Raw genomic sequence first — 144,179 nt, 5'->3', positions numbered from 1 at the left:
TTGATTAAGGTAACTTTGGGGAGAACAGAATTGCACTTCTACAAAAGGTTATATTGCTAGACATTTCAGTAATTGAACTATTGAAAGACATTAATAATTTTCTTTTATTTTAGTAAATAAAAAATTTAGGCATGGAGTAGAAGTGCAAAACGAAATAGTCCGAATGGTTTTAAGATTAATTAGGAGACACTGATAGACTAGGCTGACTAAATTTCATGGAATGTAAGCATTCTTATTTTGAGTATTATGCTGAATTATCCAAAATCCGAGAATAAACTCCATTTCTATTACAGGAAACACCAATAAAATAAACACCATTTGTTTTATTTTTAACTTTAGACATTCTGTTATTGGTGAGAATATTTATCTCTGCTTGATTTTGTGATTACACTTTTGTAACACACAAGGAGAAGCTTTGTCATTGTTAAATAGGATTCAACTCTTGTTGTGTAACGTATTTGCCACTTTAGGCATTGCTTTTTATTTTCTGGAATTAGATTTTGCCATGTTTCTATTATACTACCTTTATTGTATTTTTTTCTATAAAAGTTCAAGCCTATGTACTATACCCATGTCAATATAAGTCTAAGTCTCGAAAGAAGGAAATATATGGAGTGCTTTCAATTTTTGACACTTTCAGTATGAATAGAATTGGGAGCAGTGCAGTGAAAGCTGTAATATAGTTGCTATTGCTCTCTAGAAATTCACAGTTTAGTTGAGCAGTCAGACTATATGCACAAAAGAAGAATTCATGATTACCTCAAATGTTCAACAAACCTACTTGACAATGATTAACCTGTACACTCAAAACACAAGCAATGTGGATGTCTGTAGGCATATATGAAGAGCTTGAGAACTGCAGAGTAATGCACAGAGGTAGAAAAATGAGGCACGGGGAAACAGCGAATGCTGTGGACTAAACCAGTGAGTGTTGTACTAAGAGGTGCAGCATTTTTCAAACTATGAATGGTGACCATCTAGTACGTCGTCACATTAATTTAATTGTAACCATGATTAAAAAGAAGTTCTTAGAATAGACTAGATTACTACAAAAATATTCAGTGCATTACAAATTGAAAAGGTAGGGACCATTTCAGAATGACTTTGCCTCCATATATAAAATATACTGTGTATGGAAATATATTATGTACATTTATGTGTGTAAATATAAGATATTTTTGTGTCTATATGTATATATGTGCAGTTAGGTTGTGGTATAAAATATATTTTCTACGTATGCAGTGACAAAAATATTGATAGCCACTGAAGTGGTGAATATAGACTACTCTTTCAAAAGTCAACAGAAAAAAGAAAGATAAAATAATTTCCTGGGGTTTTATAAAACCTGAAAACTAGTTTCCCTAAAACCATAATACTTAATTTGTCTACTATTACTGAAAGACAATTTCACTTCCTATGACAACTTGTAACTGGAAATGGATTAAATGTTCCAAATAACTAATCCCTCAGGAGCCAATATAATTAATAGTAATAAAAATGTAAATGAATGTTAAAAAAATACATAACTCTGTGACAGCAAAACTGCTTGTGAGCCTGTCCTCTTACTCTTTTCAGACAATCTATGCTTTATTTAAGTTGCCCATACACTTCATTTTGGAAGCTTTTTTGAAGAGAAATATCTGTTATTCCAATCTTCTTACATACCATTATTCGAAAGCTTTTCCTATTTTACGTCCTTCAGGAAACTTTTCATTATTAACCAAATACAAGGGGATAATTTCTCTGAGTGTATTTTTATTCCTTACTGTCCTAATCTTAAAATAGATTCTATTATTTAATCTCTAAGATATGGGGGCATTTATAGAGGAAGGCAAAATAATTCTTGCATACAACTTTATGTATGGTAATTAAGTGATACTATGTGGAATGTGTGTGTGTGTGCATGTGTGCGCGCACACACCAAGAAATCATTGGTAGTTACTTGCCTCTTTAGTTAATGCCCTATTTTTTTAAGTTTCAGCTAGCTTTCTGTGATATTTTGGCTCCCATTCTTGCTACCTACAACATATATCTCCAAGGCTTGACTTCTTCCTTCTGTAGAGACAATGATGACGTGACTGGTCCAGTTCATAGTATGATCCTCTTGGGCAGAATTTAGGCACCAAATTCAAAGGTAGCCCATCAGCCTACAGATTGTCGATTCTTGGGTTAGATAATCAGGGCTGCTGCAATTAGCTGTGGACAAGGTGGGAGAATAAGTGGTCTCTAGCTTGGCTCTCAGCGTAACAATCCCTTTAGAAGGAAGCTACAGGATATGGGCACACAGATGTTAAAAGACCTGTAGCCTATTTAGTACATACTATTTGTCTTAAAATAACCTTTATTAAAAAATATAAAACAAAAAGTCACTTGAGTTTATTAATGCTTAATATCTTGCAAATTCAGAAGTCTTAGGCTGTGTTACCCAAGAAACATTTTATGTAAAATTAACACAATAGAATCAGCTCAAAGACAAAGTAAAAAGTAGTGGCAGGGGGAAATATTCTGAAAAATCTCCTTGACTTATTGTGCCAAAAGAGAAAATATTAAAGGAATTTAGAAGTTGCAAAATTTTTAGTAACACCGTTTCATTCATTAATGCATATAGTAACATCGGTAAGGCATGTAGTTCCTTATAATGTACAACTTGTGAATACATAAGCATGAAAGGTTTTTATCTTTTGTGTAACATTGGATGATTCCACTTAAAACATTTTTGGTTTCGATGTGAGATTTTGCAGGCAGGCATGAAGTTTGATTTTCTTTTCAAGCTCTGTAATTCATTTGAATTTACTTACATAAGGAATACTAAATTAGCTTGTTGTACTAAGAGTCATTCAGGTATGTCCAATTTGCATTCCCGTATTTGAGTTCGGGCTTTGTTCTGGATTAGGTTTTGGCTTGAGGGACTGTCATGGCTGGTTTCTGTCTAGACCATTAAAACTTTCTCCATATCAGCAATAAAGCTGTATATTCTCTGGTGTAGCACATTTAATTTCCTTCAACAACTTTTCCTTTGCACTCACAGCTTAGCTAACTGTTTGGCACAAAACTAGCTTTCACCCTGTTTGAGCTTTTGACATGTCTTTCTCACTAAGCCCAATCGTTTTTAGCCTTTGATTTAAACTGAGATATGTACAACTCTTTCTTTCACTTGAACACTTAGAAGCCATTGTAGGTTTATTTATTGGGCTAATATCAATACTGTGTGTCTCAAGGACTAAGGAGGCCTGAGGAGAGGGAGAGAGATGGTGGAATGGCTGATCAGTGGAGCAGTCAGAACACACACAATATTTATCGATTGAATCTGCTTGCTGTCTTATATGGGCTCAGCTTGTAGTGCCCCAAAACAATTCAGTAGTAACATCAAAGATGCCTGATCACAGATCACCATTAAATATAAAATAATCACTTAAAAGTTTGAAATACTGTGAGAATTACCAAAATATGACACAGAGACACAAAGTGAGCACATGCTGTTTGAAAAGTAGTACTGATATACTTGTGGGAGCAGAATTTCAATTTGTAAAATATTGCTGAAGCTCAACAAAGTGATGAATAATAACGTGAGATGTGCTCGTGCTCAAAACTCTGCACCCATTGTAAACAGTTTATTTACAGACCTACATGTCACCAATTCTCTAATCTTTTTATTCCTAAGAGATCATAAGAAAAATTATTAGCCCAAATCAGTGTAACGAAATCATAATCCCTATTTTACTCCATGAAATGTGAATAAACACATCACTGGAGCTTTGCCCACTGGAGGATTTTCCACTCTCACTAACTTTCAGGGGCTGAAATAGTGCAACAGCAGTCCACTTCCGTTTGATATTAATATACTGCCTACGTTTTTTTTCATCAGTCAACTGATCAAAAGAAATTCCCAGTGAGGTCTTTGTTTAGGATGTCGAGAAAGTGAAATGTAGTTTGAGTGGAGTAGTTGCCCTGGAAATATGAAGCACCTACTCATGTAGCTCTACTTTAGCTTCCAAAACTTGCTTGAGCCCAATTTTGCATGAAATATTTCACTTTCATGAGAGTGTGCTCCTTTACACCCTCAATGTAACCACTTGGAAAGTCAGACAACAATTCATGTTTATAAGATTATCAAGATTTCTACCAAGAATGAGTAGCAAGCCAGAGGCTTCCTCAAAGAAATTAGCTGTTTGCAGAAGTAAGTATGGCTCTTGCATTTGTGCCCTGGACTTTATCAAGTCTTGTTAGAAGCCTCATACAGCCAACCTATATGCACAGATACTTTGAGCTCCATGGTGTCTACTGGGTCATTAAGGCAAGTTGCAAAGTGGCATGTAACTGTGGTCTTATCTTGCTCTGCACCCATCCAAAACTGGTGGCCTTATAGGTACTTAGTACTTGGGTTGGAGAAGCAAACTCATTTGTTTTATATGTTGCCTCCAAAATACACAGAAACGAACCAAACATAATGTCTTTTCTCTTAGTGGTAAGAGTTATAAGATACAACAATATATCTTTATGTTTGAAGTGAACATCTTAATATATCCAGGACATTGGACGTCTAGACACTTTCCAGAGATGGGAGGCTCATTAATATTCATGGGGATATACCTCCCACCTTTTAGTATGCATATATCTTACCAGGACATCTAAGATATTTACTACTTCCTGTTCACTAGGTCTAAATACGGTGGTATTGTAAGAACATCTACTAATTATTTTGTGCTCTAGGTTATGACAGAACAAGATCATGTAGCCCTAAGTTAGGACAGAGAAGGTATGGTACCTTCTTGTTCCATAACAAGATCACATCTGAAACAAGTTTCAGTTAAAGCTACCGCTTGTAACGTCTACAATAAATCATTTTATTTTCCAAGATAAATCTGTCTTCCACACAGAGTAAAACAGGTGAGTTAAATAAAGATTAAAGGAATCACTATCCCTACGTTCTTCGGGTCTCGGGTAAAAGCAGCGCCCTTTACCATTCCCTCAGGAATGCAGCATTACTTTTGATTGATTAGTTGGAAGAGAAGGACAATTCCAGAGCTTCCTGTTTATCTTTCCTACCACCATAGCCTTCAATCCACATTCAGAGAGCTAAGGAGGGGATTTTGCAAATTGAAGAGTATGTCTCTGCCAAATTGCAAATTTGAAAACCAGCAGAAGGTTTACTCTCAGACTAAATGGGCCTACAGTGAAACCGACTTGGGCGAAACATTTATTTTCTGAGTGTTTATCATTTCTAGGTGTTGGAAGCATTTCCAGTATGCCTTTCCTTTAACTTATGGAGCAGTATGATATTTTGGATCTTCAGATATTAGCTTTATTTTAGAATGAGTGTTCAGTGTTTCTCTTTCCTTGGTGCTGAGTCACCATGAGAGAATGCCTACAGGTCCCTTCAGGGAGATTAGAGGGAGATTCACAGCTGGCACTTGTGCTTTTGCATGGCCCTCCCTCAATAATATTAATCCTTCCCTTCAAGTGGCTTCAGATCTGTGAACTGGCTCACGTCTGGAAACTGATTTAGGGGTAACCGCAGTGACACATATCTGGTCACTGTTTACAAACCTAGAGTTATGTGTATTTATTTTAGAGATCCAATGAGATTTCTGTAGGCTGAACATCAATCTAATTGACATCAGCAGTTAGCTGCCTCTAAAGATCTCTGCAAGTTACATCATTCTGGTTATTACTCCAACTTTGATGCCTATTCCAGAATCAGAGACCACCTTGTATCTAGAGATTAAGTGCTGTTGCTTGGCCTCTGCCTCTTTCAGATTCTACTTTCCCCTAATAAAATCAAGGAGTATGTTTTATTGAATCATATCTGCCATCATTCCTGACCTGCAAAGAATTACTTTAGAGCTTTCCAAAGGCAGTAGAGCTCCCTTCCCCACTATATGTCTTAGTGCTGCAGAGGAAATATATTCTGAGACTTCTTAGGGTGTATGGCAGGCATTGGGTGAAAAAGATCCACATAAAAAAAGCTAGTCCAGCATTTCTTTCTTTTTTTTTTTTTTTGAGACAAAGTCTTACTCCATCACCAGGCGCCAGGCTGGAGTGCAGTGGCATGATCTCAGCTCTGCAACCTCTGCCTCCCGGGTTCAAGCAATTATCCTGCCTCAGCATCCCAAGTAGCTGGGACTACAGGTGCACACCTCCATGCCCAGCTAATTTTTGTATTTTTAGTAGAGACAGGGTTTCACCATGTTGGCCAGTATGGTCTCGGTCTCTTGACCTGGTGATCTGCCCGCCTAGGCCTCCCAAAGTGCTGCAATTACAGGCATGAGCCACTGTGCCCGGCCAGCTACTCCAGCATTTCTATCTCCTTTTTTCTTTGAATTTTTTTGGAATATACAAAGTTCTAGAATCTCAAGTTCACTAGCATAGGACACTGTTGAGTCCAGATTTCCATCAAACAGTCAACTATTGGAAGTACTCTTAGCTGCTTGACCTTGCACGTTAAAGAAATAACTTCTGATAAATGCTGTCAGTTAATTCCTTCTGCCTGCTAGAATGTTAGATGAGTTCCTCCCCAGTTTAACACCCTTAGAATCCATTCCCACGAGGATTCCTCTGGTTTGAATTAAAATAAATTACAAATATATTGTGACTATTTTGGTATTCAAGCTATCTCTTCCTTTTACTTTCACATACCTTTTTAAATTGCTATAAAATGTTTTTATATATTTGTGGGGTACATGTGAGTATTTGTCCCATGCATAGAATGTGTAATCATCAAGTTAGGGTATTGGGGTATTCAATACCTTGAGTGCTTATCATTTCCATATATTGGGACATTTCCAGTGTTCTCTTCTAGCTACTTTTTTATATGCAATACAGAGAATATTGGAAGTTTCTTCCATCTAACTGTGTTTTCACTAACCAATCCCTTTTTAACCCCCCTCCTGCCCACCCACCATTCACACCCTCTGGTATCTATCATTCTCTATGAGTCTATCTATCAATCTCTGTCTCCAGGAGATCAACATCTTTAGCTCCAACATGTGAGTGAGAACACACTCTGTCTTTCTGTGCCTGGTTTATTTCATTTAATATTGCCCCCAATTCTGTCCATGTTGCTGCAAATGGCGTAATTTTATTCTTTGTTTATTGCCAAATAGAATACCACTGTGCATATATGCCACCTTTTCTTTGTTCATTTGTCGATAGACGACAAAGATTGATTTTGTATCTTTACTATTGTGAATAGTGCTGCAGTACGCATGTAAGTGCAGGTAGCCCTTTAACGTATAAATTCATTCTCCCTTAAATAAATACCAAGTAGTAGGATTGCTGGATCATATAGTGGTTCTATTTTTAGTTTTAAGAAATCTTCATAGTTTTTCATAGTGGCTGCACTAGTTTACATTCCCAGCAGTGTATAAGAGTTTACCTTTCTCTCCATCCTTGCCAGCATCTGTTACGTTTTGTCTTTTTAACAACAGCTATTCTAACTGGAGTAAGGTGATATCTTATTGTGGTTTTGATTTACATTTCCCTGATGAGTGATGTTGAGCAATTTTTTATAGACCTGTTGGCCGTTTGTATGTCTCCTTTTGAGAAATGTCTATTCCTTTGCCTGCTTTTTAATGGGATTTTTAAAATTGTTGGTTTGCCTGAGTTCCTTGTATATTCTGGATATTAGTCTCTTGTCAGATGAACAGTTTGCAAACATTTTATCCCATTCAAGAGATATCCCTTCACTCTGTTGATTGTTTCCAATGCTATATAAAACCTTTTTAGTTTAATATAATCTGATTTGTCTATTTTGTTATAGTTGTCCGTGCTTTTGAGGTTTTAGCCATAATATCTTTGCTAGACTGGTGTCTTGAAGCATCTTCTCTTTTCTTCCATAGTGGTTTTATAGTTTGGGATCTTAATGTTTTACATACTTTTTCCTGGTTTACATGCAGCATGCTGAGATCCAATTCTAGTTATGGGTCTAGAGACAACAAGAAGTATGCAAAGCACATTTTGAAGAATAGAATAAATGCCTCAAATCAACATAATAAAAGGTTTCCAAGAGAAGGAATCCAAGCCTAAGACCAAAGAAGCCAGGCTATTTCTTCTGGACACGCACAGCAGAACCCAAAGCATAAGGATAAACAAATTATTCTGAATCCATCCATATTACTCAAGTTCAGTTTTTCAGGACCACAATTTCCCAACCATGTCCTAATTTTTGTAAAGGAAATCTGATAAGACCATAAATTCAACTTGCACTGTAATTTTGTAAGTACCAAGATAAAGTTAGGGTTGCTTTGGTAAACAATGTCCTTGGGGCACAAGGGTCAAGATATTATTTTAGGGTTCTCAGAGAAGCTTTCTGGTGGACCTAGATCTACTTCTAGTAGCAAATACTGATGGCATCAGCCAGAGTTGCACAGGAGCACAGAAACTACTCCAAACATTTCAGGCAAGAAGGAGTATGACACAGAGAATTAGAGGATTACAAAACTACAGAAAAACCTCTGGGTAGGAAGGACTGGAAGTCATTGCCACTGTTAAGGAACTCAGATGGTGTATAAATCAGCAGAAACAACTACAAATGTTCTCTTCTGCCCGAAGCAGCACAATGGTTGGTTCACAGGAGGTTCCCAGAAGCAGATTAGAAAGGCACTATTCTTTTCCAGATACTGTCTAGTATTTCAGATAATACGCTTCAAAGGAGTTACTTCAACCATGAAATGTCTCTGTGTGGGGTAATCAAAACTCTGTTTGGAGTAATCAGAACTGTTGTATGCCTTGAGAAACAAGCACACAATTTATTCTGATTAACTAAGTAAATAAGAACACTAAAATAAAAAGAATGCAAAACAAAAATCCTAACACAACATAAACATTTTCAGTTGTAGCCTATTTTTATTTTTAGTTCGTTAACTCTTACCACCGTTACATAGACTATTACAAATGCTTAATCTAGTAGTCAATGTTTTTCTCATTTTCACAATGCAATCTAAAAAATAAAATGAGAATGATTGTGAGAAAATTAATTCAATATTTAATAAATGCCAAATTGATAGTTTTGTATAAGAATAATTTTAAAAATTGTTCTTAGAGATTAAAGAATAATATTTTATTTTAATTTACTTTCTGGTTACAGAAAGAAAGAATTTTCCTTAAGGTATTTTAGCCTCTTAAACCATGCCTTCCTCCTCACCACAGAATTTGAATGAGTTGCTTCATCAAGTGTTTGGTTCATTTTTCCTTTGATTGGAAATAATTATCTTAAAATTTGGAAATAAAAGGCATTTGGTCTCTTTATGCTTGCTCCATTTAGAACAGTGCAAGAGCCTATTAGTTATTTAATTGCAGAAATGCACCAGTTCTTTATGTCTGCCTGTCCTCATCCTGCCCTTTGCTACATGACTTCTCTATTTTTCTCCTTAAGGAAGAGTATATTTCCTTGCATCTTGATTTTGGGGTCTGGCATATGACTTGTTTTGGCTAATGGAATGTTAGCAGATTTGACACCATGTATTTGTTACATTACAAAATAAAAACAAGCTTTGAAATCTGCTGCCAATAATGTATTTATTAAAATAATCAATACACATTTGGTACGCTTAAAAATTACCAGTGGACCAATGCCATTCCTTGGTTTGCTATTTATTTCAACTAATATCATTCAGTTGCACTCTTCAAGGCAGAACTTCTATTACAGTTTCAGACAAAATGTTCTGAAAGCCTTATCTAAAAAAAAAATTGTCCCTGAATTTTCTAAAACCAGAATAGTTTAATTAGGATATGCCTTTTTCACAGATGATATTCTGTTCTAATTTCATCAAGTGCATTATTTTAAACTTCTTAATTTCTATTGGATACATTGGATAATGTAATGATTTATTTTATGATGCCAATATTTAGAAAAATCTAGAAATTCTGTCTCATTGAAATTAATACAACTTTTGAAAGTTAACTATGTTTGTGAGAGCACATAGTTTATACATAGTCATTTAGGGGATTGTAAGCAAAATGCTTACAGACCACTGACCTGGCCTTTCACCTTGGCCTAGAACTCAAAACCTGCAATAGTTTAATGCAGATTAGGATCAACTGCTTTTCTACGCTCTTGTCATAAAGTTTTTATGACTACACGTCTCATGGCACGTTCTGCTACACACAGGCATTCATCAGCAAACAGCAACGAAGAGGTCATATAATATTTTGTATAACTCAATGAAAACCCAAGCTTCCTGTCTTCTTTGGTGCTTCAAAAATACCTTATTTTAAAAATCTACTTTGGAAAAACAAAACAAGATTTTAATGGAAGACTATGGCCCAACATCCATTAAAGTAAAAAAACTCAAAATCCTCTGAGAACTGTGAATTGCATGATCATATTGCATGCTAATTAGAACCTTCACCTTACAACAAACAGAGATTCTTTCAGGTTGTATTTAGGTGGTATCCTGGAAGAAACACATATAAAAATAGGGAAGGCAAAAATCTCTAGAATACCGCTGGGAATTCAGGAACAGTGAAGCCTTGATTAGAATCTATTTTTACAACTGGAAAGCTCCAAATAGAGATCTAAATAGCCCTGGAGACAGATTACCCATATCCACCATATTCACCATATCCCTTAGGGGTTATTTTATTTGCTTTTTTTTAGATTTGTTTGTCGCCTCCTTCCTCTCCTTCGACGGGTTTTACACATCTAATAGCCAGAATTCACCAACCTTTTTAGGTATCCTTGGGCTACTGGATCTTTTCTTTGCTCATATACTGGAATTTCTAAATCCCTAGAAAATTATGTTCCTTCAAGGTAGTCCTTTAAAAAATGACCAACTGTCCTTAGATTAGAAGACCCTTCACTCCCTTGCCTCCCGTTAGATAACGGAGACCCAATTTATATTCCTGAGTTTCCTGCAAGAGGAGTCTGAAGCTGGGTGACCAACTCAGCCCAGTTTGCCCATGACTCTTCCAATTGGCACTGAAATTCCCATGTCCTGGAACCCCTTCAGACCCACATAAACCTGCTTGATACTTTTCCTGAGTTAATATCCTCGATTATCTTCCCCTCCACTGCCCTGATTTCCTTACCCGTTATTAGTGTCTATTAGGACTTAATAAATGATTTGCATACAAAGTTATTTCAGAGTCTGCTTCTGGGGAAACTGACTTAAGATACTCACTTAACTACTGTTTTCTGATCCATACTCTAATGCCCTATTTTATTTTATTTTTTTAATTTTTTAAAAATTTTTTATTTTGTATTGCGTTTTAGGTTTTGGGGTACATGTGCAGAACATGTAAGATAGTTGCATAGGTACACACATGGCAGTGTGTTTTGCTGCCTTCCGCCCCCTCACCCACATTTGGCATTTCTCCCCATGCTATCCCTCCCCAGCTCCCCTGCCCTATTTTATTAAGTTTCAGCTAGCTTTCTGTGATATTTTGGCTCCCATTCTTGCTACCTACAACATATATCTCCAAGGCTTAACTTCTTCCTTCTGTAGAGACAATGATGACGTGACTGGTCCAGTTCATAGTATGATCCTCTTGGGCAGAATTTAGGCACCAAATTCAAAGGTAGCCCATCAGCCTACAGATTGTCGATTCTTGGGTTAGATAATCAGGCCTGCTGCAATTAGCTGTGGACAAGGTGGGAGAATAAGTGGTCTCTAGCTTGGCTCTCAGCGTAACAATCCCTTTAGAGAGAAGCTACAGGATATGGGCACACAGATGTTAAAAGGCTTGTAGCCTATTTAGTACATACTATTTGTCTTAAAATAGCCTTTGTTAAAAAATATAAAACAAAAAAGCACTTGAGTTTATTAATGCTTAATATTTTGCAAATTCAGAAGTCTTAGGCCGTGTTACCCAAGAAACATTTTATGTAAAATTAACACAGTAGAATCAGCTCAAAGACAAAGTAAAAAGTAGTGGCAGGGGGAAATATTTTGAAAAATCTCCTTGTCTTATTGTGCCAAAAGAGAAAATATTAAAGGAATTTAGAAGTTGCAAAATTTTTAGTAATACCGTTTCATTCATTAATGCATATAGTAACATCGGTAAGGCATGTAGTTCCTTATAACGTACAACTTGTGAATACATAAGCATGAAAGGTTTTTATCTTTTGTGTAACATTGGATGATTCCACTTAAAACATTTTTGGTTTCGATGTGAGATTTTGCAGGCAGGCATGAAGCTTGATTTTCTTTTCAAGCTCTGTAATTTGTTTGAACTTATTTACATAAGGAATACTAAATTAGCTTGTTATACTAAGAGTCATTCAAGTATGTCCAATTTGCATTCCCATATTTGAATCCCACACATTCAATTTAATTTTCTTTCCATTGCCTTTTCTGGCTTTCTTAAGAATGATATGCATAGTTTTGGATGCTTTATAGTTGTACTTCCCAGAAAATTCAGCTAATTTAGAAGATTTTATTATCTTTTATTTTAAACCCATTTCCATTTCTTGAGGATGGCAAAAGTTCTGAAAACTTAAGCATCTCTAAAGATTTTGCATCAATTGCAAAGATTCTTGCTTGTAGGGGCAACTATTACAGTGCCTATTCTTTTAATATGGGTTTGTGTCTGCATATTTTGTGGACATTGAAGGTACCCTTAATCCAAGAGATTTTTTATACATTTTTTTCTTTTGAGTAAACATTAAGATGATTCCTGGACAGCCTTCCATATTCTTGTGCAGGCAGCTTTATATTGTCAGAAAATGTCATTTTACTTTACTTGATGAGAACTTCTTAGATGCGTCCTGTTCTCTGTAAAAATACTAGCAGTCTTCAGCCTGAGAACAACAGGGCTTCTTTCTGCTCTTTAAAGCATCACTTGACCAACAGAAAATTTAGGTCAGATTACAGTGTACCTTGAGACTCGAGCTTTTGGCCTGTATCTTTTCAAATAACCATGGCTTTCACTTTATTGAAAATCTTCAACTTTTTAATTAAAATGACTAGTATACAATATACAAATCAAATAAAACTCAAGAACTTAAAACAACAGGCAGTTATTCCCTTGGTCTCTCAACCCAGCATGTTTTGCATCCAGTCTTTCTAAAGGCAATAAATAATGTTTAATTGAGGGTATAGTTCTAATGACTTTCCATAAAAATCATCTTTAATATAATTCAGCTGCCATATTTTGATATATAACTTTAAATTTTTTTTTAGTTTCTGTTATGAACAGATATGATTTTGCCTACTCATTCCCTGCATCGATTTCTTTTCTTTTCTTTTTTTTTTATATAATTGCATGAATTTTGGATTCTTCAATTAGTTTCCTTTAAACTTAAAAAAAAGAAAATCAACATCTCTCTCAGTCTCTCTCTCCCTCTCTCTGTTTCCCACTCTCTTTTTCTTTGTAGAAACATAGATATTATATTATCTTAAGCCAAAAGGGAAGATATAAAAATAGATTGTTTACCCAAGTGTAATAACAAGGCCTCCAGTAAGATTTAGAAAAGTTCTGCTAAGATTTATAACACTGGAATCTTTAGTAGCTTATTGTTATAGGCAGTACTCCAGACACCTATGTTTCACTTCCTATCTCAAGATTTTTGAGGATGATGAATAATATTTATAATAACAACAAAAATAACAACTCTCGTTGTAGTACAACAACAGACACTGAGTGTTCAGTGTTAGGCATTGTTATAAATTTTAAAATCCTTACCAACGTCTTTAAGGTGTTACTATGCTTGTTTTACAGATATGGAATCCGAAGCACAGCAACATTACATGATTTATCTGCTCTGGTTACTACTGTTGCAAAATAAAACACCCAATACTTAAGAACTATTGATTGTGCTCATGCATTCTATGAGTCAGAAGTTTGAACAGTGCCTGGCAGCCACAGCTTACCTTTGCTCTAAGCTATCTGGAATTCCTGCTGGGACTAACCAGAGTAGGGGCTGGTTATCTGCAAGGAATCATCTGCAGGTTTTTCCACTCACAAATCTGGTAGTTGATGGTTGCATTTGGCTGTAATCTCAGTTGAAGCTGTCAACCAGAACACCTGCAAGGGCCCTCTCTGTGTGATCTGGATTTCCTCATAGCACGGTAGCCCCAGTGCTGCCAGATTTTTACCAGGGTATCTCTGGACTAAAAAAGAGGGGTGAGGGAATTGACCCACTTAATATGGAGGTAGCTGAATTGCTTTTTATGACCTGGCATTGGGAGTCATGCATATTACTTCTTTTGCATTGTGTCGTTTATGAGCAGATCACATGCCTGCTGAAATTCAAGGATAAGATTCTGGAAGATAAGGTATTTTTATGTCCATCTTCAGAAAATATATTAAAGACATGATTTGCAAGTGACATTCTGACTCCAGAGTGCACACATCTTCTGTATGTTGTTGCTTACCAATGTAGCTACATTTTACTGCTGCCACTTTTTCTGGAATAGGTCTAGATTTGGTGGTGTCATGTGTTCCACTTCCCAAAATGTATTGCTGAGCTTCTCTAGTGTGTCAATCATCGTATAGACAATCTCTAGTGTGTCAATTTTCAGCACTGACAGTTTGTAAACCTATATCTTACCCTCCTGCTTCATGAGGTGTTTCTCTCTTGGATATAAAACTTAGCTTTATCTTCTTCCGTCTCTTGGATTTGTTCACTCTTTTCTACATTCTTTCTATGTCTTTCCCTTTTTTGGTGTATTCTCCTATTTCTCTTGGAGCATAAGTTTTAAGAGCTTCTTACGAGGGGGAGATGGTGTAAATTTTCTTAGTCTTTGTATGTGAAAGTAAAGTCATACGAATTAAATAACTTACGTCTTTATTTTTAAATAACAATATTCTTTGGGTATTTGAAGGAATTACATTTGTATCTTCTGTTATCTAATTCTGCTGTTTAGAAATGTGAGTTTTGTTTTTGTTGTGATTTTTTTCTGGAAAATTCTAGGGCTGATATCTTTATTTCTGCTTTTCTGAGATTTTTTAAGTAGAGGCATTGGAGTGGCTGAAATTTCATTCTTTGCTCTAAACATTTGGCCTCCTTTCAATAAGAGATTAAGACCTTCAGTACTGAAAAATTGTCATCAGTTATATTTTTGATAATTTCCTACTTCATGTTTTCTTATTTCTTTGTAGAATCTTCCTTATTTAGAAATTGAACATTGTAGATTTATCTTTCAGTTCTTTTCCCCCACTTATATTCTCCTGTTTCTTGCTTTTTCATTTTATTTCTCAAAGACAACTAAAATCTCTTTCTTCCAGCCAACGCTTCTGTGTATTTTTGCTTCGGCTGCTCTTATTAATTGATGGCTAATTTTTTAAATATCTGCATGAGATCACTAATTAACATTTTACGGGTTTCTGTTTTGTTTCTGGTTCTATTGCTGTTTTCTCTGGGTGTTTTGATGTTGTTATTTTATTTTTTTGAAAGTTAGAATTATCCTTCAAATGTTTAGAACTGGTGGTTGGCTCTGCTCAGAAGTAAAACACCTGTGACTGAAAACTCTTTGAACATGGGAGTGTTGGGAGGGTTGTAATGGAGAGTTTATCTATAGTACTTCAGACAGTTTGCCACATATTCTCTTTGGGAAACTCCCAACTGATGCATCGTAAAATGCTCCAGTTGTTTATTTGGGAGGTCACTGCTGGTCTCTCTCTCTCTCTCTCTCTCTGTGTGTGTGTGTGTGTGTGTGTGTGTGTGTGTGTGTGTGTGTGTTAAGTATTTGTTGTGCAGACATTTACAATAACAGTCAAAGTTCATCATTATTTTGTAAATGCTTATTTATTTAATACAAATGGATGTGTATTGATCATTATTTTCATAGGAGGAATAAATACTATAACTATGTAAACTTGCAACTAAACTTTATTTATAACTGCCAACAATTAAATTTGCTTAATTTGTAATTTAGAGACATATAAAATTTGTTTCACTGTTTTCTGATTTTTTAGCTAGAAGAGGCAAAAAAAGTGAGGTGAGATTATTTTCTTACTACTTTCTGTTGAAGAATTTGATCTCAAAACTAACATGGTAATATAAACTCATGACTAAAATCTGGACACATCATAGTATTGACATTCAAATTATAACAATTAGAGGGTTTTTTTGATAAACCAAAATATTAGTGAGTAAGTAATATTTATGACTATGGGTATGCAATTGCGACTTTTTTCTAAATGATCAGAAAAGCATAAAACATTTAAAAATGGAGAGCATTAATAAAAATTAGGTTTCGGGTCAAAATCTCACATTACAGAAAAGATAACATATATTTCTGTGTTTGTTTAAAACCATGATCTTCTTGATTTAGTCTAATCACAGGGAGGACGCTCTCCCCTTTATAACATTAACTTAAGGCCAGTTAGAACAAATGTGCCATCACTCTTATTGTCTTTAATCATTGCTTACTGAGCGTCCACGTAACGTATAACATTGGCTTCAATTCAAGAAGTCCTGGTTCCTGTCACTGGATAGCTTTTGACCTGTACTAGAGAAATGTATTACACAGAACCGGGATAAGTATGCAGCGTGTGGTAAGGGACAGATACTGCTAAGCTTGTCGGTTATGATTTGCTGTGGTCTCGCCTAGCACACAAATGTTCAATGGCTTTGACCCATGAGAAGGTAGGACTTTAGCAGAATAAATCTTTTGTTCTATTTCAGACAGGGGAAGGATACTTTGGATGACATTTTGGAGCCATACAAAAGTCCAGGCAGAAAGTAGCAAGGACATTAACTCAGCACAAACAACACATGTTTGCATATAATTAGGAAAGTAAAATAAGGCTTTGCTATGGTTGACAGAACAGCCTGGAAAGTTAACCTCCAAAGTGCCCTGAAGGAAGAACAGAAAACAGAATGAAAAAGCACAGACAGTGATAATTGTAATGCAGATATGAGTTAGAAAGACAAATATCCGGAGCCAGCATCTAAGAAACAATAATAAAAAACACACTAATTTAAAAAATTCACTGCATATCCACTGTAATTAGAAAAACAAGGAAACCAACTGCAAAAACAGGAGAAAGCACAATCTCAGCATCTAGTATTTTCAGGCCAAAGTTTTCAGGCGAAACATCAGAAAACAATTTCAAGTTCAAAGTGGTTGAAGGCAGAGATGAGGTTATGTAACATGCAGTGGAATGGTTTGGCATAAGTTTGCGTGTATTTTTGACAATTGGCATATCCATAAAGAGATTCTATGGAGAGGTAACACTGGCAGAGTTGGTATGAGCTCAAAGAATGGAGCTAAATGGCCCGGGTTGGAATTCAGTTTCCCAGATCTCTGGTGTTTGACCCTGGGCAAATCGCTTTACGTTTGTGCACTTCATTATAGTACCTAACTCAGATGGGACCTGTGGGGAGGAAATGAGTAGACGTACAAGAAGCCCTAGAGCAGCCTCGGGTTCATAGCCGTAGCGTTAGTATAGTTACAGCGATTATCACCATTGTTGCCTTTTTCCAACACACATTAAAGCATTTGAAATATTTTTGAATAACTTTTTTCTTGTCTTCACCTTCTTTATTCACTTCAGGAGTCAAGAATACAATAGATGCCTATCTCTGGGAATATATAAATTAGAAGCTATAGAAAGTTTATATTCGGTTATCAATAAAAAGACATACTAGTAGAGCAAAAATTTTGTTTTAAAGCGTATAGTTTTCAATGTCGTTCACTGCTATCCATTCCCCTATGACTTAGGCCTCCTCAATGACTATTTTATATGTACTGCTTTTCAAATAGGTTTCCTACTATATACATACAGAACAAAAGAAGAGAGTTAATGCTCAACTTTGAACTTGAACTTTGAATAGGCACTGCCTATTAAAAGCAAAGTCTGAAAGATTCACAGGGCAGATTTTAATGAGTAAACCACAGAGCAGAGAATAACACAGGATGAAATAAGAAGTTTACTTTTTGTTTTCTTTATTCTCACCACATTGACCAAAAAAATGCCTTTTTCTTCTTCTTCTATTTTTGAAACAGTCTTGCTCTGTCGGCCAAGCTAGGGTACATGATCTCGGCTCACTGCAACCTCCATCTCCCAGGCTCAAGCAATTCTCCAGCCTCAGCCTCCCGAATAGCTGAGATTACAGGCACCTGCCACCACACCTGGCTAATTTTTGTATTTTTAGTAGAGATGGGGTTTCACCATGTTGGCCAGGCTGGTCTCAAACTCCTGACCTCTGCCCGCCTTGGCCTCCCAAAGTGCTGGGATTACAGGCATGAACCACCATGCATGGTTCAGAAAAGGCCTTTTTATAATAATGTTGGGGGATACGAGTGGAGCTGTGAGGAGGAGAAAGATAAAAAATAGTTTAGAGATTAGTATGGAATGCTTCCTACTGCTTTCTACTGAGGCCACATTCTGTGTTCTAGAGGAAGAAGAACAGTGTACACTTTCTAGGGGAGGAATCCTAGAGCATAGAGTATTTGTATCTCATTTCCTGAGACATGGTCTAAGAGCACTGCCACCCTCTTTGAGAAGCCCAGAATGGAACCAGAGTAGGGATTAGCAAGGATGACAAGGCGAGGCAAAAAGGAGTGTGAGGGGGTCTCCTGCTATCCCAAAGCCCAGATAGGTGTGTGAGAGTTTTCCAAAGTTTCTAGTGCTCCCAAGAAGTGCCCAAAAGTGAGAGGGAGAGAGCCAGAGAATTGAAAGTTTCTGCTGTTGAATATGCCAACTGAAAACAAAGGAGGGGGAATAGGACTCTGGACATCAGCTAACCCATGCCATGGTGAAAAGGTCAGTGGCAAGAACCGGCTGACCCATCACATCACTGTGGAAGCCTGTGAGAACAGAGGAGGGTCACAGACCAAAGACGTCCTACTTCTCTGCATCACTTCCCCGTCTCGATTGCTATGATGCTAAAAAAAAAAAGAGAAGGTGGGGGAAGAAATACTGCATAGATTACTGAGAAGTTACTGAAAAGACTGATTTTTTAAATCTGGAATTCACTTTTTCTGAATTTGCCAAGTTAAGTGATGTTTGTGTATTAGTCCGTTTTCACACTACCTTATAGAAATACTCAAGACTGGGTAATTTATAAAAGAAAGAGGTTTAATTGACTCACAGTTCCACATGGCTGGGGAGGCCTCAGGAAACATACAATAATGGTGGAAGGTAAAGGGTAAGCAAAGACCTTCTTCACAGGGTGGCAGAAGAGAGAAGTACAAGCAGGGGAAATGCTAGACACTTACATAGCCATCAGATCTCCTGAGAACTCCCTCACTGTCACCAGAAGAGCATGGGGAAACAACCCTCATGATCCAATCACCTCCCATCAGGTTCCTCCCTCAACACCTGGGATTAAAATTCAAAATAAGATTTCAGTGAAGACAAAAAGTCAAACCATATCAGTTTGTTTGTTCTGTTTACTGTTGATTAAAAAGGGAAAACTGTTGGGGAAGCAGCAATGGAGGAAGGGTTTACAGTGTGCCTACATAAACCAGTTATATGTATAAAAGAAATCAGAGGCAATAAACTGTGGAAGGCCGCCGGAGGCTGCTTAGGAGGAAGGTCTCTCCATGCCTCATGTTCTGGTGCAGGGCCACCTAGGCTCTGTTACCATAAACATTGTGCTCAAGGACGTAAAACCCCTTCATAGCACTAAGACGTAACCAGACTTGTAGGCTCCTTGTGAGGCCCAAGTTCCACCAGCTGCACATAGATAACAGGCTAAAGATATCCACACGTTCTTGTTTTGTGAAACTCCCAAACCGCCTCTGTTATTAGTCTTTAGAATGACGCACCAGTTCTGGGTCAATGATTCAGTTCGGGCTCACTGATTCATCCCACCATCACGTCACCCACTCCCACCATCACTCCACCCCTACCCTATAGATCAAAGTGATTGTAACCAATAAATACCGTGGATGATTAGAGCTTGGGGCCTTCACTGCCTCCAGAGTAGTAAGCGATGGCCCCCTGGTTCCACCTTCACTCTTAATCTGTCTTTTTCTCAATCATGTTCACTACCGAATTTGGGGTACCCACAGGTGATGTGGGGGCTGGTTCCCTACAGAAAATCATAAATAGTGCAAAGTTCAGTGATAGAAAATGACCAATTTAGTGCATCTATTGACACCCAATTTTTACCTTTAGCTATCACCCCAGATACACTTACAAGGAATACTTCAACAACAATAGTATGATGAAGCCCCGAATCGTCAGTGGAGAAATAAGCCCTTTAGGGAAAGGGAAATATGAGCCCGAATGAGTAGGAAAGGCATAAAGGAGGTTGTAAAGCATTGAATGGTGAATTTTAAACAGGCATAGAAGAGAGAAAATGGTGCCCTAGTCTGAATTAAGCTGCGCAGTCAAGTTATGGAACTAAACTGTGGACCTTATCACAACTGAGGAAAAACATTAAGGGATGGATTTTTTCTTAAAATACAATTTTGTTTCACAACTTTGTTTATAAACTGAAGTTTGCTTTGCAGACAAGGACCTTCCTATTTCTCAGAAAACTGATTTTTCATAGAGATGACCGAAAACCTTTTTCATTGTTCTGTATTAGAAATTGAAAATAGAAAAAAAAATGGATTCTGCCACTTAGTAGCTATGCAACATTGAACACACCTAACTCCTCTGACTTAAAACTCTTCATTATAAAATGGGGTAATGGCAAGGCGTGGTGGCTCACGCTTGTAATCCCATCACTTTGGGAGGCCAAGGCGGGTGGATCACAAGGTCAGGAGATCGAGACCATCCTGGCTAACATGGTGAAACCCTGTCTCTACTAAAAATACAAAAAATTATCTGGGCGTGGTGGTGGGTGCCTGTAATCCCAGCTACTCAGGAGGCTGACGCAGGAGAATCGCTTGAACCCAGGAAACAAAGGTTGCAGTGACCCGGATCATGGCACTACACTCCAGCCTGGGAGACAGAGCGAGACGCTGTCTCAAAGAAAAAGAAAAATGGGGATAATGAGATAATTACTACATAGAGTTGTTGTCATACAATATAATCAGTGCCTGGCACATAGCACACACATGTTATCTATTATCAGTGTAATATTTGTTTTGAATAAACTTTGCTACCCTTGAGAAAATTGATACTAAATATTCCAGGACATCCAGCTCTCTGAGTTCAGTAGAGGACACAAAAAGGATTTGAGGTCTGGGTTAACAGGGGTTATGTGACTAGGGACTGGAGGACTTTCTGTATAACTCTGGCAGTTATAAATGACATTTTATTACTTTCCCTTTTTTGTTACAGTTGCAAATTTTATTCAGCAGCTTCGCTTTTCCCAGGAATTTTCTATTTTGAAGTTTCCTTCCTGGGCTTGTGTCTACTTCTTAGTATCTTTTGGGAATGTTTTTTTCAGACAAGGGAGTCTTATTGTATAGATTATTTCACTCACTTAGTTCTCTCTGACAGCTGTGTTTTCAGAAGCCTATTGAAAAAGACAACAAAAGAAGTCGACTTTGACTCTTTGGCATTCCTACATTTAAATGTTCTTTACATTTTAGTTATTTAAAAAAAATTTAAGCCAGGAGAATCTTCAAGAGATTTGGAAACTCATTATTCATCCACAAAGACCTGTGTTGGTTTTGCCACCCCTTTGCCATCAACCTGCTAGCGTTGCCTAGATCAGAGTTCAATTCAGTAAATGGCAATTCTCTCTGTTTCCTTTCTGCTCTTAATGAATGACCTATGGATGATGAATATTGACCTGTTGATGACAAATGTTGAATTTGCTTTTGTGAAAAACTATATTGGCTCTGCTTTCAACATAATTTCCAAAAGTGACCATTTTTCATCTTTTTTTTTTTTTTTTTTTTTTTTTTTTTACTGCCTCTACTCTAGTCCCAGTCGCAATCATTCCTGGCCTGATTTGCATCCCCTTCCAAGCTGATTTCTCTCTTTCACCCTGGTCCAGCCATGCTGGCCTCCTTGTATTCCCTGACAAGGCCAAGCATGTGTCTTCCTTAGGCTCTTTGCACTCCCTATTCCCTCTTGGAAATACCTTTCCTTCAACGTAGCTACATGACCTGCTTCTTCACTTCTTTAATGCCCTTAGTCAATGTCATCTTCTTAACAAAGTCTACTCTGATTCATTCCTTGCAAATTACAATAGGACCCACCCCATAGCCACTCTCATTCCTCTTATGTCAGTCTTTAGTTTTTTTCATAGAAGTTTCATCTTCTTACATGCTACATAATTAGATTTATTGTTAATGATCTGTCTCCCCCAACAAAAATAGTGATATTTTTCTTATTTATTTTTCCTAAATATACCACAAAGGTCTATACCACTACCATATCATAAACGCTGACTAATTGTGTACAGAATGTGGAAGAAAAATGGGTATCTTCTTTATTGGAAAAGATATGAAGAGGTGATTTTAGTTTTTGGACATGTAAGCTGGTTCCTTTTCATTGTCTCATCGTGGTGGAGAGATTACATTGCTTAGCTCTATCCTGGGAATAAATTATTTGCTAAAGTTTTTAAATTTCTACAAGGGGGATAACTGCTTGTGTATGTAGTGATCACATTCAGATTAGTTATCACTCTCAAATTTGGGATTCCTCCTTCAAAACCCTGTTTTCACATGGTTAATGTGGTTCTATGCATGAGTTATGATCAAACCTGTTATTTCCATTCAGATATAACATTGCCCCTGGTATTCTGATGAAGTTTGTAAAACTAATATTTTCCTGAGCAGTACAGCCAGTGAATATTAATTAAAAATTATGCTGGGTGCGGTGGCTCATTCCTGTAATCCCAGAAGTTTGGGAGGCTGGGGCGGGCAGATCACAAGGTCAAGAGATCAAGACCATCCTGGCCAACTCCATCTTTTCTAAAAATACAAAAATTAGCTGGGTGTGGTGGTGTGCACCTGTAGTCCCAGCTACTCAGGAGACTGAGGCAGGAGAATTGCTTGAACCTGGGAGGCGGAGGTTGCAGTGAGCTGACCGCTGCACTGCAGCCTGGCAACAGAGCGAGACTTCATCTCCAAACAAAACAACAACAGAATTCATGACCGTCTTAAAGCAGGCAAAAGAAGCAGCAGAAGGTAGTTTTGACTAATTGAATGTATGATGAATTCAGGAAGAATCATGTTATAAAGAGAGTGAGGTTTTCCTTATTTATCAAGTTCCTATTTAATGTGAATTATAATTCTATTGGATCTCATCTTTATTTTGCTGAATACAAAAATAATTTGAGCCTGGACAATAAAGTGAGACCCCGTCTCTATAAAACAAAACCAAAACCAAAATACACCCCCCTACCCCGAAAAGAAACTATTATCTGGGTGGTGTGTGCCTGCAGTCTCAACAACTCGGGAGGCTGAGGCAGGTGGATGACCTGAGTCCAGGAGTTTGAGGCTGCAGTGAAATGTGATTGTACCACAGCACTCCTGCCTTAGTGACAGTGAGATCTTGTCTCCAAAAATAATAATAAATACAAAATAAATAGTAAAGCAAATAAAAATAATTTGGCGATCAAGCCTATCTTAGACATAGACATGTCTTTTTGTTTTGTTTTGTTTGTGTCAGACTCTCACTCTGTCGCCCAAGCCAGAGAGCGGTGACACGATCTCAGATTACTGCAACCTCCACCTCCCGGGTTCAAGCAATTCTCCTGCCTTATCCTCTAGAGTAGGTAGGATTACAGGCACACCAAACCATACCCAGCTAATTTTTGTATTTTTAATATAGACGGGGTTCCACCATGTTGGCTAGGCTGGTCTTGGAACTTCTGACGTCAGATGATCCGCCCGTCTCGGTCTCCCAAAGTGCTGGGATTACAGACGTGAGCCACCGCGCCCTGCCTGGAATGTGTCTATGTGGGAAGCAAAACCATTCCTTAAGATTTTCCAAATCAACATAAGCTTGATAGAAGAAGAGAATAACCATTTGGTAGAAAATTGTGAAATAGTAAAAGTATGAGTGTGGGTGGATGTGAAGGAGATTTACCCCATTGATTCAGAGCATCTTTGAATAAACCTTCCTTGTAGACCAAAAGTCTTCAATGTTTACCATGTGGTAATCTTTGCTTCATCTGGGAAAGATGGATTTGGCAAACTCTTACTGTTACTTCACAGTCATGGTGTGCAAGGTATTGAAGATTATCTCCCACTGGGAAAATACATGCAATTTACAAAGTAAGAAAATGGAAGCTCAACATTATCTGGGCATTACTTTTTGCCTCTTTGTAAAAAAATATTTATAATAATTACGTATTACTTTTTTAAAATAAAAGAAGATTGTCACAAAATGTCCCAAGAAAGTAAGATAAGTTATAGCTGATGTCATCTTATTTAGGTTATGAAAAGGACTCAGGAAATCGAGTTTCCATCTCACTTTGGGAATGTTACCAGGTGTTACCAGTGCTATTCTCTTTTCTTGAACAAATCTCTCTCTTATTTTTTTTTTCAACCACCCTAAAGATAAGAGTAATTTAGCTGGTCAGAATTTTGAAATTAAATGGAGGTCTCAGTGGAAAAATACTGAGAAATGCATATAAGTAATATGTAAACATTGCATGATATATTTTATGAATTTGAGTAGAAATATAGGAATAATCACATTTCCATTGATTTCTATCTTCTTGAACTCTGAATATTTATTTGACCATCCATGAAAATATTTAATTAATTAGGACCTCGTAGAAAGAGAAGAGTGTTTTCCTGATTTTGGCAAAGATTTCTAAGTAGGAGCTTTATTGTATCAGCACTTGAATAATGTGGATGTATCATAAATTATACCTGATTGATAATGTATTTTTAGCATATAGTTTGCTAGACTGACCAAGAATTACAAGTGGGGTGGGTGAGAAACAACTATCTTATATTTAGATCGGTAGAATCATATATTTTTTATAACTTAACATTGTATTATCTTTATATATATTATATACATATTATTTTACATTTTACAATTTCTACTTTTATATATCATATTGTTTTATATGTTATTTTACAGTTTCTACTGTTGGTAAATATCATGTTCAGTCTCTGCAGTAGAGACTATCTCCCAGAAGGTATGTCATGGGTTCTAATCAGAATTGTGGACGTCGTCAATGAGAGATGAAACATGTTTAAAAAGTTACATTCGGCTGGGCGTGGTGGCTCACACCTGTAATCCCAGCTCGTTGGGAAGTCCAGGCGAGTGGATCACCTGAGGTCAGGAGTTCTAGGCTAGCCTAGCCAACATGGTGAAACCACGTCTCTACTAAAAATACAAATATTAGTTGGGCGTGGTGGTGCTTGCCTGTAATCCCAGCTACTCAGGAGGCTGAGGCATCACTTGAACCTGGGAGGCAGAGGTTGCAGTGACCTGAGACCTCACCACTGCACTCCAGCCTAGGTGACAGAGGGAGACTTCATCTCAAAAAAAAAAAAAGTCCGCCTCCTGGGTTCAAACATTTTTCCTGCTTCAGCCTCCTGAGAAGCTGGAACTACAGGTCTGTGCCACCACACCCGGCTAATTTTTCTATTTTTGGTAGAAGCGGAGTTTCACTATGTTGGCCAGGCTGGTCTCGAACTCCCGACCTCATAATCTGCTCGTCTCGGCCTCCTAAAGTGCTGTGATTAAGGTGTGAGCTACCATGCCCCGCCAACATGTCAAATGAAAAAAAATTTTTAATAGTATGAGCTATAAAAAAGAAAACTAGCTTGATTACAGTTGAGGTAGTGGAAATAGGCAGAATGTAAATTATTTGGTACCAGCTATGTAGTTAATAAGATTGATAGCCCATGTTTATTACTTACAGTTTTCTTTGCGGCATTTAAAGCATCATTTTTATAGCTAGCTCAATGGTGTGTCACAAACATCTGTCAGAATATAATCCCGAATCCTTATAAATGTTTACAGTGCCCTACATACTCTGGGCTTGGCTACTTCTACTACCACTCTTCCCGTTTGACTCTGTTCCAGCTCGTTGCCTTTATATCGGCAGCCCTTCACCTAATATGTTCTCCTCGAATCCCCATGGATAGATGCTTAAGGACTGAATTCAGATCTCTCCCCTGAAGTCATCACATCAGAGAAGCCCACTTTGCCAGCTTCTACCCCAACCCTTCTCATCCCTCTGTTCCATGACCCGACATCATTTTTCTTTAAGCACTTATTACAATAGGATATATTTAGTAGTTTACTTGCTTTGTTTAAAATTTTCTTCTCTTTTAACAAAAATACATAAGAACAGGGTCACTGTTTTATTGAATATATCACCAGAGCTTAGAATAGGTCCTGGTCCATGATAGACACAGCTGGCAAGGACGTTGGTTAGGATGGGTTGGTGTCGTCTAACTTTAAACCTGAAATAAATAACTCTCACAATATCAACGCCTTTCATCTCAGACTGGCCGTTTATACTGTGATTTTCCCTCCCTCTCTTCCTTCCTCCTTTTAATAGATTCTAGGCATTTATGTGCCAGGCATTATGAAAAATCTTTCAGACACCTTATTACAACAAATGACTCCTAATCAAAACATATGTACATCCCAGTTTTAATAGTGTTCTCGTTCTATTCCTTAGATTTCTGTGTCAGCCAGAGCTCTATGCTTACTCTGAATTCTAGGGGGAAGAAGCCTCCCATTCCCTCAATTAATATCAGGAATTCCTATGCTTTCTCTTTCGGTGACTCCAAAAAAACATTGAAAACAAGAAAACAAATCTTCCAAATCAAAGGATGTGTCTCAGGAAAAGTTTCCGCGTGTTGGAAAACACGTTGCACCTTTTATTTCAGTGACCGAGTCTTCACAATGCCCCCAAATGACCGCCAGGGGGCAGTGTGGCCCAATGCCTCCGAGGATGTTAAACATTCAAACCCTAGGACGGTTTTTGTGGATGGGTTTCTCTGTTTGGTTAATGAACCATTTCTAGGGAAAAGGTCTCTAAAGGAAAACAGAGCTTGTCATTTTATCATTCCCTTTCTGTGCTCTTTTTCTGGCATATGGTAAATAGAAAGACGGTCCTCAGGACACAGCGTGTAGGATTGAGAGCAGAGAGTACTGGATTCAGAGGAAATGCCTTCATCGGGAAGTTTTTGTCCTCATTGTCAAGTCTCATTGGGGAGGCAAGAAGTAGGGTGTGGATTTCTGACATTTGTTGAGAGGATGGTTGGCTTCCTCCTCCTAGATTTTAGTGTGAGTTTAGAGCTTTTCAGAGCTCTTGAAAGTTTTGTGTGTGTGTGTGTGTGTGTGTGTGTGTGACGAAGTTTCGCTCTTGTTATCCAGGCTGGAGTGCAATGGCACGATCTCGGCTCACCGCAACCTCCGCCTCCTGGGTTCAGGCAATTCTCCTGCCTCAGCCTCCGGAGTAGCTGGGATTACAGGCACGCGCCACCATGCCCAGCTAATTTTTTGTATTTTTAGTAGAGACGTGGTTTCACCATGTTGACCAGGATGGTCTTGATCTCTTGACCTCGTGATCCACCCGCCTCGGCCTCCCAAAGTGCTGGGATTACAGGCTTGAGCCACCGCGCCCGGCCGAAAGTTCTTAAGTGTATGAATATTTGCTGTGAGGGTATCTGCAGAGCTTGAGGAAAAGGAACCCAGCCAGAGGAGACCAGGATGCTAAGTTGCTGTAGGTGAGGTTCTCCCAGCACAGAAAGAGGTAACTCTTATGAGGCATTATTGGACTCCTGTCGTAATATGGATATTTTAGGTCACATAATTTGGGTTAATGCTGTGTTATTTCAGACAACTAAAATTCCATTTAGAAATGCATAGACATAGCACATGAAAAACTTAAGGAGAAAATGACTCCTTACGATACAAGGATTTTCTTTATGTATATGTATATACATATATTTGCGTTTTAGATTTTGGGATACATGTGAAGAACATGCAGGATTGTTGCATAGGTACATAAATGGCAATGCGGTTTGCTGCCTCCATCCCCCCATCACCTGTATCTAGCATTTCTCCTCATGTTATCCCTCCCCAACTCCCCACCCCCGCTGTCCCTCCCCTAGTTTCCCCCCACCCACAGAGATACAAGAATTTTCATACCATCAGTTCATCTCACTAAAGGTTATGTTGACATTTACTAATATTTTTTAAAAATATGTATAAGACTAGGAAATGTGAAAGGGCTTGCAGGCAATGGACATACTTACCCCAAATGCATATTTTAAAATGCCTTCTATGATGTTGTAAGTGCCAAGGGAAAATGTTACTTTCAACCTCTGAAGATATGCTGAAAATCACTGATGAGAGTGTAATTAATAAGAGAAAAGGCATACAAACTTATTTGATCATAGTTTTACATAACACAGGAGTCTACCGTATGAATATCCAAAGACACAGAAGAATTGTACATTTTAATGCTAAGGTTCAACAAAATATGGAAGCCATGTACAAATACGATTGGACAAAAAGAGAATGATCTACTGCCAATAGATTGAGCTGGGAAACCCAGCAAGGTCTGTCTGTCTAGAGGCTTCTTGGCCTCTCTGTGCAGCATTCCTTCTTCCCGGGTGTGAGGCAGGACCCTCTCTGGAGTGAGGGTGGTATGCCCTACATTAAACAAGGTAGGTCAGAAAATTGCTTTATGGCTCACTTTATACAGAATGGTGGGGACGGGGGTTAGAATAACATTTTCAGGTTTTAATGGCTGGCTTCAGGGGGAAAGGAGCTCTGGTTTCTATGACCCACCGTGCCCAGCCGAGAACTTACATTTCTAAGGCTTCTATAATTTATTGAGATTTTAAAAATCTCATTGAAATGAAGGATTCTAGTTTCTATGGTGGGCCTGGGAGAGAAGGAGAGGCCAGAGCCGTGAGGGTAGGAGAAGATCGGAGAGAGCTGCTTCTAAGGCCATCATTTCTGGATATCGTTTTCAGAAGCCCTGCATTGTGTTCTAGGACAAGTTTGAAAACAGGGCAAATTGACTTCCTCCATTTCAAGGAAAAGGTTTGAAATTTGACTGTCTTGAAGTTAAAAGAATTGAAAGGACAAGGAGTCCTATAGATCACGGAGTAGAAGCATTGCCCTCTGAGTAAGTCACATACATGAGCAACGTCAGCTATTAAAAACTTGAGAAAGATTTGCAAAATTACTTTGTCAATGGAAGGTAAAGCTTAAACAAATAAACTATTTTCTCCCTTTACCTCAAGAGGGTATTTGCAACCACTAAGCTTTGTGGTCTCCACTCATTGCTCATACCATTCTCATTCTGCCTACCTATGAGACCTGACTTGTATTTTCATATTAGGATAAACTAATTGATGTAACCAAAGAGAGATTCACTGCGAAGCTATTGAAGCTTAAGCTCCAGGGTCCTTTCCTTGCCAAGGCCTCTGTGAGAGCTGGGAGGTGCTGGAAGTTTCAAGGAGTTTTAGATGGAAAGAGTAAGTCAAACAACCAAGAGCCTAAGAAATTCTGCTAATTGCCAATAGAGATATCAGACGAAAAAAGCTTAAATTTCTTTCTTTTTTTGAGACAGAGTCTCGCTCTGTTATCAGGCTGGAGTACAGTGGTACGATCTAGGTTCACTGCAATCTCCACCTCCTGGGTTCAAATGATTCTCCTGACCCAGCCTCCTGAGTAGCTGGGACTACAGGTGCACGCCACCACACACAACTAATTTTTTTTGTATTTTTAGTAGAGACGGGCTTTCATCATGTTGGCCAGGATGGTATTGATCTTTTGACCTTGTGATCCCGCCCACCTCAGCTTCCCAAAGTGCTGGGATTACAGGCGTGCACCACTGCGCCCAGACAAGAGCTTAAATTTCTAAGCCTTCTGTAATTTATTGAGATTTTAAAAACCTCATTCTAAAGTAAATTCAGTTCTGTGAATGTTGTATTTTTAATTTATATTATTTTTCAAAAAAAGAATCTCCCAAATTGTATAAGCTTAAGATTGACAAAATCTGTGTTCTTCTCTGAGTGTAACAAGGAAATGCAAAAACATGGGAGAGTGTAAACACAACGAAAATATTTTCTTGCTCCTGTAATGCAGTAGTATAAGGGGCAGCCCTTCTTCACACAGTCATACAGAACTCATGATAGTGAACATTCTGCCATCCTTAATAAGGCTTCTAAGGTAAGCGTGGGTCATCAACATTCTGGGCAATCAGAAGAAGAGACACATGCTGGGGGGATTTTATGGGCCAGCTGAGGAGAGATGCACTTGACTTTTGTTCACATTCCACTGAGTCATTCCTATGGCTGTAACCAAATGCAAGTGGAGCAGGGAAATGTTATCGAGCAGGGTCTCCGGGAGGAGAAGCAAAGATGGGTTTGGGGTGAGACTCTGCAAAGGCACTGCAACAACTAAATTCACTGAAAGATTTTTGTGGTCAAGGCATACATTTCGTACAGATGTGCCTGTTTGGGGAATGTAAATATTTTGCTGAAGCATGAAAAAAAAACTTCTGAAAAATATATATGGAATAAGATTTAAAATCTTAATCTACCACTATGTTTATCTAGCATAAATGAATTCACCGGACTTGCATAAACAATGTGGACTAATAATTGACTAAAGAGAAATTATACATTCTAGACTTTAGAATCTAAAGAGATGGTTCCCAGTGTGGCCTGAGAAAACTGGAAGATTCAGGGCCTCTTACCCTCTTTCAGTAATTGAGGTCAGGTGAATACCTGGAACAATGGCAGCACTGTGGGTGCTTAATCATCCGCGTACTAATGAACCAAGGAAAAACACTCCGTGAAATGGAAATTAATTGTGTAATATCTTTTAATATGTTTGCTTAAAACAAATGTGCAAATATCATAAAGATTGATGGAGTATATGATGATGAATTCATCTCAAATGACATGGAAAATTAGAATGCACAGAAAATGTACTGAGTAGCAGGGAAAGTGATTTTTAAAGTGAATGCTAAGGTTATTTTTTTTTTTTGAGATGGAGTTTCGCTCTTGTTACCCAGGCTGGGTGCAATGGCACAATCTCGGCTCACCGCAACCTCCGCCTCCCGGGGTTCAGGCAATTCTCCTGCCTCAGCCTTCCGAGTAGCTGGGATTACAGGCAGATGCCACCATGCCCAGTTAATTTTTTGTATTTTTAATAGAGACGGGGTTTCACCACATTGACCGCGATGGTCTCGATCTCTTGACCTCGTGATCCACCCGCCTCCGCCTCCCAAAGTGCTAGGATTACAGTCGTGAGTCACCACATCCAGCCCTGCTAAAGTTCTTAAAATGAAAACTGTAAAGCTTAATTGGCAGACTCTTTGAGAATCAAATTAATGTAAATAATTTAAATAATGTACATAGATAAACTTTGTTCATTGTAAAGTACTATGGCAATAGAAGGAATCCTTATTGTCATTTTAAGTACATTCTAAATTTTTCTTTTTGACCCGCTGCAAACCTAAACAGTATATTATAGATGTCCAAAAATGTATGTATTTGCAAACAGTTTTTAGAACTCAGGAGCTTTTCTTTCTGAAATAAACCTCTGAAAATTTTAATTTTTAATGGTAAATATTATTTGATATGTGTTTGCTTTATACCTCACTTTCTGAGGAAGTAGCTAATGTTTAAGAATAGCCTAAATTAAGCTCGAGAGCCATATTTACAGTTGAGGTAAACACACACACACACACACACACACACACATTGTACTTCAAATTGATTCTTCTTTCCTCTTTAAAAACTCTCATCAAAGTAAGAGATTCTGCTTTGTACATTAATCTGGTTTTCATTTTAAGTTGTATATATGTTCTACTAAATAAAAGTAAGGAATCTTCAAGTGTTTTTATTACTACATCCTGGAAGAATGCTCAAAATTATAAAAATGGGCAAGAATATGACATATTAAATAATAAATCATCAGATACCCAAAGCAGTAAATGTGTTCTAAGACGCGTCTTAGTAATTTCAGGTCTGTACTAAGAATTGTATTTGTATAGAAGCTAACACTATGCTGTAAAAAGAAATTGTAGTCATATATTTCAGATCATGGTTATTGATCTGGTTAAGGTGATATTAGGTGGTCAGTACAGCTTACAGCTGACTGTCAGTGCCTGACCCTTTTCCTTTCTAACTGATTTTACCTAAAGCTTCAAATTCTCATCTATAAAATGCAGACATTAACTAGTAGTAATTTTTTAAGCATTCGATGCTAGGACATTTTTTGAACTAGACTAACGCTATTCTGATAATTCCATATTATTTTTATGAAGTTTCTATATATTTAAAAGTCTATTTGGAATATAGGTTAGAAAATTCTGCTACTTTTTATATGAACATAAACAGGGATTGAAGAAAATATTTTTGGCACAAAAATGAGTGACACAAAATATTATAAAACAAAATTCTTTTTGTTTTACATAAAGACCATCTTTGAGGTCAAGGAGGTAATGGGAAAGCCATTAAATAACAAATGCCATGAAATAACACAAAGTTATTTGGTAGATAACAGTATATGTGATAAAGGACAAAATGAGTAGTTCCGAGAACAAGTGCTATAAGAATAATGAGAAATCAACGAGGGCTTCTCTAGCTGGGGGAGGCTGGTTGGAACAAGTGTTTGTATTGGCTTTGACACACCAATATAGCTTGCTTCAGTACAGAGAAGAGGAGCAGCAAAAGCGTTTCATATGCAATGCTCAAGAAAAGAAAAAAGTCTAAATGTCAGAATTATTAGTTATTTTTAAGATAAGTAAAAGACCCCTCTGCAGTAAAGCAATGAGAAGATACAATATAATATGTAAATTGGGACACACTTGAATGCCAGACAGAGCAAGGTAAGCTTCATTTCTTAAAGAAATGTGGATTTGCACTTCTGCTTCCAGAGAAATGGAGTGGACATATTTTTCCTGATTCTTCCCATTAAGTTAAACTAACACCCTGGAGCATTTATATATAGGTCAAACACAAGACTCTTAAAGGTGGAGACAAAAAGGCAGACAAGCTAGAGACCTGAAGACCCAAGGAAAAGCCAGGTAAGGAGTTCCATTTTGTTTATTGCTTTTGTTTTTGTTTTTTTTTCTCCTCATATATCCCAGGCTTGGAGCTACAGAAGCTGTGAACCTGGAAGTACCAATGGACTCTGAATAAACAACAAACAAGGCTCAGCAAAAAAGCCTGTTCTCTCTAGCCAAAAATTTAAGAGAGTCTTGAGAAGAACAGCAAGACAGAAAACTTCTGGACAATAGCAGCTCTATTCCAGCCATCCACCACCGCAACAGCAACAAAATCCTGTGGCTCTACCCCACCCGTGGCAAAGCCAAGTGGGGAGGCCGAGCCTTCCACGCATGCCTGACTGTGACAAAGCACTTACCCTTCCTTCCAGGTAACGTTCGGGAAAGCTGAGTAAGGAGTTTGTAGTTTCATTCCCACTGAGTGGTAAGGAGTCCACCTTGCTGTTAGCAGAGGCCATATGACTTTATTAGTGTTGGTAGTTGTGGTGTTGTTACTAGTAGAGGACATCTAGGGAGCCATACAAGGCACTCATCACATGCACCCCAGTCAGTGAGTTCCCGCAGACACCAGTTTGGAGTTGGAGCTCCCAACCCTCCCTAGCAGTGAGGACAGACTCCCTGCTCCAACTTGAGAGTCAACAGAGGCCAAGTAAGAGCCTGGAATCCTGGGCATTTATCCCAAAGAAATGAAACTTCTATCCACCCAGAAACTCACACAACACAGAAATATGTGAAGTCATTTTAATTGCAATTGTCAGTAACTAGAAACAACCCAGATGTCCTTCAAAGAGTGAATGGTTAAGCAAACTGTGGTACCTCTATTTCTTGGGAAATTACTCAAGAATAAAAACAAAAAAAATTGATAATGTGACAACCTACATGACTCTTCAGGGATTTTTGCTGACTTGAAAAACCAATCCAAAAAGGTTTTATTTTGTAATTCAATTTATATATTATTCCTTAAATGAAAAACTACAATAATGTAGAACAAATTAGTGGCTGCCAGGTGTTAAGGTGTGGGTGACTGTAACAGGAAATGTGCGCAGCTATAAAAGTGCAACATGAGGGATCTTCGTAGTAGTGAAACTATTCAGCATCTTGATTATATCAATATCAACATATTACTTGTGATTTTGTGTTGTTTGATTTTTTTTGGCATTGTTATAGTTTTTCCATTGGTAGATATTGGATGAGGGGCCCATGAGATATTTCTGTATTATTTCTTCCAATTGCATGTGAATCTACAATTATCTCAAAATTAAAATTTTAGTTAAAAAATGGAGCTAATTTGGTGTTCTGTTTTCCAAAAAGTATCAATGTAGAAATTGATTAGAAGTAAGAACCTCTAGGAGGACCAAATAGGAGACCAAAATTAAATTATCAGCCATTAGTCCCTTTCCTTCTGTCTTAGGAAAACCAGCTCATTACAAGTATTTAAATACCGATTTCATTAATTGTAGTATTTCATAAGAACAGTTGACTGGCGTTGGCAATGTAGATTTGTAGAGCTACCACATCCCAAGGTATTACTATCCTTTACCAAAAGATCTCAATCCTACCCCAGGATGAGATTTCCTGCTATGTAGAGCACTAAGACCAGTGAAATGGGAACAAGGATTGCAACACACACATCACATTTAGCTCTAGTTCCTAGCATTTCCAGCAGCAGGAACAGAAACAGAAAATGAATTACTGGGGTGATTTTACCATAAACATATTTGTAACCAACAGGAAGCACTTATATTCATGCCACACACTGAACAACAGATTTTCTTTTAACATGATAGTCTTGATCTAATGTCAGAATACTTATTCCAAGATGGTTAGTGTTGGCCTAATTATGTGTGAATTAAAGGAAGAGATGATGAAATACGTGAGAGACTTCTGATAGTTCAGATGCACAGGGTATTTCAGATATAATTTATATTTATATAATTTACACAGATAAAATTTATGGTTGAAAAACAGAGCCAGTTGGTTTGTTCCTTGCCAACATCTATGATATCATTGGATAACACATGTAGTGGACACGAAAGTGTGCAAAAAGGCTGGGCGCGGTGGCTCAAGCCTGTAATCCCAGCACTTTGGGAGGCCAAGGCGAGTGGATCACGAGATCAAGAGATTGAGACCATCCTGGTCAACATGATGAAACCCCGTCTCTACTAAAAATACAAAAAATTAGCTGGGCATGGTGGCGCGTGCCTGTAATCCCAGCTACTCAGGAGGCTGAGGCAGGAGAATTGCCTGAACCCAGGAGGCGGAGGTTGCGGTGAGCAGAGATTGCGCCATTGCACTCCAGCCTCGGTAATGGGAGCGAAACTCTTTCTCAAAAAAAAACGTGTGCAAAATGTCATATGATACTTTGATAACAGGCTAAACCTATGTTTGACTTTTCATAACTACACATGAAAACAATTACTCATGTATACGTACGGTTCATACAGTTTTCAATTGTACTTGATAGCATCAAGTGGAACATTTATCATCAAATGTAGGACATCTGATGCATCTTTTCATCTTTGGTATTCAAAGGGGTCCTCATAAAGATCAAGTAGAAAATATAGAAAAAAAAAGAAAATGAAATAAATTATCCACAGCCCTAATAAGAAAAACAACACTGAACTCCCTCATGCTAACTTCTCCAGTCACTTTCTAAAGGCACATATTTTTTGCTTTGTTTTTTAAATATATTTATGACCATTCTCTTCACGCAAGGTTGTCTCATTCATATATATGTGTAACATATTGTGATAGATCCAGTTTCATCATTTTTTGCCCATCTTCACCTTACTTTTCTGCAGTGACGAGTGACCTTGTTTCCCAATTCTGATTCCTCAGATGTGAGGAGAAGGCAGCTGCAGGGTACAGGAAATTCATAGCTAATTTTTCTGATGAATGATGTTATTAGTGACTGCGATTTTCTGATATTGTGTACTGAATTTGGAAGATCTTTATACTTTAACAGGTATTTTTCAAATAATCAGTGTGTGGAATTACAAAATAAATCATGGGAGAAAATTTTCTGAAAGTGCAAGATAGGACAGTGAATTTTCATTTATCAGAATACAAAAAGTTATTGATAAGGTTTCGGATTCCATATAGTAGCCAACTTTTAATAAAATACAATTTACTATTTTTGGTGTAGTATCAAAAATAATATCCACAGTTATCTGAAAGGACCATTACAATAATCCTCCCCTTTTCCAACTATATTCATGAGAAGCCAAATTTTCTTTGTATACTTCAACAAAAATAATAAATTAAAACAGATTGAATGCAGAAGTACTTATGATAATCCAGTCATTATCCATTAAGCAAGACACTAAAGACAGTTATGAAATAAAAAACAATGCTGCCCTTCTCAGATATTTTTGTTTAGAAACATGTAGTTAATTTTCCTAAAACATGGTATTTATGTGCATCAGATAGGTTTGTTATTATTTTAAAATAAATTAAGAAATATTCAAAAATTTAATCAGTTTTAATTTCTAACACTCTATATGTCATTAATTTAAAAAAATGGAGGTCACAGTATAGATATAGCCCAAAGCCAATTACCTGGAACTACATAGCCAACACGTAGGTCATCCTGATTCCCCCCCAACACTAGGTGTAAGCATCAACGAAACACAAAATTATAAACATAAGCTTTATGTCCTTGTTAACACAAATCAGTGAAATTAGACAATCAGGTACAAACAATCAGCTTCAACAGCTTTAGCTGCCTTAACAAAATGATGATATGTAACAGCCAGTCATAGAAAAGGTCAAATACTTCCTCCTTTATGTTTTATCAACTGTGTTGTAACTGCTCTGAGTGGGTATTCTTACCACCTTGGGCTGAGTTCTCCTGGGTTTGTGAATTATTCTTTGGGATGCACAATAAACTTTTAAGATTTTTCTAATTCTTGTGGTTTTATATTTGACACTATGGCTATATCCTACATAAGCAAAAGTCTTTGAGGTCCACAATAATGTTTTTTAATATACTTCACTTTTTAGTGCAATTTTAGGTTCACAGCAAAATTGAGTGGGAGATACAGAAATGTTCCATATATTCCCTGTCCTTAGACATGTATAGCCTTCCCATTGTCAACATCCCCATCAGAGTGGTAAATTGTTCAACTGATGAACTACACAGACACATCATCACCCAGAGTCAGGTGACGTCGGGGTTCACTCTTGGTGTTGTACATTCTATGAGTTTATAATTACATCTATTCACCATTACAGTATCATCCAGAACAGTTTCATTGCCCTAAAAAGCCTTTGTGATCTGCCTAGTCATCCCCTTCTCCTCCTTAACCCCTGACAACCTCTGATCTTTCTACTGCAGCCTTAATTTTGTCTTTTCCAGAATGGCATATAGTTGAAATCATACAGTGGGTGGCCTTTTCAGATTAGCTTATTTCATTTAGTAGTATGCATTTAAGATTCCTCCATCTCTTTTCATAGCCATTTATAGCTTATTTCTTTTAGCTCTTTATAGCTTATTTCTTTTAGCTCTGAATAATATTCTATCACCTTAGATAGAGTGGGGTATTGAGGGGAGTTAGCTAAAGCATAGTTATCTGGGTCACCCTGGAGGTCAGGTGAAAATAGTACTAGAATTATTAGGAGGAGGAGGAGAAAAATTAAACCTAAAGTTTCATTGGTTGTATGATAGGGGTGGGAGGTAGTTTTGTCAGGGTCTGATGAAACCCTTGAAGAGTCATTAGATCCTGTTTCATGTAGGAATAAAAGGTTTCATGTAGGAATATTACAGCTGCTAGGCTGTAATAAATAAAAGGCTGTAATGATGAAGGGTAAGATGAAACGGAAAGCGAAGAACTGTGTAAGGGTAGCTTTGGCAACTGAGAACCCGCCTCAGATTCATTGCACAAGGTCGGTTCCAATACCTGGGATGGCTGATAGTAGATTTGTAATTACCATTGTGCCTCAGAATGATATCTGGCCTCATGGGAGCATGTAGCCTATGAATGCTGTTGCCAGAGTTGTGAGTAGGAGGATAATGTTGATATTTCAGGTTTCTAAAAATGTAAACGATTCATCATATAAACCTCAGCCAACATGTAAGAAGGGGCAGATGAAAAATATTGAAGCACCATTAGCATGAAAATAGTGAACCATTCAGCTGTAGTTTACATATCAGTTGATATGAGCAACTGAAGAGAAGGCAGTTGAGGTGTCTAATGTGTAGTGTGTAGCCAAAAACAGTTCTGTAATGATTTGGAGGGTTAGGCAGGCACCAAGAAGTGAGCTGAAGTTTCGTCATATAGAAACGTTAGATGGTGTGGGAAGATCAATAAAGGAGTAATTAGTAATTTTTGTTAGCGGGTGTGTTGACGATTTTCCATGTCATTAGTTATAGTTATAGTCCATGTGGGAATAATGGCATATACTGTATTTTTATTAAGTATCTTTTTGGCTGTAGGGTTGGTAGATTTCTCTTTGAAACTTTCTACTATTTAGGGAGGTCTAGGGCTAATTATCAGTGGTGCTGTGTGTTGTGGCATTGTGTTGAATTTTGGTAGGGTTTTCATGGGGTTGATAGTCTTTTTGATTTATTTGGGTGGTATGATGGTTGATTTTGGCTAAACTATGGCAATGACTACTGAGGAGTATCCTGAAACGTGAGGGTCAAGTATCGACATCTGAGGAGCTTTATTATTTGGACTATTAATGGAGTTAATGCTGGTTTGGTGAATAGTTGAGCATGGTGGGGTGGGGATCACAATTGTTTTTAATAGCATAGAGAGTTGGATGATTTTTGAGAGTGAAGAGCCAGGATTATTTCATGAAGATTCTGTGTGTGGCTGCCTTGTACAGTTATGGGTGCTGATTAGTGGTAGTTGCTGGTTGATCATTAGTTGTTAGTATTTATGTTGTGATTGAAATTACTTGGGATAATAGATTAAATAATTAGGAGTAGGGTTAGAAGTGATGGGATAAAAAAAAAAAAGAGGCCAGGTGCTGTGGCTCATGCCTGTAATCCCAGCACTTTGGAAAGCTGAGGCAGGCAGATCATGAGGTCAGGAGATCGAGACCATCCTGGCCAACACTGTGGGACTATGTTAAGGAAAAAACATGTCCAGTGAGAGGAGTTCTTTCAAACTTCCACTGGAGTGATTGATCTTTGACTCTGATACCAGATTAGCTACTTGTCCCACCACAGAGCCCCCTCCTCCAGAGCTTTTTGAACCGAGAAGCTCACCTGGATTTTGCTACCTAGCCCACACATGGGAAAGCCAGACAAAGAACTGTAGTTGCCAGATGGTGCCATGGATAAAGGCATGGCACTGAGAAACTCCTGCCTTTGAAACTACGCCCCTCATGGATCCAGGAAGAGAGGTCAGACTTCAGAGTGGTAAGTGGCATTAGACCCCATTCACTTGTAATCTGCTCTTTTGCTTCTTTTAAATTTTGTTAAGGAGGAAGTGGGAGGTCAGGCCTGCATGGGGCTGCTGCAGCAGTGGCTTGGCTGGGCAGTAGGCGCAGCTGCCTATGCAAGCCAGCCTAGCCTCTCAAACTCACAGTGGTGGCACAGTGGTGCTGGGCTGGGTGGTGGGAATGAAAGATGCTTGTGCAAGCCACACCCAGACTTTCAGACCCTAAACTCCTGGGTCCAGATTTCCACGAGGCAAACTTCTTCCTGGCTCTTTCCTCTAAGGTATTTTCTACACATAAGGCTTTTGGGGTGGCAGTTAGGGACCTAGGCCTGCAGTGCTCTCAGGCTTATACCTATGAGGACCTCCTGCAGTATAAATGTACAGGGCCAGTTCCCTTAGTTCACAGTGCTAAGTTATGTTCTGACAGAGCCAGAATCTATCAGTGGGTACTGGAGGCTGTAAGACATTGTGTTTTTGTCACCCACATTTTCCCAATCCAAATGAATGGTGTGAGAATTTAATGATGTATGATTTGTCTTGCCTAGGATTGGCTCTTCGTACAATGGAACTTCTCCATCTAGAATACCATAGTCAGACCAGGTCCAATGCTCAAATAGTTTATTATAGGCCCCACAACCCTAGGGCATGTTCCTGTGATGGAAAGTGGGGTGGAGGAGGAGGCCCGGGTCCCAAGGGCATTGTTCCAGCCCTGGCCATGCGGCCAGCCATTACCTTCTTTAAGATTCTTGTGCTTAGAGGCCCCTCTCAAGGAGTTTATCCTCCTAGGTGTCCTTAAGGTGGCCTTAAGGACATTTAGACAGTGAGGGTATGCTCATGACACTGGTAAGCCTGATTAAGTTTACCATGACACTGGTAAGCACATGGGGGGCCCTGAAGATGATCACACATCTAGGGCACAAGGAAATTACTAGGTGCTATAACTGGGAGACGATCCAGGACTTGCAGTTGCAAGGAATAACCAGTGATGTGGGCATCCCTGGGTTCAATTTCAGATGGGTGCTAGTCTTCCTAAGGCAAAAATCACCCTTAAAGTATATCCTGGATAACTGGGACCAATTCAACCCACAATCTTTGAAGAAAAATGGCTCTTTTTTTTCTGCCAAACAGTGTGGCCGTGATACCCTCTGCCAAGTGGAGAAACTTGGCCTCCTAAGGGAAGTATAAATTATAACACCCTTTTACAATTAGACCTGTTCTGTAAGAGGGAAGGTAAATGGATTGAGGTCCCCTAAGTGCAAGTTTTCGTTTCTCTAAGAAATAATCCTCAGCTATGTAAGGCTTGTAACCTATATCCTACTGGCCCCTCCTCAGGACTACCCCCATATTTTGGACTCCCTGTGGACCCTCCGTCCACCGATGCTGACCAGGTCTTCTCAGCTCCTACAACCCAAGAGGAGTTAGGAAAGGCCAAGGCACTTCAGGCTACTAAGATGCCCCAACTCTGCCCCTTACAGGCAGTAGGAGGAGAATCTGGGCCAACCAAGACCTATCTTGGGAAGGACCGTTTTCAGTTATTGTCTACCCCAACAGCAGTTAAGGTGGTGGGAAATAACTCGTGGATTCATCACACTCAGCTGAAGCCTTGGACACCTCCTGAAGAAAATCCTAGGTCCTCCACTCCACAGCCTGAAGTTCCAGGAGATGATTCTTTGTGCACCTGTGAGCTGTTAGAGGATCTACATTTGCTCTTCCAATGAGATCCCCAGGAAAGTACCTACTCATGAGTCTAACTTATATCCTGGCATTAACAGGACTATCACTTTTAACTTTACTGTCTGTGACCAGACTCTATGCAGTTTCCCCTGTGGATTGACCTAATAGCTCTCCTCCTCTCCTTCCTAGTGCCCCTCCTCCAACATGACAATTTACACAGACTCAGGTGCAGAGTCTTCTCTTGCCAAGCCCGTGCCATACTCAAACTCCAGTTATTCCTTTCATGGGTTGGGGGTGGGTGGAATAATAGGAGGACTTGGTACTGGCATTGGAAGAGTTAGTACCTCTACTCAGTTTTACTATGAGCTATCTCAGGAATTAAATAATAACATGGAGAAGGACGCCTCTGTTCCCTTCCTCTCCCCTCCCCCATGTTACGACATGGTGAAATCCCATCTCTACTAAAATACAAAAATAATTAGCCAGGTGTGGTGGTGTGTGCCTGTAGTCCTAGCTAGCAGGAGGCTGAGGCAGGGGAAATAATTTGAACCTGGGAGGCGGAAGATGTCGTGAGCTGAGATCATTCCCCTGCACTCCAGCCTGGCAATAGAGCAAGATTCTGTCTCAAAAAAAAAAAAAAGAGAGAAAGTAGAGTTTAATTAGGCCTTTCTTAGTAGATACAATGTTGGAGGCTGACATTTGGGTTTATGTAATGGTCTTTGGTATAGACTTTTCTAGTGAAATTAGGTCTAGTAGAAGTGAATCCAGATTTTGGCTTGTGAATAGGCCTGAGTGGGAGTTGTACGGTGAATTGTGGCTGAATAAAATCCTAATATACTGGAAAAGCGGAATGTCTGTAATCGGTATTTTGGTTTAGGGTTATTAGTTATGAGATTAAACTCCATTGCTAGCGAGAAGCCTCAGATGGTCACGCCTAGGACTGTGAGCTCCAGGTGGAGTGGTATGGTTGTTTGGGGGGATGAAGCAGGAATAATACTGTTGGTGATAAGGAATCCAGCGAAGATGCTGCTGATTGTTAGGTGCTTAACTGAGTTAATTAGGAAGGGGTTAAATTCATTAATAGTAACCAGAGTCATGAAGCGAGATTGTCCTATTAGTGTGAAGAAAATAATATGGACGCTATAGACAGCTGTCAAGGAGGTGGCAATCAGAGTAATAGAAAGGGCTCAGGCGTTGGTGTATGATGTGTTTGCGGTTTCGATGATGAAGTCTTTAGAGTAAAAGCCTGTGAGGAAAGGATGCCTGTAAGTGCAAGGCTACCAATAATGAGGGAGGAGGAAGTGAGGGGGAAAGTCTTAAATAGCCCTCCTGTTTTTCAGGTGTCTTGTTCATCATTGAGGCTATGGATGATGACCCTGAACATATCAATACATATAGCTTTAAAAAAGGCATGGGTGCACGGTGAAGGAATGCTAGGTGTGGCTGATTAATGCCAGTTGTGACTATTTTCATGCCTAGCTGTCTTGAGGTGGAGAAAGGTATGACTTCGTTGATATGCTTTTGTGTTAGAGCACAGATTGTTGCGAATGAGGTAGTGATAGCCCCAGACAAAATGTAAAGGTTTGGATTGATAGTTCTATTCTATTAAAAGGTAGAAGCGGATGAGCAGGAAGACTCCTGCTACAACTATAGTGCTGGAGTGGTGCAGGGCTGAGTGGGGTTGGACCTTGTAAGGCAGATGGAAGTCAAGGATGGGGACTGAATCGAGCTGACTTTCCTGCTGCTGCCAAGGGAAGGCTAATTAATGTAAGGGAGTTGGGGGTGGGGTCAAGAATAAATGTTAGTTGAAATTCTCATGTGTTGGGGGACAAGAGGAACCGTGCTATCCCTACGGTAAAGCCAATATCGCCGATGTGGTTTTCCAGGACTGCTTGGAGGGCTGCTGTATTAGTATCTGCTCAGTCATACCGTCAGCTGATTAGTAAGAAAAACGTGATTCCCACACCTTCTCATCTGATAGAGAGCTGTGTTGAGAAATGCTGAGTGTATATTTGCTGAGAAATGCAGAGTGTATGATAAAATTATATTGTTTGCTAAGAAGAATGATAGGAAGGAAAACCTAGCTGGGCGGCCTCCTTCCCCCAAGTGGAAAACTGCTTGGGGCATTCTAAAGTAGCAAAACAGTACATCACATACTGGTTAAAACAATTCTTTAAGCACAGGATATGTGACCCTGTCGCCATGGCTCCCTCGTGGAGAATACTTTCTAGTGTGTCCTTGATAAGTGGTAAGCAGGCACCAGCTGCCTACCTAGTTTATCTTGGTTCTATGAGAAAACATAGAACACCTGTTTGTTGATAATAATCACCTGTTAAGAGGGAATAACTACATCGGTCAGAATCTGCTCGAGGCCCTCAGCCTGGAATGCTGTCTGTCTCTGAGGCTCTCAGTTCGGAAGGCTTGTGGCTGCCCCCGACCCCTCATAGACCCACTTGGCTGCTCTATCTGGGTGTCTGTTTGTTAATGCCTTCAGGGCCGCCTGGGTTGGGGTCTTTACTGCCGGGCTGGTCTTGGTAAAGCTGAAAGAGATTGTTAGCAGCAACCAGAATTAATATCATGATGAATAAAATAAGTATTTGAAAAACTAATTAATGTTAGGGTCTGAATTTATATATCATATTGAGAATTCTATAATATATCAGGCAACAAACAGTGTACTGGGATAAATATTGTGGAGAAGTAGTCTGGTTTGAAGCTTAGTGATTGAGAGTCTGGATCATCATTCAATGTCAGTCTGATATAATGGTTTCTTGGTCTGTGCTTATAAACATTGTTGTAAGGATGAGGCTAATGATGATAGTGCATGCGATAGATATTTATTTTTTGAGAGAGTCTCACTCTGCCACCAGGCGCCAGGCTGGAGTGCAGTGCCACGATCTCAGCTCACTGCAACCTCTGACTCCCGGGTCCAAACAATTCTCTTGCCTCAGTCTCCTGAGTAGCTGATACCACAGGCACACACCACCACGCCCAGGTAATTTTTGCATTTTAGTAGACACGAGGTTTCACCATGTTGGCCAGGATGGTCTCGATCTCTTGACCTCATGATCTGCTCACCTCGGCCTCCCAAAGTGCTGGGATTACAGGCAGGAGCCACTGTACCCAGACCGCAATAGATATTTTTATATAATTTGGGTGTGAGCCTTTTTTGCAGGGGTTGGCTAAGGTAACAATAATTGATAGATTAGGGGTATTAAGGCTGTTAGAGCAGTGGAAGAATACATGTCTGTTGCTTTTATTTGGAGTTGCACCAGTGTTTTTGGTTCCTCAGACCAAAGGATAACTAATTTTTTAAAAGTTGACAAAGCCATGTTGTTAGGCATGGAGGCATGAGTTAGCAGTTCTTTCATGCTTTCTTGGTAGGTAAGAAGTTGCCGACTTCCATTGTTAGGTCTACAATCGAATGTTTTGGTTAACCTATAGATACAGCATGCAAGCCCCATAATTTTAGGGTTCAACGATAATAGGAAGCTGGGCGCAAGATGTATACGCATTAATGTCTTTTCTCATGTAAAGGAAGGTTTAATACTGTTAATATAATATGCAAGTGTCCCTCCTTGTGTCATGATTAGCATGTACAGGGAGTAAAGAGCTGTAATGAGTATATTAAGTCCTATAAGCATAATAGTGATATTTGATCCGGAGAATGAGGCCATAATCAGAAAGAATTTTCCTAATAGATTAATGGTAGGGAGTAAGGCAATGTTAGTAAGATTTGTTATAAGTCATCAAGAGGCTATTAGTGGGAGCAGGGTTTGAAGGCCTCAGGTAAGTAACATGGTTTGACTATGGACTCGCTTGTAGTTGGAATTTGCTAGGCAGAATAGGAAGGATGAGGTAGTCCATGAGCAATTTTAAGGGTGACCACACCTGTAAAGCTTCAAGGGGTCTGAATGAGAATAGCCGTAATAACAAGTGCTATGTGGCTTATGGAGGAGTAGGCAATAAGTGAATTTAGATTGATTTGTTGTAGACCAATAGAGCTTGTCATAACTATCCCTCATAGGTATATAGTATGAGGAAGGGGTAGCCTACATGTTCTGTTAGGAGATTGAGGATAAGAGTAAACCGTATTATGCCACAACCGCCCAGCTATAGGAGTACTGTTGGAAGTCACATTGAGGCAGCAATAGGGGCTTCTACGTGGGCTTTGGGGAGTCACAGGTGAAGTCCGTATAGAGGTATTTTTACTAGAAAAGCCATGATACATGCTAGGCATATTAGATTATTGGCTTAGGAGGTTAATGGTGCTTTGTCAGTAAGTATTATTACTGGCAATTTAGTGAATCTGGGATATTTTGAGTCTAAACAAGTGCTACAAGTAAAGGAAGGAATCCCACTAGTGTGTAAAATAAGTGTGAACTTGCATTAAGGAGTTCTGATTGGTTGCCTCAGAGGGTGATGATAATTAGGGTAGAAACCAGTCAGGCTTCAAAGAGGATATAAAATATAATTAGGTATGCGGCGGTGAATGCCGGTTTAAAAATCAATATAGAAATATAGAGGTTTTTTCCTGGTGGCAATTCATTTGACAGGTGATACTGGCTTGCTAGAATTGTAAGTGACAGTAGTCAGGCTGTTAAGATTAGAAGGGTTGATGTCAGTGGATCAGAAGAGAAGATTAATGAGAAGCTGGATGAGTTATTTTTTAACTTGTTAAAAAATAGGCTGATGAGTAGGCTGTGGATAACCATGTTGATTCAGATTATAGAATTTTTAGAGAATCATGTCATTGGTGACAGTATAATTGTTGGAATAATAATTTTTAACCTTGAAGTAGACTAAGATTTTGTACATAATCTAGGCCATATGTACTGGAGATTGAAACTAGTAAGGCAAGGCCCACTGTGGCTTCTAGAGTGGTAGAATGCCCAGAAGAATCCAGCAAAAAAGAATACTTCTGAGATAATGAATAGAATTATTCCATATCGAAGGCCTTTTTGGATGATTGATGTATGGTAGCCTTGAAATGTACTTTCTCAGATAATGTCATGTCATCACTGACATATAGTTAGTGTTAGTTAGTAGGCCTAGGGTTAGAAGAGTGATAAAGTGAAATCACATGGCCAGGCCCGATGTTATTAGGGGAGCCCCTGTTAGAGGTCAGGGGCTGGGGTTGACTATATGGTAGGCATGTGTTTGGTGGGTCATTATGTGTTGTCATATACGTAAAGGCTTACTGGTATGGCAAAGTCATGGGCCTGAATAAGGGCTACAGAGAATTTGAGGATGGTCAGTGGGATTAGAGTAATGAAACCACTTAAAGCCATGGGAAGACCGACAGTTGATAATACTAGTGTGGCTCCTCTGATTAAATGCATCAGTACGTGTCCAGCTGTAATGCTGGCTATGAGTTGCACAGCTAATGCCATTGGTTGAATGAATAGGCTAATAGTTTCAATGATCACTAGGTTAGGGATAAGAGGTATACGTGTGCCTTGTGGTAAAAAGTGAGCTAAGGAGGTTTTTGTCTTAAAGCACAAGACTATAATTACTGTGCCTGCTCATAAGAGGATTGCTATACCTAGATTTATTGATAATTGGGTAGTTGGTGTAAATGAACGGGGTAGAAGCCTGAGGAGATTGGTTGAGGCAATGAAGAGAATTAGGGAGATCAGTATAAGGAATCAGATTTGTCCTTTAATGTTATGGGTAATTATTATTTGTTTTAGTACAGGTTGAATTAGTCACTGTTGAATAGAAATCAATTGGTTAGTCATTAGATTACTGGAAGCTGGAAATAGTATGGTGGGAAATAAAATGATTAATACTATTGCAGGTAGGCCTAGAATTGTCAGGGTAATAAAAGGGGTGAATAAGATTTTCATTCATTTTAATTCTCAGGGGCTTATGATTTTGCATTTTGATTATTTTTGGTATAGAGAATCTATAGTATAATATAGTATAATAATTTTAACTAAATAATTATTTAGTTAATCATTGACAGGATGACAGTGGATCATGTGGAAGTATCTAGTTGAGGCATTCACTGTAGAGAGGTGAAGAACCCCTCAACTTTTAACTTCAAAGGTTAATGCTGGATAGCTTTACAGTGATATGACAGTGAAAATATAAATCAGGTTTTGAAGCATTCTAAGGGGGTTAATTCTAGGACAATAGGTATAAAACTGGTTAGACCCAGAGATTTCTGAGTGCTGTCCATATTAAAGGACTGGTCATGTAGCAGTTAAGGTAGTTTAAGTGTCTGGTGATTGCATCTGTTTTGAGGCCCAGTGAGGGGATAGTTCATGAGTGCAGGATGTCTTCAGATGAGATTAAGATACGAATGGGGATCTCTATTGGGAGAATTGTTCAGTTATCAACTTCAAGGAGTCGAAGTTCTCCTGGCTTTAAGTCTACTGCTGTTGAGGAAATTATGCAGGATTCCACCAGGAGGGGCAGACACCTTGCAAATCACAGAAGCCTGCTGGGGAGGAACCAAAGGGGTGAAATTGGCTAAAACATTCGATTGGCTGTAGACAATTCAATTTTGCTGTTAAGATTCGTAAGCTAACATGTTACTTAACTTTACGCTTTTTAAAACCCTTTAAAAATATTTTCTCTGGAATCTCAACTTCTTAAATGAAATATTTCAAGCACGTACAAAATAATAGAGAATAATGTAATGAACACTCTTATATCCCAGCATCAGCTTTCTCTAAAACAGTCTTAGCATATTGCCTTGGGACTTTCTTAAATAAAACACGACAGGCACTATTGATGTCTCAGGTGCAAAAAAAAAAAAAAAAATTCTTACTATGTAAGAATTGAAGCCTAATTCCTCATAGTCTATATAGTCGTAGCTTCAATATTATTCTTGGCCAATTGCTTTGACGGTAAGAGAAGCGTTGTTAATTTTATCTGTTATGTACAGAATACATAGGGATGGAAAGGCAATTGAAATTAAGATAACAACAAGTAAAATAGTTCACACAGTCTCAATTTCTTGGGCATCTATGATGATAGTATAAGTTAATTTTGTTGTGAGTATTAGGAAAAAAATATATAGTACCAGGGAACTAATTACGAAAATAATTATTAGAGTGTGGTCATGGAAAGTGAGTGTAAGGTTTGAATGAGGCAACTGAGGCCAGTTATGGAAATAAAGAAATTTAATCTGCTCCTGGGTGAGGTTCCATGGTAGTGGGGAAAGGGGCCAGAGAAGTCACACTGACTTTCTGAGGCGTGGGGGTTTTTATAGCTATAGTGACCGCGGAGGACCAGGGTGTTTTGATTGGTTATGGGGGCGCGGGACATAGACGGGGCAAGCTGCTATTGGGCAGATTTTGGCAGGGCTTCTTTTAAATTTTGGCGGGGTTTTCCAACTGCGGGCTAGGTGCTGAGTGCAGGGCTTGGTGCGGGCGTGGAGTGGTGACGTAGTTCTTTTGCGAGGAGAGGAATGGGCGTGTCTGAGCTCCCGGCGAGGCAACCGGCCTTACAGTGAGTAGTTCTTCTACTGTCTAATAATAGGGGATGTAACGGCTTGAAGGCCTAATTGAACTGGATGAGCCATTAAGACATACAGGATTTAACCTATAAATTCACTTTGACAAAGTTATGTAATAATTTTACTAATATCTTATTGAGAGGGTCATAGGGGTTATGGGATTGCCTTGAAACCAGTTTCTGGGATTTGATTCCTTTCTTTCTCTTTTAGATTTTCACATGGGTTGGCTCTTCGAATAAAGTGGTAGACAGCCGTAAAGTCACTCTAAATTAGTAGGTGATTGTTCATTTGTTAGTGCTTTTAGTTTTGAAGCAAAAGCTTTTCAGATCATAAAGATTACTAGCATAGCTGCTGTCACTGAGATACATGAGCCTACAGATGAGATAATATTTTATGCAGTGTATGCATCAGGGTAATCAGAGTAACATCGAGGCATACCAGATAGGCTGAGGAAGTGCTGTGGAAAAAAGATTAAGTTAACACCTAGGAATATAATGATGAAGTGGATTTTAGCATATGTCTGATTAAGCATATAACCTGAAAACAGGGGGAATCAGTGGACAAAGCCTATAATGGCGAATACTGCTCCTATTGATAGGACATAGAGGAAATGGGCTACAACACAGTGTGTGTCCTGTAAGACAATATCTAGTGATGAATTAGCTAGTATGATGCTGGTTAAGCCTCCTTCTGTGAAAAGGAAAATGAATCCTAGGGCTCAGAATATTGCAGGAGATGATTTGATGTTACCTCCATGCAGCGTAGCTAATCAGCTGAAGACCTTGACATCAGAAGATTAGCAATAATTATGGTAGTGGAGGTAAAGCATGCTCATGGGTCTATGTCTATTCCTACTGTAAATATGTGGTGGACCCATACGATAAATTTTAAGAAGCCAGTTGATATTATGGCTTATACTATGCCCATGTACCCAAATGGTTCCTTTTCTTCAGAATAATATGTTACGATGTGGAAGATTATCACAAAGCCTGATGGGATAAGGATACAGACTTCAGGATGACCAAAACATCAAAATAAATGTTGGTACAAGTTAGGGTCACCACTGCCAGCAGGGTCAGAAAAAATAGTGTTGAGGTTATGGTCAGTTAATAGTATAGTAATACCAGTGGCTAGGGCTGGGAGAGGAAGGCGTAGAAGCACTGCTGTGATGAGGACTGATCAGATGAAAAGGGGTGTTCGATACTGATATATGGCTGGGGGTTTATGTTAATAATAGTGGTAATAAAGTTAATGGCCCCTAAAATAGAAGAGACACCTGCCCAGTGAAGCAAGAAGATGGTCAGATTCACAGAGATTCCTGCATATGCTAGGTTTCCTGCTAAAGGAGGATAAACTGTCCAGCCGGTTCCAGCACCAGCTTCTACTATTGAGGTTGCAAGTAGAAGTAGGAAAGATGTGGGCAGAAGTCATATTATTTGTCTGGGGGAATGCCATGTCCGGTGCACCAATTACCAGAGGGACTGGCTGTTGCCCAAACCTCCAATTATGATTGGTATTACCATAAAGAAGATGATAACGAATGCTTGGGCGGTAACAATAACATTATAAATCTAATCATCTCCTAGCAGAGTTCCTGGCTGGACTAGTTCTGCTTGAATTAGACGGCTTAAGGCAGTGCCTACTATTCCCGCTCATATGCAGAATAGCAGGTAAAGTGTTCCGATATCTTTATGGTTAGCTGGAAACAATCAAGGATTGATGAATGTAAGTGAGTCTCCCCACCCCCAAACCATGGTAAAATGGCTGAGTAAGATTAGACTATAAATAGGAAGGCAGAGGTCAAGGCCTCTTTTTACCAGCCATGCTGTGATTTCTCATGCTGAATTGCAAATTCAAAGGAGTAGCTTCAATCTTGTCTGGGCTTATCTCACCTTTCCCCCAGTGGTGGGAGAAGTAGATTGAAGCCAGTTGATTAGGGTGTTTAGCTGTTAACTAAATTTTCGTGGGTTGAATTGCACCAATCTAGTAAGGGTTTAGCTTAATTTTAAAGTGGTTGATTTGCATTCAATTGATGCAGAATAGAGTCTTGCAGTCTTTGGGTCTGTTACAGAAATTAAATGTAATTTACTTATTAAGGGCTTTGAAGACCCTCGGTCTTATTTAGCCTAAATTTCTAAGTTATAGTTAGTATTAATGGAGGATGGGGAAGAGGTGGAAGAGATGAAAAGTCGGGGGAAGAGTAATATGGGTTTTGTGTTGTCAAATTGTCATTTTATTTTCATATTGTTTGATGTGGGGAATAGTGTTACTGAGATGGAATAGTTTAGGCTTATGTAAAAGGACAGGTCAAGTACGGTTATGATAGCTATAATGTTTGGGGTAATAAGGCTATTGTTTTTTGTAAATTCTTGAATGATGATCATTTAGGCAAGAACTCTGTTAATGGGGGTAAACCTCCTAAGGATAGCAGAATTAGCGGAATTATAGGTGTCAACCATGCTAATTTGTTTCAGGCATGAGATAGTGATAGTGTTGTGGTACTTAAACTCAGATTGAGTGCTAGAAATGTGGTTGCTATTAAGATATGTGGTTGCTATTAAGATAACGTAAATAATCAGGTTCGGGGTGGTAATGTTCAGGTTATAAATTAGTACTGCTATTATACAACCTATGTGAGTGATTGAGGAGTAGGCTAGGATTTTACACAGTTGTGTTTGGTTAAGTCCCCCTCAACCGCCCATTATAATGAATAGGATTGTGTAGATACAATCCTAACTGTAGGATTAAGAGGATGTTCTCCTAATAGGAGGATGTTCATATTTGTTGATAGGAAAAGCTGAAACATAATCAAGATAGGGTATAGTTTTTGTCATGTGAGAAGTATACCAGACATTAAAGAGACTCCTTGAGTTCTGCTGGGACTCAGAAGTGAAAGGGGACTATCCCTAGTTTTATTACCAGGGCCACTATTATTATTAAGGATGAAAATTGATTGATAGTATTTATTATTGTTCATTGTCCAGAAGACAGGTTATTGGAAAGGATACCTATCATGAGAATTATAGATATGGCTGCTTGTGTAAGGAAATATTTGGTGGCTGCTTCTGTAGAGCAGGGACTAAATTTTTTAATTAAGATTGAGGTAAAGGCTAGTGGGTTTGTTTCTAGGCCTGTTCAGATGAGAAATCAGTGTCAGCCTAGCATTATAAGAGACCCTGTGAAAATGGTGAGGGAAATAATAAGTTGAGCTAAGGGATTAATTCATATGAGAAGGGTATAACCAACATTTTTGGGGTATGGGCCAGAAAGCTTATTGAGCTGACCTTACTCTAGGACATGGTATGATAGGTAGCACAGAGAATTTTGGATTCTCAGGGTAGGTTCAATTCCTATAGTTCTAGAAATAAGAGGACTTTAACGTCTATTGTTTATTTTACCAAGGTAATTCTTTTGTCAGATGTATTTCCTATGTTTGGATGGGATGCTGGAATGTTAGGACAGGTATTGAGATATATCATCTGCAAAATGTTACTGTAAGTGGCATTTTTCATAAAAGATGTATGAGGTGGTCATAGTGGAATTGAGGGTATGCCATTTGAATTTATTAAAACAGAGTGATTAAAAGAAGTATCTTGGTAATGAAATTTGTGGTGAAGAGGTCTACACAGTGTGTAGTGCTCCTAGGAAAATAATAGCAGTTAGGGCACTTACCATGATAATACTCATATATTCTGCTATAAAGAAGAGGGCAAATGAGCCTGGGGCATATTCAGTGTTGAAGGCTGAGACTAACTCTGATTCTCCTGCTAGATCAAAAGGGGCTCAGCTAGTCTGCTAGTGTGGAGATGAATCATATTATGGCTAGGGGCCATGATGGTGGGAACAGTCAGAGGAATTCTTGTATTGTGATGACTGTGTGTAAGTAACATGAACTGCTTGCCAGTAGAACTGATAGCAGGATAATGGCTAGGGTGACCTCATATGAAATTGTCTGGGCCACAGCTCGTAATGTGCTGATTAGTGCATATTTTCAATTAGATGCTCTTCCTGATCATAGAATAGACGGCTAGACTTGATGTGGCTGAAATTAAAATTAGAGGGTCTGGTATAAGAAGGGGAGTTCATAAGAGGAGAGTGACGGAAAGGACTATGGTTGGAGCAGTCATATAAAGGGCAATAGTAGATGTCGAGGGCCATAAGGATTCTTTGGTAAAAAGTTTTATTGCATCAGAGAATGATTGACGCAGTCCGTAGGGACCTACAATGTTGGGTCCTTTGCATAGTTGTACATAGCCTAAGATTTTTTGTTCAAGGAGTGTGAGGAATGCTATAACAATAAGAGTGGGGATAATGGGAGAAGGTTAATTATAGGCACATTGTTAACAAGAGGAGTTGAAGCTCTGGTTATGAAGTTTTAAGTTTTGTGAAATTGCCAGGCTCTGCCATCTTAAAAAACCCTGTTCTTGGGTAGGGTGTGTGATGGTTTGTTAGACTGAGATAGCATCATTTATGGAGAGAGGACACTTTATGAAATAACCCTATTTCTGTTATCCTTTCATACTAGGAGAAATGTTGAATAGAAACCGATCTGGATTACTCTAGTCTAAACTCAGATCACATAGGACCTTAATTGTTGGACAAACAAACTCTTAATAGTGGCTACACCATTAGGATGTCCTGCTCCAACATTGGATCATAAACCCTATTGTTGATATGAACTCTAGAATAGGATTGTGCTGTTATCCCCAGGATAACTTACTCCATTGATCAAATTACTGGGTCAATGTGTGTTAACTCTCTTAGACTAGTGTGGTCTTAGTTCAGGTTGTTTGGAGGTTGAATTATGTTCCAAGGTCACCCAAACCAAAATTTTTAATGCAGGGATAGTAGGCTAGAGCCTGTAAGCTTGTTTGAGTTTTTATTTGCTAATGAATTAAAGCGCCACAAGGTCTTCCCATCTTATTTGTGTTTATGCACCTCTTCATGGATAGGTCAACTTCACTGATTAAAAGTAAAAGACAGCTGAACTCTCATGTGGCCATTCATCCAAATCCCTATTTAGGGAACAAGTGATGATGCTACCTTTGCACGGTCAGGATATCATGGCTGTTGAGCATATGTCACTGGGCAGGCAATGCCTCCAATACTGGTAATGCTAGAGGAGATATTTCTGGTAAACAGACGGGGTAAGATTTGCTGAGTTCCTTTCAATTTTGTAATCTTTCCTTAGAGCATGCATGTGTTGGGTTAACAATGTAAATAATAGGGTGCCATAATCCTTAGCCAACTGACACAAGAACAGAAAATCAAACACCACATGTTCTCACTCATAGGTGGGTGTTGAACAATAACAACACATGGACACAGGGAGGGGAGAATCACACACTGGGATTTGTTGGGGAGGGCTAAGGGAGGGACACTCAGGGAGTGGGGAGGTCGGGGAGGGATAACATGGGGAGAAATGCCAGACGTAGGTGATGGGGGGATGGAGGTAGCAAACCACATTGCCATGTGTGTACCTATGCAAGAATCCTTCATGATCTGCACATGTACCCCAGAACCTAAAGTACAATTAAAAAAAAGTAAAAAAAAATCAGGAATATTTTTAAAAAGAAAACTTAAAAGAAATGTAAACAAGTATATTTTTATGAAGATTATACTTCTGAGAAATGATAAAAGTCATTATGAGAAATGATAAATCATGGCTAGGGAAGGAGGTAATAATTGCTAATAAAGTTTTACTTGTTTGCAATAAAAACAATAATAGGGTGCTTATTATATCATTTATGAATATTAGGCTGTCAAATGTCAATGGGTTATTCCAGTCTGATATAAGCTTATGCAATGGAGAATGTCTTCATGTTACTTCTATTAACATTATTGCGTCTAGTAAGTAACAGACTAATCCAATGTGTTGTTAAGAGTTTAGTAAAGTAATTAGAATTTAAGACAGTTAGATGTTGAGCTTAAATACTTTCTTAATTGGTGGCTGCTTTTGGGCCAACAATGGTGGTAATATTTTTTACTCTCTGTAGGAAGATAGTTTCCTAGGGTCTAAAGAGCTGTCCCTCTGTAGACTAACAGTTAAACTTAAAGAGAGATTAAGTAATTCTGTGAGTAAATTTTAAGTTGAACTAAGATTCTACCTTGGACAACCAGCTATCACCAGGCTTGGTAGGCTTGTTACTGCTACTCATGAATCTTCCCACTATTTTGCCACATAGGTGAGTGTGATCTTTCAGCTGTTGTTGGGTAGCTTGTCTGGTTTCGGGGGACTTGACTATAGTTCTCCGCATATAGTTATTTCTAGTTAATACATTGTGCAGAAGGTGTAAGGGCTTGTCTTTGCTCTTTAGTGCTTGATATAGTTCTTTCATGTTTCCCTTATGGTACTATGTCTTTTCCACCAGGGATAAAATTTATATGGCCTATACTTTTGTCTAAGGTAAATGGTTTGATTAAGATAGTTTAATAATATTTTTAGTGAGGTTTGGGGCTAGAGTTAGCTCAAAGTGATCAGATTATGATAAAATCTTCCTGGTGTAAGCCAGATGCTTTGGGTTAAGCTACAGTTTGGTTTGTACAAGTGCACTTTCCAGTACACTTACCATGTTCCAGCTTATCTCCTCTCTACATACATAGAAAATTATTAGTAATAGTGATTTCTGAGTAATATTTGAGGAGGGTGACAGGCGGTGTGTGCGTGCTTCATGACCTTATTCAACCAGGCACTCTGCTCGTGGTTTACTGCTATATCCTCCTTGAGCCCTTAGATTTCATAAAGGTTGTCGTGAGGTTTTCTGGACATAAAAAATGTAGCCCATTTCTTGCCACCTCCTGAGCTACACCTTGACCTAACGTTTTTATGTGTGTCCTTGTGCTTACTCTACAACCTTTTTAGGGTTTGCTGAAGATGGCAGTATATAGGCTGGGGACAAGAGGTGGTGAGGTATATCAGGGTTTATTGATTGTAGAACAGGCCCCTCTAGAGGGATATAAAGCACCGCCATGTCTTTTGAGTTTTAAGCTGTTGCTTGTAGTACTCTGGTGAATAGTTTCGTTAATGTAACTATTAGAGTTTAGGTTTAAGCATAGTTCGGTACTTGATCCCAGTTTGGGTCTTAGCTATTGTGTCTTCAGGATATTAAAGCCACTTTTATAATATATTTTATTTCAGCTGGAGTTTTTTACAACTTAGATGGAGCTTAGCTTTATTGAGAGTAGACCTCTTTATGCAGAGTTCTGTTAGCCCAGGTTAATCATATGGCCACGGTGGCTGGCATGAAATTAACCAGCTCTAAATATTAGTATGGTTTAGTCAAACTTTCCTTTATTACTAAAGATTTATCACTGCTATTTCCCATAGGGGAGTGGTTGAATAAAGTGTTTTGAGCTGCATTTGTGCCTGCTTACTACTGGCTCAATTTTGGCAATTATAAACAAAGCTATTAAAATTATAATTGTTTTGGCAATTATAAACAAAGCTATTAAAAACATCCTTGTGCAGGTTTTTATGTAGACAGAGTAATTTTTAAGAGTGTAAAATTGTCAAAAATTGATCAAAACCTGTAAGAGTTATTGATCTAGTATGTTTATTGTTCCAGGTAACACTTATATTTTACAGCTTCCTTTACTTTTTTGGAACCAAAGTAGAGAATTGAGGGGGGGGGGTCACTGAAGCATCCTTAGTAATAACATGAGGGAAGTAGATTTTATTAATGAAGATGTTCATACTTCTCTGAAGCATCTTTTTCTTCATTTTCTGCTGAAGCATAAAGTGATTCCTTATGGGAGGAAGCCCCTTTCCCTTGATCTAAACCTCAGCAGGGCCAAGAATCTGTGATTAAATACTCAATTTGCCTGTCCTTCTTATAGTTTCCATAATGAGAACAAAAAAGCTAGAAACAGAAAGAGACTCAGTAGATACCCATTCCCACTCATTAGCTTTGTAAATATAGGAACGGAAACCCGGAGAGTCTGTGTGCTTCCTGTAAAGTCACATGACAAAGTTGGCACATCTCAATGGGAACTCAGTTTCCCTGACCTGCTGCCTCTTCCTTTTATACCACATATCTTGCAATAGATTTTGTTTTAAAATTGCATTATTGCTTTCTCAATTTATAATGGTGTTGACCTCAGTCTCGTTGCAATGAATGACTTCTTCTTTCACATGACTCCTTGTGGTACAATATACACAATTACTGGTAGTACAGCATACATTCCAGAGCTGTTGTTAACTTGAAATGATGAGTAAGTACAGGATGAGCTTTGCTGATCAAATACAGAAACAGAAGAGGTTCCCCAGATTGTGAAGAGGGTACAAGCTGCTCAACATATGCATGTGTATCTGTGTGTGTTCAGGACTGCAAACTGTGCAAGCTGTGGGGACACTGTGAGTTCACATGTTTGGATAAATTGTGCAACTTTAACCTTGACTCTTAACTTTTCCATTTCCTTTCTTACTTTTCTTCCATTACATGATAAAGACTAAAATATAAATCTTCTGCAGAAGCTATATCACATAAAGCATATGTATTATTCTTGAAAATTTATGCAATTTTTATCAGTGAGAATAATATGTTGAAAATAAACTTAGGAATAAACACTCTAGCTGAAGATTTCTTTGTATGTAAACAAATTTTGTTGTCTGTGGTCACAAATTGGACTCCTAACCTGGTGCAAATTCTCACAATCATGTAGTTGGTCATAAAGTAAATTTAAAAAGTGTGAAAAAATAAAATGCATCTAATGCTATAACTGAAAAAAAATTCAGAAATATATCTCCCAGTGTTTATATTACCATAGTAATAGCTCTGTACACATGCAACTGAGTGCAACCATTAGGCAAACATTGAGCCTGCAACACTAAATGATGTTGGCATTTGACAATCACACTTTTGGTTGATTGGTATTGACTATCAAACGATTTAACTCAGAAGATAAGTTTACTTTGGAAATTAAAAATTCCAGTGTCTGGTAGGCATGTGTGAGTGTGCAGTGTGTATACTGGAAAATTGCCAGCATTCCACTATATGTTCTCAAAAACCAGTTATTTTGAAGAGTAGAAAAAACATCCCTGCACCTTCAGGTAGTCAAGTGATCTCATTATACTGCATCTGATAAATCACTTGGTGCTATTGTGGGCACAAGTATATAAAAAAACTGGCACTCCTCCTACCTTCCTTTGCCAACACATAAATACCCATAGAAACTCAATATTATCTTAGGATGAAGACCAACACATTTTCTCTGAGATTATTTATACTACTTATATGGCCAAAAAAATTTTTTTTGATAAATATCCTTGGTTATTTTTAGTGATCAACAGGCTCATTCTGTTTCTATAAAAGTTCTCTCTTCAGTGCTCTGATAGCTCTGGTGGGTTTCTCATGCATTAAAATGGGGTAGTAACACTTTTTTCCATTAGTGGAGTTCAATATAAGATTATCGGATCTGGTCCCCTTTGTAGAAGGATCAGTTATCCAAGTGACAAATATACCCTTTTATAAGGCATTCTCCCTCAGAGTTTTCACCAAAGCTAGAGTTAGAGAGGTGCTTTGAGTATCAGTTATTAATCCTTCTCTTTCTTTCTTCATCAGTAATTATGTATGTCTTTGTTTAATATTAATGAAGTTGTATAATTTCTTTTTTTCTTTTTGAGACAAAATTACCCAGCCTGGAGTGCAGTAGTGGCCCAACCATGGCTCATTGCAACCTCCATCTCTCAGGCTCAAGTCATCCTGCCACTTCAGCCTCTTGAATAGCTGGGACTACAGGCACATACCACCATGCCTGGCGAATTTTTTGTATTTTTGGTAGAGATGAGGTTTCACCATGTTGCCCAGGCTTGCTGGAACTCCTAAGTTCAAGCAATCCACCCTTCTTGGCCTCCCAAAGTGCTGGGATTACAGGTGTGAGCCACTGCACCAGGCCTGTAGGTGTATAATTTCTGCAAGAACCAGATAATGATGCACTCAGCCTATTGGGTGGTTTTATCCAAGACTATACTCTTTCAATCAATGAAAGTATTGTTTGGGATTTTCAGAACTCTTGAACACCTCAAAAAACTTGAAGATAAATATGTTAAAATAAATTATAAAATTTTTATTCTTTTTCATTCATTCATTTGAGTATTGTCCACTTACTTTGGGATAATTACTGTTATAGGCACTAGAGATCAAATATAGATTTTTTTTTTAAGACATGGTCTCTGCCCTCAAGGAGCTGACAGTCTAATGAAATTCAGAGACCCCTCATGGCTAGGAAATGAGCTTGTCAGACTGCTTGGTTAGCTTTTTAGTTTGTGTTTTGGGGAATTATATTAATACTTTGAATATGTCAGGGCTTAGTTAGAAGACAGCTTAGAGCAGGAAGCATAAAGAAGACTGAATTGAGTGCATTTATTTGATAATTTACCAAGGTCTAGCCCTAGCAATATTCTCACTACTGTCTTTGCCCTAAAGTCAGTCAGAAGAAATTAAAAGCCAGAGGATAGAAATATATACAAATACTTGCATGGAGTTATACTATGCTCAGGACACAATTAAGAGGATATAATTCCATCTGTAAACTATTTTTTTCAGAAAAGCAAGACAACACATTCATTAAAGATCTTTGACACAAAAAATAAGTCCTTTGAGGAAAGTCTGATGATCTCTAATATTCTTATTCACTGTTTGAAAGCTAGTATAGCAGTCCCAAACAGGTCCCAAAAGCAGGGGGAAACAGGGACTTCAGTATAACCATTGCTACAGCAGAGATGTACATGAATACCATTTGCAGTATATGGTCTTGCTCTGGGTCCTCAGGACACAGTAGCCTAAAGAACCATGGCATGTATTTCTTCTCTCTCTAACCCCATCCTTGTTCACCTCTTCCATGTGGCTATCTATCTTCCTTAATGCAATCATGTGGGTAAAATGAGCTGCTTTGTAGCTCCACATGTTGGTGTTTAGAGCTCTCTATGAGCCAATAGGATAAGCATCTCTACTTGGATGGACATTGATGATATTGAGGAAAACAGTAGGTTACTGAGGGGAAATCAATCATATGTACATATATGTTGATGTCTTGGTGAAGTGAAATGATTAGGCAAGAAGTGAGTAAACACCAAGACTCCTATTATGCTTCTAGCATTGGCGAGAAATGAAGGGGGTTGATGATAGTGAAAGTAGTGGCCAAGAAGAAGGGAAGAAGGAAAGATCAGTCAATGATTTTTAAAAGTCATGCAAGAATTGCACAGACAGTATATGTTTACTCAAGGGGGAATCATTGTTAGGTTTGGATTCCAGGCAAAAAAAAATTATCTTCCCTCCAAAAGACTGTGGAATAATCTCACACACCTCCATCCTCTCCTCTCACACCATCTCAATGCAGAGATGCTGTTCTTGGGAACCTGGGGAGCCTGCAACCCAGGCTCTCCAAATATTGGGGTTCAAGGAACACAGGACCTCTTGAAATTATATTCAAAATATGTGTGTGTGTATGTGCATTTTCTACTGAAAAGGTTTATAGCTTTCATTAACTTCTCACAAGACACTCTGAGCCTTAAAGTTCAAAACTACTGCTACTGATAAAGCATGGCTTTCAGAGAACACCGATACAAAATAAAGGATTCAGTAGGGATAAGGAATCATACAATATTACCAACCTGATATTTTCAGAGTATATTCTCACAGAAATCACTGGATAAAGAAATATTACTTAGAGAATGCCCTTTGCACAAAACATAAATAACTCCTTAAACTCCATATTGAGTTCTCAAGCTAGAAAATTAGTTACCTTAAAGCAGTGGTCATGAGATGAGCAATTTGGAACCTGAAAATTAGACTAAAAGTTATCAGGTCACTGAGTTCCTTAGTGACTTTTCATTTTGTGTTTTTTTGTTTTGCTTTGTTTTTTTTTTGAGATGGAGTTTCTCTCAGTTGCCCAGGCTGGAATGAAATGTATGATCTTGGCTCACTGCAACCTCTGCCCCTTGGATTCAAATGATTCTTCTACCTTAGCCTCTTGAATAGCTGGGATTACAGGCACCTGCCATCATGCTTGGCTAATTTTTTTATTTTTAGTAGAGATGGGGTTTCACCATGTTGGCCAGGCTGGTCTTGAACTCCTGACCTCAGGTGATCCACCTTCCTCAGCCTTCGGAAATGCTGGGAACCACCACGCCCAGCCATTTTTTGTTTCAAGCTATCATTTGTTGGGCACCTACCATATGCCAGTAGTTGAACTAGACACTATATGTACATTAATTTACACATTTCATTTCATGTATAACACAATGTTTAATAAGTTTGTCCCTGATGCTTGAGTGTTTGTTTCCAGAGACCCTAAAAGCAAATCAATGGCAAGCTTTTCCACAGCCCAAACAAAGAAAGATGCTGGATCACTGATACAAAACATACTACAAAATAGTAAAAGAAAATCTTCATTAGCCAATCACTCACCTCCAACCTTTATAAGAGAGCTAAAGAGGCCAGTGATTTTGGGGGGAATCATTTTGAAGTGAGTTACTCATGTGTCTTTGACTTTCCCTGACTCACAACTGCCTGTTCCCATAGAGGAAGATGGTGGAGAGCTTCACTCTCACTTGTATCAAATGACAGAGGCTTCAAGAACATTCTTTAGAGAATTTAGCATGTGTTCCCTAAGGCTGGGGAGATCCCTAAGGCTGAGGCTATTTTTGCTAGGAGAAATTTAAGGTAAGAGTCTGTCTGTAGCAGAAAGATCAAGGGGATGTGGTATAGAGAGTAAGCCATGCTTCTATCCATGGCATGGGTCTTTGCCATGGACCAACTGTGGGTTTATGGAAGAAAGGTAGCCTGGGGTTGTTTGGACAGGGACTCTGCCTGAGAGGACTGTGTGGAGATATGCCAAATATCACAGGGGAAAGAATCCCCAGAAGCTCAAGTGTTGAATGGAGAACCATAAATGCACTGATGGAGGCAAGGCATGGCCTGCCACACCAGAAATGCATTCTTAAGTCCTCATTGTGGAATCTAAGAGTCTGCTTTGTACAACTGCTCTGTCTAATGGCTGCCAATACTACTTGACAACTGTATCCATCAGGTGAGACCTGTTTCTCTCTTAACCATCTTATCTCTCTTCTAAATACCATGTTGGAATATACCAAAGCAGTATCACATTAGTAGGAAAAAAGGTAAGGCAAGGAAAAAAAGTGCTCACTTTATCCCCTTGTCATATGTAGGCTTTCACTCTTGCAACAGGCTTGAGCTGATGCTGGAGAGAAGAGTAATTAGACAAGAGTAATTAGACAAGAGCCGATGATTTGTTACTGTTGTGGATAAACCTAGATTAGACTTTTAGATCATCTAAAAATAGTGTGACTATATATCCTGATTTGTGTAGGTCAACTTTGATTTCACATGGTGCCCTTGTGTAGATAATAAATCGTTGTCCTTTTGCTTTCAACAGTGAGATGGTTTGGATGATAATTTATATGATCACCCAACCCAAGAGTGATTCTGGAGTTTATGGTGCCTGGAAATTTCATCTACTGATGGGAGAAACAAGTGAATATTCCAGGTACAAAGTGGAAATGTTAAGAAAGGATTGTTTGCTTCTTGTGCATTAAGTAAGAGGTCACTGAGTGAGAACAAAGAGGGAAATACGGTCATAGTGTATCTTTAGAAAATATTTACAGTGAACTTTGTAATTGTCTTTCTAGACTGTAAATGCAGTAATGCTTAAGAGATAGTTTTTATGTCTTGTTATTATCCTTAGGTAAATATTATTTTCTATGGTTACATAGAGATATTGAGATCTATTGGGAACTCTTGATCATTAAAATCAAGATTCTGGTGACCAAATGGACGAAATCATGTAAGCAGATTGTGTTACACAGTTTTTATCTACAGGATTTATTTCTATCCAGATGCATTTTTCATTACATAAGAAGACAAGAAAACCTAAAAAAAACTCTAAAAAATAAATTCTTGATCAGACAAATTATGCTTAGAAAATATTCAGTCATTTCAACTAAAAATATCTTGGTTTGTATGTATGGCTATTTCCCTGCAAATGACATTAAAAAATCTCGTGGGAAATATATAAATATTTGAGTTATATAGTGCATAGTAAAAGTACAATTCATCATAGAAACCACTCACTTCTATCAAAATAGTCTAAGGAAACAGGTGTAGAATAGATTATATTCCATTTAAAACATTGCTTGCTTTATTGTTTTAAAATAGGCTTATGTGAAACTGCACCCGCTGGGAAAAAATGAAATCAGAATGAATCATACATCCAAAGGTCATTGATCTAAAAATATAGGTCTTGTAAAATGAATAAACATAATCTGTTTTGTGAAAGCACAAGTGAGAGGATTCTAGCATCCTTCCAAATCATTTAAGTCTCCCAGGTTGTTAATTAATTCATCAGTAACAGAGAAGGCAGGCACTGTAGTGCCCTGTCCTCCTGGGGAAGCAGAGCAGATAAAAGGTGATCCTGCTGAGGAAGGATAGAGATCAAGGACTTTGACCTCTCCCCAGGAGAGAGACAGAAGCATATGTGCAAAACAGACAGGAAAGCTGAGCCCTAACTCTTGATTGCTTACCTTGAAAGCGGACTTAGCAAGTCCTCAGGAAACACTGCCTATGACGGTGAGGAGCATGCAACACTTCCAGCTCAGAACAGAAAATTGACCAATGAAAAAACAGAACTGGTATTTGTTGTCATCAAAACATTAAGCAAGATTCTGAAAAGAAAAGAAAAGCAGATATTTCTCATGTAGAGGTTTCCAGTTTTTACAGAAAGGGAGAATAACATTAAGAATACTAGGGGTCGGCCGGTTGGGGTGGCTCACGCCTGTAATCCCAGCAATTTGGGAGGCCGAGGCGGGTGGATCGCGAGGTCAAGAGATTGAGACCATGCTGGCCAACATAGTGAAACCCCGTCTCTACTAAAATGCAAAAATTAGCTGGGCATGGTGGCTTGCGCCTGTAGTCCCAGCTACTCTGGAGGCTGAGGCAGAATTGCTTGAAGCCGGGAGGCAGGGACTGCATTGAACTGAGATCCCGCCACTGCACTTCAGCCTGGTGCCTGGCAACAGAGCAAGACTCTGTCTCAAAAAAAAAAAAAAAAAAAGAATACCAGGGGTCTACCTGTACTGCTGGAGAGAGCTAACAGGAATGTACTATTTCTCAAGTGTATTTTTCTTTCTGAATTTTTTAAACTGAGCCCTTAATCAGCAGACAACTTTCTTTGATAAGTACTAGAAGGTATTATAAGATGTATATTATAGAGTTTTGGATAGCTTAATGTAAATAGCTGCCTGGCCTCACTGAGACATACATTTTTTTATCGTGGTGCTTTAGTGTGAGAAAAGAAAGAAAAAAGGGTTTTAATTGTGTTTTTTTAATTCTGCTTATTGGTGAGTAAATAGACATATTTACAGTGGAATGATCAATGGTGGGGGCAGTGAGACCTGTACACCCTGGAGACAGGCTATTTCAGGAGATGCTGTCATTAGATAATTAAAAACAATAATAAAACTAATAAAAGCCAGAGAGACTTTTATTACCACTACCTGCTAGTGATTGTAAACATCAACAGTAATAAAATACTCTTCCCAGCCAGACTGAAACCCTCCCTTCACTGACTTCCTCACACCAGGGGATGTCTGTACATGTTTGTGTGTGTGGGTGTGTGCATATTTATATACATGAAAATCTGCAGGCACACCTACCTATTATGGCCCACTTGGAGATCTCACTTTGTTAAGAAGGAGCTTATTCACTTGTAAATTGGTAGAATGACCATGTAAAGTTCAAGTATAACCTGGGCCAGGATGCAACACCAGCTTGCCACAAAGGCTTATTATGTCATTGAAAAGATAACTATTTTTAATGATTTTTTTTAAAAGAAAGTCTCTTTATAGTGTTAATCTCTTAACCATAAGCTAAATCTCCATTTAGTGTTTGAAATTGTTGAGGATCATAGATGTGAACTAATTTTCCCAATGTCACAGATTTTGTAAATGGTAAGGAAGGGAATTTAATTCAAGTCATCTGAATTTAATACTTTACTATGTTTCTAATAAAATGTTTTATTTCAGCAATGTGTTTTGTTTTCCCAAACTCAGTAAATTATTTCTTTTTATTTAAATCTTACTAACTCTTAAGTTAATAAAGGTAGATGTTTAAAATTCACCTAGATTTTTTTGACTTGTATTGAATCAAGGAAAAAATTATTTTTAAATTAATTTTATTTAAATTATTTTAAAAAACAACTTCTTCTAAAAAAAAACATATGTACAGAACATGCAGGTTTGTTACACAGGTTTATGTGTGCCATGGTGGTTTGCTGTGTTTATTGACTCATCCACATTAATAGGAAGAATCAATATTGTGAAAATGACCATACTGTCCAAAGTAATTTGTAGATTCAGTGCTATTCCCACCAAGCTACCCTTGACATTCTTTACAGAATTAGAAAAAATGATTTTAAATCTCATATGGAATCAAAGAAGGCCCCATATAGCCAAAGCAATCCTAAGCAGAAAGAACAAAATTGTAGCATCATGCTACCTTACTTCAAACTATACTGCAAGGCTGCAGTAACCAAAACAGCATGGTACTGGTACCAAAACAGACATATAAAACAACGGAGCAGAACAGAGATTTCAGACATAACATCACACATCTACAACCATCTGATCTTTGACAAACCTGACAAAAACAAGCAATGAAGAAAGAATCTCCTATTCAGTAAATGGTGCTGGAAAAACTAGCTAGCCATATACAGAAAACTGAAACTAGACCCCTTTTTTATACCTTATATAAAAATTAATTCAAGATGGATTAAAGATTTAAATGTAAAACCCAAAACTATAAATACTTGAGAAGAAAACTTAGGCAATACCATTCAGGACATGGGCATGGGTAAAGACTTTATGACAAAAATGCCAAAGCAATTGCAGCAAAAGCTAAAACTGGCAAATGGGATCTAATTAAACCAAAGAGCTTCTACATAGCAAATTTTATTTGAATTCTAATCCAAGTTTTTTGTACACACATGAGGACTGTCAAATTGCAGTTGCCCAAAATAACTTGCGATTTGTCTCATTTGTTTATGCAGACATAAAAATAAAATGTTCGTGATCACAAGTGTCTACATACTTGCATGTATCTAAGTGTGTAAATTTTTGCTGCCTATGATAGAATTAGTCAATAGCACATGTGCTCTCAGTGGTTAAATTCTATAAAACTGGTGAAAAGTAAAGTTTGAGAACCTGCATTTTCACAGAGACTATCAAAGCATAATTTCCAAAATTGACAAATGAAAATATCTAAAATGTTTAGTAAGGGAGAAAATTTGTCTTTAATATAAAATTCTATTTTTGCTACAAAAATGGCCCTAATTAAATTAGTTTTAGAATAAACATGGGGATAATTTTGAATGTATTGGTAGAAATATAATCTTACATAGTAGCCCCGATAAATGCATTTTATTGTACTCAATGGAATACAATTGACTGCTATACAGTTAATGGAGAAAATGGACACATTAATCTATGTCTATATATCATTTTGTTCAGTGCTTGTGCAGGGTGCTGTGGGAACACAAGTGATGGTCACCTATACCCAACTGGGTGTTGTAGAATGTAGCTTGAAGTAGATTATGAAAGTGAGAGATTTAGCTAAAGGAAGAAAGGGGGAGTAGAGAAAATGGTGACTCAAGCAGAGGGAAGCATCCCAGATGATGCCATGAAGGTACTATGGAGCATGACAAGGCTAAGGAAAGCAAGCTGGTTATACCTAAAACATAGGTTGCGTGGATCAGTGTGGAGGAGTTGATGCTAGAAGATAGAGAGTAGACAGATGTAGTGTGTTAACAAAAGAAATTTGAATTTATGTTGCATCAATGGGAAAATAAGGCAGAGGCTGATAGTACACAACCCAAATCTTTCTTCTTCTTGGGTCACAGCTTGACTGTATTGCAGCCTCACTCAGAACAAGATGTAGCCATATGACTGAGTTCCAGTAATGAAAAGTAGCACTGATAGGTGCCTCTCCTATTGGCAATATTCTGAATAAGCTTGGCTATCATGTGTTGAAGATGTTAGAGCCTATATCAGCCTGATTGCTGCCAGCATAACACTTGATATAAAAGATGACATTACCAATGCTTGGGTCGTGACAGCTGGGTCTAATTGTTAAAATAGTTTGGGCAATCCTAAATTGGGAATAAATTAAAGAATAGTAATCTGGGTTGTATTATAATCTGGTTTATATTTGGGAGCAATATCTTTGACAGGAAGGATAAGTATGAAAGGAGTCATTTAGGAGGCTACTGTAGATAATCCAGATTTGAGGTGGTGAGGACTTGGACCATGGAAGATGGTTAGAGAGTTATATCTAGCCCCTCCCTTCCACCCTCCCTCCGTCCCTCCTCCCTTCCTCCCTTCCTCCCTCCCTCCCTTCCTCCCTCCCTCCCTCCCTCCCTCCCTCCCTCCCTCCCTTCCTTCCTTCCTTTCTTCCTTCCTTGCTTCCTTATTTTTTTCCTTTACTTCTTTTTATATCTCAGGTGATGTTGTAGACATAGGCCAAGTAAAAAAGCAATGGCAATTGAGATAAGTGGGAAATTCACAAACCCAAGACCTTTAGTAGGTAAATCTGTAAGAGCTGGTGAATGATTGGATGTGGTGGATGAATAACAAGAAGAATTTTAGAATGACGTGCAAGCCTCTGGCTTCAATAATTGGTTAGATACGGTGTAGGGAATTTAGAGGAAAAGCATTGTTTAGGAGGAACAGTAAAAATGTTCAATATTAAGCATGTTGCCCTTGATTTGGCTATAAGTCACTGAGGAACCAAGCAGGATATCTGAAAGATAATTATATTTGGAGTTCAAGCAGGAGGTCTGGGATGTTGGCAATTTTTCACAGTCATCCTTGTATGAAGCAATAAAAACTAGGTGATGAGATGGTACAGGTCCTCAGACTGGTGACGGGAAATAAAAATTTAAAGATAAGCAGAATAAAAAGAGATAACATCAGAGAGTGAGAAGAAGAGAACAGGGAGATTAGAAGGAGAGCAGAATAGCATGGTAGTAATCCCCAAAGCTGAAGAGAGAAGTTTAAGATCCACAATTCCGCAGACAAATTAAGATAAGGACTAAGAGTAATGCATTTGATAATACATCAAGGAGGTTATGGTTGACTTTATAAAGGGCAACTGGAACGAAATGCTGGTGACGAAGGCTGATTGCAGTGTATTGAGCAATAAATGGATGGAAATGGACACCAAACGTACAGATACCTCTTTTAAGCAGCTAATGATCGGGCAATAACTACAGAGGAATATCGCATCAAGAAGAGATGGATTTTTTTTTTTTTTTTTTTGCTTTGGATTGAAAACCTGTTATCATGATAGTGCTATACAAGTAAGAGAAGAATCCCTAAACTCATGGGAGAAGAAAGGCAAATAGATTAAATTTGGGTAGGTAGTGCTGCCTCTTCCTCTTCTGAGAGAGAAGAAAGTGCAAAATGTAAATGTATTCAGATTATGGAGCAAGACCCCCTTTGATGGCTTCTCTTTTCTGTGACATAGAAAATTTAGTCATTTGCCGTGAGAGGGAAGGCAATGTGGTAGTGGATTTTGACCTTAAGGAAGAAGTTTGGAGAAACCCCTTCAGAGTAGTGGGAAAGCACACTGACTAGGACCTAAACTGGATTTTTAGGTCGCATCCAGGACCCAGGCAGAGTTGGATACCAAGCCTTTGCAGGGGCACCTGACTCCTCTCCTGTGTGATTTTTTTCTACCCTTGGTAGGATAGTTGCGATCCATTGGCAGAACAGTCATCTGATTGCTTCAATCCAGGATTGAGGCTCACAGAGCTTTGTTGATGAATGAATAATGTAGCAAAATATGTAAGTAATGATGAGTGAGATCTCTGCTAAAATGTCATGTGTGAATGTAGCTATTAATTTTGGCCTGTAAGTTACATTAGATTGTGTTATATGCAGTGTGGAAATAATGCATTAACACATAGTATGAAAATTTAGGATCAAAGAGGCAAAAGAGAAAAGCCTGCCTTAATGATTGACTTTCAGTGTGAGAAGCTTGACTTAAAATATAAAGGTCTTTCCAGTGTATTTTACTACGCTCTTTACAGTGTCTTTACGAGCTGTTCTAGACAACCGTTTATCTGCTTAGCACATCTTCCAGAAGACAGTAGTTAATTCTATCCTGACATACTGGTTTGCCTTCTTATGAAAACAGCCTAACATCTTGAACTTGAAATGGTGATAACATATTCTCATTTTTCGCATGTTATGGGTTTTATTTGGCTCCACTTTGCTCTTAGGAGGGAATGAAGCACCAGAGGGAATACACACATATATTTGAAAAATTTTCTCTTGGCTTCCTTAGTTAACCTACTGCTTGTGATACAAAATCATTGTATCTGATTTAAAATTGTTAGAGTGCAAAACCTCAAAATCATAAGGAACACGATGCTAAATTTAAACTGGGAAAGTACTTTACTATCAGAGAAATATTGTATTTTGTTCTCTTAGTAATAATAGAAAGTGGCATGTCTTTGCCACTAGCTGACTTTTTTGTGTTGCTTTTCTTGCCAATAGCCACAGGGTTGTATGTTGATCCTGATGGATGGTGACACATATTGGTAATTATGTTGATGTGAATTCTCTTGACCCCTCTCTTCATGGATAGGGTGTAGGGTGGGATTTTTTTTTTTTTTTTTTTTTTTTTAGTTTTAGCTACGTGCCAAACTAAATATTACATACTTACTTAGTGATTTATGTGAGAGTCTTTTCACATTTGTGCTGTGATGGCTTAGTGTTTTTTGTGCTGAAAAGTATATTTATGAACACGTATCTGCATATGTATAGGTGGGTATGTATGTTTTGGGGCTAACATCCTAACGTTAACAAATTACTACAATTGATAAAAATAATTGAGTGGTTATTGAGCATTTCTGTGGCAGTTTCTGTGCTCTATAAATTATATATGATAGAATTCCAGCCTCAAAATAAGCTTGATAGTTCAACTTTATCGATGCAGAAGCTAAGACTCAGCTATTGTAACTTGTCAAGGATATATACCATTAGGTAGATGAGCCAGAGATGACCCTAAAGCCCAGATTTCAAACACACACTCAACAATTATTTTTAAATTTTTCTTAAAAAAGCTTGTAAGAGGCCGGGCGTGGTGGCTTAAGCCTATAATCCCAGCACTTTGGGAGGCCGAGGCAGGTGGATCATGAGGTCAAGAGATGGAGACCATCCTGGTCAATATGGTGAAACCCTGTCTCTACTAAAAAAAAAAAATACAAAAATTAGCTGGGCATGGTGGCGTGTGCCTGTAATCCCAGCTACTCAGGAGGCTGAGGCAGGAGAATTGCCTGAACCCAGGAGGCAGAGGTTGCAGTGAGCCTAGATCGCGCCATTGCACTCCAGCCTGGGTAAACAAGAGCGAAACTCCGTCTCTAAAAAAAAAAAAAAAAAAAAAGCTTGTAAGAGTGAGTGCAGTTAATTAAGCAAAGAGAATATATTTCCACTTTCAAACAGTATATATTTGAATTTCATAATCTATGGCATTAAATGGCAAAGCTTTTTTTAACACTTGTCTGTACTAATTCATTTCATTAACTGTTCTTTAGGAAACAGCTGTAATTGTAGGTATGCTTAAAGCTATATTCTTTGCTTTCCCATTGTTGTATAGATTATTTGATATTTAGTTTATATGTGCCATTTATATTTGCTTTTTATGTACATGAACAGAGATGAGGAAATTGTAGATGGGAACCAAAAGTCAGTTAGCGTTAAATATTATCTAATCAATTTAACTATTATGTTGAAGGTTATTGTATGGAATTCTAAGATCTTCAAGAAACAGTTACTTTCTAAAAGAAAAGCTAGTAAGAAATAATACTTATTATGTGAGGCTAATCAATGGAATATTTCACAGTGAACTCTGATTCACAACACTGGCTGTTTTAGATGTGGAAATAAAAAAAATAAGGGAATAGGGTCTCTACCTTCTGAGTGGAAAGAATGAGATGTGACTGTCACAAACAATGTTCTGCTAAAAAGGGGGAAAACCGCTTTGTTATACTGGCACTAAACTAAGCATTTCTGGTTTTTCTGTTGAATTTAATATTCTCAAAACTCTGTGAAGAAGGTATTATTGTACCCATTTTAAGTGAGGAAATTGAAATTTAGAGATTATAGTCAAGATCATAGGGTAGCAGCAGAATTTGACTCTAAAGCCTGTGCTCTTGACCCTACGTCATGCCATCGTCCCAGGATTATATGAAAGAAGCGTTTCTTGATAAGAATTGGTTATTCTGTCTTCAGCCCCATTAGAAGTATTCTAGTTTGCTAGGCAATCACCTCTGCCTGCCACACTAAAGATTCATAAAGATGCATAAAGACTCATGCACTGATTTTTATCAGCTGATGCATTTGCCTTCTGTATCCCCTGATTCTAGATTTGCAAAGCCGTCTTTAGACAATAACTTCATTTTCACTATATATGTTTCTTATTAGGTAAAGAATACGTAAATCATTTATATGAGTGAAATTTAGGATTGTCTTTATGCAACAGTGTTTTGTACATTAGGTAATGTATGTCAGCTTTTCTTTACCTTATCACCCCCACATTGCACGGCAATGTTTTTATACCTGAAAAGGTAAGAACCAGCTTCTGAACCACAATGATAATCATGTAGTCAAAACCCCTGTGAAGGTTGGCCTGCACCAAACTGCCACTTTTAATTTCTCTTCTTAATACACCACGCAATAATTTTTTTTTTTTTTGAGATGGAGTTTCGCTCTTGTTACCCAGGCTGGAGTGCAATGGCACGATCTCGGCTCACCGCAACCTCCGCCTCCTGGGTTCAGGCAATTCTCCTGCCTCAGCCTCCTGAGTAGCTGGGATTACAGGCACGCACCACCATGCCCAGCTAATTTTTTGTGTATATATATATATATATATATATATATATATATATTTTTTTTTTTTTTAGTAGAGACGGGGTTTCATCATGTTGATGGTCTCGATCTCTTGACCTCGTGATCCACCCGCCTTGGCCTCCCAAAAAGCTGGGATTACAAGCGTGAGCCACTGCGCCTGGCCTGCACAATAATTTTGAAAAGAAACCTGAGACAGTTGTTCATCGTTGTTAGTTGAAAAAACAAATCACAGATGTGTGAGAAAGAAAGAATACAGAGAATTATACTTGGAGTCAGAAAAGCAAGAACCAAAACTTACAAGCTTTATTTAGATTCAATTATTTTAATCATCTGCTCTCCAAATTGGAATTTCCCACGACACTGAGAAGTTCTTTGCTGATAACATACCTAAAAATGTTATTATGGGAACCGAGCCCCCCTTAAAACTGATAATTTAATTTCTGAAGTTGGCAAATTCCATAGAAAATATTACACACTTGCTTGTCAAGTTTATTTGCTGGAAAAAAAAACTCTCCAAAGAAAATAAAGTTCAAGATGACATCGAAGAGAATTTTTCTTAAATGAGGTTAATGATGTTTGATATGGATTTACTTTACATTCTCCAATTATAAATGAATTATAAATGATTTGTACCTACTCCTCCCTCCACCTCCAAAATTGGAAAGAAAACAGTAAAGAAAAATAGTTGAGTTGCACATACTGGGCTATTTTTATTTCAATTGATCAAATAGATAGTATGTTAGATGGATAGTACAATAAATAATTAGAATTATCTCTAAACAGACAAAATTTTAACCCTAATCCTCATTCCCCCCACCCCCCCGCAAAATTAAAACTGAATTAAGCTTCTTGGCAGGTGTAGGCAATGGTAGATAGTGGTGAAGAGATCATAAGCTTCCTTATTTAATAACTGTATCACCTTAACTGAGTTCCTTTCAACATCTGTAGGTCTCAGTTTTCTTACCTATTAGTAGCTAAGGCTGTTGTGATTTTCCTATAAATTAGTACTTGTAATGTGTTTAGATTAGTGCTTGGCTGTAGGGGACTGCTAAAATATATTTTTTTTCACCAAGAGAAATTGTTACCCTTAATTAGAAATAGAAGTGAAAGGAAAATTATGCAGTAATTCTTTTTTGAGATAATTAGCAAAATGTCAGGGACAGATGGACTGGAAACAATGGAAAAACATCTTTTACTGATGCTTCTCTGTGATCATGTATTGGATGCTATAGTGGCAAAGCATTTCCTGGTTGGAAAAATTATCCTTGTCCTTTCTTCTGCTTTTTATTTAAGAAACGGATGGTGGCCGGGCATGGTGGCTCACGCCTATAATCCCAGCACTTTGGGATGCCAAGGCGGGAGGATCACGAGGTCAAGAGATTGAGACCATCCTGGTCAAAAAGGTGAATCTACTAAAAATCCAAAAATTAGCTGGGCATGGTGGCGCATGCCTGTAGTCCCAGCTACTCGGGAGGCTGAGGCAAGAGAAATGTTTGAACCCAGGAGGCGGAGGTTGTGGTGAGCTGAGATCGTGCCATTGCACTCCAGCCTGGGTAACAAGAGCAAAACTCCATCTTGAAAAAAAAAAGCAAAAAGAAACTGGATGGCTTTTTTTTTCGGGAGCTTTTGTAGTCTATATGCTTTTTTAAAATTGCATTTTAGATTTTGGGGTACACGTGAAGCACATGCAAGATAGTTACATAGGTACACACTTGGCAGTGTGATTTGCTGCCTTCCTCCCCTTCACCTATATCTAGCATTTCTCCCCATGCTGTCTCTCCCCAACTCCCCACCCCCTGCTGTCCCTCCCCTATTCCCTCTAACAGACCCCAGTGTGTAGTGCACCCCTCCCTGTGTCCATGTGTTCTCATTGTTCAACACCCGCCTATGAGTGAGAACATGCGGTGTTTGATTTTCTGTTCTTGTGTCAGTTTGCTGAGAATGATGGTCTACAGGTTCATCCATGTCCCTACAAAGGACATGAACTCATCGTTTTCGATGGCTGCATAATATTCCATGGTGTATATGTGCCACATTTTCCCTGTCTAGTCTATCATCGATGGGCATTTGGGTTGGTTCCAGGTCTTTGCTATTGTAAACAGCACTGCAATGAACATTCCTGTGCATGTGTTCTTATAGTAGAACGATTTATAATCCTTTGGATATATACAGAATAATGGGATTGCTGAGTCAAATGGAATTTCTATTTCTAGGTCCTTGAGGAATCACCACACTCTTCCACAATGGTTGAACTAATTTACACTCCCACCAGCAGTGTAAAAGTGTTCCTATTTCTCCACATCCTCTCCAGCATCTGTTGTCTCCAGATTTTTTAATGATTGCCATTCTAACTGGCATGAGATGGTATCTCAATGTGGTTTTGATTTGCATTTCTCTAATGACCAGTGATGATGAGCATTTTTTCATGTTTGTTGGCCTCATGTATGTCTTCTTTTGTAAAGTGTCTGTTCATATCCTTTGCCTACTTTTGAATGGGCTTGTTTGTTTGTTTGTTTTTGTATATCTGTTTTAGTTCTTTGTAAATTCTGGATATCAGCCCTTTGTCAGATGGGTGAACTGCAAAAACTTTTTTCCCATGCTGTTGGTTGCTGATTCACTCTAGTGACTGTTTCTTTTGCCGTGCAGAAGCTGTGGAGTTTGATTAGGTTCCATTTGTCTATTTTGGATTTTGCTGCCAATGCTTTTGGTGTTTTGGTCATGCCTACTCCTATGTCCTGAATGGTTTTGCCTAGATTTTCTTCTAAGGTTTTCATGGTGTTAGGTCTTATGTTTAAGTCTTTAATCCATCTGGAGTTAATTTTAGTGTAAGGTGTCAGGAAGGGGTCCAGTTTCTGCTTTCTGCAGGGGAGATACCATGATCACATAAAATATTTTTTTAACCTTCTCTCCCCTTCTGAATTCATGGTTGAGGCCACTATAACAAAAAGTTAACAAGAGAAAGTCACACAAACATATTATGTTACAGGGAGGTTTTCTAAGAAAATAAAGACCTGAAGAAACAGTTAAACAGAAGTTGATTTTTTTTTAAGTAGGTTTGATGTAAAATGGAGAGTCACAGAGAAATATGATAGTACAAAGGGGGTATGAACTAAATGTAACAAACTGGGACACAGTGAGCAAGGCCAGTTTATTCAGATTCGTCTCTGTATCCCCTTATCTTTGCAGAAAAGGATATGTTTTTCCTTATTCAGATTCCTCTCTGCATCCCCTTATCTTTGCAGAAAAGGATATTTTTTTTCCTTATTCAGATTCCTCTCTGCATCCTCTTATCTTTGCAGAAAAGGATATTTTTTTCCTCCCCGTATAAGAAGGGTACCTCTCACATGAGGGTCTTCTGACTTGCTTCAGGAAAAGGCCAGAAAATCCTTCCTAAATTTCATGACCTGCTTCAGGGGAGAAGGGCAGGAAAAGGTCAGAGAGACCTTACTTCTGTCATCTTTTTCAAATTCCTTTAGCTTAAAATATTCAATATGCCAAGGTGCTATCTTTTGGAGTGCCCTGAACTTTATCAGTACATAGAAAATGTTCCACTAAATGTGAGATCCATGGCTCATGGCTTTCTTTCATTGAGAACTGTACAGAATTTGTCTTTGATTTTCACTTCTCAGCACCACTTTGCAAGAATTCATCATGACAGTGTCTATGCAGTGGCACTGTGGCTCAGCTGTGTTTATGACTGACTCCACCTCAGCACTCTCCTCTACCCCCATCATCCTCCATTTCCATATTAAGATTCTGTATCACCCTTTCAAACACCACTTCAAAGGTGCTTCTCTGTGAAGTGTTCACTATTTCTCTCACTTGCTTCTTTAAAGGTTGTGTTAGTTTCCTATGGCTACTGTAATAAGCTCATATACATTTGATGGCTTAAACAACAGAAATTTATCCTTTCATGTGTCTAGAGGTCAGAAATTAAGTTATGGGCTGGTCTGCACACCTTCTGGAGGCTGTAGTGGAGAAAACTTCCCTTGTTTTTTGTTTTGCTTTGTTTCTATTTTATTTATTTTTCAATTTATTTCTCTTTTTATTATTATTTTATTTTTCTTTTTTATTGCATTTTAGGTTTTGGGGTACATGTGAAGAACATGCAAGATAGTTGCATAGGTACACACATGGCAGTGTGATTTGCTGCCTTCCTCCCCTTCACCTATATCTGGCATTTCTCCCCATGCTATCTCTCTCCAACTCCCTACCCCTTGCTGTCCCTCACCTATTTCCACCCAACAGACCCCCGTGTGTGATGCTCTCCTCCCTGTGTCCATTTGTTTAAGCCATCAAATGTATATTGATGGGTGTTCTCATTGTTTAATACCCGCCTATGAGTGAGAACATGCGGTGTTTGATTTTCTGTTCTTGTTTCGTCTCCTATTGGCTCCTGGCATTCCTTGTCTTATGCAGGTAGCATTACCCCAGTCTTCCAAGAGCAGCATCTTGAAATCTCTCTCTGCCGGTGTTCACATCACCTTCTCCTCTACCAGCGTAATCTCCTTCTACCTTTTTCTTATAACAGTTGTGATTGGATTGAGAACTCACTTATTCCAAGAAATTCTCCCCAATTTACTTTAATCACATCTGCAAAGCCCCCTTTCCCTTATAAGGCAAAATTTCCAGATTCCAGGGATTAGTGACTGCTACTTTGGATGGCCATTATTCAGATTACTTTATAAGGGTTTCCTACTTTGAATCTACAATTTTTGTTGATACTTTTCTAATGGCACTAACATCATTTAAAAAAATTATACATGTCACATTTGTTCTCACCTATTAGACTGTGAGTTGGCTAAAAAGAAAAAGGTGTGCCTTTTTCTGTGTCTGCTTTTTTTTTTTTTTAAATCCTCTGTAGTAACAAATTCAGAGACTTGCACATAGGTAACCCTCTATCAACATTTGCTAAATTAAATTCAATAAATTTTACAAATGTTACTCATGGTGACTAGTAGTATTGAAAATGTCGAGATTTCTCATCTGTCAATGTATACAAAGGCTGGGTTTCTGCCATATTCAGGTGCTAAGCTTTGGGGGTTTCCAATATAAGATAAGGTTTTGTTTTTGTTTTTGTTTTTGTTTTTGTTTTTGTTTTGAGACGAAGTTTCTCTCTTGTCTCCCGGGCTGCAGTGCAATAGCACAGTCTCAGCTCACTGCAACCTCCGCCCACTTGGATTCAAGCCATTCTCCTGCCCAGCCTCCCCGGTAGCTGAGATTACAGGTGCCTGCCACCATGCCTGGCTAATTTTTGTAGTTTTAATAGAGATGGGATTTCACCATGTTGGCTAGGCTGATCTTGAACTCCTAACCTCAGTTGATCCACCCATCTCAGCCTCCCAAAGTGCTGGGATTACAGGCATGAGCCACTTCACCCCACCAAGATAAGTTTCTTATATGCAGAGAGTTCACAGCCTAGCTGAGGAGAAGGAGATATTTAAAAACTATTAAAAAATGTGAGAATGCTAAACATACAATGGGAAAACTCAAGAAAAGTGCTCCCTTGGGAGAAGTAGTATTTCCAAGCACAGTTGTGCCTAAAATTATAGAAGTTATATCTAGTTTATATATTTCTAATCAGTAACTACTAAAATCTTGATTAATAGACTTTGAATATAATTAATCAGAAATGTGCATGATATATTATTAACTTTAAAATTTTAGTGACAAAGATCCTAGCTCTTTGAGATATTATACAGAATAAAAGCCTCTACACTTTTCTTTCCTAAAAAAATGTACTTTTGTATATTTTCTTGTTCTTTTCTGAGATGATAGGCAAGCGTTTTTTGTCTTGGTGGTTTGATTTATTTCTACCTACTCTCACTTTAAAACAACTATTATGCCCTTGAAGGAGAGGAGACCTGTCTTACAGTTTCTTCTCTGCCTTCTGCAGCCATCCTCTAGTGCAGATCTAAGTGGCATGAGATTGCTTTCATCTCTCTTATCATGAGCTTTTGATAATAGTCCCTCGCATATGGATAAATAGCAGCACTTCTCTCATGATAAACCCTTAGAATTCTGTATTCCTAGAGTCTGAAGGGCATCAAAGTTTAGCTCAGACAGGCCACTTTGGTTATGGGAATTACAGTCTAGTTTTTTTGTATGTTCATATGTGATACTTTTGTCTCCCAATAACTTATTTCTAAGTGTATACATAAAAAGAATAGCTTTTTAATCTGTGGCTTTTGAACTTACTAGAATCACTGCATCTTGATTTTTGCTAGATTTTATAATATTTCTCTTAAGGAGATCTTTTATTCTTGTCTCTCAGTGACTTAAACTTCTCACATGAATCTAGATAATTATAAAATCAATGAACCTATTTTCTTTTGAATATTTTTAAACATTCATGAGGATACTTGAGATGGATAATAAAATCTTTTATCATCTCATCCCTGAAAATAACTTATATTTTTGAACAGTGACTAACTGCTACACAATACACTGTGTCCTAGGTGCACTACAGAAGATAATTGCTAAAGGTGCATTATACTGAAATTGTTTTAGGTGAATTGCAGGTGGTTCTTATGTTAAAGATGAGAATACTAAGGCTCAGAGAAGTTAAGTGATCCATCTAAGGCCATTTAGATTGAAAGTAAAAATATGAAATTGGGCACCATTTTTCCCATTTGTTATTTCATGTGACATCTATTTATTGAGTGCCTGCTATGTGATAGGCACATTTTTATACATTGGGGATACAAGAGTGAGTAGAAAAAGATATTGTCCCTTCCTTCAGAGGTTACAACAGAAGACGGGTGTGGGTGCATTATTCAGTTCGTCATATGAGTAAATGTAAAATTTCATCTGTAATATGTGTTAGGAAGAAAGGAACATAATTGTCTTTTAGGAGGATTAGAGGCATGCCTAGAGAGGAAACACAGATGGCTGTCCAGGAAGAAGCTCTTTAAAGGTGACAATGAAAAGGAGTTCAGAGGGTGTTCAAGGCAAGGGCATTGCTGTGAATTGAATTGTGTCTACCTAAAAATCATATTTTAAAGCCCTAAACTCCATTGTAATGGTATTTGGAGATTGGCCTTTCGGAGATACTTAAGTTTGAATGAGGTCATGAAGAGCCATCATGATGGGATCAGTGCCCTAACAAGAAATAAGGAAAGATACCTTAGAGTTTCCCCTCTCTCTCCCTCTCTCTCTCGATTTTCCCCCACACCCTGTGCACACACAAAGAGATCATGTAAGTGAGAACATACAGTGACATGGCAATCGCTTCCAAGTCAGAGAGGCCTCTCCAGAAACCAACCATGCCAGCACCCTGACCTTGGACTTTTAACCTGCAGAATTTTTTAGAAATTAGGTTCTGCTGTGTAAGCCACCCAGTCTGTGGTATTTTGTTATGGCAACCTAAGCTGACTAATGCATGTGTATGGAATATTCTGTATGAGAAGATACCTTGGGCTGTTTTGAGAGAAAGACAGCCAGTGTGAACAGTGCAGAGTGCAAGAGGTAGCATGGTTTGAAAGGAGCTGAGGAGCCAGATATGGCCAGTGCATGCATGGTCTTGGGAACCACTTTAGGAATATGGCTCTTTATGTTGAAAGCACTGGAAAATCACTGAAGAGCTCATGATTTGATACATTTGCATTCTGAGAAGATCATTCTGGCTGCTGTGCTGATGGGGATAGGATATAGGAATGGTGAGGAGCTTGGCAAGAGCCAGGAATGATTCCCAGGTTTCTGCTTTGCACAGTTTGAATTTGTTGAGGAGGGAATACTGAACAGGGAACAAAACTGGAGAGAAAGTTGGAAGACGTTGGAGAGTGTATAAACTCAAACTTGCCTTATTTATATCCCCAGTGATAATCTCCTGTAGGCCAGAAATAGGAGCAGATTTAAGGGGGTACATCAAAGGTTAATTTTACATGTGCTGATTTTGAGATAACCTTTAAATATGTAAGTAATGATTTCAAAACGGTAGTTAATATACTGGTTTGGAGATTTAAGAAGAGTTTAGGGCCAGATGTATATTTGTGGGTATTTGCTGCTTACATAAGAAAACTGTAAGCCAGCTAGAAATCTTTGCTTCTCTTTGACATTAAGATCTCCATTAGAGTATATTATCTGAATTGACTCAGAAATCTCACTGGCACAGCTTGGTGAAGCAAGTTCTGACCACTGGGGTTCAATCCCTGCTCTACCACTCATTAGCTCACTGATCTCAAGTTTTGGTTCTAATGAAGAAGACAGCATCAGTTTAACTTAATCAAGACATTGTTTGAGGATTAAATATGAAATATCTGTTTCTGAGTAGGTGATCAAAAACATCATAGTTTTTATTGGCACAACTTGATAGAAAACTTCAGTTTTAAGGCTCAGGGCTTATCTTTCCCTACCCTCTCCTTTCATTCTCTATCACACATTCCTTTCTCTACATGTTTCAATCTTTTTTTTTTTTTGACCTCTGAATTTTTTGTTGGCCTCCTGCTCCCCAAAGGGTCCCCGCTTCTGCTGGCTTCGTGTCTCAGAACTTTGGCGTCGTTGGTCTCAGACACCACTTTGCCATCCACTATCCGGTGGGTGGTGGTCTTTTGGATGGTTTGCCTGGAGTTGCTGCTGTCCAGGGCATCACCAAGATTGAAGTCCTCGCCATCTTCCAGCAGGTGGTGGCAGGTGGCGATCTCACCCTCCAGCTTGACCTTGATATTGGTACTCCTGGGCTTGGCACTGTCCCTCTGCCCGGGTCTGTGGCAGCTCTGACTCCAGGTACAGCAGGATCTTGTTGAGCTGCTCTATCTGCAGGGTGTAGCAGGCCTCCACCTCCCTCAGGCTGTGCTTCAAGCTAGCCTTCATATTTCTCAGGGAGTCCAGGTCAATCTCCAAGGACTGGACTGTATGTCTCAGCTCTGTGAGTGTCATCTCAGCAGCTCCAACCTCGGCGGACTGTGTGGTGACAACTGTGGTGTTCTCCTCAATCTGCTGAGACCAGTACTTGTCCAGCTCCTCTTGGTTGTTCTGAGCCAGCTAGTCATATTGGGCCCAGATGTCTGCCATGATCTTGGCAAGGTCCTGAGATTTGGGGGCTTCTACCTTCACACTTGACCCAGAGCTGGCAATCTGGGCTTGTAGACCTTTTACTTCCTCTTTGTGGTTCCTCTTCATAAGGAGCAGCTCCTCCTTGACAGCCTCGATCTCTGTCTCCAGCTGTAGCTGAGTGACATTGGTGTCATCAGTGACCTTGCGGAGCCCATGGATGCTGCTCTCCACAGACTGGCGCATGGCCAGCTCTGTCTCATGCTTGACTCTAAAGCCATCAGCAGCAAGATGGGCATTGCTTTGTCAACCTGCGGAACAATGCAGGCATTGTCCACAGTATTTGTGAAGATCAGAGCCCTCAGGTCCTTGATGGTCTTGAAGTAAGGTGGTCCCAGATTTTGCTCTCCAACTTCTGGTTCTCAGTCTCCAGGCTCCTCACTCTGTCCAGGTAGGATGTCAGGCGGTCGTTCAGGCTTTACATGGTCTCCTTCTCATTCTGGATGCCTCCCATTCCTGCCAGACCCCCAGCCATCCCTGCGGCCAGGCCCCAGGCCCCCATGCCACCCAAAGCTGGTGGAGCGGGACATGGAGATGAGGGAATCAGAGCCTCCGGCACCTGCATAGATGCTGGCCGTGCTGCTGACCCGCTGGGCACCATAGCTGGGTACCTGAGCACAGGGACCGGTAGTTAGTGGAGAAGGTGGAGCCAGTAGTGAAGCTCATGCTGCCGGGGAGAAGAACAAGAATAGGGGGCTCAGGCTTTGCCGACGACTGCGCGTTTCAATCTTCTCATATCTCCTTTCTTTCAACAGTGCCTCATCTCATACCACCCACTGGTTTTCCATGAGAAATTTTTCTCATGTTCTCTGGAGTTCCTGATCTGCTCATTTACATTAACATTTGAGCATGAGCAATGAGGATTCCAAATTAGTTAATCAGTTTTCTCTGTATATTTATAGCTGTGAATCAGAGCAAATATAGGATTTACTACCTCCCCATTTTAGTACTGTAAAAATGATTACAATTCAGACTTCCTGGTGTATCTTATCATTGTAATTATAATTTGTAATGCTTTAGCAGAACTCATATTTTTTATATGAGCCTTGAATTTTTTTTCTTTGTATAGATTTTTAATCTTCTAAACACTATTACACCACTTTCAACTTACACTGGGTGATTTTAGATTTTTATTTTTGTACTCCACCCTATCTTATTGGGTGTTTATAGAATTCTGCATACTGAGCATAGCTCCTCTTAGGCCTCTTGTTTTTGGCTCACACTGACATCCTCCTTAGGCACTCATTTCCTGTCTAATATACTCCCTATGCTCAGTTTTGTCTCCATCCTGCTAGCTCCTCACCTTTCCTATTCTATATTCCACATTGCTGCTCATGATTTTGTTCTAAAACATAACCTAGGCCACTTTTCTTTTTTTTGAGACAGAGTCTTACTCTGTCTCCCAGGCTGGAGTGCAGTGGCACGATCACAGCTCACTGCAACCTCTGCCTCCTGGGTTCAAGCTATTTTTTTGCCTCAGTCTACCCAGTAGCTGGGACTACAGTCATGCACCACCACACCAGGCTAATTTTTGTATTTTTTTTTTAGTAGAGACAGGGATTCACCGTGTTGGCCAGGATCTGCCTGCCTCTGCCTCCCAAAGTACTGGGATTAAAAGCATGAGCCACCGTGCTCAGCCGAGGCCACTTCTTTGATTAAAATCCTTTACAGTTCCTCCTTGGCTTCAGGATATAATCAAGATAATATTACAAGGCATACAGGTCCCTTTATTCCCAACCCTTGCCTCCTTCCTTGTTCCCATTTTCCTTTTCTTCCCATATTATTTCTACCATTCCAGATTTATAATGATATATAGTAGAAATGCAATAGGAAAAGATAAAGCAAGAAATAGTGAAAATAAATGTTAAGGGGCTGAAATGCCTAGTGTCCATGAAGCTCTTCATTGAAAAAGTGACGTTTTACTACGTAGGTGAAGGAACTGAGGGAGTGAGTTGTTTGGCTATCTGGGGGAATAGAAGCAGAGAGAAACAGTGCAAAGGTCCTGAAGTGGGTGCATCACTGGCATGTTTGAGCAGAGCCAAAAGGCCAGATGTCTCAAGAGGCGAATGGGGGAGGCACAGTAGTAGAAAGGGAAGAAAGTGGAATGAGTTTGTGCTGGCAAGTAGGTCAGAACAAGGGCTTTGGATTTTATATAAATGAGATGGGAAGAAATTAGTGGATTTTGGGCAGAGGAGTGGCATGGTTTGTTTTTTATACAGGAAGGATAACTGCCTGCTGAATTATAGGCTGTATAAAGATTAAAGGGCTGCAAATGTAGAAGCAGAGATAGATTTAAGAGGCTTTTGCAATAATCCAGGTAAAGTGGAATGTGTACTGGACCACAAGGGTAATAGCAGAAGTTGTTATAAATAGTAAACTCTGGAATTATTTTTCTTGTGGAGCCAACAGGATTTGCTGATGACATATGGGGTGGAGGGAGAGGGGTTAACAATGACTGCAAGGTTACTGACCTGAGCAGCTAGAAGTGTTGCATTGTAATTAATTGCAAAAAGGAAGACTGCAGATGAAGGAAGTTTTGGGGGGACTATCAGAACCCAAATGTGGAAATGTGAAGTTTCAGGTATTTATTAAACACCCTAGTAGAAAGATAGAGTAGAAAGTTAGACAAATGAGTCTGGACTTCAGGTTAAGGTTGGAGATATACCTTTGACAGTAATCACCAGAAAGGTGGTATTCAAAGCTGTGTGACTAGGTGAGTATGTGGGATGAATACATGGAAGTGAAAATGCTTCAATGACTGAGTTTAGGAGAACTCCCACATTCTAAGGTTGGAGGAATGAAGAGGAGTTAGCAAAGGAGTATGAGAAGGAAAAGCCAGAGAAGTAGGTAGAAAACCAAGAAAGTATATTGTCCTGGAAGCCAAGGGAAGAAAGCATTTCCAGGTAGAGGAATACTCACTGTGCCACATGCTGGGATGCATCAAGGATAATGATGGCTGAGAGTTGCATTTAGGAACATGGAGATTACCCGTGACTTGATAACAGTACTTTTTGTGGATTGGTAGAACGTCAAAACCTAATTGGCATGGGTTCAGGAGGCAAAGGAAGGGGAGGAAACGGTGATACCAACTATAGGAAACTCTATCCAGAATTTTTGCTATAAAGAAAGAGTGAGGTCAGGTGCAGTGACTCACCCCAGTAATCCCAGCACTTTGGAAGACCAAGGCAGGCAGATCGTGAGGTCAGGATCAAGACCAGCCTAGCCAACATGGTGAAAAACCCGTCTCTACTAAAAATACAAAAAATTAGCCAGACGTGGGGACACTCACCTGTAGTTCCAGGTACATGGGAGGCTAGGAGAATTGCTTGAATCTGGGAGGCAGAGGCTTCAGGGAGCTGAGATCACGCCACTGCACTCCAGCCTGGGAGACACAGCAAGACTCTGTCTAAAAAAAAAAGTGAGAAATAGGGAGGTAGCAGGAGGGGGAAAGGAATTCAGAACAAGATTCTTGTTTGTTTTAAGATGGAGACCTAATTGCACCTTTGTATATTCATGGGAATGATTCAGTAGAGTAGGAAACAGTCATGCCATCAAAGATTGATGTATCAGTTCATTCTCACACTGCTGTAAAGAAATGCTGAGACTGGGTAATTTATAAAGACAAGAGGTGGCCGGGCGCGGTGGCTCAAGCCTGTAATCCCAGCACTTTGGGAGGGCGAGGCGGGTGGATCACGAGGTCAAGAGATTGAGACCATCCTGGTCAACATGGTGAAACCCTGTCTCTACTAAAAATACAAAAAATTAGCTGGGCGTGGTGGCGCGTGCCTGTGATCCCAGCTACTCGGGAGGCTGAGGCAGAATTGCCTGAACCCAGGAGGCGGAAGTTGCAGTGAGCCGAGATTGCGCCATTGCACTCCAGCCTGGGTAACAAGAGCGAAACTCCGTCTCAAAAAAAAAAAGACAAGAGGTTTCATTGGCTCACAGTTCTGTAGGCTGTACAGGAAGGATGGCAGCTTCTGCTTCTGGAGAGGCCTCAGAGAACTCCCAATTATGGGAGGAGGCTAAGGGGGAAAGATGTTTCACATGGCCAGAGCAAAAGGAATAGCGGTTGGGGCGAGGTGCTACACACTTCTAAGCAACCTGATCTCATAAGAACTCACTCACTAGTGTGGCAGCAATACCAAAGGAGAAATCTGCCCCCATGAGCGAATCACCTCTCACCAGGCCGTGCCTCCAACATTGGGGATTACATTTTAACATGAGATTTAGTGGGGACACAGATACAGATCATGTCAATAGAAAACAAAAATAAGAAAGAGGGAAACAGATCTCATGGACAAACGGAAGGGTTGGATTTAGATAAGTAATTCATCCACAGAAACAGGAGATACGTTAGAAAATTATAGGCACAAAGAGAAGAAGGAAATGCATAGTAATAAGAGCTCTTCTGATTGCTACAAGTTTCTTGGTGAAAAAAGGAAGCAAACTCATGAGCTGAGAATGAGCATGGGAGGAAAGATGGTGGCTGCTTGAGAAGAGAGGAGAGTGTTACACCTAGAAGAACAGGACAGTGAATGAACGGGCAACATATCGTGTGACCACCTGGCTGCATTAAGGCATGGTTTGGTTTTGGTTGGGGTTCCTGAGTTCAGCATAACTGCATACTTTCCTTCTGCTATATTCACCCGCATGGTGCAGGCACATAATAGGGAGAAAGCTGATTTAAACTGGGTTGAGTTTTCGCCAAGGCAGTGCAACTCAGCCACAGTGGGATAGAGTTGAAGATGATAGCAAATGATTATAAAGATGAATGACAAAATATAAACCAAATAAGGAAGAAAATGAGGACATAAAATGAACAAGGGAGGGTGAAGGGTGGTAGAATCAACAGATCAAACGTTTTAATCAGATAGAAAGTTTTTTGAAGGTGAAGACTAGAAAATAAGATGAAAAATAGGAGGTTATATTAGTCAGGGCCCTCACAGAAAACAGTTGGAATATTCAAACTGGGCAACTGAGGAAGTTTGGCAAAAAGGCTCTTTATAAATATAGGTCAGAGTTTAGTCATCCCACGTGGCACAGTAGAGCATTACCCTGAGAATCCCAATGGGTTACCACCCCTAAGCATGAAGGGGTGTGAAGAAAAGGGTGCAACCTGAAGAACGGAGCTGTAAGGAGCAGGTCCTCTGCTGGGATTCCAAGATGGCTCACGTTATTGGGCAGGGAGGGTTCTGGGAATACAAAACTGATTTCACTCTCCTCCTGCCCTCCATTTTTCTAAAATGATTCCCATTAGCCTAATCCATCATGGAACCAGAAGACAAGAGAGCCTTTTGATGTACTCTATATAATATATAGAGCAGGAGTGGGAAGTAAATCTGGGGCCAGGCAGTGGGGAGAATAGGCTTAAGGTGAGGCAGATGTTACCCTACTGCAGGGGTGATAGAGTCAGGATAGTTTTTCTTATGGGCTGAATTCTGTCTTCCTCAGCATTCAGATGTTGAAGTCCTAACCCGAAATATCTCAGAATGTGACCATATTTTTTGAAAGGGTCTTTACAAAGGTAAATACATTGAAATGAGGTCATTGGGCTGGTCCTAATACAATTTGACTAGTGTCCTCATAAGAGGAAGTTTGCACACAGGCACGAGGATAGGGAAGACGATGTGAAGACACAGAATGAAGATGCCAACTATAAGCCACGGAGAGAGGCCTGGTGCAGATCTTTCCTTGTGGCCTTCAGACCGAGCCAACTCTGCTGACCTGTTCACCTCAGACTTCCAGCTTTCAGAACTATGAGAAAATGAAGTTCTGCTGTTTCAGCCACTTGATCTGTGACACTTCGGTACAGTAGCACTAGCAAACTAATAGAGCTTGAGGGTGAGATTGTTGATGATCAGTTATTAGTAGTGGTGATGGTTATTGGAAAGAGTAGCACAAGATAAAGAGAATCAGGAGCAATGAGAGGTTAAGGTTGTAATTGTTTTTTTAAGATTGAAATTGTAAGCAATAATTAAGAACATTGAGCTGCCAAAAGAAGAACTCTTGGATAAAGAAGTGCTTTTAGATGTCTAAAAGCTACTGGGTGAGATTACTCTGAGCTTGGGAGAAGAGAGGCTTACACTAGGCAGGGAGCATTTCATCAGCAGTGAGAGGGGAGGGCAAAGCCAGTGGACTGAATAATGCTAAGAAGATGCTGTGAAGACGGGCAAACCTCACCTCCAAACTCCTCTCTAACTTCTCACTAAAAGCCATTATTTTGTGACACAGATCCTGCTGCCTTTCTGGTCTTTATATTCTCTCTTTCTCTACTAGTTCCCCTGCTTGTTTCTTTGAGGTTCATATAATACCAGGATCCTCTTTCAGCCATTCCCTTCTCTCAGTACAGGTATTCCTACCTGCTCACCTATCCGCTATATTCCGATAATACCAGAATCTATATTTTTGCCTCTTTTTTTTTAAATGGGTGTCGATCTGCATATTTTAGGTACTTCAAATGAAACAAATTCAAATGTGAACTTACTGTTTTTTCCTCAGACTCATTTCTCCTTATTATCCACGTCATGGCTTTACTATTTATCCAGTCACTCAAACTAGAAACCATGCTACCGTCTTGAATTCTCACATTTCTTCACTGACACTCTTATTTCAGCTCCACTTGCTTCCACTGCCTGATTCTCAGACAAACCATACCTTCTCATTTGGAGAGTAACTTGGGACCTCTGGGAGTGGAGACCCTGGGAGGAGGGCCATAGCCAGGGCCACTTGTCTAGGATGTGGAGTAGTTGTAACTGCCCATTTTGCTTCTCTGTCTGTCATTTTGTTTCCTTTGTCCTCCAGTGTTCCTGACCTTTGGTACCCCTGCAGTGTATAAGAGTTACCTTCTTGGGGGCCTGTATGCAGCTAAGAGCTGTAGAAGTTCTTCCTTGTACTTTATTTCTTTTTCTTCAGCAGTTACAGTCCTCTCTCCTCGTATGTAGCTCCATGAACATGCGATGAGGCAGTGGCATATTTGGAATCAATGTAGACATTGACCCCCTTTGTTGTCTTGCCAGCAAAACAGTTTTCATCGGGGCTAGTAGCTCTGCCTTCTAGGCTGATTTTCTGGTGGGCAGAGGCTGAGCCTCCACCCGTGAGTCTAGTGCTACCACCACATACCCTGCCTGGTGGAGCCCTTCCAGTATGAAACTGCTCCTATGTGTGAAGTATTCAACATTTGGGTCTTTAAGGGGGTGATCCATGAGATCTCCCCACCTCAAGAACACTTCATTTGCTATTTCCACACAGTCATGAAGCGGGGCTCCCCATTTGATTGGGAGCAATGTGGCCGGGTTAAGGGTGTTTACTGTTTCTAAAGTTATGTGGGGATTTTTGCACAGGAGCCCCCAGTACCAGGTCATCCTTGGATTTGATAACTAATGGTGCCCTCTCTGATCCATTAAAGTTATATCTGAGTGTGGAACTTGGACAGTCAGTTGTTGCCTTAAAGTCAGTTTGTCAGCCTCTTGTGCCAGCATGGCAGTGGCAACCAGTGTCTTAAGGCAAGGAGGCCATCCTTGTGCCACGGAGTCTGCTTGTTTGGATAAGTATACCACCTGACGATGCCATGATCCTATGACTTGAGTCAGGACTCCTACAAGTCATTCTCTTTTGTTCATGGACATACAGAAAGAAAGGTTTAGTTATATCTGGCAGTCCTAAGGCCAGGGCCTGAGTTAGCGCTTCTTTGATTTGTTTAAATGCCTTTACCTGGTCAGCCTTTCAGAGGAAGGGCTCCCTTCCACCCTGTTTTGTGGCTTTGTATAAAGTCCTGGCCATAAATGAGAAATTTGGGATCTAGATATGACAGAACCCCGCTGCCCTGAAGAACTCTCTTATCTGGCGCTGGGTATTTGGGACTGGGAGTGCACAAACATCCTGTTTTCATTCAATGCCTAGCTGGCATTCCCCTCGGGTCACTTTTAAGCCTAAATATCTGAGGTTCTATCAGTAAATTTGAGCCTTTTTCTTGGACACCTTACATCCAGCCTTTCAGAGGAGGAGAAAGTCTTGGGTTCCTTGGTAGCAGTCCTCACGAGTTGGGACCATCAAAAGGAGGTCATCCACATATTGCAGCAAGGTGCAGTTGCTCTTTGGTGAGGTGTAGGTCCAGTGACCAATGCCTCTCCAAAGATCATGAGAGAATTTTTGAATCCTTGTGGGAATCTAGTCCAGGTGAGCTATTCCTTTATGTCTGTGACTGGATCCTCCCATTGAAATGCAAAGATGGGCCGACTGATTGGTGTCAGGCAGAGGCAGGAGAAAACATCTTTTAAGTCCAGGCAAGTAAACCAGGCGGCACTAGCCAGATTGAGTCTCATCAATATGTACAGGTTTGGTATAATCGGATGGGTGGTTATGGTAGCCTGATTTACAGCATGCAAGTTGTGCACCAGCCTGTATTTATTAGTCCTTGGTCTGGCAAAAGTGGAGTGTTTCAAGATGACTGACGTCAGACTAAGATCTGTGTTTTAAGAACCACTTCAAATAACCTTGGATGCCTTGTTTGGCTTCTAAGGGAAGCAGGTATTGACGAACCTGAACCAGAGTTACCTCTGGTTTTAGTTCTGCCATCACCAGCACCCGGTTTACAGCCATCCCACGTGGGTTATCTTTGGCCTGTATTCCAGGAATTTTACAAGACAGCCTATACAGCTTATCTAGCCCTGGTTTTGGCAACTCCTCTTAGTACGGTCTTTATTTCTCAGCTTGCAGGATGGTAAGAGGTAACACCATGGCCCCTGGGTGAGTCCGATTTAAAGGCATGTTCTTTTGTAGCCTAAAAGCAATCTGGGCTTGCAGTTTTTGGAGCAGGTCTCTTCTTAGCAAGGGAACTGGGCAATTTGGGAGGTATAGGAATTCATGTTGGATCTTTCATTCCCCTATGAACCAAGTCCTAGGATGGCAGAATGGCCTTTTCTCTGGGACCCCTTTAGCATTAACAGTAGTCACATGATTTTTGGATAGTGGCCTTATGGGCTGTGTCACTACTGAGTGTTCAGTCCCTGTGTCTACTATAAAGTCTTTCAGTTGACCCCTACTTCCAGTGTGACCATGGGCTCCTGGGGGCCTAAGGAGATGGAACCTGGTCTTCCCTAGTCTTCATACCTTTCGGTTCTTCCTAGCCTGATAAGGTCAATGTCTTGCTCCTTCTGTGCAATAGCCCTTGGCTGGTGGTCTTGTAGCTTTATGGCTTTTGTCATTTACTTCATTGTTTCCTGGACATTCATTCTTCTAGTGTCCTTTCTTCTTGCATCATGCACATCCTTATCCAGTCTTGGCTGATTCTTGGGTCTTTTCCTGGTCTGGCCCCTTGTCCATGCTTACATCCACATCCTCTTGTGACATTTGCTCCCTTTTCCCTGAGTGCTGCCACCAGCAGATTGGCTTTCTTCCTGAGTCTTCAATCGGCTTCATTTTTTGCCTTCTGGTCACCATTAACGTTCACCTTGGCCACTTCCAAAATCTGGGAGGCATTCATGCCTGCAAAACCTTCTAGCTTTTGTTGTTTCTGCCTGATGTCCCCTTGGGCTTGTCCTACAAATGCTGCGTTCTCCATGCAGTGGTTCCCAGTAGCCTCAGAATCAAACAACGTGAATGCCTCACAGAGTCACAGAGTCTCTCATAAAACTGGCAAGGGCTTTCATCAGTTCTCTGAAATACTTCTGATATTTTTCTTATATTGACTGCTTTCTTTGTGCCCTCCCTCAGTCCTTGCAGGATTGCCTCTCAGAACTTCTGCAGGTGCTATAATTGGGTTGCATCATTTGGGTCCTAGTATGGGTCTGCTTCTGGGAATTGGCCCTGAGTATATGCCTGGACATTAAGTGTGCCTTCTGGTGCACTGTTTTTTAGCTAGTGAAGGGCTACCTGGGTCATCCTTCAGTGCTCCTCGGTGTTAAACAATGTCAGAAGGAGCTGTTTGCAATCTGGCCATGTTGGGTTATGTGTCTGAAGAATAGACTGCATTAGATCTATAAGGGCCTGGGGCTTCTCTATGTAGGAGGGAATATGGTGTTTCCTATTAAGGAGGTCAGTGGTTGAGAAGGACTGATAGGTGAAGGTCCATTGCCCCCTTTGGAAATGGCCATGTTGATCAGAATAGAGGAGTCCTAGAGTTTCCCAGACGGGCATCTGCAAAGCCTGAGTGCGGCCAGACCGGAGGTACCTTGCTTGATAATTCTGACTTTCCTCACTGTTCTCCTGGGGCGGTGGTTCTGATTTTTCCTTTTGGGTTGAAACCTGAGTGTCATCATCTGAAATTGACTCCTTGGAGGCTGGCCTTGGTAGAGGTTGGTAGATAGTGATATAGGGAGGAGGGATTTCTATATTCTCTTGTGGTTCTTACAAAACTGGTTTTTCTTGTCTTTCCTGTGACTTTTCCTTTGTCTCCAAAGCTCCCAGCAAAGCTGTTTTTTTTTCTCTCATTTTAGGCTCCGATCAAGTTACTAGCATTTTGCAGTAAGCTGCCAGGCACGGCTGTAGCCATGCAAGTTGGGTTTGGACTATATTCAGCCATGATTCAATATAAGGAAATTGGTCTGGATACCCTGGCTGTCCTTCCACCCTAGTCACCACTTGACACACAATTGTTCCTTTTTGTTTTGTTCTTTCGGCTAGCCATCCAACATTAAAAGAGGGCCATTCTATTTCACAGAGTTCTTAATTTCTGGGTGGCTAACTTGATCTTTTAATGTTCCTTATAACCTTTCATAAAGTTCTTTAACATACTTTCTAATGGGGTGGATTTCTATGGCTTTCCTCCCATCTCCTCCCAGTTACAGCGCAACTCACTCTCTTCACTTTATTTACTTTCGCAGACTGATTAGACCGCCTCCTTCATGGGAGTATTTCTGATGTGCTTGACATTGGAGGGTTCATATAAATCCTGAACCGGGACCCCACAATGGCTAAATTGTGGGGGCCTCCATAAGTCTTATTCAGTTCACTACTAGCCCCAGTCGGTCCCACACTTGCTTGGGAAGTACAGTTTCACACTAAGGAGTTTGCTATCCTACACACTCCACTGTGCTCTTACACACGCATTCACATACTTCCCCACTCCCAGTTCCCCTTCTGAGGTTGGGGTGTAGGTTTCATCTGACTTTGTGAGCCCTCCTACATCTTGGGTCAGACTGCTTGGTACACCCTGGGAGCTGATCGGACTCTCCTTCCATTCTTATGGGATGGGTCCTGCCTTGAGCCCCAAACCTTACTGCAGTCTTGTAGCCCCTTAGGTTCCATTGCAGTGTCAGGGAAGGGCACCGGGTTGCGGGAGAGCTGAACCCTTCTCCGGGTTTAAATTTTCCCAATGGCGCCTGAGGTCACAGGTCTCCCCAGACCCACAGGCAAAGGAGACAGCAAAGCTTTCATCTCCGGTCCCAACTTCGTCGTCAGAAATGTTGCAGGAATCAAGGGACAAGAGAGAATAATGGTTGAGACTGGAAGACTTTATTAAGGTGCGCACCAGCTCAGTGGATTAGCATCCAAAGGCTGAGACCCGAGCAAAGACAGGACTAGACTTTTATACACACAGCCAAAAGGGGTTGGCTAGTTTAGTGGCGTAAAACCTGCAAAGCAGGCAAGAAGGCTTATAGAGTCAGAACAAAGGCAGTTTAGCAAATGGTGACAGGTTTACAATTCAGGCATATCTTGTGACCTTCGCTGTGCTGCTCAGATGGGAAAACAGGAACTTACAAAACTTGCAAAAATAGTGATGAGAACAGAACAAAGAGCAATCAATGGTGTAAGAAAAGGGGGTGTCCTGGGGAAAGGTTCAAAAAAGAAGACAAATTTTTCTTTTCTCTTTTCAACATCTTCTGCTTTACAACCTGAACTGTTATGTAAAACAAAGGATGGATGAAATTCTACTTCAAACTCTAAAGGCCTCTGCTTGTTTTCCTACTTCATATTTATAAGAAAATATGGACTTTAATATTATGAAGTCCATTGTAGCTCTTTCTGAAAAGAGTTTTTTTGTATTTCTGACTTCAGGGGTAATTATCCTTCAAGAAGAGATAAAGTTATGTAAGTTACTTAGGAAAGTGTCTTCATGTTAGATTGTAACATACTACTTTTCTTTTCATTGGAGGCCATGCAAAGCCATATGTGGTAGGGTAGATTGAGAGAAGCCCAGTCAGTGTCAACCTGCTTCATGAAGATCTAATGATACACCTGCTTCTTTACCGAGGATGCTTTGGTTACCAAGAAAGAACACCATTGAGGGATGTAGGCACTCAGTGTCTGCCAACAGCAGATGGGAATCTTTTCTAACAGGTACATAGCAACACAGCTTTAAATAAAATCCAGCAGCTGTTAAATCAAGAACAAGAATATTTACTTCACTATTTCTATAGTACTATTATTCTGTGATTCAAACGTCAATTCACCCTGTCTTATATTTAAGCTATCGCTGATAAGGAGAAAAATTCCCCTACTGTCCATAGGGCTTTGAAGGGTTCTAACCTCATTTCACAGATGAAGCTCAGGCGGTTTACTCAGATCCCTTCTTAGGACTAGAAACTGTTTTTCCCTTTTACAGTGAACAGTTTTAAAAATGTGTATTTTAGCTGTAAACAGACATCATCTCTCAACAGAACTAGGTTAGAAGTAAGCTTAGAGGTTTGTCTAGATTAAATTTAGATCTGCTTTCAGATTCAAAATGACCCCATACATTCCATTTCAGGATTACTTTCTTTGTCTGCTGTGAGCTGGATTGGAGGCTGCCTTTCCTAAGATTTTCTTTTTCCTTTTTGAGTGTGCAAGTGACATTTTCCTGTTCATCCTAAGAACGAAGTAAACCCGATTAGATTTGTTCTCCATCTGGGAGCAGGAAATTAACTTTGAAAATGATTTAGATCTCTTGCCTGGGGAGGGACTTTTACTGCCCTGAGTTCAATAGTTCAATTTGACAGAAGCCTTTGCCAGATTTCTAATACATAGTTTTGTTTAAAAAAAGGATGTAAATGAGGCCTCTTTAAATTTCATTAACTGAATTCTTATATCAGGCCAAATTTGGAGACCCGTCACGCAGAATAAGTTGGCCCAGTAAACATTTTAAGTAGACATGTCTTACTATACTAGTTTCAAAGGATAAAAAGAAGTATATGCTTTTATATATTGAGAAAAATTCTTTAGGACTGATAATTATGCCTTATAATTTTTTTCTTATTTTGTGACTGTAAGAACGTGCAGAATAAGCCTGAAACCATGAAAACTGGTTGTACATGTTTAGAGTTTATTTTGGAAATAAAATAAAACAACAAAGCTATTCTGATATATTTCTAATGATATACATAATAGTTGTGCTGAAAGATGACAAAATGTTCACATTTTAAGTAGACATGTCTTACTATACTAGTTTATTTAGTAAGACTATACATGTCTTACTAAACAACTTTATTTTGAATATTTATATGCAGACAGATGTCACTTTTAGGATTTTTCCTCACTTTGTTTATTTGCACATACCCATAATTAACAATGATGATGACAATATCCCCAATGACTATGAACGTAATGAAAATACACATTTATCACATTCTCACACACACATTTATGTTTATGTGTGCCATAGTTTGTCTAACTGGGGTTTCTTTGCTTGGGATACTTTGTCCAAAGACAACATTGGGAACATTTATATATTAAGAAAATATTTGTTTATTTTTTTCATGAAAGTATAGTAAACATTAATTGAACATTTTCCGTGTGCTACTTGTGTTAGTATAGGTTTCATGAAATAATTATAAGGACTTGAATTAGACATGTAAAAAGCTCAGGGTTAATATCTTCACAACTAATCTGAAAGAAACATGTTGATTGCTCCCATAAGAGAAGTAATATAAACTGGGGTACATCTGACATGTTTTCCCAAGAAAGTGATGCTTAAACTAGGTCATGAATAACAGAATTTTGAAATGTTAGAAAGACTTATATAAGAAAAATGACATTCCCAGTATCATTTTTCCTTTCATGCACTCACATCCATATTGTTTTACCCTGAAACCAAGGAGTTCTTGTTTAGTATCTGCCAAGCAGATAATAGTTACTTTGGCCCAAGGCAGACTGTTGCTGCAGATGAGTCTCAAATTTCTCTCTCTCTCTCTTCTTCCCTCTCTCAAATATGTCCATTGGGGGCTGAGTACAGTTCTACTCTATGTCCTTTGGGGATTGAGTACAGTTCTACTCTATGTCCATTGGGGATTGAGTACAGTTCTACTCTATGTCCTTTTCATTCTAAGACTCAGGCTTAAGGATTAGATTCTATCTAAGATATCATCAGATTTATGGCACAGAAAAAAATAGCAAAGATGGAACCATAAGATGGCTTCTAAATCTTCTGTTCAGAAAAGTAGTACATATCACTTTTCTCTTTAATTGGCCAGATCAAGTCATCTACCCAAACCAAATGTCAATAGACAGGGAATATAAATCTCCTACAAGGAGTGGCTTGATAGGCAGAAATCCAGGATTATTTCAAATAAGACTATACCCACAATTAAAAACACATTTTATATGACCCCGTATCCCATTACAAACACACACACACAAACCCCCCAGTGCAGGGAACATAGTACATGCACAATAAATGTTTTTTTAAATGAATACATGAATGACTATATTAACCAACAAAATATTATATGATACACTCTGATATTTCTAAGCTATCATATTCTTTTGTATTATATTCTATTTCAATTTTGTAAAGTGCTAATCATGACTTACTAAATTAATTTCATTAACTACAATTTAAAAACATTGATTAACAAATGTAAGAACATGAAAGCAGCATTATTTTCAATGTGGATTCTGTGTTTTTTCTCCCATAGAAACATAGGAAACATTAATTGAACATCTTCTGTGTACCAGTTGTGTTAGTATTGGTGTCATAAAATAATTAGTAGGACTTGAATTGGACATTTAAGAAGTCCAGGGTTAACACCTTCGCAACTAATCTAAAGGAAACATATGGTAATAGCTCCCATAAGAGAGATATATAAACTGGGGTAGATCTGAAAAGGTTTTCCCAAGGAAGTAATGCTTAAACGAGGTAATGATAATGAATAATGATTTTGAAGCACAGGAAAGACCTGTATAAGAAAATTCTCAGTAACATACAAGCTTTTGGTGAGTTTGAAGAAGGATACTGGTGCAAGGGAAGGATGATCAGACATATTATTGAGAAAGTGAGGGCCTTACATATCACCAACTAACTATTCTTCAATTACTAGATATGTCAGGAATTCTTGGTCTTTAATTCTGCCTTTAAAAAAGCAAGTGAAAGAAGAGCAGGAAAGTGGTGTAAATCAGAGTTTTGTTTTATAATCATAGTGGATTTAAAGTTAACAAATTCCTTGTCTCACATTGTTATGAGATGAGTCTCTTTTGTCTTCTAAGTGTATTGGGCTGATGTTTCTCTTTTCTTAATTTCTCCCAGTTGAGATTTGCCCTGTAACAATTATTTGGCTCTACCACAAATCAGCCTCCATTTTCTGATGTATACAAATAAATTAATAATATTATATTTCTATGCCATTTTGGAAATGTATTTGTAACAAAAAAGTGGTTTAAGATTTTTAGTCACATAAAAACTATGGGAATAGGCCAGAGCAGATAGAGTGGCTCAGATCACTGTAATCCCATGGCATTTCCCTCATGCTCAAAGATAATGGTCCTTCAGCTATAACATCAGTTTATCAAGAACAAGAGGAGGAGGAGAAAGAACTAGGAAAATGGGGCAAACCTCTATTAGAAATCCCCAGTCAACTTCAACTTACAGCTAATTGGCTACACAACCATATTCATATCACATGGCCTCTTTAAGCTTCAAAGGAGGCTGGGAAATAACATTTTTAAACATATTCCTTCTGTGAATAAAATTAGAGTTCCTGATAATACAGGAGGAGAAAATAACTGCTACATCTTCTTACCTTTCAGGGTTGTTGAGGGAATCAGATGAGAGTGCAGGTGTAAAATGACTTGAAAAATTTCAAATGATCATAAGCAAGTAAAATGTTTTTAAAAAGTAAGAAGTGTACCAAACTTAAGCATGACAATAGCCATTTCTGCCATAAAATGTTTGAAAATTCCGAGAGCAATTCAAAAATATATATATATGCACTCATTCATACGCATAGGTGCTGTATTAACATGTATAGTAAAAACATTTAGTCATCTATGTGTATAGGCCTACATATTATTTAAAGATAATTAATATTTATAATTAACTTTCATGCAGACACACACACACACACACACACACATAAAATAATGGTGAAAAATCGAAGACACTATCTTTTCTCTTAATTTTATACAACTGAAGACACAAAATATTCCACAATATTGTGAGTTTATTTCAAGCCATTTTAGTACATGCCTTTTGAATATTCTATACAAGCAAATGGGGGTGGTGAATGCTTAAAGCACTTATACCAGACACCAAAGTTCCCAGAACTTCTTGAAGAAAAACACTGTGCTGTAAGCTGAATTCATTTCTTTTTTGGTTAAGCTCTATAATTTCTTGAAAGAAAAACTGACAAACTATGGTTTTTGAGACTTGGGTATTTGATAGGCATTTTCTCAGAATGAAGGAAGTGAGCCTATTAATTCAAAGAAAACAACTTAGAATGTCTTTGCCAATTAATGTATTTGAATTTTGGGGTAAAAATTAGAATTGTGAAAAACTTGCATTTGACACCACAATTTTGACTTCCTTTCCATTCTTACTGACTTTTTTGATGAGATCAGGAGTGCTTAAAATAATATGATTTTTCTAGCATGGACATTGGCACCCCTGCCACCTTCTCTGCGCTGCCACTGCTGCCAGTGTGAATGCACGTGGCCACCAGTAGCCCCTCCCCCTCCACTATGCTGCTGTCATCACTGGTGTGAATGTGCACACAAAGGTGGCCAGCACCATCCCCCTGCACTGCCACCACTGCAGGAGCAAACGTGCACAGACCCCCATAGCTCTGTCTCCCTCCTCCACCTTGCACCATGGCTACCACTGCCAATGCCCACATGGAGACAGGCAGCCCCGGGACCACCAGTAGCTCCAGATGACAAGAGTTCACCCTATCATGCTGCCACTGCTGCTGGCATGTGCAAATGAACATGGGCCCCACTGCCACTGCCCAGTGAATTGCTTTGGCTGGCACCACCCTTTGGAGTGTTGTGGTGAATGGTCCAGGAAAATGTTGGCCTCTCCAATGTAGCAGGTTCCCAACCTTAGTAGACCAGAGAAGAAAGCTGGAGGTCAGATAACAGGTCCTCAAGTTAAAGCATACAGTCCCGGAGTGTTGATCTGATCCTTGCCCCAACTCCCCAAAGTCTACCAGAAATGAAGCCAGTCAACAGAACACATCTTATAAAACAATCAAACCCCTAAAGACATAAAAGAAGATATAAGCAAGCAAAAGAAACAAACATCCAAAGGACAGCAACTTCAAAAACTGAAGAAACATGAGCCCATACAGATGTGAAAGAATCAGCACAAGAACTCTGGCAACTCAAAATGCAAAAGTGTCTCCTTACCTCCAAATGACCACACTAGTTTCCCAGCAATTTTTTTTAACCAGGCTGAAATGATTAAAATGACAAAAATAGAATTCAGAAGATAGGAGTCAACATGAACGATCAAGAGAAAGGTGAAACCCAATCCAAGGATTCTAAAGAATACAATAAATGATACAGAAGATGAAAGATGAAATGGCCATTTTAAGAAAAAAAAAACTGAACTAAGAGATGAAAAACTCACTTCAAGAATTTCAGAATATGGTGCAAGTATTAACAGCATAATTGACTAAGCTGAAGAAAGCATGTGCCACATGTTTTCACTACTAAATGGGAGAAAACATTGAGTACATATGGACTCAAAAAAGGGAAAAATAGATACTGGGACCTGAGGAAAGTGGGTGGAAGGAAGGGGAGGATTGAAAAACTGCCAATTGGGTACTATGCTTATTACCTGAGTGACAATATAATCTGTACACCAAATCCCCATGACATGCAATTTGCTCATAGAGCAAACCTGCTTATGTACCACAGACCCTAAAAGAAACATTCAAAAAAAATTTCAACTTAGAAACTGTGTGCATGGAGGGATTAAAGAAATATCCATGCCTTTTTAAATTTAAAAAAATGTATTTTTTAATAGTGCATCATAAAACATGTCAATCTTTGGAAGCTCTGCATAACTCTGAAACAATTTTTTCAAATGACCAAAAAGAATCATTTAACCTAGAATATAAACTAATAAATTTTCATGTAATAATATAAAAAGTTCATTTAGTTTCTTAAAGATTAGTTGCTAGTTTGAATCTAAAACTATCCCTGTTTTGATGTAGAATCAAAGAAAAATATTCACAGTTATCTGAAAAGGCTACTTGTGAAAATTTGGTGTAGAATCAAAGAAAAATATTCACAATCATCTGAAAAAATTAATACTTCTCCCTCTTCCAACTAATACTTACCTCTGTGTTGACTGATTTTCTTGATATACCTCCACCAAAACGCATACAATAGAATGAAGGCAGAATCAAATAGGAGGATACTACTGCTGTTATTAGAGCTAACTCTTCTCATTAACATTTTATTTGTCTTGGAAAATAGAATTATTCCTCATAAATAGCATATTAACATGCAATGCTGGGCTTAATGCTGCTTTTTGTAAGTAGCTTAATACAGAAGTTTAAAATTTCTCTCTTTTAATTGTGAATATAATAAACCATTGACATAATAATATGAATACATGTTCTTTTAAGTATTCAAAATTTTAAGACTGTAAAGGAGTCCTGAGACCAGTGTCTTTGAACCAGTACCACAAAGAAACAACTAAAACACATTGTTTAAGATTATACCACTGCTTAATGCAATTTAGATTGATCCATTTTTTATTTTGGTGTTTTCTTCTTATGTGTTGGTGTTTTCCCCAGTATCTATTTTCGTTATTTAGATAAGAAGATGGCCTCCTTAAGCTCCCTGTGGTCTTCTAATTTTGACATTGCCTAGGTCATTGCATTACTCACTGTATTTCATATTATGTTTATATTTCTTTTTGTTCAGAATCATATTAAGCCAGAAGCTACATGTCATGCTATGTTGGCAAACCCATTCTGGGGGGAAATTTTTTTTTTTTGAAGGCCCCATTTAAAGTGTTTGCTACCATCTTTAAGCTGCGATCTTTAAGCTGCCAACCTGATATAACTGTTGATGGTGTTGGAATTAGGAAGAGATGTACACAACCAACTGTCCTGAGTGGTAGTGGCCAGCTCCAATACACCCTGGTCTAGGTCTATATTAATGGCCAATGATATGTGTTTTTGTGATTAAAGATAATTCTTTTTCCTATTTTCAACTGGAATTTACCTGTGGTGATGATATTGATATCACTAACCAAAAATCAGAGTCAGTTTTCTGTTATTGAATCTCTATCTAGCAGTCACCCATTTGGACCCTCAGTGTGTTATGAAGACAAAAGTGTAAAACAAATGAAATATTCTTTGTTTTTGAAGCATAAGTTCACATTATGCACTTTACATTTTAAATTTGGCTCTCTTCTGGATAACATAATTTGCAAGGACTTTAAAGATTAATAGTTTGCCTTGCTAGTGCTCAGATTGTAGTTCTTGGACAGCAACTTCCATATCCCCTGAGATTGGTAGAAATGCAGACTCCTAGGCCTCACCCTAGATTTAATCCAATCTGCATTTTAACAAGATCCCTAGGTGATTTTTATGGAAACCATGTTTGTGAGCACTGGCTTAGGGTAATTTGAGCTCTAATGATTTCAGCTTGCTGCCTTATAATTGGAAAATTGTTGCTATATACATGTAGCCCTCATAAAATGTGTTATCTTTAGCCAAAATATGGCATGTTTTGGCTTGTTCCTTAGTTTGTCCTCAATGTTATTTTTCCATAGTTAGTTGAAGTTAAGTCTCTTTCCAAATACTGAAATGTTGCTATGTATTTTCAGAATCCATTTCCTTTAAAACAGATTTTCTATTCTCTTTTGAAGCATCAGATTAATCACTTCAGTTCCTATTAGATTTTGTCTCCTTGAAATACTGATGTGTAAATTCTTTGCTCTGTGGAATGATCAGTCAGAGTTGGTGCATGTTGTTTCTTCCCTCTTGATTTGGAGATTCACATTTATGTGTTACTAAATAAGTAAAGTGTTAAAATGCTGTACCTTTGATTTCTGTGAATCAGTCCCAGCCCTTGGCTATAAAGGCCAGCATAATTAACTATCATATAGTTCAAGAGCTTGGCAGAGATATTGGACTTTTTGGGGAAGAAGAAAGCATATAAAATGTATTAACAAATTTATAGGAGTTTAAATAAGTCCCTCTAAGGCAATCAGTCTCACTCTAGCTGCACTTCAAAATTATTTGAGAAAATTTTAAGAAGCCCTGGTACTGCTCTTTTCTCTTAGACACACTGGCTTAATTGGTCTGGCATTGTTTTCATGTGTCTGTGTGTTTTTTTTTTTAACTCTCAAAGTGATGGAAACCATGGATTGAGAGTCACTGCTCTACCAAAGAGCAAAGCCAGAAATAAACATGACTTGGTCAGCCACCCTGTAACAGGAGTCTCTTTCATTAAGGGGTCCACTTATCCTTGGTACTAGTATATATAGTAATTAAATTTGTCAGCTGGGTCCATCAGATTTAGTTACATATCTGTAAGAATTACTCAAGTGTTTGTTTTTAACCTGCTTTTATGAAAACAGCAAAAATACTGAAGAAAATAAGTTTACACTATGGAATAAGTTATAGAAAGTTAAATAAATAGCAAATTTTAGTTAAATCTGCATCCACACTAAAAAGAATGTAAGGGTGAATGCACATGGCAATCTCCTCAAACCTATCCTCCAAGAAGAGGCAGAATACAAATATAGCAGTTCCTCAAATAACGTTGTTTGATTCAACATTGCTTTATCATTATAATACTGACAAGAAGAAAAAAACGATGTCAAAAGCACAAGTTGAAGTGGAGGATCCACATAACAAGACTAAGGCTGAGAGGGTCCTTTGGGAAAATTTAGAAGAGTAAATCTATCTTGGGAAAGAAAAAAGCAACTTGGGATGATGGCTTAGTGCCTAACTATCACATCGTTTTTTATTTTTTTATAAATAAAGATGGGGTCTCGCTTTGTTACTTAAGCTGGTTTCAAATTCCTGGCCTCAATTGCTCCTTCCACCTCTGCTACCTAAAGTACTGGGATTACAGGCATGAGTTACCATGCCCAGGCCCAACTATCACTTCCTAAGCCAGACTTAGGTCTCTAGTCCTTACTAAAAACATTCAGCTAGTCATGGAGCAGCTTCCAACTTAAATTTTTGTGAAGAACTCCTTACTTAGCCTCTTATCTAACATAGTGTCCAGGAAGTCTTTGGAAAGTCAATCATTCAACCACACCTGAGAGTCAAGTAGTAAAAGAACCATTTCAAGATTTTTCTCTTCCCTATCACTTTTCCCAATTAAACCTAGTTGGGAGAAGAATAAGCACTTTATACAAGGGAGTTTGCCCTTTATTATTTATTTGCTATTTTATCTTGGAGGCAATATGCCTTTTACTTTTAAATTCTTGAAAATTAAAAAAAAAATACAAAAAATCCTCAACTTTTACTTATGAGATTTACAGTTCCATAAGCCTCTGAGTTAAGGAGCTGATTATAAAATCTGCTGAAGCTACTCTTTAATTTGGTAAGAATAATACTTTTTTAAAAACTCATTATACTTTTTATTTTAATTTTTAAATTTTTGTGGGAATGCAGTAGGATTATATGTTTATGAAGTACATGAGATATTTTGATATAGGCATACAATACATGGTAACCGTATCAGGTAAAATGGCATATTTACCACCTCAAGTGTTTATTCTTTCTATTACAAAGAATACAATTATATTCTTTTAGTTATTTTTAAATGTACAGTTGACTCATTATTGACTGTAGTTACATTATTGTGCTATCAAATACTCAATCTTATTCATTGTTTCTAACTACTTTTTTTGTATCCATGAAAAATCCATACTTACACCTACAGCCACACTACCCTTCCCAGCCTCTGGCAATGATCAATTCTACTTTCTCTCTCCATGAGTTCAAGTGTTTGAATTTTTAGCTCCCACAAATAAGAGAACATGGAAAGTTTATTTCTGTGCCTGGTGTATTTCACTTAACATAATGGTTTCCAACTCCATCTGTGGTATTGCAAATGACAGTATCTCATGCTTTCTTACAGCTGAATAGTACTCCACTATGTATATATACTACACATTTGTTATCTATTCATCTGCTGATGGACAATTAGGTCACCTTCAAATCTTGGCTATTTGAATAATGGTCAGTAAACCTGGGAGTGCCGATATCTCTTCTATGTACTCATTTCCTTTCCTTTGGGTATATACCTAGCAGTGGAATTGGTGGATAAGACCATATGGTAGCTCGATTTTTAGTTTTTTGAGGAGCCTTCAAACTGTACTCCATAGTGGTTGTACTAATTGAGAATCCCACCAACAGTGTATGAGGGTTCCCCTTTCTCCACATCCTTGTCAGCATTTGTTAATACATGTCTTTTGGATAAAAGCTGTTTTAACTGGGGTGAGATTCCATTTAATTGTAGTTTGGATTTGCATTTCTCTAATGATCAATGATTAGCACTTCTATATAAATCTGTTTTCCATTTGTATGCCTTCTGATAAATGTCTATTCAGATCTTTTGCTCATTTAAAAATTCAGATTATTAGATTTTTTTCCTATGGAGTTTTTTAAGATCCTTATATACTTTGATTATTAATTCCTTGTCAGATGAATAGTTTGCAGATATTTTCTTCCATTCTTTGGGTTATCTATTCATTTTGTAGATTGTTTCCTTTGCTGTGCAGAAGCTTTTTAACATGATGTAATCCCATTTGTCCATTTTTGGTTGGTGGCCTGTGCTTGTGGGGTATTACTCAAGAAATCTTTGCCCAGGCCAATGTTCTAGACAGTTTCCTGGTGTTTCTTTTAGGAGTTTCATAGCCTTGAGGTCTTAGATTTAAGTCCTTCATCCATTTTTATTTGATTTTTGTATATGGCAGGAGATAGTAGTATATTTCCATCCTTTTGCATATTGATATCTAGTTTTTCTGGCATTGTTTATATAAGAAATTGTCCTGTCCCCAGTATAAGTTCTTGATGCCTTTGTTGAAAACGAGTGCCCTGTAAATGTATGGATTTGTTTCTGGATTCACTACTATATTTCATTGGCCTATGTGTCTGATTTTATGATAGTACCATGCTGTTTTGGTTACTGTAGTTCTATTGTATAACTTAAAGTCAGGCAATATGATTTCTGTTGTTTATTTTGCTGAGGATAGCTTTGTCAGTTCTGGGTTTTGTGGTTCTATATTTATTTGAGGATGGTTCTTTCTATTTCTTGAAGAAGAGCATTCACTATCCTCATGGTTTAAACTTGTTGGGTTGAATGTGTCTGAGAATTTTACCATTTCTTCTAGATTTTATTCCAGTTTATTGTCATATAGTTGCTCCAATTACCATTTCTTCTAGATTTTATTCCAGTTTATTGTCATATAGTTGCTCCGAGTACCCTCTAATGATCCTTTGAATTTCTGCTGTGTCATTTGTAATGTCTCCTTTTTCATCTCTGATTTTATATGTTTGGATCTTCTCTCTTTCATAGTCTGGCTGAAGGCTTATCAATTTTTAAAATTTTTTTTTAAACAACTTTTTGTTTTATTGACGTTTTGTGTTGTTTCCTTTATTTCCATTTCATTTATTTATGTACTGATCTTTATTATTTATTTTCTTCTACTGTTTTGGGGTGTTATTTGCTCTTGTTTTTCTAGGTCTTTTTTTTTTTTGAGATGGAGTTTTGCTGTTGTTACCCAGACTGGAGTGCAAATGGCATGATCTCGGCTCACCTCAGCCTCCGCCTTCTGGGTTCAAGCAATTCTCTTGCCTCAGCTTCCTGAGTAGCTGGGACTACAGGCGCGCACCACCATGCCCAGCTAATTTTTGTATTTTTAGTAGAGACAGGGTTTCACCTCGTTGACCATGATGGTCTTGATCTCTTGACCTCGTGATCCACCCGCCTCGGCCTCCCAAAGTGCTGGGATTACAGGGGTGAGCCACTGCACCTGGCCTGTTTTTCTAGGTCTTTAAGAGCTATCATTTTGTTGTTTAAGTTTTCTTACTTTTTGATGTAGGCACTTATAGCCATAAACTTCCTTGTCTGGGTGCAGTGGCACAAACCTGTAATTCCAGCACTTTGGGAAGCCAAGCCAGGTGGATTGCTTGAGTCCAAGAGCTTGATACCAGGCTGAGCAACATGGCAAAACCCTATCTCTACAAACTGCAAAATAATTAACCAGGCATGGTGGTATGTGCCTATTATTCCAGCCATTTGGGAGATTGAGATAAAAGGATAGCTTGAGCTCAGGATGTTGAGGCTGCAGTGAGCCATGATTGTAGTGATTATATCATTGCACTGCAGCCTGGATGACAGCAGGAGCCTGTCTCAACAAACAAACAAACAAATAAAACAAACAGAAAAACCTGTTTTTACTGTATTCCATAGATTTTAGTATGTTGTATTTCTATTATTATTTATTTTAAGAGAATTTTCAAGTTCCTTCTTTATTTCTTCCTTGCCCTACTTGTTATTCAGGAATATACTTTTTAAAAATTTCCATGTGTTTGTATAATTTCCAAAATTTCTGTTAATGCTGATTTGTAGTATGATTACATTGTAGTCAGAGAAGTTATTGACAAAATTTTATTATTTTTGAATTTTTTTAAGGCTTGGTTTTGTGGCCTAACATACAGTCTATCTTTGAAGATGATCCCATGCTGAGGAAAGGAATATGTGTTCTGCAGCCAGTGTTTGAAACATTCTGTAAATATCTATTAGGTCTATTTTATTTATAATGTAGATTAAGTGTGATGTTTTTGTGGATTTTTGTTTGGAGAATCTGTCCAGTGCTAAAAGTGGGGTGCTGAAGTCACCAGCTCTTATTGTGATGGGGTCTCTCTCTTCAGCTCTAATAATATTTGCTTTAAGTATCTGGGTACTGCAGTGTAGGGTGCATATATATTTACAATCATATTTATATATTGAATTGATTTATTATTATTATATAATAAACTCTTGTCTCTTCTTAAGGTTTTTGTCTTGAAATCTATTTTGCCTGATATAAGTAAAGCTACTCCTGCTCTTACTGAGTTTCTATTGTCATGGAATGTCTTTCTCCATCCCTTTCTTATCAGTGTATACATATTTTTATGGTGAAATGTGTTCTTTGTAGGCAGCACATTGTTGGTTTTTTTCCTAAATCTATTCAGCCAGTCTATGTCTTTTAATTGGAGAGTTTAGTTCATTTACATTCAGTGCTATTATTAATAAGTTAAGACCTACATTTACCATTTATTTGTTTTCTGGTTATTGTATGGTTTTCTTTCCTGTCTTCATTTTAATGAAGGTAATATTCTCTGATGGTATGTTTCAATTTCTTGCTTGTTACTTGTTGTGTATTCATTGCATGTTTTTTCATTTGAAGTAACCACGAAGCTTGCAACTATTCTATAACCCATTATTTTAAACTCATGACAACATAACACTGATTGCATAAACAAATAAATAAGCAAAGAGACCACTTACAAAACTACATATTAAATCCCACTTTTTAAACTTTTTGTTGTTTCTATAAATATCTTATTGTACTATGCCTTGAAAAGTTGTAGTTATTATTTTCTATTGGTTCATCTTTTAGTCTTTCTGCTTAATGTATGAGAAGTTTATGCACCACAATTTCAGTTTTATAAAGTTCTATGTTTTTCTGTGTTTTCAGTTAACAGTGAGTTTTTTTATCTTCAGATGATTTCTTTATTTTTTCTTTATTTTTTTTGAGAGAGTCTCAGTCTATCGCCCAGGCTGGAGTGCAGTGACACAATCTCAGCTCACTGCAACCTCTACCTCCAAGGTTCAAGCAGTTCCCTGCCTCAGCCTCCCAAGTAGCTGAGATTACATGTGCCCACCACTATGCCTGGCTACTTTTTTTTTTTTGTATTTTTATTAGAGATGGGGTTTCACCATCTTGGCTAGGCTGGTCTTGAACTTCTGAGCTCGTGATCCACCTGCCTCAGTCTTTCAGGGTGCTGGGATTACAGGCATGAGCCACCATGCCTAGCCTCTTCAGATGATTTCTTATTGCTCATTAACATTCATTTTTTTTTTTTTTTCAGATTAAATACCTCCCTTTAGCATTTCTTGTAGGACATGTCTGGTGTTAATAAAATCCCTCAGCTTGTATTTGTGAAAATTTTATTTTTCCTTCTTGTTTGAAGTATATTTTTACTAAATAGGCTTTTTTAGGGTACATTTTTTCCTTCAACATTTTAAATATGTTATGCCACTTTCTTGTTGCCTGGAAGGTTTCCACTAGAAAGTTTGCTGCTAGACATATTGGAGCTCCATTGTATGTTATTTATTTTTTTATTCATGCTGATTTTACAATAATTTCTTTAACCTTGACCTTTGAAGGATTAATAATTAAATTCCTTGAAATAGTCTTCTTTGGGTATAGTCTGATTAGTGTCCAGTCAACTCCCCTGTGCTGAACTATTGATATCTTCTTCTAGGTTTGGGAAGTGCTGTTATTACCCCTTTGAATAAACTTTCTCCCCTTATCTCTTTACCTCCTCTTCAAGTCCATAACTCTTAGATTTACTTTTTTGAGGCTATTTTCTATATCTTGTAGGCATACTTTATTCTTTTTTATTCTTTTTACTTTTATTTTTTCCGACTGTGTATTTTCAAATAATCCTATTCTCAAGCTCACTAATTCTTTCTTATTCTTGATCCATTCTGCTGATAAAGGATTCTGATGCATTTTTCAGTGTTCCAATTGCATTTTTCAGCTTCAGAATTTCTGCTTGATTTTTTTTAATGTTTTCAGTCTCTTTGTTACATTTATCTGATAGAATTCTAAATTCCTTCTCTGGTACTATCTAGAATTTTCATTAAGTTTCCTCAACACAGCTATTTTGAATTCTCTGCCTAAAATGTCACTTATTTCTGTCTTTCTCAGACTATCCCCCATGCTTTATTTAGTTCGTTTTGTGAGATCATGTTTTCCTGGATAGTGTTGACACTAGTACATATTCTTCAGTATCTGGACATTGAAGAGTTAGATATTTATTTTAGTCTTTTGAGTCTGGGTTTATTTGTACCTCTTCTTTGGAAAGCTTTTCAGATATTTACAGGTACTTGGGAATTGTGATCTAAGTTTTTGAACACTGCTGTCTTATCTGTATTAGGTGGGCACCCCAAACCCAATACTAATGTGTCTCTTGCAGAGTCATAGAAGTCCCACCATGACAGTCTTGAATAAGATCTGGAAGAATTTTCTGGATTACCAGTTGTCTTCTCTTCCCTTTCTTTCAAACAAATGCTGTCTGTCTCTCTGTCTCTTTTTTTCTCTCTCCTGAGCTGCCCAAAACTAAGGGAAGAATGACAAAAGCACCCCTGTGGTTACCATCACTGTGACTCCACTGGGTCAAACCTGAAGCCATCACAGTACTGGGTCTCACCCAAAGCCCACTGTATCTACTACCTGCCTACTACCCATGTCTTCTCAAAACCCTATGGCTTGACAATCACTAGGTCCTTCCATTAAGGGCAGTGAGTTTTCCTGGGCCACAGGCAAGTTCAGAGATACTGTCAGGGAGCCAGGACCTATAGTCAGACACCTTAGGTACCTACTTGATGTTCTATTCTACTGCGGCTTAGCTGGCACCCAAACCACAAGGTGAATTTCTTCCCACTCTTTCCTCTGCTTTCCACAACCAGAGGAGCCCCTCCCCATGGCCACCACCACCACAGGCAAATGGGAATATTGCCATGGTATCACTAATGTTCAATTAGGGCCAAAAGTCAGCTCGTGATGAATGCTGCCAGACTTGGTACTTACCCTCAGGGAAGTGGACTCCTCTCTAGCCAAGGATAGGTTCAGAAAGACAGAATTGTAGTTTTGATTCAGGCTGCCAATCTACAATTTTGTCTACCACAGATTCGGTTTTCACTGTTTGCATACCTGTATCTCTTCCCACCCTACTCCCAATAGCCTTGGTATTTAAGGAGCCTCTAGCTCCTTAAATACCAAGCTATCTCCTAGTCACTTCTCTTTTGAAAATAATACTTCTAGTTATTTGTTTACATATGTCTTCACAGAATAATTACTATAAACAAAACAAAATGGCCAAATGACCATGTTTAGCCAACTCGAGGGAAATTTTCAGACTTTTGACCTCATAACATGAAATTCTGATAATATCACTTTATATCATATATTTAGTTAATTTTCTTGCCTATAGGTAGAGCAAAAATATAGAAACTCGAAACTTTTTTCAAATCGTCTAATAAAATTGATAGTCTGTGAAGATATGACAGGTTTATCCTAATTTCAAGCAAGATGAGATACCACTCTAGCCTGAGAGGAAAAATCAGGGAGGTAACTCAATTTTATCTAATTTAGACTTTTGTAAGTCATACAGCCAAGAGTAATCAAGGGAATCTTACTGTTATTATCCTTTAGGAATCTTCTCACAGGGTGGTTCTCTACTGTTATCTAGTTTATGGATTTACTTTTAGTATAAAGATTAATTCAAATTAAAAATAAGTGGCTAAATTCTCCCTGTTGAAAAGAAAATATTTTTCTTTCCCTCTTTTTCTTAGAGTTTTTGCTTTTTTAAACTTTGTAAGCACTTTCTTCTCTTTTTGAAATGTATATACATTCTTTAAGAGATTAGATAGGACTTTTGTCAGTTCTATGGCCTAGAAGTATCTTTCTTAGGGACCCCAGAGTTAAGTCTTTGCAATGTAAACATCAAGGAAGACAGGTGGTGTGACATGTGTTGTCACAAGTGTATCCTTCCTTGAGGTCTTCTCCAAAGGGACCTGATATATGACTTATGGTACCATGACCCCAAATTCAGGGTATTCTCATTTACTCTAAGGCATGCAATATCTTCTTCCTCAGGATTCAACCTAGTGCCACTATTTGTGTATAGCTGTGCATCTTAATAGACGGCAGCTAAGTAGATGCGAGTAGCATCCCCAGTTCAATTATAAAGGCATCAACCATATCAACATACAGGCATCCCTCTCCCACTGTTTCATTCTTGTCTGCACTCCAAAGTCTTCTCCATTTTATTTGTGTTAGTTTCCTGTTGTTGCATACCAAACAACTACAAGCTTTACAGGCTTTAAATAGCAACCATTTATTTTCTTGGAGTTCTGGCAGATCAGAATTTAAGGCATGGATTAGTTGGGTCTTTCTCTCAAAGCCTCACAGGCTGAAATTAGGCTGAATTTCTTTCTCGAGGTTCTGGGAAGAACTTCCTTTCAGGTTCTATCAGGTTGCCAGCTGAATTCAGTTACTTGTGCCTGTAGGACTGAGATCTCTGCTTTCTTGCTGGCTGTCAGCCAGGGGCCTCTCGCTTCTCCTAGAGGCCTCTTATGTTCCCACCACATGCTTCCTTCATCCTGCAGAGGAGAACCGCCCTGCATGGAAACCCTCTTGCACATCCCATCACTCCAGAAAGACCTCAGTTCCTCCAAGAAGCTCATGTTCATTAAGGTCAAGCTCATAAGAGATAATCTCTTAATCTTAATTTCTACTGATTTGGGATCTTGATTAGATTTAACTAACTTGTTATTGCCACAAATTCTAACACAATCATAGGAATGATATCTCATCACTGGTTTTGTCTACACTCAGGAAGAAGAGATTATATAATAGCAAAGATCCCTGGGGGTGATCTTAGGATTCTGTCTACCACAATTTTATAAAGACACAGTAATTAAAAGAGTATAACAGACTTCTGCTTCTGTCTGCTAGAATAAATGATATCAGACTAATCCTGCCTCCATAAACAATCATAAAATTGCTTTCAGACAGTGGACAACAGGCAGCACAAGACTTTGATTTGTTGAGAAACAGAACACTTAAGGGGGAAGTCCCATGATTTCCTAGTTCTTTGCTGGGGAGAATTTCTCATCAGCTGCACAGAGGGCTAAAGTCCACTTAGAGCTGGGCAGCCCCACGGAGCTGAGAAGGCAGAGATCAGAGTTCAGGGCCGCTGAAGCAACTGCAATCTGCAGGGTAGGGCACCAATGAGAAGACAGCTGTGCAGAGGAGCAGCTCACAAAGTTCATGTGGGGTTCCATTTGCATACTTATCAAGGACTGGAATCTACCTGCACAAGACAAAGACTGACAGATTTAACAGAGGGGTAGCTGCTATAAAATTGTTTGAACCAGAGGTACTTGAAGTAGAGGAGCGTTGGGGAATGGATGATGGAGTTCCTTCCATCCAGGGTGGGAAGACCTCATGCACACTTCATTAGCACCCAGGTATCCAACTGAGACACTAGAATGGCTGTGCTTCAGGAATAAGTATCACACTTCACAATAAGACCTATTCTAGGCCAGCTCTAGTAAAGCCTAAAACCAAACCCTGACAAAATCCACAAAGAAATGGATTGGTGATTGATCCTGCCAAATTAGAGGATCTTGGGAAATACTGTGGGCTTTCCATGAATCCATTGTAATAAACCATAAACCAAGTCTACCCAAAGTGATCTGACAGTAATTTTACTGCCTAGTAGAACAAAATCAATTTACATAGTCAGTGACAGAAGTTAGCCAAGTTGACGTTTACACAAACTACATCTAAGAACCATTAACAAATTACTCTTCTCAAACACGCATAAAACATTCACCAAAATAGACCACATATGCTGAGCCATGCTTAGTATTCTTTGTCTTTTCTCTTTGACAAGTGTATAATGTGCTCAAACTCATAAAATTATATACTTTAATCATGTGTGGTTCTTTGTGTATGTTATATTTCAGTGTATTTGTTAAACAATTTATAATTTTAAAAACTATAATAGCTTGATTCAAAAAATATTTTTTATATTTAAAAAATCCAAAATAGTTCTCTGTATTATCAGGGCAAAAGAGAAAAACCATATGATTACCTTGACATACACAGTAAAAGCATCTGGCAAAATTGAAAACTTTTTTCATGATTAATTAAAAAAAATAACCCACAAAACTCTCAGCAGGATAAGAAGAGAAGGCAACAGTTCCAACCCATTAAGGGCAGATTTTAAAAACCTGCAGGTAACATTATATTGAATGACATAAGATTGAATACTTTTCTGTTAAATCAGAGAAAAAAGTTGTTACTCTTTCAATTTATCATTATATTAAAGACCTAAACCAATGCAATAAAGCAAGAAAAATAAATAAAAGCCTTGAAAAGATTCAAAAGAAAGAATTGAAGCTCTCTTTATTGCAGATAATGACTGTGTATGTTAACATCCTAGAAGTCTACAAAAATCTGCCAAAACTAATAAGTGAGTTTAGTAATATTGCAGAATATAAGCTCAATATAAATAGTCTTTTGTATTTTTGAATATTAGCAATGAGTATTTGGAAAATGAAGTAAAGTGTCATTTAAAGTAATTTCTAAGTACATGATGTGCTTAGAAATAAATTCGACAAAATTTATGTAAGGCCAGTGCACCAAAAACTACAGAAAAATTGCTCTGAGAAATGATAAAAGGACTAAATTAGTCAGGGAGATAAACCTTGTCATGGATCAGAAGAGTTGTTATAGTTAAAAAGTCAGTTCTTCCCAAATTGGTGTCCAGATTCAATGCAATTCTAATAAAAATTCCAACTGGCATTTTGGTAGAAATTTACAAGCTGACTCTGCCATTTATATGGAAATGTCAATGATCAAGAATAATAAAAGAGCAATATTGTAAAAGAACAATGGTGAATGAATTCACTACCTATTTCCAGAAGTACTGCACAGCTATGAAAATCTGCATCATGCTTTTTGTTGAAAACAATAAAAGAACATATATCAGTGAAAGAGAAGACAGAATCCAAAAATAGATCCTCACATATATGTCTAATTAATTAGGATATATGTGTGTGTGTGTGTATATATATATATATATTTTAACTTTTTGAAGGTTTGTATCATTATCTCCAATAGGGAACACAAAAAGAAACCACAATATAGGAGATATTATACTTATTGCCAACAAAGGATTTTTTTTAAGAGTATACATATAATGCAGTCTGGTATGACAAACAGCACAATGAAACCATTTCTCAAAAGACTTGAATAGATACTTCAGAAAAGAAAATACATGAATGGTCAATTAGCAAATAAAAAGATGTTCCACTAGTCATCAGGGAGAGATCATTCAATACAACAATGAGATACCAGTACATACCCATGAGAATAAAAAGGCTGAAAATACCACAGGTTGGTGAGCATATAAAGCAAATGGGTGTCTTATACTTGTGGGAATGAAAAATGATGTGACTCTTTGAAAATCTAATAGTTTCTTAAAGGTTAAACATACATAGATCAGATGGATAGCCATTCCATTTATAGGATTTTACACACTATGTCTGCACAATGATCTGCATGTACGTTTCTGGATCAAACTAAAGGGCGGGCCACTATTTCTTGTGGCCCAGTATTGAGATGCAGGTGAACTGGGGAGAAAGAGAGTTTTTATTTCTGCAGCTGGTTACAGGGAGAAGTCCTGGAAATTATCACCAGACCAACTCAAAATTACAAAGTGTTTTAGAGCTTATGTGCCTTCTAGGCTGTATGTGTATGCGTAAGTGTGCATCCATGTAGACATATAAGTGACTAACTTCTTTTAATCTATAACTAAAGTCTGAGTCCTGAAGACCTTCCTCTGGAGTCTCAGTAAATTTACTTAATCTAAATGGGTCCAGGTGCTGTTGTGATTATCCTTATCTTGTCTCCAGTTAAATATGGAGATTTGGGGAGTTCCTTCAGACCTCCAATAATCTTGTTAGTGGAAGCCTGGGGAGTTTCTCCACACCCCCAATATAATTTGTTTAATCCTAAATGACTCCTGTTAAGAATTCCTTTGTTATTTTGTCATGCTTTAAGGCCAGGAAAAGCCTAGGCAAAACTTTTGGTGGGCATTTCTTACATTCCAGCCTTTGTATAAAGCCACTGTCTTTTTTCTTTTTTCTTTTAATATTTAGCTTACTCACTCAGTTGGTACTCAAACGGTTGTTATGGAAGCCTCTGCTAGTGAGACCTGGCCTGCTACGTGTGGTTGCTCATGATAGTTTCTTCATAATAGCCCAAACCTGGAATGATAGAAATGTCCCATAACAAGAGAATATATGAACAAACATGGTATAGCCACACAAAGGAATACTACTCAGCAATTACAAGGCATTAACTGTTAAAGCAAATACTCATATGGATGGATTTTTAAATTAAGTTGATGCATGAAAGAAGGCGGAAACAAAATGACATAGGTATAATTTCATTCACAGAAAATGGTTACAAATACCTAAAGTGACAGTGGCTCACTGGAGCTGAGGGTTGAAAGCCTGATGGACTGCAAAGGGGTACAAGAGACTTTGGGGCTTATGGAACATCCTCTATCTTGATTGTGGCAGTAGTTCCATTAGTGTATACATTTGTAAACATGGCTTGAGTTACATATTTTAAAGTGGTGCAGTCTCTTGTACCTAAATTACACCTTTATAAAGCTGATTTTATAATCTTAATTTCTGCATACTAACAATTTGCAGCTAGAAAATGAAATTCAAGAAAACATAAAAGGGATTAATATCCAGAATCACTACATGCTTAAGAATACATAGAATGAAGCAGGTACAAGTCTTCTAAAAGCAATTGGTGAGAGAAATTCAAGAAGACTAAATGGAGAAATACATATGTTCATTGACTGGAAGACTCAATTTAGTTAGCATATTACAATACAATTCTGATTAATATTTCTGTAGGAGATTTTAGAGAAATTTAAAAGCTAATTTCAAAATGTATTTGAAAATCAAAGAACCTAGAATAGGCAAGTTGGTCTTGAAGAAGCAATAGGTCGGAGGACTTACTCTGCTAGATTTCAAACCTGATTTTAAAGCTACGGTAATTTCAAAACAATAGGACTGGTGTGAGTATTCATAAATATATCAAAGTCAAAGAATACAGATTCAAATGATATGCCCACATATGTACAGTTACTTACCTTTATTTAGCAGAATCTTTTTTACTCCAGAAAAAATACCCAAATATGCAAAACAAAAAGTTTTCCAACCACACACAAGAGGGGTATGGATAGGGGGAGGTGTCTGTCCATCTAGCCCTGTCCCCCAGCCCATGTGGTTTTGGCAGTAACAAGGGGTGTGGGGTAATAGTGCCAAAATAAAAATGGTGTATGTGTGTATGGGAAGGAAAGGGGTGCAAAGCTATGGGGAGCAGTGGAGGGGAAGCGACAGAAGAGGCCAGCACTGGGAACGCTGAAGGTGGGAGGCCATTTCATGATATTTCTCATTGGTGAAATTGCCAAGGACACCTTCTTTGTCCACCAGTAGGCCTAGCATCTTGGCAGTCATGGCAGCAGTGATACTGGAAGTGGAGGCTCCACCAATGCTCTTGGTAAGAAGGTCCTGGGGCAAGTCCTACAGCAGTGAGTTTGGACCACAGAACATTTCTGCCCCCACAGTGTCGGCCCATTCACAAAAAACCTTGACCAGTCGGAGTCTTGCTCTGTCACCCAGGCTGTAGTTCAGTGGCTCTGCAGTGTGGGTTGCTTTTGTATCTGGAATGTGTCTGACATCCTGAGATCTGGACCCATTTCAGGGAGCTTTGAGAGGAGCCCGAATCATTGATGGAATTGGACGGTGTGTGGAGATGCTTCAGCAGGAGGAAGGTAAGTGGAGAAGCAAGACCAAGTCACAGTGAGTGACAATGAGCATCATCAACCACCCCAACCATGACCTTGATCTTGCCAGGTTCTGCTGGGGGAAGGCAACAACATATCGATGGTGTTATAGCAAGTGTGTGTGTGTGTGTGTGTGTGTGTGTGTGTGTGTGTGTATCTCCAACAATATTCCATAAGAGCTGTTCATGGCCCTCTTCCTTTTTCTTTCAATACATGGCAAAACTAAATGAAAACAACAAAATAGCATCAAGTTTACAAGACTTCCCAAAATATATGGTCACACATGTTTTCGGGGGATATACACAAATGGTTTTGATCACTTGATACCTTGAAAAGAGCTCTTGTGAGACAGAATGATATTGGTAAATGACGAGTATGAAAAAAGTGTTCAGTGACATCAAAGAAACAAATCAACCCACAGATAAAGAGCTTTGCACTTAGGGATGTGAACTGGTGGTAAGAGTAATGAAAAGCCAAGATGCTGCCTCAGTAAGAGAAAAAAAATCAACATAATAATGGGATGCAGCAAGGAGAATGCTGAGCCAGGGGAGAAAATATTTTTAAAAATAAATTATTCATTAACTTTTCAGTAGGTACAGAAAAAAAAAGCAGAACCCAGAAGATATCATGGCAGTCTAAAAGTTTGACATCTTTCATGTGTGGAAAAGCCGTAAGATCTGTTTTAACTTAGAGGAGGTGGGGTGACTTTCTGAAGACCACTAAGAAAATATAACCTTTTGGAAAACTGTCTCTACCTTGATGATTTTATACACACAAGATATGGACGATAAGGAATGTGCTTAGACATATTAAGAAAGAGATGAGTCTACAGCCCTGTCACAAGGGTGTGCAAATACTGAGTGGGACTGCTGAGGAAGTGGTCCTCATCAGTGACTCTCAGGTGAGAGCAGGGGGCCTTGGGTTTCAGCACAGCCTGGACAGTTGGAATGCTGGGCTCTTAAGATTCCATGACACCCCCACCTTCTAATTCTGTTATTGCAACTGCAGACGGTTACCCAGCACTCTGGCTGCTAACCTCCCTCACTCTTGTAGAGTCTGAGCTACAGGCAGTTCCTTTGGCTCTGAGCTCAGGCATCCTAAACGCTGCTTTTGCTGTTAAGGACTCTAAAGTGCCCTGGGGCATTGATCAAGTTCTTCTTAACCGTAAGTCAACCATTCCAGCTGTTGTCTCCCTCAGTGCTGACTAAACCTATTTGACTTCACTAGTTTTTGACCCATGATGTGTTTTGGTTTCTTCTCCCTAGTCCCTATTGTACCTCTTCTTCCACCAACATAGCATGGCAGAATCTGCTGAACATTTATCCAGGGAGAGGGCAGAGATGAACATCTCAGAAATTACCCAGGAATTGCGCTCCCAGCTGGCAGAGAGCCAACAGCAGTTCCAAGACCTCAAAGAGAAATTTCCTGGTCCACCTACTGACTACTGTCTGGCCAAGCAACTGAAGAAATCCAGTAAGTGCTATAGATTCATCATCACAAAAGTGATGAATAAATGCCCGCTTCTCTCTGAGATACTGAATGGTCCCCTCATCTAAATTAATTTAATTCTTTCCTTAGTTCTAGGAAAATAGAAATGGGTATTTTAACTTATTGTGTTAAAGATGGAAAATGGAGGCACAATGTGTTTAGCAACTTTTCCACGTTAGCAGTCCAGTGTGAGGTGGGACTGGAGTTAAAATCCTTACTGGCTCTCACACAGGCACAAAAGCACTTGCTTTCCTCAGCTAGAGGGTGTATCAAGTTTACAAGAATCCTCTCTGTACCCTGTATGATCTTGCAGACAAATAACTTGTAGTCTGTTGGTAAATGTCTGGGACCAAAGAACTGCCATTCAGTTTAAGCTTCTTTGACTCCCAATAGGCAAATCTCTGTTCTGGGGACCCTGGGGGAAACATGGTGACAGTACAGAGTACCTGCTCTTAGGAGAGACTGCTCCTAATGGTAAGTGTGGCGTCTATACGTGAGGGCATCAAAAGCAGCGAGTACCCTGGTGAGAGGAAAGTCCCACTTCCTGGGGCACAGGCTCTTCTTATTCTAAAGTGGAAGAAAGATAACACATTAGACATTATGAAGGTCACAGTGTAGCATGTGGAGTAGGGAGCCTGGGCTGAACTCCTGGGCTCCATCCAAGTTGCCTAGCTTCTCTGTGCCTCAGTTTTCTGTTTTTGTTTGTTTTTTTATCTCTGTGCCTAGAAAAGAGGCATAAAGTGAGACAAGAAAATTAGGTAGTGATGATTAAAGACATTCCCAGAGCTTGATTCTAAATAGCAAGTGCAGAGAATCAGAAAGGGAGAGCTGTGTTTGCCCAGTCTCCATCAGCCAGATTTGTTGTTTCAGGATGTTTTCGTTTGCCCAATATGAGCTGTCTTAAAATGTGAGAGTGCCCTAAGTGGCTGATGGTTAACATTAATAAAGTGTGCTCGGGCCGGGCGCGGTGGCTCACGCCTGTAATCCCAGCACTTTGGGAGGCCGAGGCGGGTGGATCACGAGGTCAAGAGATCGAGACCATCCTGGTCAACATGGTGAAACCCCGTCTCTACTAAAAATACAAAAAATTAGCTGGGTATGGTGGCGCGTACCTGTAATTCCAGCTACTCAGGAGGCTGAGACAGGAGAATTGCCTGAACCCAGGAGGCAGAGATTGCGGTGAGCCAAGATGGCGCCATTGCACTCCAGCCTGGGTAAACAAGAGCGAAACTCCATCTCAAAAAAAAAATAATGAAATGTGCTCTCAGGAAGATGAAAGAGAACACACACAAGGAATGCATTGAGCAACTAGGGAGGCCAAACCCGGTTGAGAGAGGGGCTCCTGGACAAAGACCATGGAGCTGGATGGCACCTGGTGAAGGGCAGGGCCATGGAGGGGCCAGCATGACTCCAGGGAGAGTCTGTTCGAGCACGTGGTGGGAGGCGATGCTGGGTAGGATCATGGGGCAGAAGGGAGAAGGAGCACAGAGGCAGGATGAGGGGGACAGTCACACAGGGGGCAGTGGGGAGGAAGTTTTCAGAAGTGGAGTGGGAACATGGTAAGACCAGGGCTTTGGGGAGATAAAACTGCTAAGACAATTGCTAGAGTGGAGATGGCAGGGTCAGAGAAAGCAGAGAGGGAGGGTGTGTGAAACCAGGCATTACTGATGAGACTGATATGCTGTGCTTTCAGGAAGACAAGAGAATAGATGCAAGGAACAGTTTTAAGAGAACTTAGGAAACCTTAGAGAACGAGGATGTGGAGAAGGGAGGAGAGAGAGGAGCCCCAGCAGCGTGGATCCGGTCCTGCACCCCATCCCTGTCCTGAGCCCGACTTGAACAGGCATGAGGTCATTGGAAGTCTTTCCTTAGTCCACTTTGAGAATGTGCATTCCTCTCCCTGTGGAAATAGAAATTGTTTAGGATGTGTGCTGGAACCCCACTGGAGAGTGGGCAGTGTGAGGACTGTGCCCTGTGTTACCTTCCTACAGAACCACACATGCAGATGTATAGCTCTTGTGGTCTCTGCATTTCTGCGAAGGGACTGGTTTCTCCACTACATTGCCTATGGCTGCTGACACCCATTATTATATGGCAATAGGATGGAGATGTGTGGGTGGGGGTTAAACCATTACAGGCAATGAGAAATTCAAAATGTCCCAGAACCCTGAAAAGTTTGCCTCACTTAGTGTTTGGTCTTTCTCATCGTTCTTTCTCAAAGCCTCATGGCACTAACTCTTGCCCTGTTCTTACACACCTGTGTTGTGGAGAACAGTTCTTCCTCTCCAGTGCTCTGAGGGCTCTCGAGAACTTTCCCTCTAGGCACAGGAAAGAGATTGATAATGACAGACTAATTGTCATGACCTTGTTAGCCAATCCAAAGTTCTCTGGGCTGAAGAAGGGGTTTTTCACTTCAGGGACCCCCCAGCCTGGCATGTGCCATATCAGTGCCCCCAGGCACAGACAGGAAAGGTGACATGATGCATTTACATGGTGTCTGTCTGTGTGGCCTGGGTCACAGGGTGGCTTTACCGAGAGGCAGGGACAGCAGGGATGGGTGTTCTGGGTGTGCTTAACAAAGGGAAAACTGAGATTGTTCCTACGGAAGCCCCTTTTCCTTTCAGCTTCAACCCAGGCCGCCTGTCCCCAAGGGACTTGGAGTGGAGACTTGAGCCACCGCCTGTCAGAGGTGCAGGCTTCACAGACAGCAGGAGCCAACCACCCTGGTGCTGAGTTATCAGCGACTACAGCTTTTATCAAGAGTTCCGCTGTGGGAATCGCTTAGCCAGGAGGGTCCTTTCCTTCACCACCTACAGCGTCACTGTCAATTCTGATTCTGGGAACCAATGGTCCTTTCAAGGTAGGGAAGGAAAGGAGATAGAAAGGTCTAGTCCAGGTGTTGGTGGTCACGGTGCTATGGGTGGAGGAGAGAATGGAGCCTCTCTGTGCTCCCTCAGGGTCAAGTTAAATCCACGATACTCCAACCCAGTGAGGTGAGCAAGAGCCTGGGACTTAGGACAAAATCTGCTCTCAGGTCCTGGGTTTGCCTCTTCCTGGTTGTTCACTCTGGCCAAGGATTTTGTCTTTTTGCTATGCAAATCTCTGTTTTCTCATCTGAGCTACCTAAAAAGTAATATCTACCGGTAATCATTGCTGAGAGTATTAATTATTATAATTTCCAAAGGGCCTGATTCAAAAACAATTCCTCAATAGACCTATAAATACATGTTATCTAATCTATTTGTCTTTCTGCCACGTTTACATTTAGAAAGTGACTTCACAGACTATGTCTTCTCTGAGATAGAGCAGTTGTGAAGCTCTCTGTTCTCTAGAGTCCTGTATTCCTTTCCTTTCTCACACATACTCCTCTGTCAGTTTTCTTCCTCTCCTTCCCCATCCCCCATGAAGCCAATTCTCCACTGTCAGGCACTTTCAGTGACAACCTACGAGGCACATTCAGGAACAGCGTAAATCCTGGACCAACACGCCAGTCTCGACACATCCAGCTCCTCTTTCTCCTTTTTCTTCTCTTTTTGAAACAAAGGGCAATTTTCACATGGAAAGTGTTCACATCTGTCTCTTTTATGAAAATCCATTTAGTTCATCATCTCCACTCACGTCCTCAGCCATGCCCTGTTTCCTTCTCACAGGGATCCACTTCCACTCAGATTTCCTTAAAGCCCTGGATCCTGTTCATTCTCACTGTTCGTCCCAGTGAATATCTCCTCCTGGAGCCCTCGGATGAGGAATATGGGGAGCCCTGTCCTCAGGAGGAGGGAGGGTCACATGAGATATTGAGCACCATTTGGGTCCATGGAGAGGACACCTGGAAGGCTCTCAGTGGGTGTCGGGGATGTGCAGTCCCTTACATATGCCATGTAACTTATTTAAACTGATTTTTTCCCACCAGATTCTTGTTTGCTTTAATATGAATACTTAAAACCCCAGCGAAGACCCAACCCACTGGCTTAGATGCATGCTATCTTGCCCACGTTCCCTGGAGCCCAGAGCCAGAACCAGACTCCCAGTAAGAGCACAGACTGAATGCCTTGTGCCTCATTCATAGTTTCCTTGGCCATTTCTCCCTGTTGTCTAACAGGTCATTTGTTTCTTTGCACACCTTTTCTTTCTCATTCTTCTCATGTTTCTATTTTTTTTTTTCAATTTTAATGGAACAGAATATTGATTATATTGTTACATTAAATATCTCCCAAATCCCTATATATTATTTTTTTATTAGATTAATATCTACAGATATATGCATTTATGTCATTTGTTATGTATATTATGTATATTTGGTGTGTATGCTACATAGTGTTTATATATATGCAATAGATCATATAATGATACAAGTATTGTAAATTCTCCAGGTTTAGTCTTCCACAGTTCTTTTCTTATCAGCTGCTGTAACCTCTGTCTGGTCTCACCTTTGTGTCCCCTGGGCTGCCACATGCCAGGCCCTTCCACCCCCATGTCCTGTTTGGACTCAGCTCTGATTTAACTTTCACTTTTATAATTTCTTCCTTCCCCAAAGCACAGCCTACATACAGTGTCATTCCCTTGCTTTTGCCTTATCTACCCTTAAGCTATTTGTGTCACTTAATCTTTTGTTTCTGGAATATTTTAGTGAATCCGCAGTGCCTTTGCCACCTGGCAAACTTGTCATTACTGAGTAATGTAAGAAAGATCAACAAAAAAGAAAATATTAAAGTCACTCCATTGGCTTCCCCTCCCACTTTGGACTTTCTTGTCCAAGGCCACATTCCTGATTTCATGTCCTTTGAGTGGAAGAGAAAGTCACAGTAAGATCCTGGATGCCAGTGGATGCCATTGGCTGTATTTTATTTTCAGACCTCGTTTTAGCCCCCTCTGTTGGGATGAAGAACCCTCCGCAGCTGGAAGATGATGCACTCAAAGGCTCAGCAGGCAACACACAGGGGCGTCAAGTCACTGGCAACATTCATGCCTCCAGTGTTATGAAACCAAAGAAGATGAAAAGAAAACTCCGATTTGGCAAGTGGATCCATTGGGCTTCATGCTCAGGGTCCAGAGGTAATCACATCTATGGCTCTTAGCTGCACTCACTTTTTATTTCTCTCTGTCTCTGGTGACAGCTCATTCTCCCACTGCTTTTTCTCTTCCATTTATTCTCTCCAGCGGCTGCTTTAACCTCTGTCTGGTCTTACCCCAGTGTCCCATGGGCTCCCACCCTGCCAGGCCCTTTCTATCCATATCTCTTCATTGCTCTCTGAACTCTGCTCTATTCCTTCTTCTGCTGTCTTGACATTCCCTCTCGTGGCCACAGGAGCCGGGCCTCCTTGTCCTCTTCCAAGTACACAGTGTAAGCTGCGGAACACAGGGTTCTTTGCCTGGAACCTGGAATTGCACACTCTCTTAAGAAATTTACCTTTCCTCCCTGTATCCCCAACTCTGTTGTTTCTTTTTGCAGGGAGCATTGCTTCAATACATCATTTACACATAGGTTTTTCTCTTGAGTTGGCTTTGGAGGAACCCAGCTAAGTCAACCCTTACTGTCTCTTGTTCCTCTGAATGAGAAGCGTTAAAGCTGAGCACAGAGAGCCCCACTTACAAAACTAAACTAGAACCTTGGTCACAAGTGGGAGTTTCCTACCAGACTGGAGTCAGGTTTGTCTTCAGCCTCAGATGTGCAGCCTTGTGACATTGTAGATGGCATTTCCAGGGACTCAGTATTCCCACCTCATGGACTCATTTGTGCTGACATTAACTGAATGACATTTATGACATTCAAAAGTACATCCAGAGTACAGGACTTCAAATCTGCATACATCATGAGATATATCATTCTAACCTCTCTCCATTTTATTCTCATTTCCATTTCTACATGTCCAGTTAAGGGCCTAAAATGCAACTCAGATGAATCTTGAGGCCAGGGTATGAGAGCATTTTCTGAATTAACTTTGAGAAAATTGACTTTACGACCTGCTTTATACATACACAAGATGATAGACAAGCATCTGTCTACAGAACAATCTTTGCTTTGGCCCAGTCCAGTTGATAAAAGAAAGATTTTAATGAAGTTTTCAGAGAGAAGACTAAAATTCATGGAACCACAGGGAGAAAAGCCAATCATGAGATAATCGGGGAAAGGAAAGAAAATGATGGGAAATTGGGTTGTTTCATTTTGTATCTCTAAATCTCACTGCCATTAACTAAATCTGGTGAGATTTCAGTTAAGATGCATGCCTTGAACTCACACCTTATGATTCTCACTTACATGATCTGGGGTGTGGTTTGGGTGTCTGTAGTTTTACAATACTCTCGTGATTCTAATATGTGGCTGAAGATGAGGAAGACAACTGGTCTTCTACGACCTCAGGTTGCCAACATGGAAGTGTTCCATATGTGTGGCTACTCCAAAGAAAAGGCTAAGCATCCATCAGCATTGATGGGATCTGTATTCCCCTCTCAGTAGTACTTTTCATAGAGTATAGAAAAAAATCAGAAAGAAAACTAAGACAATTAATAGATTAGACCTTTAGCCTCTACTTGAAGTATACTTGCTCAATTTTGAATACAAGACAGTGGGAAACAGTTATTACATTGACACCTAATTATAGAAATAATACCTCTCATATTACATATAGTGGAATTTAGTATTTTCTTTGGCAGTTTAAAGTAAATCTTGCAGGTGACGTTTAACCACACAGATTTTATAGCCTCCGAATTGGCTCAGCACTGCAATGTGAACATTTTACTTTTGGTCAATTATTGTTCTTCCTCAAAGCCCCCAAAGAGAACTTATTAGTCTCATTCTCCTGAAGAGAAGGAATAGCGTATCAAGACTGAAATTTTGCAAAAGATTGCGTATGAATACTTTTTTATGCCACTCTTAAAGCTGACATTAAATGTTAAAAAGGAACCTTTCAGCCTGGTGCGGTGGCTCACGGCTGTAATCCCAGCACTTTGGGAGGCGGAGGTGGGCAGGTCACTAGTTCAATAGATCAAGATCATCCTGGCAAACATGGTGAAACCCCATCCATACTAAAAATACAAAAATTAGCCGGGCCTGGTGGCACACACCTCTGGTCCCAGCTGCTCGGGAGGCTGAGGCAGAATTGCTTGAACCCAGGAGGTGGAGGTTGCAGTGAGCCAAGATTGTGCCACTGCACTCCAGCATGGTGACAGAGCAAGAGTCCGTCAAAAAAAAAGAAGAAAGAAAGAAATCTTTCCCAAAATGTACTTGGGGAAAACAAAAAGTGGGAGGACAGAATGTAGTAAAACAAAAACTATTCCTTTTCACCTTGTACTTCAGAGTTTTGTTGGTCTAGGTAGTGAAAATATTCCTAGAAATGCCTTAACGTGTAACCAGGTGTGGAATCAACTTCTGGGCATCAGGGAAAATAAGTAAATCCATAGTTACACTCCCCACTCTCTGCTAATTTCATTTTGAGTGTCTTTTTATTTTTAATTTTCTTTTTTTCCTGATCCCCTTTGAAAGAATACTTATAATTATGTCTGTTTTTTCTTCTTTTTAAATTTTTTCACCAACCGAATAAACACCACAGACATCATATTTTTTTGTAAAACCTTATTCCTGTCCTAGCCAAGGTAACCCAACAGCCTCTCATGACTGCCGAGACCTCCAGGTTGGACCCTTGCCTCTCACTTCCTCCAATCTCTATTGAAAGGGACTTAGTGCCTGGTTTTAGTTCCGGGTTGTCAACAGCAAGTCATGTGGCCTTAATTCAATCTTACCCCTGTGACATCACTACTCTGTTTTAAAAGGCAGAAGAGGACGTGGATGTTGTCTGAGGCTCCTGCTGCTTTTTATATCTAGAGATTTGCCCGTGTTCCTCCCACTCCTCCCCAGAAGACTGGGACATGGAGTTGTAAGGGGGTGGGTTTCTCTGCAGAGGGCCCTGCTTCTGCAGTCCTCTGTGTCTGAGCATGCATGATTGATGCTGAGCACATCCTCACTGGGAGGAAAAGCCATCACTCTGCTCTAGACAGAGGGGATCAGGAGGAAAGCAGCTGATGTTCCCAGCTGCTGGTTGGGCATAAGTGGGGTTGCTATATCCTACACCCCAGGCAGACAGGAAGTTCATGGAAATTCGGGGGCATTTTCTTCTCACTTGTGGATGGTGCTTCCCCCTTCAGCCAGTCCAATGCTCACCCTCAGCTCAAGCTCCCAGCAGGAGATTGGTTTGCCCATGGGATATCAGCTCTTAGCAGTCCCTCCAGACTCAGCCTTCAGGAGGATCTGACAAAAATGCTCACTTGATTATTTTCTCTCTCCCCTACAGGCACCAAACACTGTCAGAAGGATGCAAAGAACGAAAGGATGTGAGAAAAAAAAGGGGGTAGCAAGCTTTTCCACTTGATGAAAAAACACTAAAATGGCAAAGCAAGTTCAAGTCCAAACACAAGTCACTGCAGGGATCCTTCACTGAGGATTCAATTTCAGACTACAGAATGCTCTTGTTGATTTCAGCCCACTAGGCTCCTTTGATTCATCCCCCTCCAATTGTAATCAGTACCAAGAGAGTCCAATTCCCAGATGGACAAACAGCATTGACGAGCCTTAGCCCTGCTCCTGTCAGTTTCTATTCTATAGAGAACAGGAGTCCAGAGCTGCTGGCAGGGGACAGCATGTCACCTGGGATTCTGTCAGGGGACAGCATGTCACCTGGGACTCTGTCAGGGCAGAGTATCAATAATGTTATCTTCTTGCTGAAAATGCTTTGTTTGTAAAGGACAGGTCAGCTGTCTGGCTCAAAGGTCTACATTCTGAAGTCGACTGAAAGTGTCCTCATGATTAAATTCAGCTTAAACATTTTGCCAGGAGCACTGCAGAGCCAATGCTATGAGCTTCCTACCTCAGTCCATCTGCGGGCAGAAAAGGCCCAGTATGTCCATCCCTATTATTGTGATACTAGCTAGAATGGTCACTTGGTTCAGGAGGAGTCTAGGAGCTCTGTCTCTTGTAAAGACAGCTTATTTGTAATTAATTTTAAAAGTGGTTTGGAAAATTCTAAACATCTGTATTCTAACCATCTTTCTCTGACCATTTTATCATCAATTAATCATTCCTGTCTGTGTTAGTTATTATATTTATATATTTGTACATTGGGAATATTCTCTCTCGAAATTTTACAATGTACTTGTTTTTACTGGTATTCTTCACAAAAAAGAATATTCCCTGCCCAAATTTTAACTTTCATCTAAAATTAATTTTAATTTGTTTTGCTGGCATTCTGTTGTGGAAAAGAATATTCTCTGCCCCAGTTTTAACTTTCACCCAAAATTAATTTTAGTCTATTAGTTATAATGTTTAAACTTTAAATTTGTTTAATTAAAAAATTTTTTGCCCATCACTCTGGACTTGTGGATTTTTTACAAATAATGTTTTAAGTTTATATTATTATGATTGGTTTGGCAGATAAACCTAATAGATTAATAAAAAACATTCTTATTTTTCTGTTTATATTCTAAACTCTTCCATATTTTAGTCTATCTTTACCATATGAGGTAGACTGTGTTTCCTGTATTTCTTTGTTGATGTTACTTGTTGTGTGTGTGTGTGTGTGTGTGTGCATGCGCACACGCACATACACACCTTTTTTTGTTATTTAAGAAGAATTGTATAGCTCTTGTTTAACATTGCACTAAAGTTTTGACATCACTAATCCCATTTTAACTCAAGATACTTCTGCTGTTTGGTTTATACATTTTAGATTATATCTTTCAACTTCAGATTTTTTACCACTATAACCATCAATGCATTATTTTTCCTCTTCTCTATCCTCTTTGCCTGCCATTTCTTATTTGTCATTTCAGTCCAAACAAAGTGACAGCCTATGTGTCCTACCTATTCCCACCTTGGTTTTTGGTATAGATCAACAATTAAATATGTTGACGCCCATGTGCTATTCAAACATGTGTCCTAAGTATCCCTTGTTGAGTGGAATTTATTCGTAACAGAGTCCTCCTGAGGCAGTCAGGTCTTGCTGACTTTTGCTTAGGGAACTTTTCCCAGTCTTCATGCATGGGTCACATCACTGGATATACAGTACTTCCTAAAAAGGATTTTTCTTATGATTTTAGGATGTACTGTTTGGCATTGGGAGACAGCACATTTGCGCTCTCTGGGATTCTATTTTGTTCTACCAGGACCTTTAATTTCTGCCAGTTCCTTCATTCATTCTTGTCACTACAAGTTTTCAGAGGATGCTTCCTTTGTCCAAGCCTCCCAGTCTCCCAGCAATGCTGCCCTTGGAAGATTGGTCCCTCTGGTCCTCTGTACCGTGAAGCCCCTGCCCATCCATTCCCCAGTAGCAGGTTTCTGATCCACCAGGTCTCAGACATGTTCTGTGTTTCTCCACACTGGCTGTCTGAGGATGGTTTTTCTGGGTGTTCTGTCATGAACAGGTCCTCCCTGCTGTGCTAGTTTCTATTTGCATAGTGTCTCCTGCTCCCTCTGCTGTTGTGTGGCTCCCAGATCCAGCTAAATAAAATCACCTGAGGGCCACAGCGTTCCCTAGCCCTGGTTGGGGGCAGGATTATGGGTGGCATTTTTGACTCTGTGTTAATCCCTAGGGCTTTGAAGTGTATATGGATAAATTCAGCTATTATCTATCCTACTTCTTCAAATGCAGAACTTCAGTAGTATAAAAAAGGAGACAGTATCGTATAGTAGAACATCCCCATATTCATTGGCCAGCTCCAGCAATAGTCATTGAATAGCTGAACTTTTAAAAATACAATCCTTCCTACTTATGAAATGTGTGTACTTATATATACACAGCATGTATCTGTGTGTGTGTATATGTATGTTTGGACATATGATTATGGAGGCTGCAATTCCCAAGATGGAAAGCTGGATACTCAGGAAAACATTTTCTTCTCATTAAACCTTTCCCTTCTCCTCGGGCCTTTGGTTGATTGGATGAGGCCCACCCACCACAGAGAGGGCACCTGCTTCACTTAGTTTGTCTATTTTAGTGTTAATGTCATCCAGAAACACCCTCCAGCACACACCCAGAAAAATGCTGGGACAAATGTCCTGGCACACGGGGGCTCGGTGAAAGTTATACACACAATTACCCATTATACAGGAACTTTGACCTATGTGGGGTTTTCATACTTTTCTCCCAATTTGTAGCTTTTTATTCTATTAACAGTGTCTTGTGCTGACCAAGAATTTTTAATTTATAAAAAGTTGATTTTATGAATCTTTTCTTTAATACTTTGTGTTGATGTGATAACTAAGTCTATTTTGTGTCTAACTCTACATCAGGAAAATTTCTCTTATATTCGCTACTGTAAGTTTTCTGGATTTGCAGTTTACGTTTAGTTCTAGAATCAATTTTGAGTTACTCTTGGTGCAAGTATGGATGTTTAAGTGGATTTGTTTATTGCTTTTTACTTCAACTTTGACTTTAAGTTCAGGAGCACATGTGCAGGATGTGCAGATTTGCCACGCAGGGAAATGTGTGCCATGGTGGTTTGCTGCACAGGTAATCCAGATCATCGCATTGCCCAGGTAGTAAGCCCAGCATCCATTAGCTTCTCTTCCTGATGCTCTCTCTTCCCCAACTCCCCACCCCCAAACAGGGCCAAGTGTGTGTTGTCCCCACCCCCACCCTATCTGTCCATGTGTTCTCATCATTCAGCTCCCACTTATAAGTGAGAATATGCAGTGTTTGGTTTTCTGTTACTGTGTTAGTTTGCTGAGGATAATGGCTTTTGACTCCATCCATGTCCCTGCAAATGACATCTCATTTCTTTATATGGCTGCATAGCATTCTATGGTGTAAATATACCCCATTTTCTTTATCTAGTCTATTATCATGTTTCCTTGGTGTCTCCATCAAAGATCAATTGATCATAGATGGGTGGGTTTATTTCTCAGCTGGGTCAGCTTCCCAAGACTTACTCATTTCCTCATATAGGTGTCTTTCCAGGCCTCAGAATCTTTGATGGTTTACCAGATGTTGTGTATGTTATCTTGTTGAGTGCTGGATATTTTTGTGTTCCTATGTATTTTTAGCTTTCTTCAGGGATGCAGTTAAATCACTTGGAAACAGTTTTCCATCTTGTTTTTATGGTTTGTGAGGTGGTCCAGAGCAGGGCTCATGGCCTGCTACTGAGCAAAAAATTTTTTCAAACTCCTATCCTTTGTCCTGTGGATTATGAGTTAATTTTAGTTTTAATTATTATTCAGGCACTGTTCCAAGCCTTGTGTGTGAGCCAGGCACCAGACTCTCTAATCTTTTCAAATGATTTTCCTTTGACTTTGGAATATTTTCATCAAATGTAGGCTCTGATCCATACTTTCTTAATCAGCACTGTGCTGATGCAGTAGGGACACCCTCTGGTTCACTGTAATTTACTTTCTGCAGCTCTCTCCTGGCTGAGTCCTATTTATAGGTTTTATGCTATTTTGGGTCTACACTCCCTGGACACTCTGCTCAGTGTCCTTAACTCAAAGGTGTGCACTGGGGTCCTTTTCACTTTCTCCTCCCTGTACTTAGCTTGGAAGCTCTCTCATGGCAGTCAGTGGAAGCAATTGAGGGGCTTGGCTGTCTGGTTCACATCTCTCAAGGATGACTATCCTTTTTTGCTTAATGTTCAGTATCTTGAAACCCATCTTTTTGTGTATTTTATGTTCATGGAGAGTCTTCTCTCTCTCTGCAAGGAGTGGAAAAACATACCTTTGTCTTTCATATACATTATTTATTTCAACAGCTTTTGGGAAATAAAAAATTGGTTTTTGATTACATGAACGAATTGTGTAGGGGTGAAGTCTGAGAGTTTAGTGCTCCATCACCCTAGTAGTGTAGAGTGTAGCCCATATGCAGTAAAAATCCACCTTTAAGTGTGAGGTGTGTTCCGCATGGATTGGGCTTAAGGGCAATGACACCAGCTTTCCAGGAATCAGTAAATGTAAAACCCAACCTTAGGAAGAAAGCTTAATATTATTCCTGTGAGAACTAGGCTCTGGATCTTCAGAATTCATTTCATTCTTGAAAAGAAGTATATATCAGATGTGGTAAAATCTGTTTTTAGTAACATGAATGTTTGGGGTTCAAGCAGGATTTTACCACATCTGATTTGACATAGAAGGATTGACAATAAGGTTAGGAGAGAGGCTAGCTAAGAGAAAATGTATTATAAGCTTATCTTAAATGAACTGAGATCATGTAAAACTCAGAGTGTCTAACTGGGCTTGAGCCACCAACCTTTTAGTTAGCAGACAGAAGAACTCAAGGTCACGCAGCAGAAACACACATTCTCTCTAGCCTTCATGTCGCAGCACCCTGGGCTCCTCTGCCTAGTGCAACTGCACCAGCTCCAGAAAACATTCAGCCCATCTGCAGCTACCATCAGGCATCTGCAAAACAATCAGAGAATCTATCAGCAACAAAGTTGCAAGACTCTCCTTTGCCCAGATGCAAAAGAAAAGACTCAAAATAAAAGTGATACCTTTATTTCACCCAGCTGAAATGAGTTGTTGTTCGCTCTTGTTACCCAGGCCAGAGTGCAATGGCACGATCTCGGCTCACTGCAACCTCCACCTCCTGGGTTCAAGCAATTCTGCTGCCTCAGCCTCCCGAGTAGCTGGGACTACAGGCTCACGCCACCATGTCCAACAAATTATTGCATTTTTAGTAGAGACGGGGTTTCACCATGTTGACCAGGATGGTCTCGATCTCTAGACCTCATGATCCACCTGCCTCGGCCTCCCAAAGTGCTGGGATTATAGGCGTGAGGATACAAGTGATGTTTTACAACTCATTTATCCAGATCTCATAGCAAAGCCTGGTCTTCCTGGTGTTTGCCCTGTATCACCAAAGGCCAAAATCATCAAGGACATGGCAGGCTCTGTCCTTCACCCAGAGGGCACAAAGCTCTTCCCTTCCATCCTCTTCTCACGAAACTGCTGGACACTGCTCCCAACCAACTCCTTCCTCCTGACAAGCTAGAATTCTGCGACTCTTAAAACAGCTTTTTATTTTTTTTTCCTCATATCTGGGTTTCCCATTCATGCCTTTTTGAGTTGATCTTTCTTCTCTTTTATACTTTTGAAAGTTTTGTTTGATTTCTAAAATATATCCTTAATATGTTCCTGCAAATCTCACACTCTCTCTTTTCTATCCCTGATACTATGGTTTTCATTTTCATGAGGTCTGTTTTTAAGTTGATCTCTGGATGAAGGAAAATAAAGATGGACCAGGCCACCAATTCCACACGCTGCCTAAATAGGGAGGAAAAGGGATTTCGCTTCCTCAGTCCACAGGCCAGCCATCGGCCAGGTAGCCTAATCCGGAAAAGGAGGAAGAAGGGGGCGATGCTTTGGTTGCAGAAAGGAAACTGCCAATCACTCATGTGTGGTTCCCAGTATACTATGTAGTGGCAGAAAACTATGTTTTCTTTAGTTGTGTGAAATGTTACACATAATGATACACAAAATATAAATGTTCAGGCTAATGAATTGCTACAAATGAACATATCCCCCACCTATATTAACACCCAGAACCTGGGTGGGTTCCAGAAGCTTTCCACCAGTCCCTTCCTGATCACACCACCCTCCCTGCCTTCAGCAATTACCACACACAACTGTGATGATCCTTTTCTTGTTTACATTAACATTTCTGCTTATGGTGCACTCCTAACAGGTCTCAGTTTATCTGCAATCCTACACTGTGTGTTCTCCTGTGGTTGGCTTTTTTCAGTAACAATGATGGATTTAATAGTCATCACTGATTCTCATCTAGAATGACCTGGGACAGCTGGATGCTGATTCAGCAGAGAGACTCCGCCCGTCCACAAGGAGGCCTGGCCTGTACTTCCATTTCATTTGGGTGATTCCTGTGCCTTAGACTCTGCAGAACCACAGGAAAAGGGTTTTGTAAATGAGGCATGTGGGGTGGGCAGTGGAGGGCCAGTTCTGCTCCTGAGGTAGAACTTGGGGAGACCCAGTGGAAAAGAAGGGAGTCCCCAGAATCAGAAAAGGGGAGAAGAGATGAGAGGATTTTTTTTAATAGAAAAAGGTTGGGGGATGAGAGACCAGAATGAGGTGTGTGTGAAGAACAGGGTCAGGGGATGCTTTCTGCCAGGAGAGGTAGCCACTCTGGGGCCAGGAGGGAGAACCAACTTGTTACTCAGCTCACTCTTCTCTTCTTCCACTTCCTCCTCCTCCTCTCTCCTCCTGTTTCTCCTTTATCATGTCGACCAGTTCCAGTCTCTGCTATTCTGCATCTCATCAGGGAACACAGGGTGTGCTGTGGACTGAATGTTTGCATCTCCCTCAAATTCTTACATTGAAATCTTAACACCTAAGGTGCTAGTATTAGGAGGTGGGACCTTTTGGGAGTTAACAGGTCACAAGAACAGAGTCCTTTTAAATGGAATGAGTGCCCTCATGAAAAGGCCAGAGACCTGCCTTGCCCTTCTATGATGGGGGGACACAGAGAGAGGGGCATCTGTGATTCTGGACAGGAACACCCCCTGGAAACCAAATCTGTGTGTGCCTGTATTGTGTACTTCCCAGCCTTTGCCTCTAGATCTGAGGGAAAAAAAAATGAATTTCTGTTGTTTATAAGCTACTCAGTTCATGGTGCTTGGCTATATCAGCTTGAATCTGGTCAGACCAGGGGCTGCACAATAGGTGGGTGCCTAAGGACCACATCAAAATGTTTTCACTTATTCTAAAATCAGAAGAAAAACAATGTTTTCAGGTCAAAGAAAATGTTTCACCATATAATAATAATACATTATCTTTTTATCAACACAGTAGTAACCATATCTTAATATTTGATAGATGCACTGGTCATTAGAGAAATGCAAATCAAAACCACATTGAGATACCATCTCACACCAGTTAGAATGGCCATCAGTAAAAAATTTGGAGACAACAGATGCTGAAGAGGATGTGGAGAAATAGGAACACTTTTACAGTGTTGGTGGGAGTGTAAATTAGTTCAACCATTGTGGAAGACAGTGTGGCAATCCCTCAGGGACCTAGAAATAGAAATTCCATTTGACCCAACAACCCCATTACTTGGTAGATACCCAAAGGATTATAAATTGTTTTATTATAAAGACACATGCACATGTATGTTCATTGCAGCACTGTTTACAATAGCAAAGACTTGCAACCAACTCAAATGCCCATCAAAGACAGAGTAGATTAAGAAATTGTGGCACATATACATCATGGAATACTATACAGTCATAAAAAAGGATGCGTTCATATCCTTTGCAAGTACATGGATGAATCTGGAAATATCATTCTCAGCAAACTGGCACATGAACAGAAAAGTAAACACTGCATGTTCTCACTCATAAGTAGGTGTTGAACAATGAGAACACATGGGCACGGGGAGGGGAACATCACACACTGGGGTCTGTTGGGGGGTGGGGGGCTAGTGGAAGGATAGCAGGGGGTGGGGAGATTGGGGAGGGATAGCATTAGGAGAAATACCTAATGTAGGTGACGGGGGAATGGAGACAGCAAACCACCATGGCATGTGTGTACCTATGTAACAATCCTGCACGATCTGCACATGTACCCCAGAACTTAAAGTACATACGTATATATATGATAGATGAAGGGGCCCAGGAAAGCAAAGGTACCAAGGATTTGGGAAAGGCATATTGTGAACTGGATACTTTAGATGTCTCATTTGTGAGTTTCACCTGCAAGCCAATGTTGGAACAGCAACCCAAACACAAGAGAATGGGTCAGCCTTCATAATGTGAGTCCTCTGCTCTTCGTGGCCCTGGCAGGAAGCTTCCCTCCTCTGGGGAAGAGGTCCAAACTGGAGGGCCCAGAGTAGAGTTATTTCAGCTATTGCAGTTCAGCCTGTTTCCCTCTTCTAATTTGTATGCTGGGGGATCTCAGGGCTTGGGGGAAGATTGTTTTCCTGAAGACCAAATTTACTGCCATTTGTGTTAGGAGAAATGAGGAAGAATTGCATTATTCATCTTATCAAAACCCAATTTTCTTCCAGTCCACCTGGATGAGCTGAATGGTTTAAGGAGGTCAGCTCACCAAAGAGGTCTCAGTGGGACATGGCAGTACCAGGGCAGCTTCTAAGTGAAAAGACCCAGCCCCACACCAGACAACTACTTCCTGAGTCCCATGGGCCCTGGAGACTGTCAGAGTTGAGGAGAAGGAGATACAGCCATGAGGGGAAGGTGCAGGATCCCAAGAGCGTGTGAGAAGAAAAAGCAGCAATGAATTAATGCCTTGAGAGTAAAAGTGTTTTAAGCTATGCCATGAATGTAGAAGCTCCCTGTTGAAAGTGATTAGCTCCCTGTTGAAACAGAGTCCCTTGAGATGCCTCTCACCTGTCAGGAAGCCTCACAAGACCCCACATCACCTTAGAGCTGTTGAACACGAACACAAGGTTCAGTAGGACAGAGCTCCAAGCCATGTGGCTTTCCCCTGAAAAATCACATTGTGATAATTTATGAGGAGTGCTAATGAAATTAAGCTTATCGCATACCATATATTGAGCAGTTATGTACCAAGCTTACTAAAATTCATCACAGTCCTAGCCTGTAATTGCTCAGTGGGTAAAAGTAAATTTTCAGAGTGACGAATTATTTTTGAGTTACTGGTAAACAAAGAAATGAGATACTGAATTCATTTCTCAATGGGATAAATAGAGGCACTATAAGTAACTCCGTATAAAACATTTAATAACAACTATAAAAATCACTCACTTTCCAGAAAAATATAAAAGATAATTCATTAAGAATAAAGAGGGCTGCTCAACTCCATTGGTCTGCAGAGAAACCAGAGTCTCTTTATGCACTTCAATAAGCTGTACTTATCTTGGCCTCTAAATCCGTGTAATAAAACAGAGACCTTCAATTTATAACTTAGGCTGGAGTTCCAGACAAAGACCACAAGACAGCAGTGAAAACTGGTGTTGTGCTTCCGTAGCTGCATGCGCAAAAGAATACATGGTTTGGGAAGGTGCTTCAGCAACATGTTGAGTTTAATCGGGACCTGAAGGCCACTGAGTATTTAACCCATAAGCTAACCATGACCCTACACACTGGTTTGACTTTGGCCAACACTCATCATTTTTTTAAATTTTATTTTAGGTTCAGGAATATGTGTAGAGGTGTGTTACATAAACTCAAGTTGTATGGATTATTTCATCATGCAGGTACTACACCTAGTACCCAATAGGCATTTTTTCTGCTCCTTTCCCTCCTCCATCCTCCACCCTCAGGTAAGCCCCAGTGTCTGTTGTTCCCCTCTGTGTGTTGGTGTGTTCTCATATTTAGCTGTCACCTATAAGTGAGAACCTGCAGTATTTCGTTTTCTGTTCCTGAGCTGGTTTGCTAAAAATAATGGCCTCCAACTCCATCCATGTTCCAGCAAAGGACATGATCTCTGTTTTAAGAAAGGTCAGGGAATTGCATAAGAGAATATTCACCTGAAATGGAGATGACACGAAAGAACGGGCTGCAAATAAACCTTATGAGAATCATAAATCATACCTAGTATCAAATTTTATTAATTTCTATTATTGTATTCCAGAATAAAATTAATTGTGAGGCAAACATAAAGCAACAGCAAGGCTAAGACCACCACCATCATCACCATCAGTCCCCAAAGAGCTCTCCTTCCATACCAGGAAATTATCTGGCCCAGATGTGACATAGGAGCTCTGTAAGTGATGCATGAGATTGTAACTTACATAATATGGAGTCATTTTTGGTCATCTCCATTTGATAACTCTGACAGTAGCACAGATTATGTGAGGATTTCCAAGGAACAAGGACATGTAAATCTACAGATTCCAGGTTAGACCATCATGAAGAGTCCTACCAAGATCAGACATGTCTTGGTAAAAGCATTCCACATGTAAGAAGGTTTTCCATAGTAAAGACTATTGATGTATTTACCAGGCAGTCTGTCACTCTCTGTTTACAATCAAAATTGATGGGGCTACCTTTTTTCCTTGTCCATGCTATCCATCAGTAAAGGGAGATCATAGCAACTGAAAGAGAAACAGTGCTTTGTGTCTTTTCTCCAAATCATTTTGCGGAGATTTTAGCAAAATCAGGAGGAGTTCAATTTTCCTTGTCTAAGAAAAGGAACAATGATTCCTTCCAGAATTGGCCATTAGTCAGTGCCAGAGCTAAGAGAGCTAGTTCAGAGTACTGTTCTTAGAAATAGCATAACAGCAATCCTATCTGGAAGGATTACACACTTAAGAACACCCCTGTAGTGTGCTGTCATCTCTCTCTAATGCTTTTCATTGTCTCCTGGAAACACATCCTCTTCCCAGTGGTGAAACCAGTTTAAAGGTACTGTTTAACCTGGGATGGGGCCAAGAAGACGCCTAACCAAGCCCGTAACTGAGTTGCATACAAAGTTGTCTTCCATAAGGCTAGATGGTGTGAGGTTATATTCCAACCTAAAATACTATTAGCAATATGCATGCCAATTTAAGTGTATAGATATGGTATCTTTGAGACGGCTGTCAAAGTTCTTGATACAGCATGTGCTCTCAGAAGTTGCTTTCCTGGACTCTGTTAAATGCAACCATCCCTGCACCTGCACACTTGGCCATATCCTGTCTAAAGGCCTCTCAGACATCTAGAAGACTCCAGAAACCCTACCTTTGAGGAGCTCCATGCTTTATAGGTCCCCAAGTTTATGAAGGTACCTGGGAAGTCCATTCTTCTCTGGCACGGTTAGGGATTCCTGCTAAACTTGGGTCTGGAACCCCGAGATTAGGCAAAATTTAAAAAAAAATGTAGTGGGAAAGATATTTTGTTATACTAGCTATATAACTGCATTCTTTCTTTACTGCTCATTCCACTTCATAAATCTAGAAGGCCTTCCGGTGGGGTCTGCACTTCATCCACCCTCATTCAAGGTGAGGACACAATAATTTAAACCACAGATGCAACCTTTCAACTTTTGTCCATCACGTGTTTTGACTTCCACATGTTTCAGTTGAATATCAGCGGTTTCATTTCCAGAAAGGCAACCGCAGTGAGAGTGATAAGTAATGTGGTGTGACTATGTAACATTACATTCCCTGAATTGTCTCTTTACTCACACTATCAAATTCCTTGTGCTAGTGTTCCTCTGGCCACACATCGGAAAACCAACAGATCTTAAAAGTGTGGGGTCTGTGGGCTGGGATAGGGCAGTAGCTGCTAACCCTTAGGATTCTCTCAGAGCTCACTGGTTCTTAAATGGATGGGACCTTTGGTTGTCAAATTTCTCTATCTTTTCTTTAGGACATTATAAGTCTAGATGCCTCCTATTTTCATGTTGACAAAATTTTTTACAAACTGGAAAATACCTTCAATCTGCTCCTAACTCCAAAGACACAGGTTTACTGAGTTCTTGATATGTGGAAGTTGCCCTTTGCATCCATCTCAGGAGTCTTCCTAGGAAACTAAGTTAGATCACGTGAGATCCCTGTTTTTGGTGCGTTTTGCTCCTAAGGATTCTTTTTGTAGGACTATGCTTGGGCTACTGTAACCATTTTGCACCCAGTTCCTCAAAATGGGACATATATGGAAATGTATAATCCATATATACCACTTATCTGTCTTCCCTCAAGGCATTAGCCAATCACTGACAGATGCAGGAGGAAATATCAGTGTCATGAACTGGGGAAGGATAACTTAAACATGACTTATCTCCAAGTTCCCCTGCTGCTATCCAGACAAAGCCCCCTCATGGCACTTTGCCTGATGTAAGACATGCACAGCAATTAACTCAAAATGGATATAGACCTAGTTGTAAGAACTAAAATATAAAACTTCAAGAGGAATTCATGGGAGAAAATCTTTGTGAATTTGGGTTAGGCAAAGAGTTCTAAGATAATGTACCAAAAGCACAAGCCAAATAGAAACCACTAATAAAACGGACTTTACTGAAATTAAAAACCTTTCTGCTTCAAAAGAGATCATTAAGAAGAAAATTGTAGCCGGGCACGGTGGCTCATGCCTGTAATACCAGCACTATGGGAGACCGAGGCGGGTGGATCACGAGGTCAAGAGATCAAGACCATCCTGGTCAACACGGTGAAACCCCGTCTCTACTAAAAATACAAAAGTTAGCTGGGCATGGTGGCGCGTGCCTGTAATCCCAGCTACTCAGGAGGCTGAGGCAGGAGAATTGCCTGAACCCAGAAGGTGGAGATTGCGGTGAGCCAAGATGGCGCCATTGCACTCCAGCCTGGGTAACAAGAGCAAAACTCCGTCTCAAAAAAAAAAAAAAAAAAGAAGAAGAAGAAGAAGAAGAAGAAGAAAATAGTAATAGGCTAGAAGAAAATCTTTGCTAATCATATCTCCTACAAAGGATTTGAATTCACAATGTTTAAAGAACTTTTTTAACTCAATAAGAAGCAACTTAATTTTAAAAATCAGCAAAGAACATGGATGCACATTTTACCAAAGAAGAAATATAAATGGCTAAAAAGCATATAATGTTAGTCTTTAGGTAAATGTAAATTAAAACCACATTAATATACCACATACCCCCATGAATGTGACTATATTGAAAAAGACAGAGGATATCAAGTCTTGCTGATTATGTGGAAAAACTGGAATCCTCAAATATTGCTGATGGGAAGGTAAAATAATAGTCACTTTGGAAACCAGTTTTTCAGTTTTTTAAAAAGTTAAACATATGGTTACCATATGCTCCAACAACTCCACACCTAGAAATCTATCCAAGAAAAATCAAAACACATGTCTACACAAGATTTGTTCTGAAATGTTCACAGCAGCATTATTAACAATAGTCAGAAACTGGAAGTAACTCAGTGCCCATCAGCTGCTAAGTGGACAAAAAAATGTGCTGTATTTGCAATGGAATTCTATTCTGCAATGATCTTATATATGGACATGGATGAACCTCAAAAATATTATGTAAGTGAAGGAAGCTGGTGCAAAATATTACATATTGTTTCATATTATTTCTATGAAATGGCCAGAAAGGACACATCTGTAGAGGCACAGAGGAGATTAATGATTGCTTGGGGCTGGAGTGACGGGGGCAGCTGAGAGAGCAGAGACTGACTGCAAAAGGAGCTGGAAGGAAATTGAAGAGGTGAAGAAAATGTTCTAAAACTGGATTTTGGTGATAGCTGCAGAACTCTATGAATCTACTGAAGTTGTATGAATTTGTCACAATGTGTTAAACTGTATACTTAAGAGGTGCATTTTTTTAGACAAAATCTTGTTCTGTCACACAGGCTGGAGTGCCATGGTGCGATCCCAGCTCACTGCAGCCTCCAACTCCTGGCTCAAGCGATCCTCCTGCCTAAGCTTCAACAAATTGATTGGGAACAATAATATGGTATCAGTATATAAACCAACAAATAAATAGATAAGTGAAAGAGTCTAGACAACTCATTATAGATCATTGTCTGTAAAAATTTAATACATGACAATGATACATCAGATCAGTGGAGGAAATATATTTTTAAAAAACAGTCTATGCTGGCAAAATTTAGTGTTTATCTGGAAGGAAAAATATTGGACCTCATTTTACTCAAAAGCAATTTCTTAATGAATTTAAACCTAAAATGTAAAACACAATTTTAATTTAATTTTAAATACTTCAAGACACCTCAAGAAAGTATATACATAATATTGGCAATGGAGATAAGCTTTTCAACTAACAATGGAAACCCAGGAGATACAAAGTAAAAATGACGTCTGTGATGACATTAACATTACAATCTTTTCATTCTTCTACATGTTACATCTTTTCATTTGTTGAGGTTTCCAGCGTATGTTCATTGAATCCTTTGACCTTGCTAAATTCACAGATTAATATTATTAATTTTAAGCATATTTCTTAGGATTTTCTACATATGTGTTTGTCGCAAATAATGAATGTTTTACATATTATTTCCTCATTTTATCCTTTTTATTTTTCTTTCTTTTTTATTATTGCATTGACTAAGACCTCCAGAATGATAGTGAATATATGCAGGAAGAGCTGACATCCTTCCCTTGTTTCTTGTATGAGATGAAAACATTTAGCATTTCACTATGAGCCACGATATTAGCTGTATGTTCTTGGCAGACGCATTTTGCAAGTTAAAGAAAATTCCTCCTATTCTTAATGTGCGACGTGTGCTGTTTTCTTTTTAAAATCATGAATGAGTTTCAATCTTGTCAAATATTTTTTCTGCATTTATTGAAATGATTGTATAATTGTTTTCTTCATTCAGTCAATGGGCTGAATTACATTAATTGATTTACAAATGTTGAACAAACTTTATCTTCCTTGGATAAACTAGACTTAAGCAGGATTTATTATGCCTGTTATATATTTGAATTTGATTTGTTAATATTTTGTAGGAGCTCTTGAATCTATGTTTATGAGAAGGAGTGGTATGTAATTTTTTTCTGATAAAATCTTCTGGGATCAGGATTATGCTTGCTTTGGTTTTGGTATCAGGGTTACGTTTGGCTCAAAAACATTGAAAAGTTTCTTCTCTATATTCTCAAAGAATTTATTAAATATCTGTATAATGTAATCAATCCATAGGTAAAGGAAAGAATTCAACTTGAAAACATCTGGGCTTACATTTTGCTTGGTGTCAGATTTTTAAATCATAAATGCAATTTCTTTCATAGATGGAAGAATATTCTGCTATTTCCTCTAGTCAGTTCCAGTAAATTTTTCTTCTCAAGAGATTTGCCCATTTTTTTCTGAGTTACTGTTTTTATGGACATAAAGTTGTTTATCACGATCTTTTATTATGCCTTTAATGTCTGAAGAATCTAATGGGTATGACCTTTTTAATTCCTGATAAAGATAATTAGTATTTTCTTTCCTTTTTCTTAGTTCATCTTTCTAGGTATTTATCAGTTTTATTAATATTTTAAAAACAGCTTTTGGCTTTAATTTTTAATTGTTTATCTAATATCTATTTCATTGATGTCTGCTTTTTATGATTTCTTTTGTTCTACTTACTTTAGGTTTAATTTGCTTGTCTTTTCCTAGAATCTTAAGACAATATATTGAGAGCGTTGATTTTAAAATTTTCTTCTTCTCTAGTGTAGACATATAAACTTATAGATTTTTTCCTATCACTTTAGTTGCATCTCACAGATTTCAATATGTTTTGTTCTCATTCTCATTAAGTTTGAAGTATTTGCCAGTTTTCTCTCCAGTGAGACTCCCTCTGGGCATAGCACTGGTTCCTCCTGGAACAGCTTTGTCAGTTTCTCTTCAAAGTGATTACCAAGATGACTTCATTTTGGGTGAGAAGTCGGTGTTCTAAGGAACATAGTCATGATATAGTCGACAGATAAAGTGATGGCAATTTCACTTGTTGTGGGGTCTCCAAAGGCTTGAAGTATTTCATTATTCAAATTTTCAAATATAAAACAAAGTCAAAAGCCCTTTACAAAGATGGGGTTCTCTTACCTATATACCTATTCCCTAGATTCTCTCATTAACATTTACTGTCCTTGCTTTATCACATATCAATATATTACCCATCTTCCAATCCACCCCTTCATTCATCTGTTTTTTATGCATTTCAAGGTAAACTGCAGACATCAGTACATTTTCCAGTTCAGTATTCACATCCTTTACTAAAGTTCCATGTTTATCTAGAGCTTTTAAAAGGCTTTTTAAAGTATTAGCCCTCATAATATATCAATTTGCATATATAGTTATGTTACAAATTTTCTGTTTACTGATTGTTTACATATGGTTTGAGAAATCTATATTCTTGATTTATATGCCATAGTACACATGGACAATAGTTGGGAAATAATTTGTGTTTCAGTCATAGGTTTAAAATGTAGGGATATTTCTAACAGTTAAATTTCTAGAAATACTTGTGCTTGGAGAAAATATATCCTCTAATAATGCAAGAAAATTGAAGTCATGGTTTCAAATATGAGAGATTAATTCAAAATTTTATTACATTGAGATGATAATACATTGATAAATAGAACTGTTTCATACATATATGCAGGAGAAGTGGATAAAAATTCAGATAAGCAAGTGTAGCTTACTACAACTAGAATAAAATAATTAAAATAAAAAATCGGATATGTGTAAAATATTCTCGTATCAGGCTTGAATAAAATACAATTAGGTTTTATTTTTAAGCTATAGTAAAATTAATGTTAGACAACTCCCACTTTCAATATAATTATTATGAGGTATCTTTATGCAGACATTTTACAAAGTTTTATAAGTAAATTTTTGTAAAAGTAATGCCATACCACTCTTTCAAATGCAAATTATGTAAGTAATATGGTACAGAGATAAATTTGAGAAATACAATCTAAATACTATATTTATGGTGAAACTAGAAGAGAATCTTTAAACTGGGGCTGAAAATCAGTGTATATATGAGTCTGATATGTTTTCTCATAAAATGTTTGAGCTTTACGGTATTATCTGTAATACTTTTAACTATCAAGTATTTCAATTTTCAAAGCTCCAGTTACCTTCCCACTGAAATAAAATATATACTACAAGCAAAGTGTGCTCTTAGGTACATAACTGTATTTTCTCATCAACTTACCATTGAAAAAACAGATAAGCCATTTTTGTTACATGGATAGCTACTTACCTTTGTTTTCTATTTGGAAAACCCTATATTATGTAGGTGATGATACCAGTTATACTTAGTTAAGAACCTAAGTATTTAAAAAAACACAGGAATTAAAAGAAATAGCCTGTGAAGCATTGAGAAATTGTAGTAATATCAATGGCAAGAAGATTACTAAAGGAAATAGTGGACAAGACCAGTCTCTATGGTTTCATCTTCGAAAGTAGAGAATATTATTTATTTGAAAGCAAAAGGCAGTAACTCTGGAATATAAAAAAAGGAGAATAATTTATAAACCTAGCTGGGGAATAAAAAGGACTCCAAGAGCTGATGGAAAGTAAAAATGAAGGAAAAGGAGAAAGAAAGGTAGAAAGAGAGGGAAGGAGAAAGGGAAAGAGGTGGGCACATCTAAATCTTCAGTTACATCTCAATGGAAGACTCTATTTTTGAATTTTAAACCTGACCAAGATAGATTCATTTAGTTTTAAGTTGATGTTTATTATTGGAAATATTCACCCGTTTGCCTTTCCTGACCTCCTGAATGCTGCTAGGTTAGGTCTCATTTCCCAGAAGCTTAACTCACAGTGGTTGCCCGTCAACCTCCACCAGGGCATCGAGGGCAATAAAGCAGGCTACACTTTCATCCCAGTCTCCTTGCCAAGAAAAAAATACCTTTTTAATGATAAGAAAATTATATCGATTGAAATAATAATGCAAAATAATAATTTAGGGGAGACGGTTTCTTCTTTATGTAATTACTGAAATCACTCAACATCATTTAAATGATGTACAAACTTTATAATACTTTATCACCTAATTTTCTTTTCCTTTTGTGACCACCAAATGCCTCGAACATACTTAAATTTATTAGGTGATTCATTTAGTCAAAATTCATTTCATTATCTGCCAAATACCTATCACACCAAGACACCTTGCCTAATATCATGGAGTCTATAAAATGTACACAAAACTAAATGAGACGATGTAGATATATTTTTAAATCTGTAAGAATGTTATTTAAATAAAAGGTATATAACATGCACAATCCAATACCAGTTCTGAGGAGTAACACTTACAAAAGAATCTTTTTATGCTTAGACTAAGTCACCATTCAAGTTAACCAAGTTAACCAATAGATAAGCTTCCAGTTAATAGAATATTTTATACTTATATATTTCCTAACTACATTTTATGCATCACCTAATTTAATCGCAAGAAACATTAGATACACAACATGTTAGGCCATTCTTCATTGCTATAAAGGAATACCTGAACCTGGGTAATTTATAAAGAAAAGGGGTCTAATTGGCTCACAGTTCTGCTTGCTGTATAAGCATTTAACTGGCATTGGCTCAGCTTCTAGGGAAACCGCAGGCCGGGCACTTTTACCCAAGGTGGAAGGCCAAGCAGGAACCAGAATGTCTCGTGGCAAAAGCAGCAGCAGGAAAATGAGAGTGGGGACAGAAACGCCATGTACCCTTAAACCACCGTATCTTGCGAGAGCTCACTATTAAGAGGACAGCACTAAACCATGAGGGATCTGTCCCATGATCCAAACACTTCGACCAGGCCCCACCTCCGACACTGGGAATTACATATCCAGATGAGATTTAGAGGGCACACAATCCAAACCATATTAGACAAGGTCTCACTACTGCTGATTATAGATGAGGAAAATGTGACAGATCTTGTGAATGTGACAGATCACTCAGAAAATCAGGGGCAGAGGCAAGGCAAAAAGCCAGGCCCTCTTAACTACCTGAGCATTGCTTTTGCCACATTCCCCCAACACTGCTTATGTTTTGGACCTCTGTAATATCTTCAGCCTGCTTGCATTACAAGAATGTAGCAAGATAACCAACTAAAAGCTAAATTGTGCCCTATTCAGTGATTTAAAGAGAAGTCTTAGGTACTCAAATACACAATTAATATAAAGACAATGAATTCAAGTTTTATTAAATCTTTCTTCCTCTTCTTGTTCTCTAGTGGAATGTTAACCAACCCCACATTTTCCCAAAGATCCATGA

General features: G+C 39.0%; 1 protein-coding gene and 1 pseudogene across 4 annotated transcripts; one reads left to right on the top strand and one right to left on the bottom strand.

Annotated features, from left to right (window-relative positions):
- Window positions 1-48,244: 48,244 nt before the first annotated feature.
- Window positions 48,245-125,928, top strand: LOC103791793 (putative NBPF family member NBPF5). Of its 4 annotated transcripts, XR_013532847.1 has the most exons (7): window positions 48,245-48,288; window positions 61,691-61,801; window positions 115,015-116,260; window positions 116,362-116,569; window positions 119,209-119,444; window positions 121,436-121,636; window positions 124,870-125,928. XR_013532847.1 is itself a non-coding variant. In XM_078366367.1 (5 exons), the coding sequence occupies exons 4-5, from the start codon at window positions 116,395-116,397 to the stop codon at window positions 119,367-119,369; spliced, it is 336 nt and encodes a 111-aa protein (XP_078222493.1). In that variant the 5' UTR covers window positions 48,245-48,288; window positions 61,691-61,801; window positions 115,015-116,260; window positions 116,362-116,394; the 3' UTR covers window positions 119,370-120,482. The 4 variants fall into 4 exon arrangements, 1 of the variants encoding a protein (XP_078222493.1); XR_013532849.1 differs by lacking the exons at window positions 121,436-121,636; window positions 124,870-125,928 and adding an exon at window positions 120,495-120,711; XR_013532848.1 differs by lacking the exon at window positions 48,245-48,288 and having other exon boundaries at window positions 61,614-61,801.
- On the bottom strand, window positions 79,583-80,936 carry LOC128931486 (keratin, type I cytoskeletal 18 pseudogene; annotated as a pseudogene).
- Window positions 125,929-144,179: the final 18,251 nt, after the last annotated feature.

This window comes from Callithrix jacchus, chromosome 3 (genome assembly GCF_049354715.1).
Source record: "Callithrix jacchus isolate 240 chromosome 3, calJac240_pri, whole genome shotgun sequence".
In the NCBI taxonomy this organism is placed as follows: domain Eukaryota; kingdom Metazoa; phylum Chordata; class Mammalia; order Primates; family Cebidae; genus Callithrix; species Callithrix jacchus.
The sequence above is the reverse complement of the archived record's forward strand: the minus strand, read 5'-3'. Positions and strand labels throughout refer to the sequence as shown.

Coding starts and splice junctions, on each gene's coding strand:
- LOC103791793 (XM_078366367.1), top strand. CDS start 116,395: ATGGCAGAATCTGCTGAACATTTATCCAGGGAGAGGGCAGAGATGAAC. Junction 116,570..119,208: donor CAAGCAACTGAAGAAATCCA/GTAAGTGCTATA, acceptor TTTTCCTTTCAG/CTTCAACCCAGGCCGCCTGT.